At 39.3% G+C, this 144,179-nt stretch overlaps 1 protein-coding gene across 3 annotated transcripts; it reads left to right on the top strand.

Annotated features, from left to right (window-relative positions):
- Positions 1-62,975: 62,975 nt before the first annotated feature.
- Positions 62,976-142,664, top strand: LOC136874208 (zinc finger protein 569). Of its 3 annotated transcripts, none has more exons than XM_067147842.2 (5): positions 62,976-63,101; positions 79,385-79,514; positions 83,953-84,048; positions 92,270-92,352; positions 141,091-142,664. In XM_067147842.2, exons 2-5 carry the CDS (start codon positions 79,449-79,451, stop codon positions 142,148-142,150), a joined length of 1,305 nt encoding a protein of 434 aa, XP_067003943.2. In that variant the 5' UTR covers positions 62,976-63,101; positions 79,385-79,448; the 3' UTR covers positions 142,151-142,664. The 3 variants fall into 3 exon arrangements, with proteins under 3 accessions (XP_067003943.2, XP_067003945.2, XP_067003944.2); XM_067147843.2 differs by lacking the exon at positions 62,976-63,101 and adding an exon at positions 67,941-68,053; XM_067147844.2 differs by lacking the exon at positions 83,953-84,048.
- The last annotated feature ends 1,515 nt before the right edge of the window (positions 142,665-144,179 follow it).

Raw genomic sequence — 144,179 nt, 5'->3', positions numbered from 1 at the left:
ACTTATTCTTACTGTACATTCACAACTAGTGGCAAGAAATATTCTCTTCAGTCCTCAGAACCGTGTAGTACCAGCTTATATTCTCTCATTAGTCATAGAAGCCGTGCACACAATGGGAGAATGCTGCAATATATCAAGTCTTCGAGGTTCAAATTCTCCTGTTTCTTTGTAATTGTTATGTAAGGGGATGCAATAGGCTAATTTAGAAAACAATCTTGTAATACGACCACCAGTAAAAATTATGCTTGTGCACATTATTATTCCACGTTGCATACTTTTTTTTGGACGGGGTTTAATTTTGCTTTCTTTTCTCTAACCGGAAATGCAACAAGACACTTTTGCATATGATCATTTTTCGTGGTAATGAAGGCGGAGGACAGTCCGTTGTCTAAGTAGCCTAGTCCGTTGAATATCATAGGACTTAGATGCGTCTGAAGGATCCAGTCGAGAGGCTCTTACAGTATCTAGAGTTTCCCACATTTTTTTACATCTCACCTCTGGCGCTGTATTGTCCTGACTCTCATTTTAGCAGTCTACAAATTTGCACGTTATAAATTTCATATTAGAGCCCGTATTGTCAAAGTATCAACTTGTGAAAGTTAAGATTTTATAATTCCACCTTTACAATACTGTAATTGTCTTTATTACAAAGACTACATTAAATTACACTCGTGAAACATGTTCCGTCCTCTTATAGGACATATTCAGTCACAAATACAAATACATAACATTAAAAATAAGGCGAGGACACATTAAAATAAGTAAATGCAAAGTCTTTGTATACTGTGATGTGGCGTGATAGCATCTTGTCAATCTTCAATGTTCAAATGGTGCAGCGTGAACATGATATGAAACATGAAGTCCAATTAAAATCATATGTTAAAACTGTTGTTCAAAATAACGAATTGTCAATTATAAAACTCCGTAAGTGGCTATACAAATTAAATTATGTGCATATTGTACATAAAACAGTGTTCTGGTGATGCCACATTGTAATAGATTTATTGATTAGGAGGTGGAGTTATACTGATGCAAGTTGAACCTGATTGTGTGTTGACAATAGGGGCCTAAAAAGAAAAAGAAAATATGAATGAACTGAAGAATAAAATGCCGTTAAAATGTGATCTAAGTGCCCATCCCATCACTCACCTACTTGCCCGTCCTACATCGACCACTCCACCTCAAGTGCTAAGGCTAACTGAGTGACGTCCTCGAAGGTAGTTGATGACTGACTGTGAGGGGAGGTTGAGAGGAGTTTGACGTAAGGGGAGAGGCGTGAGGTGACGTATTACTCACGCGCCTTCATGAAAAGAATTTATTGATTAACTCCTCGAAAAGTATATTGATATCCTCCGATATCTCGTTAAGATTATAAATCGGGTTGCATTTTTTATCAATATTTATAAAGATGTTTTTCCAAAATATTCAATAGATTTCCTTTCTTAGATAAATGGAGAATTTGAAGGTCTTGTTGTATGCCCGTGAATGTATGATTAGTATCATCCATATGAGAACTGAATGCTGAGAATCTGCCGTACTTTGATGCATTGACATTTTCATTATATCTTATGTTAAAATTGCGTCCTGTCTGTCCAATATAACTGGCGGGACACTGCTGGCACTTTAATTTGTAAACACCTGATTTCTGAAATTCGCTATTGGCGTTATTGATAGTGTTGCTGATTGAAGAAAAGATGAGTGTTGTTATTGGTTGTTTTAAAAGAAACTTTCATGTTAAGTTTCTTGAAAACATTCGTTATTTCGTATATTTTACTGTGACTATAAGTAAAAAGGGCATAACTATCTTCTTTCTTTTTGGTATCCTTGGTTAATGTGGAAAATTATTTTTTCTCAATTTTGCTAATAATTTTATCTACAAATTGCCTGTTGAACCCGTTTCTTTTTGCTATAAAATAAATAGTATCCGATTCATTTTTACGATCTGCTTCTGACATGGGTATATTATAAGCTCTATAAATAATACTATAAAAGGAGGCCCTCAAATCTATAATGTTTTTTTAGAAATTGTGTATAAATCTAGATGTCTTATATATAGGGCTATTTTTGAAATTAATGATGGGTCTTGTAGGTATATTCTCTTTATGCACCTTCGGTAGTGCCTTAGCCATCGGAATACCCGGATTTAAGTTTCTTAAGCAATCTTCTTTCATCCTTAATGAGAGGTAGTCTCAAAAACTTATTAATATGAACCCGGGTATTCCGACGGCTAAGGCACTACCGAAGGTGCATAAAGACAATATACCTATAAAACCCATCATTAATTTCAGAAATAGCCCTATATATAAGACGTCTAGATTTATACACAATTTCTTAAAAAAACATAATTTGAACATACAATCGAACCATAAGATGTATTCATTCGACGTCAAAAATATGTTCTCGAATACTCCAGTATCAAAAATGATAAATCTTGCAAAGAATAATCTACTTAAATACAGTAATTTGTGTAGGCAAGAGATAGCCGATTTTATAAATATTTTGGAGTTCGTCATCGCTAATAATTACTTTTACTTTCAACGGTCAAATATATGAACAGGAAGGTCTTCCTATGCTACATTAACAATGTTACCATTCCACTAACATACCTGCCAAGTATTCTGGAATATCCGTAAAATGAACGGATTATGAGTGCCTTTTATGGTTGTACAGATGAACAACATTATTGTATGGGTTTTGAATATCCGTGCTTATTTTCACTTTCTGCGGTCAAATCAGTTTATTTGACTTTTGATAGTAGCTGGTAATATGAGTTGCAGTGTTCCAAATTTGACCAGTAAATGTATTGATAATCGCATTATTGATTATCACCGTACTTTTGATCTTTCGATGAAAAGAAATCAGTGAAAGCTAGCAGGCAATATATAAGAACCTAAGTAACATGATCCATCTTCTTTAGCTTAAGATGGGAACAATAATAGTAATGCTATATTTACTTTATTGTCAGCACCTATTTTGAGGCAAAGCAGGAAAAGATAGCTCAGTGTTGTCTTTCTCAGCCTTTGGTGGCTGATTGTACGGGATGTAATACTTGTAATTTGGTAATTTCATAGCTAGAGTGTTACAAAACAGCAATTCAAAATTGTGTAGTTTTAAGGGAAGCACAGTCATCTGTCTTCGTACTGGTTTGCTCATGCCATTTGATTAACTTGGCTGTTGAGAAAGGTGCGAGCAGTTTGCCTGTTAAAGTTGATGAACTATTAGTCTACATCTAATATTACAGTATTTAGAAAAGTGTTGTAAGGGAAGGAACACCTTAAGAAATCCCAAGAGCTTCACAGCAAGGAAAAGATACTGAAACATGTTTGCACAAGATGGATATCATTAGAAAGGTGTCTGCAAAGGCTGTTACAGCAATGGGATCCACTACTTGGTTTCTTTAAATATGAGGTGCTTGTTAATGCTCAGTGTGCATGAGTTACTAGCTTAATATCCTTTATGATCCCAAAAGCCGAGCCTCGTAGTTCCAAACACCATGTAAAGAAGAAAACAATTGAGTCGTCAGAATTGGTAGCTCCCAAACATTTGTGTGTGTCTCAAAATCTGACACTCCTTCCTAAAGCATAAGAACGTTATTGAAAATCATGAAGAATTTTTTTATGGTTCTGTCATCAAACCTAAATAAGGCATACTATGCCTTCCATTATGCTTTCATGCCTTTATTTGAGAATCTCAATTCTACACTTCAGGGTGCTTCCCCTTGCAATCATAAACTAGTAGAACTAATGATGAACCTGTTAAAGCAGCTGCTTTCCAGATTTGTTAAACCAGGAGTGATCAAAAATTCCCTTTTATTAAAAGTTCCGTACCATTCTATAGAAAATCAGGGAGACAGTGATGAACTAGTCATTGGCGTTGAGAGAATCGACTTGGTGGAGGAACTTAATGATAGAGATAAATCAGCATTCTTTTCATCTGCCAGGGGTCATTTCTGCACAGCAAGTGAGTACATTATCAACAAGTTCCCTCTCAATGATGAAGTACTGAAACATGCAACGTTTGAGATATTTAAAAAATTGGAGATGCCCAGTTTTTATCTGTACAATTCTTTTTCGGAAGATTTCCATCATTGCTGCCAAGGAAGGACAGTGATTCTGTTGAGGATGCAATGAATGTGCTTCAAAACCAACTTGTAGCTCTTCAGATAGATGACTGTTCTACGGTTGAGAGTGAGAATCTGATAGAAGACACCAAATTGGCTTGCTTGATGGACATTTGTGGAACTGATGGTGTTCCTAAGTATGGTAGGATATCCAGGCTAATGCATTCTGTTCTAACTACTGCACAGCAATGCTGAGTGTGAACGTGTGTTCAGCTTCTTGAAAAAGAACCAATTTCAGTTTAGGTACTCAATGTCATTTGAAATTGTGGATTTTATTTCTGTTTTGAAAACTAGAAATACTGGTCCATGTTACTCAAGTAGTTTTCCTGCAGAATTTCTGAAGAAAGCAAAGAAAGCCACTCATCTCCATCTGTCCTCTCCAACTTGCAATGAATAATAGCCTGCATACTGTGAACTTGAGAGAATTTTGTAAATCATTATAGGGCATGATGCCTTTCGGCATTCAGTCTGCAGTCTGCAAGACTGACATTCACTTCTGTTGACTTTTTTACCTACTGACTTCAATTAAATCTTTGAAAGGCTAATGTTGAAACCTTACTCATTGCACATATTCTCAGGTCCAAAATATTAGACTGCAGGCTTTGGGCACAATCTGCCATAAAGGCCAAATTGTCAGCATAGGCCAGACTACTTATTACAGTTCTACCTAACTGAATCCCTCCCTGCTACTTTATACCTTTGAGCAGATGATTCGTGTAAACTAGTACCCGTTCTGGTTCCCTACTTGAAATTCCACTAAGTTGAACGCATTCCTACAATCATTCCTTTTTAGTTACTGTATCGAGACTCTGGAATACACGCCGAATGGACATCCGGCACCTTACTTCCTGTCATAAATTCAAATCTGCCTGCCGAAAGTTTTTCCTGGGAACATAAAACTGAGTTGTGTGAATCATTGTGTGTTTGTTGTGTGAATGGGTTTTCTTCATTTTTATTATTATTATTATTATTATTATTAGTATTAGTATTGTCACACTAATTGCCATACTGATATATAGGCCTAACTTAGTCTTTGAACTATCTGTCTGTAGTATTATGTCCTTTTAGAATTTCTATGTCTTACTTTTATGTTTACATTTTTGTTTATAGTGGTTAAGTGTAAGAGAGGGCCGTGAGCCCTAACTTCGCCACAAATGTAAGTCAGGAATAAATAAATAAATAAATAAATAAATAAATAAATAAATAAATAAACAACAAGGGTGAAATATTACGGCCTTGTCTAACCCTTGTAAGTGCCCTGAACCAAGAGCTAATTTTACCATAAATTCTCACTGCTGCCCAGTTGTCAACATAAAAGCCTTTGGTTAATTTTAATAATGTACTCTTAATTCCATAGACCCCCAGTATGGTCTTTTCCCTTGGTACCCTTTCATATGCTTTCTCTAGATATATGAAGCATAAACACAACTGTCTATTCCTCCTGTAGCATTTTTCAGTTACCTGGTGCATACTGAAAATATGATCCTGACAGCCCTTCTGTGGTCTGAAACCGCATTGGTTTTCATCCAACTTCCTCTCAACCTCTTATTGCACCCTCCCTTCCAGTATGCCAGTAAATACTGTCCCTGTTATATTAATCAGTGAGATACTGATCCCTTGAAGTTACCATTCCGTCGTTGGCCTGTCACTTAATGATGAGGAATAAAAATATGCTTATTAAAATAGTTATTCAATGTAAATCACGATAATTTATTTATAAGGCAAGAAATGTCACTTAAGATTTTCAAAATATGTTTTAACGTAGTCACAATGCATAACGTGAGTGGTAAAATTATATTGAAATTGTTTATTATTGTCTTTCAAGGAATGAAAACATAGTGTAAAATTCATAGGCAGCCAAAACCAGAAAGCGAGATTAAAACCTGAAAATCGGCACCATTGACCTAAATGATCCAAAAGATAATTGAGAGTTAATCCCCGTGATCCGTACAAAATCTGACCTTCAACAAGTAGAATTCCAGATTTACATTTAATTAAGGTTATCCACCAGTCGACTGTCCTATCGGATATTGGAACAGCCCCCGAGTGGGTCTGTAATCGAACCAAATCGACTATCAGTTGCTTTGGATAGGTTGCGAAATATTATTTGAAAGCATGTTGTTCGTTACGTGTTAACAGCAATTGTCACAATCGAAAATAAACTTCCACAGCCATCTCATGACACCCTTAAGTTACAGAGGAATCCCGATTCTGAATATGCATCACCCCAAACAGATGTTTAGAAGGAACAAACAACACTTGATCCGATGCGATTTTATGTTACATCGTTCTGAAGGAACAAAACAGTAAAATTCAGGATAACATTAATTCATTATGCATTTAGAAGAAATGTCAAACACTGAAGTTAAAGAAAAGTGATAAATCACTCGAAAATGTTTGTACTAAATCATGTTTCAGGTTATGAAACAGTTACGTCGTTAAGTTCGTGAAGTACAAGTCCACAATACAAAACAAACAAAGGGAAATATTTTCAATTTTCTAAAACTACGACTTCAATTACAAATCTGTCTACCTACACTTGTTCCATTAAACCAAACTACAAGTGATCAGTAGATCAACGTCTCACATACATAATGTGAATGACGAAAAATGAAAATAAAATATATTAACAGCTGACGAATCAAAACCGCATTTGTAGTGTAAATCCTACATAAATGAACTAAGTGTCAACACACAACACTATCATAACTTACTGGATGCCCGTACAATAAATATTGAGGTAAGGATCAGTCTACATTAGCCAGGTTTATCACGTACTAACAAGTGAGGTATTACATGACACTAGTTGCACGACCAGGGAAAGCACTTACCAAGATGTTCCCAGCAGAAGGTCGTAGCAAGGTGTGGAAACCACTAGGCTCACAGAGGTCGAGTAGACTGGACAAGAAATAATACTTACTGACTAAAACAATAATTCAAGTTTAACTTAAGCACGAACTTGAATTGACTGAAAATAAATTAATAGTGTTAAAAATCAAGTGAAAATTCTCAGTTAGACTAATACAAAAGGAATTGAGTTAATCGTAGAACTTTTAGGTTCCAGCAAAAGTTAAAATCAGGAAAAGAAGAGGGAAAAAGAAATGCAATCTGAGTTCACAAACCAGTCCCCAGGAAAAATCCTCAATCGGGATAAAATAGAAAAATATAATTTTAAAGACTTTGATTTCATACAATTCTGTTTTCGAGAGTGAAAAATGTTTCTTAAGGACCACTTCAACTGTGGGTCCGAATCAGTTGCATGGGAAATCCACAGAACGCAAGTTCAATATGAACAAACATTAGAAAATGGATAATTAAATCAAATATTGATGTGACCAACAGGTACAGTGGGTCACCAGGTCAAAATGTAATCCAGAATAAAATATTAATAGTTTTCAAACGCCAAGCAAATGGAAAATGGAGATGCCATTACTGAATCACATCTATCCCCAAGAACAAAATCCCAACAATCTCATGGCGCACGTCAGCTGTCACCACATAACAAAGACATCGAACGGCAAATGTCAAAACATAATAGTGCAACCATGGCGACCAGATCATGTGACGAAACAAAGCAAAATGGCTTCCCACCCAGAAAGGGTAAGTACACAGCAGAATTGGCCATAAGAAACAATTTTCGACTCATAAAATCACTTCCCTTACGGGTAATTTAGACAATAAATATTGAACACGTTCAATAACTCCAATATTTACATTAAAGCCCCAACAGATACAGTAGTTAATTCACAACTTAAAAACGACCAGTATTCATTCCCTTACGTAAACCGAATTCCTCGTGCACCTAAAACATTTGATAGTAGAAAATTATGGATTTAAGCAGTTCATTTAAGCCAGACGAATTTACGTACTCCACTCAGTCACCTTCAACTCTTCACATCTTTTATCTCCGGGGTCAATAAGAAACTGGATGCATGCTACCAGAATTTTTAAAAACAGGAGAATGATTGGAAGGCGATAAGGTCATCGCCACACGACGACGTGGTCAGCCTGGTTCAAATAAAATCATCTTTATTCTACTCTAAATATAATTTTAATCCACCAGCAATAGCAGAAGCAGCTCTCTGCTGTATCACACTCCAAACCAGCCCGAAAACAACAACTCATCCTCAGTAGTCGTTCATGCATGGAATTCAGTTCCGTGGTTGCTGCTAGATGGCAGTACAATCCCGACAGCATGCCTACTGGATGCTAGCGCCACCGTGGCAGATCCGTATATTTACGAGTATGCAGCATAATATAGTTCCAGTTAAATTCCGACGAGCTCAACAGAGCAAGATTATTCATGATGATCATTTTTGATCCAATATAGTAACTTGTTAATTGTCCAAGTACATTATAACACTACAAAATCCGTTACAGAATTTCCTCCCTTCAAAAGAGCAACACAGGGTCAGAGCAAACAAGAGACAAGTGAAGAGAAAAATTTCCTTCCAATTTAAATGTGAAAAATGTTCTTAGTTGACTTTTCCAGGAGAAGCAAGCTTACCGGTTAGAGCATGATCCTCGAGCTTTCGTGCTAAGCTGGTAACCCAACAGTCAGTTTGAGCAGATCAATGTGCATCAGAGTCCATGGTTAGATTTGTAGAACATGAACACATAACACCAAAAGAGAATGATCTGTTAACACAGAAACTGTCAATTTTCAACAAGTAGCACACAAATCGTTACTGTTTCTTCTCCTCATATTACACGAGGTTTCATATTAAATTCCTCGCACCAAGAAAAAAGGTCTCAACAATACTTTTGAACAATACTAATAAATAAAATTATGAATAAAAATTTGGTGCTTCTACTACAGAGAAACACATGATTCACTTGCAAAAACTGATTTGATAGAGAAAAATATTCACATACACGCGGGGAGAAACGGGAAACAACTTAAGGAATCAATACATCAACATTATTTAACTAGGAGAACACAGGAAACTTCAAACCCATTGCTACATCATCAGGCATCCAACGCAACTTGAGTTTCAAACAAAACAGTATAATGCCAGAAGTTAAAAAATAAACTAAAAGTAGGACCCCAAAAGAAAGAGTTACATAGGAAAACAAAGTTAACCAAAATACCCCTTGAGCGCAATATTTGCAGCACTACTAATCAGTGAGTTAAATAATTAACAACTAAAATCCTTAAATAGTATAACAAAACCATTTAGTATTTGAAAGTAGGTCTGGAACAACATCTCTCAAGTACAATGCATAACCAACAGAAGAAGAATGAGAATAGGAACATACTCTATCAAGAAATAGCAACATGGAATAAAGAATGATAAAAAATTTACACAAATCCATGGCATAATGGGTGAACATATTTTAAGCAAGGGAAGGATTGGAGACCTCTGAGATTTCAAGATGACAGGTTCCGGAATAATATGTCATCGACAACAGATCAGACAACTAACACCAAGCTATGAATAACTTACAGATCGTATACTAACACACCTCACGAGGCCATAGTAGGCACCATGCAACCAACAGGACAGAAAGAGGAAGGAAGAAACTCAGGAGGGAACACAATCTTGAATCACATAACCAACCTACTACATGGGATCACTAAAATTACACCTTCCACAATGGCACATCCAATCCAAATTAAAAAGGTAAGAAAACACCTCAGCCTAGATGGTCAAGAAGGAAAATAAAGAGCAATTACTTACACAACGTACACTACCAGCAGTTCCTTCACTGAACCTTGGCACGACCCGGTACTAACAAATAAATGAAATCCCCATCACACTGTAGCTTAACGACAAACAGGAACCTCCCCCTACCCCCCAGGAGAGCAGGCAAATAAAATATAAGTGGCAGAATATGAGGCACGTGCGTGGAAAAGCTCAAAGAAACATGAAGAAGGCAGTAGCGCTGCTCATAGCTCCCATAAACCATTAGCAGGAAGATTCCAGTACTGACTAGGGAAAACTAGTTAGTCCCATACCTAACTACCAAACTTATAGAACAGTAAGATAACTAACCAGCCACACCAAGGGACACTAACTGACCAACTGAGGGAAGGAAAATGCTATAGAGTTGCAAATAACATCAAATGAGCTTTATAGTAGAACAAATTAAACACAAGAGCACATCAGATCTTTAGGTCATGAAATAATACATGAGGTGAAGAAACCAGAACCCTCAAAATCAACAAGGAACTAATAACAAAGCAAGGTGATTAACTGAAAGTTGCAGACAGATGCAATAATTAGTTCCAAATCTACTGGGACACATAGGTAAACTAAGGGCAACACACCGCCCATACCGAAGTGCCATACCCACTTAACACCAGACACAATAACACAACAACAGTAATGACTGGCAAGATACATGAGCTAACCGATAAGGGAATAAAGGATAGTCATCCTCCACAACAGGACTCCCAGTCAACATACCATCACAAAATTGAAATCACTTCCCCGAAAAGAACCATAAATCCAGGACTCGAACCATTTCATCTAGGTTCAAAGTAGATACACCCCTTAGGATAAGATTTCCTTAACAGAACCAAAGAACACCAACATCAAACAGTAGATCAGGTAAATCACACTTCATCATCTGCAATCCACAAACCAAAAGTGAATCCCAAACACTAAAAGAATACCAAGATTCAAGTTCAAAATCCAAGTACCTAGCTCAGAGTAGAGCACTAACCAACCTCATCAAGATGTTTAAAGAGTAATAGAATTGAGGCAACTTCCAGTCAACTAGATTGTAATAATAAATTACATATGACTACACTCACACAATAAATGAGGTAAGATAGTTCATGCAAAGAATAAAGTACCAGAAAGAGTAGACACGGATAACTAAGAAGAGAGCACAGGATTATTTAGCAACAGTTAATTACAACATCAGAAGTCAGGAAATGAAACGCGCTTAATACACAGAGTCCATGCACTAGGCAAACGGTTACAATCTCCGAAACTGACTAATTATATAACACCTTAACCAATAATCGCTTGATAAATAACACAGAACGTAGCTCGGATCACTACCAAGCGCCACACACACACACACACTGTGAAAAGATGAAAAATGGAAAACTTTCATATAGCAAGCACACTCCATTTACCTTATCAAAACATACTACAGCCCAGCAAAGATCAAGTCGTGTCATCATAGGAGAGTTCAGTACTAAACATTCTACGCAGAAACAGCCAAGAAAAGATTCCGCTATGTTAAATGACAACCACTAGTAGGTAGAAAACCAACCCCAAAACATAATCTGCAAGTTTGACAAGGTTAAATACCGAAATGGTTAATCAATAGAACACCACACAAGCACAAGTTTCAGGAACACAAAGATAATAATTTAAGGAAATAGAGTAATAATACCAACGCAGATAAGGTCACAGCATGTTCATAGACGACAGGTTATTAATCAGACAATCATGTTAAAAGGTTCAGTAATGAGCCATCCACCAGTCTTAGCATAATAAAAACAAATTAATTCACTTATCGATCAGCAGCATGCATACAAAGACATGAGGAAGCAATTCGTGAAGCGCTTGTATGGAGCTGAGACATGGACATTGAGAAAAGAGGACGAAAGAAGACTGGAAACATTTGAGATGTGGATTTGGGGGAGAATGGAAAGTGTACAATGGATAAAAAGTAAAGAATAAAGAAGTCTTGAGAAGAGAGAAATATATTCAAATTAATCGAGAAGAGAAAGCACATTTGGATTGGTCATTGGATGAGGAGAGTTGGTTGCTACTAGATGCTATAGAAGGAAGGACAAGTTATCAGATGCTGGACAGTATCAGCATAGAATACGAATATGAGGAAACAAAGAGGGTGGCAAGAGACAGAATAGCGTGGCGAGCTATCATGTGAAGACCTGTGTTATGGCAGTACACTGATGATGAGTAGTTTCCATGTTGCATACGGCCTCTGTTAAAGAAAGCAGTTAACACATGGGTGACGGGCCCCGAGAAATCTCGTAGTACGCTCGCCAGCGGTAGGTGACGGGCCCCGAGAAATCTCGGTTTTATTCACGACATTGTTTTCGGTCTTCCTGTGACATCTCTTGACCATATCTTGAACTATTTCGGACGTGCACATTGAATAGAATAAATCGTAGATGTATATCTGCCACTTTTCTTTTATTCACGGCCTCTTTTATTCTTTGATTTAGTTTCGAAACGTCGACTTTCTTTCTGCCGGTTCAGTCAATGACAAGATGGAGCGCCCGCGGAATACTACGGTGTTAGCTGACGACGATATTTTAGAAGAATTATATGCCGATGATCGTTCAAATGGAAATAGTTTAATGAATTAGTGGAAACTGAATGTGAGAGGGATAGCGGAAGTGATATTCATGCCTCTACAAGCCGTAATTTACCTAGTGTACTTATTTATTCAAGTGATCCTGACGACGACAACGATGTAAACATTAATGATGTTTTAGGAATTAACGCTGAATATGGTTTTGTAAAGGCAGATCCACTATTACTAGGGGCATTGGAGAGTACCCATACCAACTTTAAAGATAAAATATTGACTGGTTTAATATTTATTAACGTCTTTATAATCAAGTGCACCCTAGTATGGTTAGTAGAAAAATGTCCGGTCCACAGGGTATGTGACAAGCTCAAGCATCCGATCAGCAATGTGTTAAGACATCGAGTGATGTAATACATGGAAGTGAGTGTGAACTTCTTTGTATAATCCTAATGTCCTGTATTTAGGGCGGCTTTGTTTGATTGCATTTGTAAGCTATGCAGTTATATATGGCCAAATTGTGACGTAATAGAATGCTACACTGGTATGATAATGTACAGTACAATACGTATTGTTACATTCATGGAAACCGGTAACGTTTTTTTTTTTGCTACGGGCTTTACGTCGCACCGACACAGATAGGTCTTATGGCGACGATTTAACCGGTAACGAACGTCAATTTCATTTCCGTGGAAATTTCTATGTCACCATATCTTGTAAATTTCATTACCAAATTACAAAGTGAACTGTACACACTCATTCACGCTAATCCTAATAATTTTATTGAAAATAACATAGAACATTTTCCAAATCTTCTTTCATTCACGAGTGCATTAATGTCCTTGCCCTGGCATACAGCATGGCATTCAACAACAAGATTATTCTCACTTCCACCGCACATTCTGTCTGTTATTACTTTTTCGGTTAGCGTTCACCACTTGTCTCCTAGTCAAGCTGAGGGTGTTTTACTACCCCCTTGACGCGTAATACTGCCCCTGCTTCAGACTGTTCCGTCCCTGGTCAGTTCGCAACCATTCTTCCATTATCCGTTAGTCAAGGAATTTGCTCCGCCGATTGAAATTCACCACCTTTGACATTCCTCGGGGTAGTATATGAATACGATATATAAAGTCTTTAACACCTCGTACGGTCCATCCCATGAACGCTGGAATTTATTTGGCAGACCTCGCCTGACCACGTCTGATTCCTTCCCACTACTAGGCCTTTCTTATCACATTTTTGCCATAAGGCCTATCTGTGTTTGTGCAATATAAAACTTCACACACACACACATTCATGCTAATACTAATAATTTTAATCAAAATAAGGTACAATTCCCACAACTTCATTTATTCACATGTACATAAATTTGCTTGCCCTGGCATACAGCATTAGATTCAAATGGACAGAAAAATGATTATTCTCACTTCCGCCGCGCAATCTGACTCTTCGTACTTTATTGCGTAGTGATCGTCACTTGTCTCCCGCTCCAGCGGAGACTCGTAATGGTATAGTATGTTTGTGTCAAACTTAATAGTATTTATAAACTATTTGCCATGGCTGATTATCGGCGAACTACTTTTTTCAACTTTATTAATACCTACAACACTGGGATTCTCTCAAACGACAACAAGGGCTTTTACAAAAATTAATTACATACCTGCCATAAACTACAGTGTGCTTGGACAAGATCAAAGCACGGAAACGTATACCGTCCTTTATGTAGGAGTGTAGTCCTCTACGGATTTCAACAGATAGATGAATATTTGCCTGGGATAAGAGCGTGTACTTCTCCTTTCGGCTAGCCACTTCTCGTTCATTCTTTAAATGAATTAGTCCATGAGCTCGTACATTACTAAATTATCTGAAGATTATTCGCGTTATATCGTTACGTTAGCCATTCGAGAGAAAAGATACAACACTTCCTCGTAACAAGCAAGAGGTTTTGATATTCACGACTACACTCTGAATTTGACTTGAGTTGATGTCATCCCTGAGGAATGTGACGGTCATTAGTAACGATCTCTCTTCTTGGTATATCAGTGAGTGAACTGTACAGTATCAGTTCCTCTGCGTGAGACTTGGAGTAGAGTTGATGGTTGATTTATTGATCACATGGTTTCTATTTGTCAATGTAGATCGAGCCCAGAGGTAAGCGACGCAGATCGTCCACATCGGGATGGGAGACGCCCTCTCAAGAGACACAAGGATGATCGACCCTTCAACTGCGTACACTGTGGAAAGCTGTTCAGTAGCGGAAACAGCCTGTCTGAGCACGTCAAAATCCACACGGTCCAAGCGCTCCACGAATGCGGAATTTGCCAGAAATGCTTTATAAAAAAGAGCACGCTGAGAGAGCACATCCGGTTGCACACGGACATCAAGTGCTTTGTTTGCCAAAAAGTGTTCAGGAGTTCTTTGCTTTTGACCATACACATGCGGACGCATACAGGTGAGAAGCCGTACTGTTGCAATATCTGTAGCAAGTCCTTTAGCAAGAAAGAAAATTTAAGCAGACACTTCCGATTACATACAGGAGAAAAGTCACACAGGTGCAATATTTGCGGCAAGTCCTTCACCAAGAAAGAAAATCTAACCAGGCACTTGCGTTTGTATAAAGGCGAGGAGCAGTACGGGTGCAATATCTGTCAGAAAACTTGTAACGTCACGGAATATCTAAGAAAACACCTGCGGGCGCATACATCGAAAACGCCGTACTGCTGCAATGTGTGTGGCAATTGCTTTAACGAGAACACCAATCTTACCAAACACTTACGTTTGCATACAGGTAACAGGCCAATCTGGTGCAATTTCTGTGGCAAGACCTTCAGCCAGAAAGCCGACCTAACCAAGCACTTGCGGACACATACAAACGAGAAGCCCTACAGGTGCAATATCTGTGGTAAGGCCTTTAGGCGTAAAGATCATTTAACCATTCACTCGCGGACGCATACAGGGGAGAAGCCGTACTCCTGCAATATTTGTGGCAAGGCCATAGGTCATCAAGGCGACGTAACCAAACACATGCGGAGGCATACAGGCGAGAGGCCATACTGTTGCAATATCTGTGGCAAGGCCTTAAGCCGGAAGGCCTATCTGACCAAACACTTGCGGCTGCACACAGGGTAAAAGCCATACTGCTGGGCATAACGTTCACGCTGTTGATACATATTCCGACACGTGCTGGCTAGAAGGCAAACGAATGCTGAGTAATGTTATGAGATTTCCAGTCGTGAAAGTTAGAAGTGCGCATTTAGACTCAACCTAAGGAGAGGCCCCAATGCTGTATATTTTTTAGCAAAACGTCCGAACGCAGCACCATGCTGTCGAAAATAATAATAATTAACCAAACGGCGGGCGGCGGAATTGATGAAATTAAAGGAATGTGTAAGTTTGTTAATCGCAAACATTTGAAACATTCGCAAATCATAATTTTAAATATGATGATGAATACTCTACACAAATGCGCAATAAGTTAGAAAATAAGATACATAAAAACAGTGATCTTTTCTGTGAAGACTCAGGAACTTAGCCACATATATGACTTTGCAAATGTTACTTGAATACAAGCCGAAGGTGACGCTTTTCATGTGCTTTAAGTGGGTTGTGTCAAAATTGGAACGAGCAAATTATAGTATTTTGAAATATGTAAGTATTTACCATTTAAAGTTGTTTCAGGTGAATATGTGTTGCATTCCAACTTGCTAAGAGGTGGAAATTTTATCTTCGACCCCAATTTAACCCTGCGGAATTCGCTCTCATGTTTATGTTAATAAAGTTCATATTTATATCATCTGTGCGTTTGTTAGAAAATATGAAAATTAAATAAGTTGTATGCTCTTTATCTCGTGTAATGAGAATTATTAACATATTTAAACAGTTGCATATTTTGCATGATTATATCCATGTCCTTATTGTTTGCTTTGCTTTGCAGTGCACTACAACAGCCTTTTTCATGTTTACTCTTTTAAATCGGTGGTGTAAGTCTGTTCAAACTAGTTTCAGTGCGGAGAATTCTCTCTCTACATCTACGGATGTGACAGCAGTGTACTTGAATTTGGAAGCGAGTGTAGGTGTTAAATATTCAGGTAGATCCTCATTATCCGAGGTTTCCTGGAAAACATTTCCGTTCATACTTTACGTCCTCTAAGATGCAGTCCATGTGTTTGTAGCTTCTTGACTGATCCTGGTATGATTTCTAAGTGTGTCTTGATAGATGGCTTTGCCCTTTCAACTGATTCATTGCCCAAATTGCACACCTCTAATTACTTAACTTTTTTTGAGGATTGCCTGTAGAACAGGTTAAAATATGCATAATAAAAGTCGAAAACATGCACAATATGTACGAAATTTGAAATGTACGCACTAACCTCAAACGTATACATGCATTATTACACTCAATAATTAGTCGAATTTTTCCTTCAAACGGACTTCCTTGTCGATATTGGATCTGTACATACCGGCATTCGCATACAAATGCGATATCTACTCATCGTAAACTGTAACCGTGTAAAATAACGATTTTAGTGAGTCCTTGATGTGAGGCTAGTAATATGGAAATGCGATTATGTTAGTGAGTCCTTGATGTGAGGTTAATAATATGAATCTGCGCTGATGTTAGTGTGTCCTTGGTGTGAGGCTAGTAATACGATTCTGTAATGATGTTAATGAGTCCTTGATGTGAGGCTAGTAATACGAATCTGCGATGATGTTAGTTGGTTCTTGATGTGAGGCTATTAATACGAATCTGATATGATGTTAGTGAGTCCTGGATGTGAGTCTAGTAATGATGTTTATAATTTGTTTTACGTCGCAAAGACACAGGTAGGTTTTATGGCGACAGTGGGATAGGAAAGGCAAAGAAGTGAGCGGCCTTTATTAAGGTACAGCCCCAGTATTTGTATGGTGTAAAAACGGGTAACCTCGAAAACTACCTCCAAGGCTACCGACAGTGAGGTTCGAATCCACTATTTCTCGAATGCATGCTCACAGCTGCGTGCCCCAACCGCACGGGCAAATCTCGCGGTAATAATGGTATTTGTGAGTACTTTATGTGAAGCTACTAATATGAATCTGCGCTGATATTAGTGAGTACTTGATGTGAGGCTAGTAATACGAATCTGCTGTGATGTTAGTGAGTAATTGATGTGAGGCTAGTGATATGTATCTGCGATGATGTTAGTGAGTCCTTGATGTGAGGTTAGTTATATGAATCTGCGGTGATACTAGGCGGATCCTTGATATGAGGCTTGTGATACGAATCTGTCATGATGTTAGTGAGTCCCTGATGAGAGGCTAGTAATAATGTTGGTGAGTCCTTGATGTGAGGCTCTTAATGTGAATCTGCGATGATGTTAGTGAGTCCTTGATTTGAGGCTAGTAATGTGAATCTGCGATTATGTTAGTGAGTCATTGGTGTGAGGCTAGTAATGTGAATCTACGATGATGTTGCGAACCCAGTTGAGATTAGTGATGATTATTAACGAATAATGGAACGTGTGAGGGCAAGCAATGCAGGCACTCTAATGAGGTTTATAATATTATTCATAGGCATCAGTGACGATGACCAGTATGTCCTTGTAGGATATAAGTCCCAGCACATCGTCCAGGTGTTCCTTGTTTTTACCTCAGGTCAGGTTTTATGTGTTCTTTAATAACTATTACCCCAAGTACATCAGCTGACATTAATGAGAGGTTCTTTAAATTAGGCTGTGGCTAGGATGGAAATCTTGTTGGCATGTCTCCAGACCCCGATTAGTTCAGTGTCAAACATACTACATTCTTCTGAAGAAGAATTTTGGCAATCAACTTTCCCATATGTAGTTTGTAATATTTCTATGAAAATCTTGTTATGCTGTGGTTAGAGTTCTTGGATATGCTTAAGTCTTTTCAGTGAGATGTACAGTTTCCAAACCATCTATTATTTCTATTCTGTTGAAAGTTTTTGTGAATGTTACGCCAGACCACTCGCCAGGGTATTGTGATTTATTTTCGTTTAAAAGAAGTGTTAGTGATCTTTTCTTGTAGTGTTCTCTCTAGTCCGTGGAATGTCAGTTCAGACCTCCACAATTCCGTAGTTGAGTTATGCTGAGGTACCATGTTCACAAGTAGGTCAGCTGATCGCAAGATCGTAATGTACCAATGCTATTAATAAGCCATAATTATTCTGATTATTCACCATCATGTTAACAATAATAATTATATTGAATCATTATGCCTAAATTTAATAAATAAGTTATAATTAGCCGCAAGTAACTTATGATGATAAACTTTCTGATCACTAACAGCATAATCACATTAATGAATCATTAATTTGACAGTGAATGGCTAATTATTTAGAGTAATAATAATAATATGGAAGATACTGATATTTGTGATATTCTTGTGAATCGTTGATGCATTAGTATGGGATTTGGTGCAGACATGCGTCTGTGTTCTTACCATTGTCGTTTGCTGTAGAAGTTGTTAATTAATGCCTTTAGTATTAGAGTATTTCATTAGATAGCTTGTGTTTTAGTGGAAGCAGGACTTTGGCATCTGCATCCATGTTCCTTTTAGTTGGTAAGTAAACATGTGTAATCCTAATTTCTACTAGAATTCAGTCTGGCTTGGATATTCAACAACTTTCTTGCCATGTTTTTTCTGCAATTAAATGTAATATGTTATTAAGTCGTACCATTTTGTGGTGATATTTCATGGTGTTCATTAGGCCATCAGCCTGTTTTAAATAAGTTATAATTATTGCAATAATGGAATAAACTGATTGAATATAATTCATTATTTTTGTATATCCAGTCGGTTTGACAAAGCAGTCAGAGCCAGAAGTATGAAACACTGAGATGTGTTCAATGATTAAAATAATTTTAAACTTATATTACGTGATCAGAACAGCGATAACAATAACAATTTTTACTATGATTAACTTGGTGCCTTTATAACAATTTTAACTAATATTCTCTTTTATATTCGAACTTGAATTTATTTTTTACCCATTCCTTCCCCTTATTAAATGTCATCACTTCGACATGGAAGTATGTCGTGCTACCCGGTAAGTATAGTCACAAGTGCGACCATTTTGAATTTGAGTAGTCGGCAATAATCCAGCATCATATTTACTATGTTATACGGTAATTTTTTACATTCATTTCTACCGACACTTCATATTATTTTAAGGTATTTCGGTTTTCTGCACTCGACTCCTCAAAAACTGAAGTGTGAATGCAGAAATATTCAGATGCGCTACTGCTCTAAAGGCAGTTTCCTTCTAAAATGTTGAGAGAATCTTGACATTGTGTTCTTTATTTCAGTGAAAATAGCGTCAGAATCTTCGTGACTGTTTTTGTAAGAATATATATTTCCTTTTATTCCTTTGCCATTATTACAATATCAATCAATCAAAAAATCACCACTGATCTACAATTAGGGCAGTCGCCCAGGTGGCAGGTACCCTATCTTTTGTTTACCTAGGCTCTCCTTTACATCCTAACTACAGCCCGTAATTACCCTCATAACCATGTGCAGAGATCTGTACCCTTTATTTAAAATCTCTACACATATCATTCTATTTTACACTAGAATGTGTATGACTGTGAATTATGCTTGACGACATGTTATCTTTAGCTGACTTCTGCGCTAGATGCAATTTCTTAATAAATTACTTCAATTTCCCTATACTCCACAACCATGTCTAACTACCTTTCTTTCTAACCTGCACCTTCTTAGTCTTTTTACTTCTCTCATATAGTGGATCTTTACAATTCCTTGCCACATTTAAAGGTATATAGCTGTTTTCTTATTCCTCAACAATTGATTTAAACCCATCCCACAGACTGTTAACATTTCTTTTTAGCTTTTTCGGCTGATCATACCTACTTTTCTAAAACTCCCTCATGCTTGCTTTATCAGCCATATCGTATTGCCTAATAGTCTTTTCTATAGCTATTCGTTTTAACAACGGGAAAAACTGTTTCGTGATCACTAGAGACGGGAATTTTCCTGTTTTATTCCTGTGTTCCGATACGTATGCTTTTGAGATATTAATACGTTTTAGCGTCTTTTAAGCTAGATTTCGTTGGTTTTTCATTGTGCCTATAAATGCCTATATCAGGGGTTTTTGCCTGTTTCGAATATAATTGCCTATTTGATGCATTTGAACCTGTTTTAAAGAAACCGAATTTCTTCCACTGCATTATATTGTGACAGATGTGCTCGACAGTATTATATTCTAATTCCTCAAGACCTGTTTACCCCACGAACAAAGAACGGGAAATCTCGGAAGTCACCGAAAAGAGTCCTTGGGTTATTTCCTTCAGGAGAAACAAAGAACAATTCGACCTCGCAGACTTCAACCCCTCCAACCTTCTAAGACATGCGAGAATCAATCCACGTCGAACTACCACAACACATATCCCTTATACCTCCTTCTTGATGTGAACTGTTGTACGCGTAGGCTCTGTCTTCAGAACGTGTTGCGATTTATTGTGAAGAAGTGTGTCTGTGGCAACGACCAAAGAAAAATCACTGGGCGAGTTGGCTGTTTGCTTAGGGGCGCGCAGCTCTGAGCTTTCATTCGGGAGATAGCGGGTTCGAGCCCTACCGCCGGCAGCCCTGAAGATGGTTTTCCGTGGTTTCCCACTGTCACACCAGGTAAAAACTGGGACTGCATCTTAATTAAGGCCGCAGTCATTTCCTTCCCACTCCTAGGCCTTTCCCATCCCATCGTCACCATAAAATATACCTGTCGGCGTGACGTAAAGAATTGTAATTGCAAAGAAAAGTCATCGTCCTTAGTGGCTGAAGCGGGAGACCACAGGGGATCCCAATTTTACTACGGATAGAAGGGCAGTCTTCTGCCAAGCTTGCTGTAAGGAGGTAAGTTCGTTTGTTTCTTTTACCTATTTTTGTGAATGAACTAAGGTCGTATTTCATTGTGGCATTTATAGAACTATTAATTTACGTATTGTGGAAAGTTGTTATCATGCAATGGTGAATTTGTCGTGAACGTCCTATAATGTATATTGCTAAAATGTAAATAGTCATTTAATTATTGAACGAGGAGTTAGACCGCCGGTGGTCTCTTGTCACAGAGTGGATGAAAATTAAAAATTGCTATTTTGAACTCTGATTAATTTCCTGTGAAAATAGAGATTTACAACCGAATTTTTTTCTTTCTTTCTTAATATGTTTACCCTCCATGGTAGGTTTTCCCTCGGACTCAACGAAGGATCCCACCTGTACCGCCTCAAGGACAGTGTCCTGGAGCGTGAGTCTTTGGGTCGGGGATCCAACTGGAGAGTAGGACTAGTACCTCGACCAGGCAGCCTCACCTTCTATGCTGAACAGGGGCCTTGGGAATGCATGGGAAAATCGGGACAGGCAAAGAAGAGGGAAGAAAGTGGCCGCGTCCTTAAGTTAAGTACCATACCGGCATTTTCCTGGAGGAAAAGTGGGAAACCACAGAAAACCACTTCGAGTTTGCTGAGGTGGGAATCGAACCCATCTCTACCCAGTTGACCTCCCAAGGCCAAGTGGACACCGTTCCAGCCCTCGTGCCACTTTTAAAATTTCGTCGCAGAGCCGGGAATCGAACCCGGGCCTTCGTGGGTGGCGGCTAATCACGCTAACTACTACACCACAGAAGCGGAATACAACTGAAATGTGATTTAAAAATTCGTGAGTAACATTCATCAGCGCTATATGTAGGCTCTAGTGAACTCCATTACGCTTCCACAAAGCCTTCGCGAAACATATGTTGAAGATCGAATATGGTGCAGCTAGGACGATGTCACAGAGGCTAGACATACACGATGGCACGGCTTTGACGATGTCACAGCGTGTTTTACAAGGCCGCAAAGCTATCTTTACAAGAGCAGGCGAGTGAAAAGACCGATGGTCTGGATTGGTGGGGTCCGGTTAGTAACCGTTGCGCTGCAGGGCAAGCAAAGAGGGTATGGGGTGCGTAAGCTCTAGTGTTGCATCTAGAGTCTTGCTAAATTGTGACAAAAAGTAAGGTTATGGGCGCATGCCACGATAACTTCAAATCACGCGTTTTTTTAATTTTCAACGTTGGTGGCAGCCTTATGGGCACACATGAAGCAGGATCTATTGCAGGCAACAGAAAATAATCTTCATGACAACTGACCCGGTTGACCAAATCTGGCGAATAGCAACATATAAAATGTTAAAAATCTGAGATTTATAGTGCTTCCGTTTTAATTCTTCTATATAAGTAAGAATACTGCTAGGGGAAGCCTGGTGAGTCCCTGACAATCACATAGGAAGGATCTCTACGCTACTCAGGTATCGTTTCACTTCATTGTTATTATTTTCTCACCACCGAGCTCGATAGCTGTAGTCGCTTAAGTGCGGCCAGTATCCAGTATTCGGGAGACAGTAGGTTCGAACCCCACTGTCGGCAGCCCTGAAGATGGTTTTCCGTGGTTTCCCATTTTTCACACCAGGCAAATGCTGGGACTGTACCTTAATTAAGGCCAGCCGGGCTGAGTGGCTCAGACGGTTAAGGCGCTGGCCTTCTGACCCCAACGTGGCAGGTTCGATCCTGGCTCAGTCCGGTGGTATTTGAAGGTGCTCAAATACGTCAGTCTCGTGTCGGTAGATTTACTGGCACGTAAAAGAACTCCCCCGGGACTAAATTCCGGCACCTCGGCGTCTCCGAAGACCAAAAAGTAATTAGTGGGGTGTAAAACAAATAACATTATTATTATTATTATTATTATTATTATTATTATTATTATTATTATTATTATTATTATTAATTAAGGCCACAGCCGCTTCCTTCCCACTCCTAGCCCTTTCCTGTCCCATCGTCGCCATAAGACCTATCTGTGCCAGTGCGACGTAAAGCAACTAGCAAGTAAGAAATTATTTTCTCACCCGGAAAACTCGACAGGAAACTGCCAGATTATAATCGAACATTTCTGAGGACGTATTTCCGTGTAAATAACGAATTCGGGGAAGGTACCCGCCGTCAGCAAGAAGTTCTATAAGAGTTCTGCATCATAATCCATGGTGGAAAGCGACGGTAAAAGTAGCCAGGGTGCTACGAGCTGAGATATATGAAGCAGTTGAACTAAAACCAGATGAAGTGGCTTCATTGAAGTTTTGTCCTATCACTTCCTGTGATGTTGACAGATCTTTCTCTCAGTACAAAACATTATGCCCGACAGGAGAACAAGATTGTTACCGGAAAACATTGAAAAGTTGTTTGTTGTAATTTTATCTTATAGTAATTGATTGAGTAATTAAATTATAAGTGGTTTTCATGCTTATTTTTGCCTATTTTACAAGTCAGTGCCTATTTAACTTAGATGCCTATTTTTGCTCATTTAAGAGCCTAAATGCCTGCCAATTTTATCTGTTTTAATGCCTATAATTATCATCTCTAGTGATCACTAATACCACCGTCCAGCTCCATGGTTAAATGGTTATTGTGCTGGACTTCGGTCACAGGGGCCCCGATTTCGATTCCCGGCACGGTTGGGAATTTTAACCATAATTAGTTAATTCCCCTGGCACGGGGCCTGGGTTCATCACCACTTCACACTCATCACGACGCGCAGGTCGCCTGCGGGAGTCACATCAAAAGACCTGCACCCAGCCTCTCCGGAGGCCACACGGCTTTTCATACTGTTACCATCCATTACTTCAGTTTCGTTATAGACCTCTTCAGGTTTTTCAGCACCACATCTAGGATATTCTTCCCTCTAGTTGGCTCCATTACGTTCTGAATCTGCTGCCCTTTCCATATTCACCTATTTTCCACTTGTTTGTCATGCTTCCTGTAGTTTGCCTCACCATCCCAATTGACATTTGGTAAATTGAGATTATCTGCTACAATCACGTTCCTTTCATATCGTTTCCCACTTAGCTGATTACCTTATCATTACTTCCGGATCAGCGTCTACGTCACCCTTTCTAGGTCTTCACACACCAAAAATATCAAATTGTCTATTACATTTAGATACGAGTCTTACACTTAGAATTTCATGTTTGTCATCTTGGTCATCTCACAAATTCCTCTTTCACCAGAATTAATACTCCCCCTCCTACAATATCTATCCTATCTACGATAAGAATCTCAGTAATATGAGACAATTTATGCATCCATAACATAAATTCTCAGCCGTGATTCAACTCCTATTACAATATACGGTAAGTATATTTTATTAAATTGTTTAAACCTATTCTTTTCCTTACAATACTTCTTCAATTCAATACTTCATCGCTTCTGAGGCCCAGCTCCCTTGTACACCATGTTTCCATGAATGAAGCTGCCTTCAGTACTTTTAAACAACCTTTCTAATTTATAAGGTAAATTGCGGTTCAAGTTAAGGCCATCTGAGCGTAGATCTTTATCCCCTATCCTGCCATTCGGATCCACAAGTATCGCTCGGAATTTCACACATACCCATTCCGTAGTCTCATTTAAATCCCAAATTACCCTCCAGTCAGTATCCCTCCCTCACAGTATCCCACTGATGACAACTTTTGCTTCCTTAAACCTCTTCCGTGCTGCAATAAATAGATCCCACACATCCCCAACTACGTTAGTACCCATTCCTGCTTGCCTTACATTATTGGTACCAACGTGGAAGGTTAGCACCTTCTCCTTACCCTCGTCCCTACCTTATATTTTTCTCAACCTCTGCCTTAACCCGATTCCTGGATAACGCTCTACTCTGGCTCCCTATCTTTCTGGAACTTTCCCCACATGCCTGACAATTGAGTCACCCATGACCAGTTCATCAACCCCACCCTCCTCATCTGAATCCCAATTGTCCTCGCCTCCGTTATCTCCTCTGATGCCTGTAGAACACAAATCCTCCTCCATTTTCTTCCTCGCCCTACCCTGTTCCACCTCTCTCTTCTTATCTCATACTCTACGTTTCCATTTCCCAACGGTCCCTTTCTTCTTTCCCCATCCCACCTTGTTAACACCTCCCTTATGTCCATCTTCCATTTGCTGATACACCTTCAGTGACTCATGCTGATTCCTGTCTGATACCTCTCCTGCGCGCACTGCCTGAGGAAAACCCTTAGTACTCGCTCTCCTTGAATATAAAACATGAACCCACGTGCCTTTCGCAACTTCTCCCCTGCCCACCTACCGAATTCTGTACGTGATTGAGAGAGACTTTTCTTCATTCCTGTCCTCAGTTACAAGTCTAATTTTCTCCCTCACATTCCTTAACTCTTCCTCAGTTCCCATTGCAACTGTGAAATAGTTTTATTTCGCGTGTTTCATTCATCACACGAAACATAAAACTTGGCTATATTGGCGTGTCGCCAAGTTCAATGCGAAAATCTTCATCTGATAGTGGTCATAATTATTTCAAACATTGCGAATTCTCAGTTTACTCTGTACGGAAGCATGAATCTTTGCAAATTGAAGATACATTTTTTTGTTGCAACCGTACGCTTTTAGCTGTGAGCCGGGCTGCGTGGCTCATACGGTTGAGGTGCTGGCCTTCTGACCCCAACTTGGAAGTTTCGATCCTGGCTCAGTCCGGTGGTATTTGAAGGTGCTCAAATACGTCAGCCTGGTGCCGGTAGATTTACTGGCACCTAAAAGAACACCTGCGGGGCTAAATTCCGGCACCGCGGCGTCTCCGAAAACCGTTAAAGTAGTTAGTGGGACGTAAAGCAAGGATCATTATTATTATTATTATTAATAATAATAATACTCTTGGCTGTGGTGGACAATCATTCTCTCACATATGGTATCATTTTCTTCTACGGACATTTCCTTATTCCTACTTTCATCCAGTTTTGGTGTTGCTTAATTTAAATAATTGGGACCCAGATTCGGATAATATCAAAGAAGAATTAATGTTTAAATCACAGTCTTAAAGAGTTGTGACATATGACATGGCTGCACATAAATGTAACATAACAGCTTTCCAGTCTTCTCCAATACAAAAGTTAAATATAAACCTTACACTATAATATACCTGTTAAACACAAGCAAAAAGTACACAGTATTAAACAAAAAATGACATGTTTAGTTCTTGAAATATCATCAGAAGGTGAATATATAAAATACCCTGCAGTATCCTTTATTCTTCGATCATCCTTAAAATGGGTATCACATAGTGGAGGACAGAGAAGGACCTCCTTCGTGCTAGGGATTGGGGCTTGCAATTGGTCCCCGTGAAAGAGGAAGCGCGGGTCATAAGCTCGCGTTGATTACATCTCTGCCCTTTGTGCACCCCTTCCGTCGCTATTACCTATTGAAAGATGCATTGAGGAATTTGGACAGCTGTCCGGGATCTATTTGGCGCAGCTTCCAATGTGTCTGGAAAGATAGAAAATCTTAACCGTTTAGAAGAAATAAAAGTCGTTCAAATGTTTCCGTAGGTAAACCTGCGGAAGGATCATAAGCAAAATTGATTTGTCGGAAACATTTAGAGAAAGAGGAGCAAGATCCCAGAGGGTTTTCTCCTTCTGCGAGGCTCCCTGGAGTAGCGAGACTCCTTTCGACCCTGCTGTTGCGAGCTCCGGCGGGTGTCGGACTCTGTAAGAGTGGCTGCGGCTCTTTCGATAACGTTTCGAACGCACATTCCGTCCGCTGTATTTCAGCACTGGACTACGTCTGTCTGAGTTACTCTAACTAAAACAGAAGGTGACATTGCGCTGCCGCGTCTCCTGAGAAGAGCTGGACCTATGAACAACACAACAGAGAGTGTGACGGGAGGTTTGTGTGTCTGCAGGCGCCGGTATACTGCCCTTGCCTCGGAAGCTCGAATGTGTGTGGCGAAGGATTATTGAAATAAATCACACCCTGTGGGACTACTCGATAGATACAAGCGTTCTATTAAGTGGAGAGGCACTGGATACTTAACTCCATCGCTCAGTGAAGCGGGGAATATATGAGAGGAGAGGTCGCAGCTTTTACGTAAATGAACATAACGCCAATGCTCTAAACAATTCTTAGGTGACGAGAAAAGCGTAAAATGATTGTTTTTCTCCACTCACCGGAGAGAGAATAACAGAAAACAAGCCTGAACGGTGGATCACTCGGCTCGTGGGTCGATGAAGAACGCCGACATATTGAAACCGTACAGTGTCCTGTACAGCTCATTGAAATCATAAGTGCCTTTCTACCGTATTAAAATCACTTATAAAGGTCGCGTCATTGGTAGGAGTATAGGCGATGGGGATCGAGCAGCGTCCGGCCAGAACGGAGCCCGCGAAAGAGCGCCTGGACAACAAAGGGAAGGCTGAACAGGAGACACGCCCCCGCGAAAAGGCCCTCTCAACTCGCAGACAGAGTTGGAGATATGACGCGACGCGACCGTAGTCAAACACGCCTCAAAGTATGGCTTAGTTTCCCAGGGATCCAAACTAACAGAACTTCCTGTTTTTATGCACGTTTCACGGGTACCAACGTCGAATTTTGGCGCGTAAAAATTATAAGATATTTTGATCCAGACATGGGAAAATTATGGGAGTCACACCAATGAATAGAGCTGAATTTTCTGCGTATCCCAGACTAAAATATGGAATACTTTATTCAGGGGAAGGAATGAGGTCACCAGATGTCCAGATTTAACAGATTGCAAACACGTGTGGATGTGAAGCGTCCCCCAAGCTAAGAATCACGCTCAAAGATGGCTCCACCCCCCAGATGACGCAAGTGGGATAATTGAAAGCGGGAAGCAAATTACGTGAAAACTGCCGATCATCGGTAGAGCACGCCTGGTTCAAATAAGAGAGGAGAGAGAGAGAGAGAGGGTTACAATATGCACCACTTAAATGTTTTGAAATCGTGGGATGAAAGGAGCTGCTGTCCTTAATGAACCGTGAATCGTTTACGCCCATTGTCTTGCGGTGCGAAGACCATAAAAGCTGAGCTGGCCCTCGCTGGACACAGTTCTTAGCGGGTCGTTGAAAGGGGACAGTGTGTCCCGTGGTGCTCCAGTTTTATAGTCCGAAACCTAGTGACCGCATACTAAGACAGTGTTATTGTGTCCGTCGCGGCCGAGAAGTAGAAGGCCTTTGTGAAGTGTAGACGGGAAGCCAAGCGAGCCCAGGCGAATGTCTCTGTGCCGCATGTCGAACTAATTAAGCTGCGAGCATAATTTATAGACGAGTAGCGGAAGTCGGATATGGACAATGGCGACCTAAATGAGTCCGTGATATTAATAAATTGGTATCAACGGAATTGATACTCTAAGTCAGGGTTCTCAAGTGTCGTGAGCCACCCGATTCATGCTGTGAACGCGCCCGCTGTGATTAGAATGACCTGCTTGTTCGTGGTGTAAACTCTGTTTGTGTGTCGCGGTAAACAGAGGGCCGTGTGAAGAGTGGTGGAGTGTTACCCATTTGGATTACTCTAAGATTTCATCTGTGGACGAGCTATCCAGGATGCCGGCCTTGTGTGGCCCAGGGTTGAAGGACAGCACGCCCGTTTCCAGCGCCGAGCCCATGCAGCAGTAAGCACCGCCATGGGTCTCCCGTGGAAGGAAAAACCACGGCCACCAAACAGATGAGCGATGTCAATATAATCTCTTAGCACGTTAATGTAGAACCGGTAGTAGGATGAGCTTTCCTCTGTAATACCTAAATGTTGTAAAATAATGCATGTCCTAATATGGAAATTTTATTGTTCTTGATCATGTTAACATAAAATTCAAGGGAAGCTAACTCCCCGGACGACCCTTTTGCTTTTTCCTTAATTATTAGTTTATCATGAGGGGTTATTCTTAGTAACATATAGAATATCCTAGCAAGTAAGGGAGACAAGGATAGGAGAATATTTGAGTTCCCCTAGGGGTGGCTGGAACAATAGTGGACGAGCAGGGAAAACCATGTCCAAAGGTTGTTAGAGAATGTCCAAGGTGGCTAGCGTATATGCTGGGGAAACTCATGGGTCAATCAGACGATGCATGCGTAACTTACACATATAATAATTGCATGCAGCAAGAGAGAGGAGATCCTGTGCGAGAGAGGTACATAAATATGTTCTTTAGGTATAATAGTGAGGGACAGTTTGCGAGTAACCCGTGATTCTTGATTATTTAACCAGAAATGTATGGAGATTTTTGTCTGCAACCGGCTGAGATCCAGGGAAGCCAGAGTCGTATGTATGGTAGAAATATAAATATATGCATAACTTTTGGCGGTGAGTAAAGAAGATGAGGAGCGTGGAATTGAGGAATCATGAGAGTCCTATGCCAAAGGAAAGAAGATACGCGATATGAGACGTAATGTGAGGGCCGAATGCCCACACAGTTTTATGATGAGATGATTCGGAAGTGATTGTACCCATAGTTGGCGCTCTACGAGGGAAATGATAATGTATGGAATAAATGAGTATTTCTTGGGAATTTTGCGGTAAGATGAATAAACAAATAAGGTGGGCCATAGATATATGTCTTCGAGAAAGGAGCGCTGGACGTTGTGAATGAAAGAAGAATACGGCGTGGCCAATGAATGAGGAATGGTAGTACGAAGCGAATGACCGTCCCCTGTTTTTTGTGTGTTCGCTTCTCGCCGTTCGCGACAGAGCAGTCCTGCTGGGCTATTATATTTAAGGCTTGAGGCTAGATCTCCCCCGTAACTGCTTGTTGTTTTAAATGGTTCAGTTAAGACACTTCTGTCAATGATAATATCACGGTGATTTAGAAGGTAATTAATAAATGATTACGGATTTCCCCCCAATATCCGGTAATGTGAGACCGTAGCTAGTGTAGGGATTTTTCAGGAATGTGCCTTTCAGTCGGAGTCATCCAGTTCGAGCCCAGGTCAGATGGGCTGGGGCAGAAGTTACTGATAACCATGTTTTTCTTAGAGGAATAACCTCATTTATGCATGGTGTGGATTTATCTGTGTGTGTTTAGTATTTAATGTGCATTTATTTTGAGTTCAAACAGAACCGATGTTCAGCGTTGTTTTGTCTTGGTGACAGAGAAGGGACGTCCAGGGGTTTTAGCTGATGCTATGTGTGTTTTGTCTGTGAATTATGAAAATATATCTTTTAATATGGTAATCATGTAGTGCAGGAACCGGTTAATTACGTGCTAACAACAGGAAGTAATATGTAAAGGGACATCAGCTCATCTCACGGTGTGATCGACAGAATATTAAAATTCCACAGAAAGGTACGAACTAATGGGGGAAAGATAGACGGTAGTGGTCGCAAAACCTCGGTCATACCTTTGTGCAGACGACGCCCTTAGGCGAGTCATATTTTGAGTGTTAATTACTTTCTCTTCCTCCCGTATAAGGATAATTCATTGTATAGGGTTATATATTTTTTATTATGTCATTTTGAATAAATTAGTCTTCGTCACCCCCATTGTATGATTGTCATTTGTAGAAGTGCTAAGCAGTATCCAGTAGACAGATGAACCCAGAACATCCTACTTTCAAATTACATAAGGCTCCATCTTAAGTATTAGTGTTTTTTTCTTTCGAAGTACCACCTCCAAGTGCTCGAGCTGCCGAGGCCAGCACAGGAAGTGGGAGGGAAGCGGTTCGAAGCTCGTTAGGCAAGTCGAGCCGCTCCTCACTCTAGTCTCATCCGTGGGTGTTTACCTTGTTATGTGGAGGTATCCTTATGCGCGGGTCATCCATTCGAGGCCCGGAAGGGCGTAATATGACCTGCAGGTTACATAAACATTGACATTTCGGACGCACATTCCGTCCCTGGACCACGCCTTTCTGAGGGTCCGTTACTAAAACTGAGGACGGTATTGCGTTCGAACGATTGGAGCTCTGCGTCCCCTAAAAAGAGCTATACTTCGGTGGATCTGGACGAGTCGACACCCCCACTGCAGCGCCTGTGTGCGTGCAGACGCCAGTTCACCGTCCTTTTCCTACGATAAGCCCGAACGTATGTGTATGAGGCGACCGAACATTCAAAACATGAACAACCTCGTAGCAGGCGGGACTACTCGCGAAGTTAAGCATATTATTAAGTAGAGGAAAAACCGAACAAGTATTCCTGAACAGGAAAGAGGCCAGCACTGAATCTCGCAGGTTCACCCTGCCGAAATGTGTGATGTTTGGGAAGTCCATTATCTCGTGATCCCTCTTGAATGGGGCCACGCTCCACAGATGGTACCGTGCAGGTGGAGACCGCTGCGGCTTCCGAAGGATTCTTCCTTAGTGTAGGGTTGCTTGAGAGTGCAGCCATAAGTGGGTGGTAAATTCCGTCTAAGGCTAAAGATGGCTAAGAGATCGTTAGCGAAATGATGGGAGAAGCATGGAGAGTACATCGGTACATCCTTCCAGGATGAGAGATAAGTCAGAATCGAAGCTTCACGTTATGCCGTCAGAGAGTGCAAGAACAATTAAATTTGGCAGCGCTTAATGGCAGTCCTGCTGACACTGGCTGATGTCAACTGTTCCAAGCGAGCTTGAAACTCATCCATCCGTTTAACAAACTTTGTTTTAAAGTCCGACACACTCTTATTTACATTTTTACGGACGTGTTTTTGCTAGAGCTAGAGGTCAATTACCTGGTTTAATTAGTGACACACACTCACCAGTCCTGTCTGCTAATTATCTTGCCAGTTTGGGCTGGTAACACGCAGCTCTCCTACACAACACACACAGAACGCGCAATCGTAGACTTTCTTATAGTACTCATTTTAGCAGATATTGAGAGACATTTCCTGTCGCTGAAGTCGAGACACAGTACAGGCGAGAATATTACCAGTGCAGTGTAAAACGCCGACTAAGATGTTATGGGATTATTGTGTGTAGTATTTTACTGATTCAAAAATGTATTCAAGAGGCAAATTGATGGTTGATTTAGTGAGGAACATGGCTGCTTGTTCAACCAAGAAGGTAAGTGTATATTCATTTGTCCAGCAGAACCAGTCATGATCATGTGTCAGATATCTAGTTTTCACCAGCTACAGCTAAAGCCTCCGATTAGAGAAGAAATGTCGAAGTTTAACCAGAAACGACAAAGGAAACGGGAATCAATTCGCACGTTGGAATTTGGTAATGCTTATAAGGGACTGTAGCCAGTTGTTCCGGAAATGTAGAAATGCCTGCTGTCTTTAAGTGTCCATAATCTCATTCCCGATATGTAGGAACCTGTCTACAAACATCTGAAACTGCTGCAGCCAAACCAACTGAATCAGGCACAATTAGTGACTAACAAAGACTTATGAAAGTAAGGGGCCTCACAGTTCATGTAGTTACGTTTGTATATTTATAACCTGAAGTTCACAGTCAGTACTAAATTAAAATGTCCATAAATTAACATAGTAAGCTTGTTGTTCGCACATCTCCAAAGTACAGTAACTTCATCACATACGCTGTTCTCCATTGCATAATTCCAGTTCAATAATATCGTAACTACATGAAAGTAGACTATTTAATAAGGTAAAACACCTTTCTTGGGACAAATAAACTAGGCAGTAAATGCATTCCATAGAGCCCACAATCGTTAATAGGGTACTGAGTAACTATCCGATTTGTTGGAAATACTCAAATCTTTAAACTGCCCTCCTCGACAGTTTATGTTTTACAGATACGACGATTTTGGTTGGGGGGTTGGATTGACTTTGTTTCGAATTTCGTTTATTTGTTAGCCTGATGTTTACTCATTAAAATGTGTTGTTGCACCAGGAACAACGGAATAGATGTCGCTGTACACTGACACAAATTGCCTAATAATATGTTACTGTCATCTTTAAATTCTGATACATATCATTTCAAATTTCAAACTGGTCGACTGAGCTACTTAAGTCTTATGTACTGACCGGCTGACGTCACGTCCAATACACCACTTATCAACTCAGATGGAGACAGGCGCGATTGTCATGTCCGTACCGGGCCCTATCCGTAATCTCGGCACTTTGTGGCACAGAGTGTTTAGCTCTACGCCCGGCCGCCTTTGTCCCCAGCAATTAACCGGGAACTGATGTTGGTGCAGACTGAGTGAACCTCAGAGCAATGTGAACCTCCGGAAATGGAAATCGCATTTCTTACATATTTCGATTTCCTGACAAGGAATCTAACCGGCGTCCTTCCGGGTTATTCTACCACACCTTGGACTAGGCCGACCCTATGGTTGAGCTGTTCACTATTGACAAATTAAAGGTTCATTTTGTATCTCGATTATTGAGAGGACTGTTAATGTAATATAAATTAATACTTTTTAGCTGAAATAAACCTGATGTCGGACAGCAGCGCCATTAGTATCGACTTGATACACAGAGCAATTCATGATCGAGATGGGTCAAGAGCAGGGAGCCTCAAGCGTCACCAGAATGACTGGTTTTTCGGTTGTGGTACCGGGGTGTGGAAGATAGAGGGACCCCACTACAATATTATACCAGCTTTAATGGATCTAATTCGTCATGTGACCCGGCTGACAACCGGCGCTTATGCATGAAAGCAACCAGGTTGCCTATGCGAAATTTGCAACTTGAGGAACAAAGCAGAGTGTGGCTACTTGGAATGTGAGAGGACTTCTAGCTTCAGTAAAACTTTCCCTGATAATACAAGAGCTGGAAAGGTACAATATAGGAGTGGCTGGGCTATGTGAAATTCACTGGGAAAACAACGGCCAATTTAGAAGTGGTAATAATTGGGCCTACTTTTCTGCAAACGATGAAAAATGCAGTAACGCGGTTGCAATTGTGATCAGTGACAAACTGAATGGCCTAGTGAAAGGATATAAACCTGTGAATGATCGCATTATGACACTATGTCTCAACTGCAAGCCCCTTTCAATCAACATCATACAAGTTTATGCCCCAACAGCGGATGCGTCTGATGAAATAATCGACCGCTTCAATCAAGATCTTGATGCTACTGTTTCAGCTTTCCCAAGCAGAGAACTAACTATTGTTATGCGAGTCTTCAATACTAAAGTCGATTCAACACAACAAGATGAGCATGTCAGAACATCGGTAGGAAGATATGGAAATTGGAGAAAGAAATGAACGGGGAAACAGACTTCTTGGGTTTGTCAGACTCCTGACTTGGCATAGCCTCCTCAACTGTTCTAGGTTCCACTACACTCACATGTCTAACTTCCAACACTGCCTTACAATCTGCACAAGTCTTACCTTTCCCCTGTCTTAATGATCTTCTCAGATTTTTCCCTGGCTCTTGTATTGCTATAGACTCACCCTCTAGTTGCTCCTCTCCGGTCGTTGACTCAACAGCCAATGTTTCCTCTGCGTCCTCCCCTTTGTCTGACTGAGTCCCTAATATTATCTCTGGATCTTCAGTGCACAGTATGCCAAAGTATGTTTCACTAACCTCTGCCTTTGGTAAATTTATATTTTCTATGATATCAATTCCAGAACTTTTCACCTTGAAGGGAAATATCTGCTCCTCAAATACCAAACTTCTGCTCAATATTATTTTTTTCCTTTCAAGACTCCATAATCTATATCCATCTTTAGTACCTGCCTCGTACCCTATCATAACGCACGACTCTGCTCTGGGATCTACCTCCTTGATGTCTGCTGTCACAGCCCACGCCTGACATCCAAATACTTTCAATCTACCCATTTCTTCCTCATCCAACTTCCTATTGAACCACAGTTCATACGGTATTTGACAATTTATTGCTGGCGATGGGTATCTAATTCTTAAATACACTGCACTCATTACGGCTTCTCCTCCAGATTCTTTTGGTAACCCTGACTGGATCAATAGACATCTAACAGTATCAAACATCGTTCTATTCTGCCTCTCTGCTAATCCATTTTGTTGTGGAGTGTACGGTACACACCTCCTACGAGTAAAACCACATTCTTGTAATTGTGTCCGGCTCCATAGCTAAATAGTTAGCGTGCTGGCCTTTGGACACAGGGGCCCCGGGTTCGATACCCGGCAGGGTCGGGAATTTTAACCTGCATTGGTTAATTTCACTGGCACTGGGGCTAGGTGTATGCGTCGTCTTCATCATCATTTAATCCTCATCACGACGCGCAGGTCACCTACTGGTGTCAAATCGAAAGACCTGCACCTGGCGAGCCGAACATGTCCTCGGACACTCCCGGCACTAAAAGCCATACGCCATTTCATTTCTTGTAATTGTGCTTGAAACCCGCTCCATGTATACTTTGTATCATTGTCAGATTGTGCTACCTTAATTCATACACCATATAACTTGTCTGCATTTGCCCGATACCTACAAAACACCTCCAACACTTACTCCTTATTTTCATACACACACAGCCACATCATATCTGGAGTATTCACCAATCATTGTTACAACATACTGATCTTTCCCGAGCGATGGTGGACTAATTTTATCAATTACATCAGTGTGCACAACATCAAGTGGTTTTTCTCCCGTACGCTCACAAGACCTAGGTACTCCCTTGTTACTTAGCTTCCCCTAAATGCGTACAGAACAAGTATTAATATCATTACTCCTTTTCAATTCTAACATAGGCAATTTAAACAAAGCTTCAGAATGTTCATGTTCACATCCCTCACGCCACAACCCACCTTAAAATGCTACATTGTTATAACACTCTTGATCTATTATTTGGTCGCAATCACTCTCAGCTACAATATCATTTCTTCCCTCTATCTCTACTACATATACATCGTTCCTCCTGTTTGCAATAAACAATGTTTCATCTCCATTCTTATCTACACCCGCTGCTTTCTCACCGGCAAATCCTACTTTGAAACGTTTCCTGGTTAGCTGATCAACTAATATTAAATTTGAACCTAAGTTTGGTTCATACAACACATCTATAAGTGTAACTGTCCATCCTGTTGACATTTTTTTCACCTTACCTACACCTCTAATATCCAGCCTACTGTTAACTTCTATATCTACCTTCCCAGTTACATTTGTCGACTGTCTATAAACATCTCCTCTGTTGGACACATATGATGGGACGCACCTGAATCGAACAGCCAATCTCTAATTTTCTCAGTTCCCACTCCTCCCAACACTGCCTTACAATCTGCACAAGTCTTACCTTTCCCCTGTCTTAATGATCTTCTCAGATTTTTCCCTGCATCCGGGAGATAGTAGGTTCGAATCCCACTATCGGCAGCCCTGAAGATGGTTTTCCGTGGTTTCCCATCTTCACACCAGGCAAATGCTGGGGCTGTACCTTAATTAAGGCCACGGCCGCTTCCTTCCAACTCCTAGACCTTTCCTATCCCATCGTCGCCATAAGACCTATCTGTGTCGGTGCGACGTAAAGCCCCTAGCAAAAAAAAAAAAAGATTTCTCCCTGGCTCTGGCATGTATAATTTCCGAGCTACAACTTTTCAACTCGCATTCACTGATTTACTCTCCTGTGATGATTCGTTACTCTTTATTTTTTAACATACTTTAGTATAATGTCCTGGCTTACCACAATTGAAGCACTGTTGGGTACTGCGACAATATTTAGATAGGTAGGTAGGTAAGGGTTATTCTGCCCGAAGGCAGGTCCAAACCTCCGCAGAGGTGTTCCTGAGCCGGAGTTTGCGTGCGGTAGGGTGGCCAGTTCCTTTCCGCTCCTCCATTCCCTTACCCCCCACCTAGAGCGCGTGGCAACCCATCCAACTCCTGACCACGCCCAATGTTGCTTAACTTCTGTGATCTCACGGGATCCGATGTTTCAACACGGCTACGGCCGTTGGCATATTTAGATACATGTCCCTGTTTACAGCAATTTTAGCAACTATGCTGTTTTCCTCGTCCCACGTCTTATTTCTTGATATATCGCTTCTGTTGAACAACCATGCCTTTAGCTTCATCGTCCTCACGTTTTCCAGTGTCGTGAGCCTTTCCCCCATTTTTTCTGAAGTTTCCTTCTGCTTTCCTCAGTGAGTAACTCGCCTTCACCTTCGAGATTGTCAGTTTCGCCAAATCAGCTTCCAAGCAAACTGCATATTCCTCTGTAAGATTTGCGATGATCATTCCTGCAACTTGTTGATCTGTGAACTCGTATGCGGCTTTAATCGATCTCCTTCACAGTTGGTTTATTCTTGCGAAGTATTCTTGAACACTAATGTCCTTGGGCTTCACAAAATGAGTTAACTGTTTCAGGGTCATAGCACCATTCACTAGCCCTCCGTCATTGCACAACACGTCCAGTTTTTCCATGTCTTTTTCGCTGATTCAATATCTGCGATGTCACTTTAAAAATTTTCTCCCACATATTTGAAAATAACCGGCAACGCGATCACATTGTTTCGCGCTCGTCGTCTTGTTTCTGTCTGAGGCAATTGACAACCTGGCGTATCCTCATACCCTATTACTGATTCCCACACATCTTTCAACAACAGCTCTTGTTTCACCTTCAATGCCCACGAAAAATGATCTCCACTGCAAGCTTAGCCACATTGCTATACAGTGTTCTTTCACCGGTCCACGAGGTCGCCATTTTTCCGTCAATAATGTCAGAACTTGCTTCGTCCGTTAATTCTCGCTATTCCATTTCAACTCATATTGTCCGGAATGTGTTGTATTTTATTTCGTCCAACTGATCATACAACGATATGGGACACGTCAATAATCATATTTACAGTAACAAAGGATAAAACAGTAATATACATGCCATAAGAAATAAAGAGAAATGTACAATGAGGTAAAGAAGCACAGATAAAATAAATTACAACTTTAAAAAAAGGCGTTATGAATCTCTGGCGCACTGAAGCTCTGGGCCCGTAACCTGTAGATATATCTTCATTTCTACTCATTGTACCGGTTTAGTTAGGCAAATTATACTACAGAAACATCAGCTTCATCCCTCACATCCTTTTATTACCATCTGTTGACCACAACTGGCCATCACACACCAAGCAGTTCAAAGAATAATGCAAAGCCAAGATGAACCACTGGATTGAAATTATTGGTGTTACCAATTTAGGGGTTTTACCTCTAAACTTAGGGGAATTTAATTGTCCCAGAGGGAAATCTGGGGGGGGGGGGGAGGTAGAAGAATCAGGGGGAATGTTTGGGGGAAAGTTGTTTTCTGATTTTTAGTTGTCAACGTCATGTAGGAGGTAAATCCCCGCAGCACGTGAACGTAGCAGTCTGATAGCATAACTCGAGGCAGTTTTCGCTGTGACTGTGCAGTTCATGCAGTTGTAAGGCTATTTGCGTGGTGTATTAACAAAGGCGATATCTGCAATGTGTGAATAATTCTGAGGAGTGATGTATTCTTATTGTGAATAATAGCAGTGCTATTATTATTATTATTATTATTATTATTATCATTATTATTATTATTATTATTATTATTATTATTATTATTATTATTATTATTATTATTATTATTTGGGGGTTATTGTCTCATCTAGGGGGAGTTTAGAAGTTATCTGGAAGGAGTTGGCAACACGGTCAGTAAATGCTCTGTGAGCCACACTGCATTTCGTGCTGGTTACCGGTGGTGAGTGGACGTGTGATCCGAGGCGCTAGCGGTTTACTGTGCGTGTTGTGCAAGTCGTTTTCGGATATGGTGTTGTGTTTAATTCCTTCTCTCTATTAATTGGGAGTGGTGAAAGAGAGTCGTAATTGTTATATGTGTTGATTTTCTACCTCACTCTTGGCCTCATGGCGAGTAGAGTGGGGGAAATGGTATGGAGGAGGAGTCTGTTGTAGTTGACAGTCGAGAAATACCTATGGACGAAACTATTGTGCTTAGTGATAAAATCCTACCTGAACGTAATTCTGCTTTACCTACGAATATCGCTCCTTCTGTTCGAAAACCTGACGCTCCGCCATACGATGCCCGTCATACTGGCCCATATATAGTCTTTGTAGAAGCCTTTGACAAAAGTACAAAAATGGGTAGTATACGTCCAACGGCCCTTGGAAAAAAAATTATGACCGGAAATTTGAGGGTGTTACCCAAATCACTCGCAGAGGTAGAAATCGGACACAAATTGAATTTCAGACCCGAACCAAGGCCAATTTTTTCATGTCAAATCCTATTTTAAGGGAAAAGAATCTTAAAGCTTTTATTCATTCAGCTTCTCTCTATAAGGTTGGAGTGATACGAGGGGTCGATAGGGATTTGACCGAAGAGAAAATTTGCAAATACGCTGAAACTTCCGTACCAATCGTCGGATTCAGCGGATGAACAGACGTCCCGTGCAGGACGGCAAGGTCACATATATTCCCACAGGAACCATTAAGATAACTTTTCGTAGCCAGACGCTACCTTCTTCAATTTCTATTTATAGGGTTCGAACCCCGGTTGAATCTTTTGTTTTTCAACCTACTATTTGCCATAAGTGTAAACGTTAGGGACATACTAGAAAAAATTAGAGCCCAAAGCCCTAGATGTGCGAATTGCGCCCAAAATCACGAGACCCAAGAGTATACGGATTCTGGTAGACAATGTATCAACAGTTCTGGGGAACATTCAGTGGGATTAATTCACTGCCCCGAGCATAAACGCCAACAGGAATTGAAGAAAAAGCAGGCTATGGAAGTTACTACTTTAAATCCTGAGTCTTTTTTCACTCCTGTAGAAATTCGATTCGGCCCACGCATGTCCCTCCAGCAGTTTCCTCCTCTCCCGCGAACATCTCAAGTTCTTCAACCTCCGCCGTCCGGGAAAAGAAAATTCACAGCGGGTTTTTACATCGTCTCCGCCTAAACACGATCGTTCCCCAGGTTACGATGTACGGGTACATCGCGCAATTCTACAAATGCCTTCCTCCTCCCCGCGTGCACTCCCTCCCATGCCTTCTGTATCTGGGAAGAGCATACCGGTTCCTCCAAGGCAGGTTTATTCTAATGTTACCTCGTCTCAAGAACGATTCCGGGACTCGATCCCGGAAACTGCCACAATTGCAGCTATTTCAGATAAAATATCTGCTTATGCTCGGGCAGCGGAAGACGATTCAAATGGCCAATGATGCTCCTAACCATGCAGGAGGAAGTCCTGGCCCTTCTCAATTCTTTAGCACTATCTGTCTCCACTCATGATAATTCTACACTAGAATGCACGTAGTGTCGTACATTAGAGACTGATTGATTCATATCACCCTCATATAAATTTGATCCATGAAACTTGGCTGGCTCCAGCCAAACACTTTCACATACCAAACTATACCTGTATTCGCCATGACAACTATGGTTATGATGGGGCTTGTAGTTTGGTATCTAACAAACTACAATTCTCTTCGACACCTTTGCATTATAGAATACCTCGTTCACAGGTGGTCGTCATTGCGGTCGCAAACATATATTTTATTTCTCTATATTGTCCACCGAAAATCCAAGGCTCGTATTCTAATTTGACGAACTTTTTTTCGCAAATTCCGCACCCTTTTATCCTCAACGGGCATCATCAGAGCTGGGGATGCGATGTCTCTTGTCCTAAAGGGAATAAAATAGCTAAAATTGCGGACTTATATCATTTACGCATTTTGAATGACGGCTCACCTACTCGAGTGACGTCACTTCTTGAATAGAAGAGTGCTGTCGATTTAACCAAATGTACTAGCGATCTGGCTCACAGAGTCGAATGGGAGGTAGTCAAGGACACTCATTCGAGTGTTCATTTCTCCATCCTTATTGGGTTTGCTGATAGTCACCCTGCAGCTATGCCCCCGCTTAAAGTGAGTAGGCGTATTTTCCCCTTCAGTACACCCCAGTTTCAACAGTTTTTGGTTCAAAAGTTATCTAATTTTGTCGGTCAACAGATGTCCTATAATACCTTTACATCAATTCTCACTGAATATTTAGATCTATACCATCCGAAACAGCTATATTTCCGACCCAAAACTATTCATTATGCACGCTGGTGGGATGGTGAGTGTGCGGCTGTAATATCACAACGGAAGGCAGCACTTCGCTCCTTTCGACGGTTTGGAACGTTCCAAGCTTACTTACAATTTAAAGTACTGGTAGCCTAAACTAAAAATGTATTTAACGACAAACACCGCCTGGCTTGGAAAGCCTTCATTTCCTTTCTTAATAGACAGTCGTCGTCCAAATATGGCGAGCGATTGCCGGCCTGTCCAACCGTCTATATTCGTACTCCATCTACTGTACACTTCAATATGGAGGCTCTTTTACGCTTCATTCAGCAACTTACCCCGGGTTTTGTATCCCCACATTATAGTTTCCATATTCCTCCTAGCTCCAATAATTTTTTTCGCTCCTTAGTCCAGTAGATATCAACGAATTAAATCTGGCCATCAATACATCCCATACTTCGACCCCTGGACGGGATGAGATATCGTATTCAGTATTAAAGCAACTTCCCCCCTTGGCGCGCTAGAAATCACTGCAGATATTCAATCGTTGCCTCGAGTCTGCTCAGATTCCTTCCACCTGAAACGAATTTTATTTGGTCCCCTTTTGAAATCAGGGGAAAACCCTGTACTTCCCGACAGTTATAGGGGCATATATCTCGGACAATGCATTCGGAAAATTTTCCAAAACATTCCTCTTGAACGCCTAAAATGGTCTCTAGATTTTTACAATTTACTGCCCAAATATAAATTTGCCTTTCTACCGGGTCGTTCTGCCACTGATGTCATTAACCTTTTGATAACCGGTATCAATCTAGCACGCTGTCGGAAAGAACCCTTGCTGGCTATCTTTTTTGACTTATGTGGAGTTTATGATCATGTTGACCTCCAAGTTTTACTCTAAAAATTGTTCCATTATAACTTCCCGACCCTCTTTGTTAATCTTCTTTTGGACATGCTTTCGCACAGAACGTTTAATTAAAACATTTTCCTCATATCCAGGCACGTATGACGTCTACGGGGCTTCCTCAAGGGGACATTCTCAGTCCTATTTTATTTACACTATATTCGATGTCCCTAGAGAAAATTATAACACTCAGTGCTCGTATGATACAATTTGCCGATGATCTAGTGATTTATCTTAGTCTCCCGTCACTTGAAGCTATTTACAATTCCGTACATACGACTCTTCTGGATTTTGATACTTGGCTTAACGATCATCAATTAGAAGTTGCCTACGATAAATGTAGAGCTGTTATTTTCTATTGGTCCCAGCGTACTGATCACCCGCCTGTACTCTTTCAAGGGTTTTCGATCCCGGTTGTCCAGTCGACTGAATATCTAAGTATTTACCACGATAGGAAGTTATTATGGCACTCTCACGTTCAATACCTTGTGGGAAAGTCTCTTCGAAAAAAATTATTCCTTACGACAGAGATCTTGGGGATCAGATCCCAGTACTATGCTACTGTTATATCGAAACATCATTCGTTCGACCTTGGATTATTGTTCAGGTTTCATAGACACGGCCTGCTATGTCGGACTGGCTTCAGGTACAATTTGTACAATGTGTATTGGGGCTTTGCAATCTTCTCCCAATAATGCAACCTTGGTCGAGGCTGCGGAATTCATATTGAATCTGAGGAGAAAATTACTTGCCTCCAAGTTTAATCTCAGGACTCTCTCTCTTACCTCACACCCAATCCTCCCTAAATTATCGTTACTAGTACGTTACTATCAATAAAGTGGTACCCCTACGCCATTACCAGCACTTGCCTGGGCGTATAATTACTTTAGTTCCCTTCGCACTTATATTATTCGTACCCCGTCCACAGCTAATTACTGCCTTCCCTTTCAAGCAAAGTATTATGTCCCTTCTCAACCCATTGGCCCGGTCGGGACACACGGTGCTAGGAAGTACGTCCGTCTAGCCTTGTCCCAGGATATTCATTACCTTTCACCAATATTCTTTACTGGTGGGTCCAAAATTCACATTCCTCCAGGTGTAGGGGCTGCCTTCTTTCACCCGATTTACGCATTAAATAAAAACAATGTTCACTTCCATCGGAGACAGCTAATTTTACGGCGGAGGCTTTTGCAATCCGTCAAGCCTTATTATGCATCAAGTATTCGCCTCTAGATAGTGCCTACATTGCATCTGATTCCCTGAGTGTGCTCTAAGCCTTAAATAATCCCAGTTTCCGGTCAAATTGGTATATTCAATATCTTCGTAAAATCTGTTTTGATTTACACCATTTAGGTAAAAGGATTACCTTACTTTGGATTGCTGTCCATTCAAATATCACAGGTAATGAACAGGATCAGGCGGCAGCTCAAGGTCAGGGAGTTGCGGTCCATTTGGCGTTACCCTTCACTGATTATTGGAGCGGTTGTCGAGATAAGATAAGACAATTATGGCAGGATGAGTGGAGTCATCCCTCGTGTCGTACAGGACGGAGTTTGTTTACGATCCTTCCGAACATTCCGCGCTCTCCGTGGTTTACTAAACATTATTATACTAGACGTCACATTACTAATGTTATCGGTTTGCGGCTAAATCATATGTGCACGCCTGATCAGTTATTTCGTATGAAGTTGGTTGAGTCTAACCTCTGTAAAACTCGTACTTCAGTTGGTACAATTATTCATATCTCGTTTCAGTGTCCGTTGCTCGAAATTAGTAAAATAAAATGGTTACATTCTTTTTTCAGAAACAATTTGCGTTACCCACTCAATTGCCATGTTGGATACTCAATCCCACGTCCACTACGCTAGTAGCTTTGTCGAATTTCCTTTCTGACACCAACACTTTCCTTTAATCTCTGTCCCTTTGTCGCTTCTGTTTATGTTGACCCGGTCATGTTCGTGAGGTAGCAAGTCGCCGAGACCGCCTCCTCTTGGGCGTGAAGCTTTGTACCTTGTGTCCTTGTATTGCTCCTGTGTGTTGTAGATTAGTAGTTGAATTCATAACCTCCTTTTTAATTTTATCTCTTGCGTTTTAGCCTCCACCATACTTTGAGGTTTATTATAGCGTCTGTGGCCGGGTACACCGCTATCACGCGAAGCCCATCAAATTATGAAGACAAGACAAGATATTGGGACATTGTACCTACGCTCTTTTAATAAGTGTCCGTATTCGCTTAGTGCCCTTTCCTCTTTACTTCATGTTGAAAAGCCTACCAGTTGGTATATTCAAAACATTCGAAAAATAAGTTACGATTTAGAAATGAGTAATGTCAAAGTAGTAATATTTTTGTGGGTTCCAGGTCATATAGATAATACGGCAATGTGCAATCTGATAAACTTGTCAATGAAGCTGCTAATGGATTTGGCTTAGCGTATCATTTAGCAGTACTGGTGCCTCATTTAGATTTATGGAGAGAAGTAGTGGGACCAGGCGAGTTGGCCATGCGGTTAGAGTCGCGCGGCTGTGAGCTTGCATTCGGGAGATAGTGGGTTCGAATCCCACTGTCGGCAGCCCTGAAGATGGTTTTCCGTGGTTTCCCATTTTCACACCAGACAAATGCTGGGGCTGCACTTTAATTAAGGCCACGGCCGCTTCCTTCCAACTCCTAGGCCTTTCCTATCCTATCGTCGCCATAAAATATATATGTGTCGGTGCGACGTGAAACCACTAGCAAAAAGAAGAAGTAGTGGAACATTTATGGAAGCTCTAGATTGAAAGCTGGAAACTTGAGTCAAATACAGTAGAGACAATACGCGACAATTCCGGATTTAGCCTTGTTAAATGGGAGACAAGTCGCAAGTGGCGCTCCTAGTGGCTTGACCTGAAAATTCGCGCTAAATTCAAATATCAATGGAAATATACGAAAATGGATAAATAAATTACACCTAGAAAGAAAGTGTTACTAAGATATTAACTTCAAGTTGATAAAGCAATCGTGGGTAAATGAATGAAGAATTATTTTAAAGGTTATCATTTAAAGACCGAAATTAGACATATAATCAAGATGTGAAATGGACTAGTGTGAAAGGGCTTGATTTTTCATTTATGCATTCCTTTTTTAGCTTTAGAATTCCTGCCTGAACGTTCACGGCTAGATTTTTCCTTTTTCTCATCATATTAAAGCAATTGTCAACAAAAATTTCGGCACATGTCTTACACAGATGATTCAATGAATTTACATTTAAGAGCTGGACAATTTTCCTTTTAACTTGAAGCCTATTAACAGAAAGGAAATCTATATATAAATTTAGTCTCAAAAACATTCAAACTTTCCCTATAAGCAATACTTGCCATAATGCTATTACATTAGGGTAAAGCAAGTTTGCATCATCATATTGTTTCTAAAAAATATGTACATTTCTTAAAGCACCCATATTTTCTTCAGTGCTTGACAACGCATTACGGCATTCCAAATGGGGTAACTTGGAACACAACCAGCCACACTCATATGCATATATATTTTGCTGAATTAAATCAAACCCACAGATCACACTTACACATCGGTATTGAAGGTTAACAGCTGCACTATACAATAAAATAAGCTTATTACATTTTAAGCCAATTAAAATTTGGGTCGCGCAGGTCAGAAGTTTAGGATGTACCATAAAAATGTCTTTATAATTGGAAGAATATATATGCAAACACAATAATTACTTACATTTTCTTGTCACGAGGGAAACGGCAGAAAGATCGCGAATCCTCCTGCACTTCATAGTTATTGCAGCCAAACACAGCACATATCTTTCCACTCATATTGAGAGGAGATATAAAGGAATGACACTCGCTACTATTTACTTATGTCAGCTTAATGCAAACGCATATATAACGCCAAAACTTCACACACAAATACACTTGCTCTTATGACAGAATCAGTAGTTCTCAGGTCAATCCTCTAGAGAGAGCTCTAATAGCTGTCCCTATATATCTCGCAGAGTGTCGCGTATTGTCTCTACTGTATTTGCTTGAGTCTCAGTATAAAGGCAAACGTCTATTTGTTATTTTGCAGACTATCCATAAAAAGCCATTTTTTTCGGAGGTTCCTATACAAGACGATATATAACCACGATAGTAATATTAAGACCCAATAACGCCTGAACCCCTGAACATTTACAATAAAGGCGATCGATACGAATATCTGCGATTGTGGAAAAAAGTCGATACCGTACACCAATCATAATTTGTTTCAATGTGAGATATTCAAGCATCAACGAAACAATTTTCTCCAGAAAATTCCGAAATTGCCTTGTCAATTGCACTGGTGGTGTACTGTAGTATACGATTAATATCTATTAGAAATTAGCGTGCTAAATCCATTATTGTAAAATATTTGTGTTGCAGGCCTATAGTAGAGGTTATTCACAGAAACTCTCTTACTAGAATTCTGTTGTTGTAATTACTTACAGTTTATCGCAGTTGCTTGCTCGCCGTACGGCACGACGGTTGTGTAGTAGTGATATCGTGTGCGGCGTGTTGCTTGCTGGTGTTCTTTCGTGTATATAGTGAACCCTCACAGGCGATCAGTTAATTGTGGATAAAGAAATCGAAGTGCATATGGATGATGAGTCCATATACTGTATAATCATTCTTCAGAATCTTCTACTGTAAAGCAAACCAAATCATATACTTGAGTATTATAATAAGTTTCACTAAGGTCCTTACACAGTATTCGTGGAATAAATTGCTGATAAAAATATAGACCAATTACACCCTATGGCTATAGGACGAAGGTTCTATGAACAGGATTTAAATGTAAAATCACTCCAACGTAAAGACAGAAATCGTATTCAAGTAACCTTTCAGGCCCAGGCTAATGCCTTTTTACGCAACCCTATGCTAGAGACGCTAAAAGTCAAAGCATACATCCCCTCTTCTAATGTCCTCCGTGTAGGACTCATACGCGGTGTTGATAAAAACCTCTCAGATGATGTAATGCTCCAACAACTTGAAACGCCGGTGCCTATTAAAGCAACACAACGACTTAACCGAAAGGTCGTACAAAACGACACAACCGAGTATTTACCTACAGCATCAATCAAAGTCATACTTCATGCCAAACCTTACCACAACAAGTAGCGTTAGACAAAGTGTATTTGGACGTGGAGCCGTACACCTATTAGATGTCGGAAATGCCAAGGATACGGACATACATTGTAAGGCACAAACTCATAGATGTGGTAAATGCTCCCAACAGCATGCCACCAATCAACAGTTCATCAAGTGTGTATATTGCAAAAGGGAAAATTTGACAGGATCCTCAGAGTGTCCGGAACAAAAATATCAAGTACAGTTGAAAAAAAAATCATGAGTACAGAACATATTTCATTTGCAGAAGCGAAAGCCAAAGTTTCACTCCCTGTATATTACCCGGAACAAAACCCAACCCATTTTCCCCCATTATCTCATGAGCCTACCCCATCTCCTACTGAAAACCCTAGAAAAAGAAAATTTACACAGGTGGTAATGCATTCTCCGCCTCCTTCTCCTGCCCCAAGATATGATAAACGGGGTTAAATATCCATAATTCGTAACGAAAATACTTTTATAGAACGACTTCCTTCTCAACCTACTACGTCATCAGCAAACTTGACAGTGCAACCTTCCACATCCAACTTACAAAATCGGGTTAACAGAGATATGGCGACCTCACAGGCCCCACTGCTCCACAGTATGAAGGACCAACTTCAAAAAGAAATCCAACGGATAATTCTACTGTTAATACAGACTTTGGGAAATGAGCCCCAACGTACTCATGTAATTTATAAATTACGTGATCACATAGCTAATATTTTAAACGTGTATGATCAACATCCTTCAATGGAATGTTACCAGTGCAATTCCAGAAAAACATGAATTACAATTGCTTATTCAAGAATCCCAGGCTCATATTATTATGATCCAAGAAACTAGGTTTATACCCAACTCCCATTTTACTGTACCGGGGTATAATATTCTAAGATGATCACGGTTTCGCTGGAGTAGCTATATGTATCCACAATTCCTTTACCAATTCATAATCAGATTCCTCAAACTTATGTCGTAGGTTTCATTTATAACAATATTGATTTTGTTAATCTATACTGTCCTCCAGATGTTTATATTACCAAACGTCAATGGTCCCACTTTTTTTTTGCAATTTGATCCCTTTCCAAATGCCTTTGTATACGGCGACTTCATTTGTCACCACACAGAATTGGGAAGTATATCTAACACACCAAAGGGGTCAAATTTTCTATGTACATCTCACCAACATAACTTTACGATAATTAATGACGGTTCTCCCACACGTCTCTCTCCTCCCGGCTCCCCTCCTAGTGCCGTGGACTTAACATTATGTCGTACAGCTATGGTTCCATGTACTACGTGGCACACGTTAGCTGACACTCATACGAACGACCATTTTCCAATAATTATAAATTATGGTCTTGGTAAACCCCAAACCACGAAACAAACAACAGATCAAGTTAGTAATATACGCTCCTTCAAAAATTTTCATAGTAATACCTATAGTGAATACCTCAACCATGCACTAACACGTGTACACGGTTGTAATATTACATTTTCAACTCTTCTTACAATTCTGAATCAATATTTTAATACGTATCACCAATTCAAACCAATAATCTCATTTTCACCCCTACCATCTCAAACAATTAAATGGTGGGATAAGGAATGCTACGAACTCATTCACTGCCGCAAGATTTTGTTTCAAACTTATCGTCAATCAATGACTCCAGCCAATTATTTACAACTAAAGCGACATATTGCCAAAACCAAACTTATTTTCAATACTAAAAAGCGAAATGCCCGGAAAACATTTACTTCTCATATCCCTGTAACCCATTTATGGAACGGTATACGAATGATCAGAAGAACCTTTCAACACCAATCACAGTGTTCCTTTCCACGAGACGTGCTCTATTCCTTTCTTAACTCGCTCACCCCTGATTATACGATACCTTCATCTATTTCACCAGTAAATACTACTCCTTATTTCTCCACCTTAACACAATCAATAACATTAAATGAACTACAAACTGTTATATCAACTGCAAATAGCTCATCCCCTGGCCCGGACTCTATAACATACACTATGCTCAAATTACACCCTTCTCAGGCACAACAACTTATACTCAATTATTATAATGATATCTTACACACCGTGCATACCCCTACTCATTGGAACGATTTTTATTTAAAACCTATATGAAAACCGCATAAACTTTCCAATATTCCAGACCATTTTCGCGGAATAGCACTGAGTTCGTGCATACGCAAAACTTTCTGTAAAATTTTACTTCGGCGATTAATTTGGGTGCTAGATTAATATAACCTGTTGCCCCAAGTACCAATTCGCCTTTATAAAAGGACGTAATATCCAAGATCCAATTAATATACTAATTCTTGATATTCTATTAGCCCGGTGGAGAAAACAGAGTACCATAGTCATATTTCAGACATAAAAGGTGCTTATGATTCCGTATTGTTACACCTATTATGGGAAAAAATATCCATAAAAGGTTTTCCTTTTAACTTTATTTCCATTCTATATCAATTATTCTCTAATCACACATTAACAATTAAATCTGCCCACTACCACATCCCGAGTTGACAGACTTCTCATGGCTTGCCTCATGGAGCAATATTAATTGGCATATTATTCGCCGTATACATGAGTGATTTAGAAATAATAATAACACCATTTGCTAGAGTGTTAGCCTTCGCAGACGATTTTGTGATTTATGTCAGAAACACACAAACATTGAAGACTGCCCACAAACGATTTCCACTGTTATGAGCAAAGTATTACATTGGTTCAATAATCACGCCCTACAACTTTCTATTTCAAAGTGCGCAGCAATTATATTCACACATAAACGTGCATTTGATAATAGCCCCATTTGCTTTGACGGATTTAGCATTCCCTTCACTAACCAACATACATATTTAGGTATACGACTCGATCGCAATCTCACTTGCAAATTTCATATTCAGATCTTACGCAGAAAAGCCGATGCTTACCTCAACATTCTAAAAACAGTTATCAGGCGTAAATGGGGAGCAGAACCCTCGACCGCATTAATGCTCTATTGGGCTACTATACGCTCAATTATGGATTGTAGTGCTCACATAATAGATACAGCGTCCGAAACTACTTTATCACAACTCAACACAAAGCATTAAGACTTTGTATTGGTGCTCTTAAAACTACCCCCACAAATGCACTTCTGGTTGAAACAAGTGAATGCCCTCTCTTCATTAGACGATTAATGCTTGCAAAAAATATATCTTGAAACACCGTACTCGATCGAGTTCCATTCTTATACACGAACTACAACTTATTTATGAATATTATCACCAACGCCCTCACAAAAACGGCAGATATCAGGCTTACGCCGAGATGCACGTTCTTCGCTCCTCTTTAGTAAGAAATCCCAATTACTCGTGCATACTTTTCCATACGAAACCCTGAACTTTATACTTCATATTATTATTCAATCCGCATCCATAACATCTCAATAAGCACAAAGTATCGCATCAATTACGCCAAAAGCAAAAAAACATAAAATCTCATCAATGGAAAATGACGTAAATATATACACAGATGGATCGAAGTCTCGACACGGCGGCGTAGGAGCGGCCTTTTTTGATTCCAATACACTTACAAGCTTCCATTATCATTTACCGAATCATATAACTATCTTTACGGCGGAACTCTTTGCAATTAGACAAGCATTATTCTATATTCAACAACATGCTTTCGCTAAAGTAAACATGTTTACAGATTCCCATAGTGTTCTTCACGCTCTTAGTACCTCTACACAGTCCTATAATGGATATTTATATGAGGTTAAATGCATACTATTTCAACTCGAATATTCCGGAGTCTACATTAATTTAATATGAATAAAAGACATTCAGCACACCCAGGAAATGGTCAAGCTGCTCTAGCCGCGAAAGCAGCGAGTAATTCCTTATCTGATCCTCTTCACATAAAAATACCCCTTACAAATTATTTTCCAATTATCAAATAAGATACTCGGCAATCTTGGCAGAATTTATGCCAACAAACTGCAAGTACCGAAGGGAAATTCTATTATCAGTTGCAATACTATATTCCAACGAAACCGTGATATCTAAACGGCTCTTATACCCGATGACACATCATTAACATTATACGATTGCGTTTTAAGCACGCAATAACGCCTGCATGCAAATACCGATTTAACATTTCTAACCTCCCATACTGTATTTCTGGACATCCAAACGGCGATAGTAACCATCTGCTCTTCCAATGCCCTCAGTATTCATCTTATAAACGTTTTTTATTTCAATTTAAGCAATTATTTAAAATTGAACATACCTTTACCAACAAGTGTTCATTGTTTATTATTTGAACCATCACCCAATATAATTTCACTCTTAAACCAGTTTCTTGATCATACTAAATTAACGTTGTAAACAATTGACTTTCTTTTGTTTATTATCTATCACAGGTCTTACACTCCTACATTCTTTGAACCCCCATTCTCCAACCACTGTGCCTTGACTTTGAATATACCGCTAGAAAAGTTTTGTACCGACGTTAACATTACAAGTACACGAGTGAATAAAATTCTATATACGTGTGGACTATCAGTTTTTATCAATAAAAAACGGGACGATAATCCCTAAATACAGTGACTGGGTAATAGTCCAAAAAAAAAACCCCCATCAGCAAGAAGAAAAAGAACTGCAGTTTATAATTGTGTAATTCTTGTGTATTCATTTCGGTATTCAGTGGCGCTGTTAACGGAACGGTTGTTTACGGAGCGGAGGCTCCGGGCGCTTTCAATCGGTGCCTCCGGAGAACCTCCGATTGAATTACAAGCGCGTAGTTTAAACTTGATACGGGAGAACCCCCCCCCCCGGTTAATACTTTAACTATTTGGAGATATTACAGATAGCATTCTTACGTACCAACATAATAATTATGTAACATAACCTCCGATTGAATTACAAGCGCGTAGTTTAAACTTGGTACGGGAAAAATTAACGAGCATTTTCTCAGGAATTTATAACTTGTCGCTACTATTGCACGAAGCTAGGCCCCTCAGTCAATACCTTAATTATTTGGCGATGTTACAGATTGCATTCTTACGTACAAACGTATTTACGTATCAGAACCTCCGACTGAATGTCAAGCGCATAGTGTGAACTAGGTATGCGACTACTGAATGAGCATTTTCACAGGAATTTATAACTTGTCACTATTATTGCGCGAAATTACGCTCCTCGTTAACTTAAAAAAAAATGCTATTTGTTCGGGGCGTCGACCTTTTACCCCTGCTTGCACCATATGTGAGGAAACCTGCGTGTATTATGTAAATGGCGGAAGCTTGAAGTGTTGAATGTGAGGAAAGGAACATTAAGGACAACACAAACACCCAGTCCCCAGGCGAGGGATATTAATAATTTACAATAAAAACCCTGACCCGGCCGGGAATCGAACCCGGGACCGCCGGGTGACAGGCGGACGCATTGCCACCTATACCGCGTGGCCGGAGCTTACCATTCATTTGTACCATGTTTTACAGCGCAGCATTTACAGATTTGAACTCCTCCGCCAGCTCGTAAATAATCATCCCATACTTCTGGTCACGTCTTTCGCGTTTTTTACGTATGTCCAGAAATTAAAAGCGAATTCAAATTTAACTTGAAACTACAGTATTCTGGCGCCAATATAATGGAAATATTTCCGTAATCATAATAATAATAATAATAATAATAATAATAATAATAATAATAATAATAATAATAATAATAATAATAATAATAATAATAATAATAATAATAATAATAATAATAATGCACGAAGTATACTGTGTAAGTTCTGCGCAAGTAGAAACAACTGAACCTGTTTAGATATATTGTGTGTTGTATCTACAGGGTTTATACCTACAGGTATATGAGATATAAATTACCGATATATATCGACATAATTACATTTTCTTGATAACAAATGAGAGGGTGCATTAATTATTGTGAATGACTGAACGTTCTTTGTTAAGGGGTATTGTATGGAATATCGGTGATAGAATCAGTTTTTGTGTATGTAGGCAACGAGGCGCCTACATTCACGGACGTAAGTTTGAAATTACAGCCCACTACGTTCTTGCACTTGGAGCTACCGCTGCGAATAGGAGGCGGCCCTCCGGTTAACCTTCAGAGCTCCGTTCCTGCTTTGCCTCCGTTGGTAGTACCGGAGATCACCGGAGGAGCGCTGTAATCGTATTATCCGATTCAATCAACAGGAGGACCGCCTCCTCTCACAGCACTAGTATTCAGTAATTAACGTCAATTTTTATCCTGTTTTGGTGTTGTAGGATAAAAATAGAATACGACTAAGTAATATTGTAGTGTAGTAAGGTATACTAATTACCTTATTGTCATGTGACGTTTGTGTACTATCCTAGACGATATTTCTTTTCCTTCATTTTGATGCACATAATAATTACTTTATTTTTTATTTTCAGTTCATTTTCCCGTAAAGAATGGTTAAGGAGTGCAAGTGTAGGAACTGAGGCCGTGGCCAGGCATTAAGGAGTATGAGGGAGGAGGTGGAGAGTTTGAGGGAGATAATTAGGATTCTCTCAGAAGACAGGAAGGAAGGTAGGCCTCCCTCAAACAATGTACAGGATGCAATAGATGTAAAAGGTGGATGGGAAGCAAAGGGGGGAAATGCAAAAGACAGGTGGTCTAATATTCTAACGGCAAAGAGATTGCAGGCTAAGGGCTATATTCAGGATCAGAATTCAGGACAGGTGTCTGTGAGAAATCGGTACGAGTCACTGCAGGTAGAACAACAGAGGGAAGATGAGAAGCAGGGAACCGGCACTTGTCAGAAGTGTGGAAGTAGGAGGAAGGGAAAAGGTAGGAAAGAGAAATATAGAGTAGAGGATAGAAAAAGTCAGGTGGAACAGGTCACAGGAGGGAGAAAAGGGAGGAGGAAGTAGCTTCTGCAGCTGTCAGTAATGATAGGGTTGACCAAAAGGGGAGGGGTCAAATGAGGTGGGTATGTTTGTGGCTCTGGTCATAGGAGATTCCATTGTTAGACATGTGGGGAAAGTGTGTGGAGGAAAGGGAACCAGGGTAGAGTGTTATTCAGGAATTAGGTTGAGGCCGATGTTAAAGAAAGAAGAGAAGAAGGAGGGGAAGGAGAAGATTGTAGTGTTTCACATTGGTACTAACAACGTAAGGCAAGCTGGTATAAGTACCAACATAGTTGCGGATTTGTGGGATCTGGTAAGGAAGCGGAGATTGTTATCAGTGGAATACAGTGTTGTAGGGATACTTACTGCAGGGTGATTTGGGATTTAAATGAGTCTATACAGTTGGTATGTGGGAAACTGGGAGTGAGATTTATAGATCCTAATGGGTGTGTAGGAGATAGGGATCTGCACTCAGATGGTCCTCATTTATATTGCAGTGGTATGTATAAGTTAGGAAATATGTTTGGAAGGGTTATAGGCAGATACATTTAGGGAAATGGCGTGGCCTAGGGAGCGGTTGTAAGGGTAGCGTACAGTGATCTGGAAGTCAAGTAGGAATGACGTGAAAATGTTAGTGTTGAACTGTAGAAGTATTGTAAAGAAAGGAATAGAATTAATTTAATAGATATATACTTACCAGATATTGCAATAGGAGTCGAATCATGGCTGAGAGATGATATAATGGATGCAGAAATTTTCTCACAGAACTGGAGTGTGTATCATAGAGATAGGATAACTGCAGTCGCTTAAGTGCGGCCGGTATCCAGTATTCGGGAGATAGTAGTTTCGAACCCCACTCTCGGCAACCCTGAAGATGGTTTTCCGTGGTTTCCCATTTTCACACCAGGCAAATGCTGCGGCTGTACCTTAATTAAGGCCACAGCCGCTTCCCTCCCACTCCTAGCCCTTCCCTGTCCCATCGTCGTCATAAGACCTATCTGTGTTGGTGCGACGTAAAGCAACTAGCATAGACGTAGGAGAGAAATGGTAGAAGAATTTGTAAGCTACAAAGAAGTTAAATATGAGAAACATGAAATTCTAGGTGTAAGTCTCATTTCTAAAGATGGTAAGCAACTTGATATCTTTGGAGTGTACAGACAGGGAAAGGGTAGCACAGATGCTGATTCAGAATTATTTGATAAGATAATCAGCTATATTGGAAATGACGTAGAAAGGAATGTGATTGTAGCGGGAGATCTGAATTTACCAAATTTCAACTGGGAAGGCAATGAGAAAGACAGGAAGCATGACCAACAAATGGCAAATAAGTTATTATGGGAAGGACAGCAGATTCAGTAAGTGATGGAACCAACTAGAGGGAAGAATATCCTGGACCTGGTGCTGGTAAAACCAGATGAGCTCTAAAGGGAAACCGAAGTAAGATATGGTATAAGTGATCATGAAACTGTTTTTGTCGTAGTTAAAAAATTAATGTGTTAGAATTGAAGGTTTTTAAAAGTAAGAAAATTAGGCAGTACCATATGGCTGATATAGCAGGCATGAGTTTAAAAAAGTAACAAGGATTGGAGGAAAACGGTAAATAAAAATGTAAACAGACCCTGGGTTGGGTTTGAAGCAATTGTTGAGGAATGTGAAAATAGGTTTGTACCTTTAAAAGTACCTAGTAAAGAATGGTAAAGACCCACTTTATTATAATAGAGAAATAAAGACACTAAAGCAGACCGTACACGGTCAGTAATACTGATCAGTAATACTGAGTCAATAATACTGACAGTACGCATCAATACTGTAGCGACCTTACACGATCATTATTACTGTCAATATTTCGGTCAGTACCAGTGCACTAGCTTACCATTGCGGCATTCTCACTTTACAAATAAAGTCAATAACCGTCACTACGGAATGCGATTTATAACATGCAATTGCGGTATTCTATCAAAATGGATCGTAAAAGACGGGCATTTTGTAGCTATCATATTCGTACTGCACGAAACGCAGTTTTAAACGTAAACGATGGGTTAAAGATTGGCTTAGGAAAATAGAAGAGTATTCTCATATGAAGTGTTGAGGGAAACAATGTACCGAAGCAGAAGATTATCAGAACTATCTCCGAATGCGTGAGGGTACTTTTGCGAAATTACTACGAATGGTAGAGCCTTTTGTAGTAAGGCAAAATACAAACATGCGGTGCTGTTTATCGGTGGCAGAGAGATTAGCGGTGACAGTGAGGTATCTTACAACTGGTATAAATTTTGAAGATTTAAAGTTTTCCGCTATAATGTCACCAGTTTCCATCAGTACGGCAGTTGTGGAAACATGTAAAGTAGTGTGTTAAGTACGTTTATTCTGGCAGCGTTTCATATAGCTCGATAAACTTTGACAATAGGCCTATTTGACGGTTCCACAAACACCTCTACTTGGCCTTGGTGAGAAACGCATTTGTCGTCCACCGCTGCTCCGTTGATACTGACAGAAATAATGACAAGCGCACTCACACGGTCAGTATAACTGTCAATATCCCCACCACTCTACAGTACTGACGCTCGCAGATCAGGAAATCCGGATCTGCTTCAGTACTGGCCTTCATTCCATTATTCCAGTCCACACGCGATCAGTATTACTGTCAATATTTTTCGGTACTGACAGTTTTATTGATCGTGTAGGGTCTGCTTAAGAAGGAGGTGCAGATTGGAAAGAATTATAGTTAAAAATGGTTGTGGAAGTAAGGAGAATTTGAAGGAACTTTAGGAAACTGAATCTAGGAAGGAAGTAGCTAAGGATAACATGATGGCAAGCATAATTGGCAGTCACACAAATTATAGTGAAAAATGGAAGAGTATGTATAGGTACTGGTACTCTAATTGTCCAAAAGTTACAATTAAATGGCGGCTATTTAACGTAGAACTGCGCGGAAAACAGCATATTCTCTATGCAGGATGCCTCTATATACATATGACGATGTCGTGAACGGTTACAGTACTTCAAGGCAGAAACAGGTTCCAAGAAGGACATTCCAGAAATTATTAGTGATGTGAGGATCTTCAAAAGGCAGGAGTATTCAGTCAGCAGTATGTAAAGATGGTTAGTTACAGGGATAATGTCCAGATAGAAGAGGCGACTGATGCCAATGAAGTACTAAAATTTACATATGATAACAATGAAATTTACAGTAAGATACAAAAGTTGAAAACTAGAAAAGCAGCTGGATTTATTAAGGTTTCGGGGGATATACGGAAGCTAGTGAGTACTTGTTTGATTATTGTTTGCATGTAGGTTCTATTCCAAATGAATGGAGAGTTGCTATAGTATCCCCTGTGTATAAAGGAAGGGGAGAAGACATAAACCTGAAAATTACAGGCCAGTAAGTTTGACATGCGTTGCATGTAAGCTTTGGGAACACATTTTTTCTGTTTATATTAGACATGTTTGCAAAATTAATGACTTGTTCGATAGAAGGCAGTTTGGGTTTAGGAAAAAGAGGACAAACTGGGGCAAATATTCATTTATAGGAAGGGGAGTTAGGGATTGGAATAATTTACCAAGGGAGATGTTCAATAAATTTCCAATTTCTTTGAAATCATTTCGGAAAAGGCTAGGAAAGCAACAGATAGGGAATCTGCCACCTGGGCGACTGCCCTAAATGCAGATCAGTATTGATTGATTGATTGGGTACTCCACTGAAGCTCAACTTGTAGTATTCCAGCAAGATACAGCAGATATCTCGGATTCAGGAGGTCAAATGGACTGTTTCGCGATTGACCTGTCTTAAAGCATTTGATAGGGTGGATCATGGAAAACTACTGACAAAAATAAGTGCAATTGGACTAGACAAAATGACTGAATGTGTTGCTATATTTCAAGATAATAGATCTCAGAGAATTAGAGTAGGGGAAGCTTTATCTGACCCTGCAATAACTAAGACTAGAATTCCTCAAGGCATGGGCGCTCATATGACAGTTTGTAAGGAGGGGCCTAGACCTGGGGGTGTGTCGTATTTTTACTATTTTGGAAGATGAATGGTGACTTGTATTCCGCAGTAGAATAACACCCACGTTATCCCCTATCATTTCTACGTAATACCGACTTTTAAATCATTTTCTTTAAAGAAAAACACCTGACTAAATTAGATTTTTGCCTTTCGCTGAGAGCTAGAGGGAGTTTGCGCCCCCCCCCCTTCCCCCCAGGTATGGGCGCCTTTGCCTCAAGGCAGTATTATTGGACCTTTATGTTTTCTTATACAATCAATGATAGGTGTAAAGAAGTGGAATCAGAGATCAGGCTTTTTGCAGATGATGTTATTCTGTACAGAGTAATAAATAAGTTACAAGTTTGTGAGAAACTGCAAAATGACATCGATAATGTCGTCAGATGGTCAGCAGGCAATGGTATGATGATAAACGGGGTTAAAAGTCACGTTGTAAATTTCACAAATAGGAAAAGTCCTCTCAGTTTATATTACTGTGTTGATGTGGTGAAAGTTCCTTATGGGGATCACTGTAAGTGGCTTGGTGTTAACATAAGGAAAGATCTTCATTGGGGTAATCACATAAATGAGATTGCAGATTACAGATGAGGTTACAGATCTGTGCACATGGTTATGAGGGTGTTTAGGGGTTGTAGTAAGGATGTAAAGGAGAGGACATAAAAATCTCTGGTAAGATCCCAATTAGAGTATTTTCCCTCACCAGGATTACTTGATTCTAGAACTGGAAAAAATCCAAAGAAAAGCAGCTCGATTTGTTCTGGGTGATTCCGACAAAAGAGCAGCATTACAAACATGTTGCAAAGTTTGGGCTGTGAAGACTTGGGAGAAAGAAGACGAGCTGATTGTTAAGTGGTATGTTACATGTGATAATTATTACATGTGATATGTGGTATGTTCCGAGCTGTCAATGGAGAGATAGCTTGGAATGACATTAGTAGACGAATAAGTTTGGGTTGTGTCTTTAAATGTAGGATAGATCACAATACGAAGATAAAGATGGAATTCAAGGGGACCAATTGGGGCAAACATTCGTTTATAGGAAGTGAAGTTAGGGATTGGAATAATTTACCAAGGGAGATGTTCAATAAATATCCAATATATTTGAAATAATTTAAGAACAACTAGGAAAACAACAGATAGGGAATCTGCCACCTGGGCGACTGTCTTAAATGCAGATCATTATTTTAATGATGAATTAAACACACTGTGTACTTTTAACAAATAGTGGTTATAAGGTCCCTTGGAAGTTATCATCGTTTGCATAGAAGTTCAGGGAATTTATCCTCTCTTTACAATCGATCAAGTGGTACTGAGGGCAATACAAGCCGCAGAGCGTACAGGAACACTGGGTTGAAGCATGATGGTAACCTCGTTGGTGAGAAATTCTGTGATGAAAGCCATGCGCTGCAGTCCGCGTGAAGACATGTCGGAGTTCAAAGTTGGACTCTTTCCATACATCTGTGTTCATTGCTGGAGTTTCATAGAAGTCTGGATCTATTGCTGCAAGCTTTTGCTGTCTTTGCTCGATGTGGGCTTCATATGCTGGGGTGGATTCTAGATTATTGCTTATCATTATCTCCCTTATGAAAAAGTCCGTGTCTACCAGTTTGTACACTAACCGTGTAGTCGTAGTGCTCTTTTCAAGTAGGTGGCTTTCACAGCTTCCAGTCTCCCCAGGTTGGCCATAGTGAGGTGCTTCCATATTTTGCTGATGGCATAGCAGGCTATTGGAGCTATCTTAATGTTAAAGAGAATGAGGGCGGATCTTACTGATAGTATCTCAATGCTCTTTATTTCAAATATGGATTTGATCGCTGCGGTGCAACGTTCCTCTATGTGTTTAGTAAACGTCTTCCCAGTTACTTGCAAAGTTAAGCCTAGATAACGGTACGAGTTTACCAGCTCTATTTTGTTATTGCCGCACTCAAGGACATCTTCTGTGGAGATATTTCCTCCTCGCCTAAATTTCATAACTTTTGTTTTGCTGGTATTTATCTCTAGATCATTTCTCAGTGACCATTCGTTTAGCTTATTGAGTCCTTGCTGCAGGGATTTTCTGTTTTTTGATAGCAATATCATGTCATCAGCGTACATGACCATTGCAATATCTTCCGAGGCCACCTCACTGATGACATCGTGAGTCAACAGATTAAAAAGCATTGGGCTGAGAGGGTCCCCATGGAGTACGCCATTAGTCTGGGCTATAAGTCCAGACCGGCCTACTTTATCACTAACCGTAAGCCAGTTAGAACTTAGTATATCTTCCAATAAGTGCAATAGTGGATTCCCTGGTCCTAAGATAAAAGATAGTTTCCTAAGTAGAATGGTTCTGTTAACTCCATCGAACACTTTAGTGTAGTCCACAACGATAGCGTACCGAGCTCGATAGCAGCAGTCGCTTAAGTGCGGCCAGTATTCAGTATTCGGGAGATAGTAGGTTCGAATCCCACTCTCGGCAGCCCTGAAAATGGTTTTCCGTGGTTTCCCATTTTCACACCAGGCAAATGCTGGGGCTGTACCTTAATGAAGGCCACGGCCGTTTCCTTCCCACTCCTAGCCCTTCCCTGTCCCATCGTCGCCACAAGACCTATCTGTGTCGGTGCGACGTAAAGCAACTAGCAAAAAAAAAAAAAGATAGCGTAGACGAAGCCTCCAGTTATGCTTGTAGCATCCCATATAATGCTAAGTACCCTCTCAATTGCTTGGATTGTTGATCTACCGGCAGTAAATCCATACTGTTCTTCTGGTATGTACATCATGGCTTGTGGTAGGATGCGGTCTAATATTAACTTGGTAAATACTTTAAAAGGAGCACATTCGAGGGCTATCCCACGATAGGAATCTGGAGAGTCCTTTGGCCCTTTTCCTGTATATAGCACCTGGATAGTAGATTCCCTCCACCTCCTAGGGATTTTCCTCTGTACGATGCATTCATTGAATATTGCTGTCCATATAACTACAGTTAGAGGAACTGATTCTTTTAGAAGCTCGTTTGTGAGGTTGTCCGGACCTGGCGCTTTTCCTTGTTTACATCTTTGAAATGCATTCCATACTTCTTCCACTGTGATTCGCACGATTGGATCCTGCTGCGTGGTTCGAGTCTGTGTGACAGCCATTTGGGTCCTTTGATATATACTTGAAAAATGGTCCTCCCATATTTTCATCGGTATAGTGGGATTCACTTTCGTTCTGTGGGGTTCTAGTATTCTATACGGTTTTGATTCTGCTACTGCTATTGTCTCCAGCTCTTGCTTTAAAATGAAGTCTTGTCGTTTCTTTCTGATTAATTCCTTGTGTTTGCTCCTTTCTTCTGAATATTCTTTCAGCGTTATTTCTGTTTTGTGTTATCTCCATCTGTGGAGTTTCTCCAAGGTTACTTTCCTTTGGGTGTAACAATCCTCGTCAAACCAGGGCTTGCTTATTCTTTTCCGGGGCATCTTTCCCGCTGAGTTAAGTAAGGTATTTTCTAGTATGTCTAAGGCCGTATCGATATTCCCTCTAGATAGACATGAGGTTATTGCGTTTTTATCTAGTGACTGTTCCAGTAATGCTATGTTGATGTGCCGTGGGGCCCATTGTTGCTTAATGTTAATGATTTCCAGGTCATCTATTTTGAAACTAGTATGTATTGGAATGTGCTTTCTGATCAGTAACCAAAAGTGTTTCTGTTGTAGTATGTGAAATTCGTTACCTCTGAAGAATATTGAGTCTATGACACTCGAGCCATTGTGACCTATGTACGTTGGGAGTTGTTCTTGGTTGACCAGAGAAAATCCTTCTTCTTCAAGGGTTTCGAAAACAGTTAGAGCCTTACGGTCGGGTTTGTCCAGACGGCAGTTAAAGTCCCCTGTTAGTAGTATTGGTAAGTTATTACTCACTTTTTCTAAAGCATGTAAAATGGTTTCTATCACAACTTCTGCAGAAACGTTGGGTCTTATGTACATTCCGATTACAGCAAAGTGTCTAAAAGTGACGATCACGGTGTCTAATTCTGTGTATTCACTAACTATTTGACCCATAGACGGCTTGTAGAAACAGGATACTCCTCCTGACGGTCTGCCTTGATGTCCTATCGTTGCCAGTGAATGAACCGAGTAGTAGCCCTTGATGCTGATTGGTTCCATGAGGAAAGTTTCAGTTAGGATTATTAAATCTTGAACTAATGTGGATATCTCAGGAGTGCGCGTAAGTGACTTGAGGCCTTCGACGTTCCATAGGAGGCATGTAAGTTCACTGCTGTCGGATACGAAAGGAGCGAAAAGTCGCATCTTCTGGCCAAAAATCAGGGCTGAATATTCTCATTATTGATTGACTGATTAATTATCATTTGCCTATTATATTGCCCTACAGTTCAACGTGCAGAGTGACCAGCCCATTTCCTTCAGGAAAGTAATCTCACAGTATAATTTAATTAATATGACTGACACCCTCCTTTGTATGTGTTTCGGTCTTGTCTGTTTGGTAGTTAAATGCAGTGATGTATCATATTTAGACAGTCATCTAGACCCTACTTTAATCGTTATGTCCTTTCCCTAGTTGAATAGTTTATTCCGTAAGGCCTTTAATTTAAACAGATGCTATAAGGTAGTCATGATGCCATAATCTAACTATTGTATTATACTTTTGAAGCCCACACACACAAGTTTACCTTATGTGGGATTCACACTGTATCTTTTACTACCTCTGTATGGATATGTAAGGTATTGATCGTGAATAAAAATTAAGAAAATAAATAAATAAAAGAGGTTCTGTGGCTGGACGGAGTTTATTTATGCGGAGTCCAATAACGATCAAGAAGAAGAAGTCCCCGTATACTCTGGAGTTGTCAGTTTCTAGACCCAGCCTGTTCTACTGGCTGACAGAAATTAAATTTCTTCTTCAAACGTTTGTTTTAAGTGATATGAGGGTATAACTTACTACTGTTAAACTACATCGCAATATCTGGTTTGGTTTCGAAGTGACAGGTATGTTGTTTTATAAGGTGCGTATTAGCGTTGCCTACAACGGTATTAGCAAGTAGTACCGTAGAGCTTATTCCGTTATTTGTGTTACTCCTCTAATATATTCTTGATTGAAGAATTGTGATTTCTATCATATTACGCTGTCTCCACAAGCTCTAACCTATTGTCGGTAATGTTGAAATCTCAATCATTTACTTTTGCCGAACTTATAGATCTCAATTGAGAAATGTAAGAAGTAATATACGGTACTAATATTTTTCAGTTTCAGATTTCCACATGTTTCGAGCTAGCTCAATTTTAACTTTTTTAAAATGCAATTTTTCTTAAGCATTAATAATAATAATAATAATAATAATAATAATAATAATAATAATAATAATAATAATAATAATAATAATAATTTTTAATAATATTATTTATAATAATAATAATAATAATAATAATAATAATAATTTATAGGCTACGTATACTTGTTTATGGACAGGAAAAAGTGGATGAGGCTCATTAATTGTATCCGAGAAACTGGAACTTTACAATGATGATGATAATGATCTACTTTCTTATTGAAAAATCCTAGTTTATGCATTAGGCCTACAATTGTGGTAAGTCTTTCCCTCTTGTGTTGTAACAGTGTATGTATTTCAGTTTCACTGAATCGGATATCTGAATTTAATGGTATGGATAATTTTCCTGAAGTGCTACGCACCTGAAGAATTAAGGATATTATAAGATTTAGTGTGTAATTGTAATTATTGTGTTGATGTGTTATTTACCCCTGTGTGCGATCTACAAGTGACTGTGTGAATGGTGATTTTTTAAAATTATAGACTGCAGAACGTGGTAGTAGGGCTTGGAATCTTGCGAGTTGTTCCGTTTAGGATATCTGTAAGATTATCTCAATGTGTTGAATTCTTGGCATATCAGTGTTGTTATGGAGATTCTTCTGTATCATATTATTACCCCACAACAGCTATAGCCAGTATTTATCCCTCATGTTTTATCTTAACAGTAGCCTGCCTCTCTTTCGTAAGATATTTCCTGATATTTATCAGGGTATAAATATAGAAAGGGGTACGCAAGGATTATTACATAAAATGTTACTTTAAATGTTTCTATTCTCACCTGGAAGAGAGATGTGTTCAATATGCTTGCCAACCCACCCGCCCCTAAAAGTACATTTACATTTATAACCAAAAATACTGCTTTAGACGCCATACTCCCTTGCTTATGATGGTGATTGGTTCACGAATGGAAGAGGATGACGTCATGGACACCTAGGATGAGGCCGAGATATGTCACCAACTTTTGCAGAAGAAAAATATTATGAAGTGTACACTTTGTCAATTTCTCCTTTAATTTTAAGTCTTACGGCGATAAATAAAGTCATTTATTACCTTTAACATATTTTTGCACATCCAGGCCAATCCCCGAAGGGGCCACACTCCCGTCGACAGGTTCTTTTCTATCGCCGCAGCGCATACTGTCTGCACGGCAAGAAAAAACATGTATAGCCATATGAAACCAACAGTTGGCAGCATTGTCATTCCTCTCGGCGCTCCCTCTCAGCGCTACTAGTGCGACAGTCAACTCGCGTGTGCCACATAATGGTGGCTCATGTTAATAATCCATGCGTGTGTTTTTTTTCTTTTTTGCTAGGGGCTTTACGTCGCACCGACACAGATAGGTCTTATGGCGACGATGGGATAGGAAAGGCCTAGGAGTTGGAAGGAAGTGGCCGTGTCCTTAATTAAGGTACAGCCCCAGCATTTGCCTGGTGTGAAAATGGGAAACCACAGAAAACCATCTTCAGGGCTGCCAATAGTGGGATTCGAACCTACTATCTCCCGGATGCAAGCTCACAGCCGCGCGCCTCTACGTGCACGGCCAGCTCGCCCGGTATCCTTGCGTGTGTTAAAGAACTTCGTGAGGTCCGAGTGAGTTGGCTGCGTGGTTGGGGCGAGTTGCTGAGAGTTTATATGATTCGAATGCCTCACACTCAGCCGTGAGGATCGTTCTTGGGGTTTTCCCATTTTCTCATTAAACAAATGCTGGGGCATAACCATTGATGTCCAGAACAAGTAAACTTAGCACTCTTAGGAAGTGTCCCTGACGTTGAAATATACAAAATACATTTGGTCATAGTTTCCTGAGTAGATATATATGTTAACACGAAATTATATTCCCTGGTAATAAGTAAGATTCAACACAATTGGCCACAGGAACGAAGCCCATATTACATGAGTGAGAAATTGTAGTTTGTATACTTTTACAGTAAAATATCATTGACCTAACAAACACTGCTATTGAAGAAAATGGATTAGGTGTGGCACCACTCCAGGTATTCAACACAGACAAGTTTTGTACCACCAGGGGAACAATGAAACCTGCTAAACATTTAAAGCAGTTGTCTGACACGGAACTCCCTTCAAGGGGCGCTGTGGTAAGCACCCCTCGGTTCTGTCACTAGACATGATATGCACAGACAAATAAAGAAAGGTTGGTAGCATTATTCAATGAAATAAGCTGATAGCAGTGTTCTATTAATTTTTGTCTTACATTGAACAGATTCTTCTTGTTCATTTTCTCTTTCCAGTCTTGTGGGTTGAGTTGTGAATCAAGGACCTTCTCAGTTTTTTCTCTCTCCATCACCCCCTTCCTTCCTCCAATATTTCTTCTACTTTTACTCCTCTCTTCTCTGTACTCTCCTTCACAGTATCCATCCACCTCTTTCTGGGCATTCCCTGTTGACTTTCTCCTATTATTTTCTCTCTAAATACTTTCTTTGGAACTCTGTCCTCTTCCATTCTCATCATGTGTTAATATCGTTTCAGGTTACTTGTCTCTACCTTGTCATGCAGTTCAGGAATTCCAGTTCCTTCCCTATTTCTATGTTTCTGCTTTTATCCCTTCATGTTTTCTCAATTATTCCTCTAAGGAATTTCACCTTGGCTGCTTGGAATCTGCTTTCATCATGTTTCGTTGCTGTCCATGTGCTGTTGCATATATCAAAATAGGAGTGTAACACATTGGGTACAGAATTCTCTTGCATTTCTTTAGGATGTTCCAGTTCCACACTATAAATCTCACACATTGGTAAAACTTGTTCAGTTCTATTTCCAATTTCTCTGTTTATTTTCCCATCATCACCGGGCTGAGTGGATCAGATGGCTGAGGCGCTCGCCTTCTGACCCCAACTTGGTAAGTTTGAACGTGGCTCAGTCTGTAGGTATTTGAAGGTGCAAATATACATCAACTCATGTAGGTAGATTTACTGGCACATAAGAAATCCTGCAGGACTAAATTCTGGCACCTTTGTGTCTCCAAAATCCATGAAAAGGAGTAGTTCGTGGGCTGTAAAGCAAGTATCTATTATTGTATATTATTTTCTCACCTTCTGCAAGTATACTCCACAAATATTTGAACCGTTCTACAACTTCTAATGGTTGTCCATTTACTTCAATATTCTCTCTTCCTTCTCTATTACCTCTCATCACGACTACTATCATACACTTCTACACACTGATTTTATTCCATATTCTTCTATCTCCTCATTCAATACAGTAACTTGTTCTTGAACTTCATTTCATCTTCTCCCCATATTACAATGTTATCTGCAAAGACTAAGGCCTTTGCCTCTTTTGCTTCCCATTTTTTGTCGTATACTCTTGTGGATTTCACCCATGACTCTAATGAAGAGTAGTGGGGATGATACAGATCCGTGTTGAAGTTCTGTTCGTACATTGAACCAGTTTGTTTATCCTCTTATAGTTTTCATACTACTTGCTCAGTTCTTATATATGGCTTTGATAATTTGTTCTGCTCTGCCTACCTTCATTTTTTATTAATGCATCGAAGACTAGTTGCCGTGGTACACTGTCATCTGTCAATGTCTATAAATATCATCACTAAATCCTGCCTGAACTCCAATCTTTTCTCTATTGTATTCCTTATACTCAAGAGAGTGAAAATATTTAGTGTAGACTATGGCACTGATTCTTAGTGAAACATGGATGATAACTGGTGCTGAGAAAAAAGCCTTTGAAATGTGCTATTATTGAGAGTTGTTGAAGATCAGGTGGATAGAACTTGTCTCAGATATAGAGATAGGGCTGATTGCAGAAACAGTGACTAATTTTAAGCCTTAGAAAATGTCTAACTAAACTATGTCTAAGTCATGTTTGATGTTCCATTGCTTAAACGGTGTTCAGTCGGTGTTTAGCAAGACATTAACAAGACATCGTTTATGTTTCCATATCAGCTCCAAAACGGAAATAGGAGTGTCTTTGAAGCTACTCTTTGCCAAGTGGGAGCAGTGAAAACTCACCAATGCAGGCGCCATCTGTAATCAGCTGTTGTATGTTGTGAAAATGGCAAGACATTCAGAAGACTTTGCAAGCAAAGAAAAAATAGTATTATCTGAAATATTTGAGTTGTATGATGTTGTGGAATGTAAGGCATACAACATCGATACAATACAGAAGAAAAAGGTAGCCTGGCAGAAGATTACAGAGGCTTTCAACAGCAGTCTTCCTCAGAACCCCCCATGGGACAGCAAGACTCTATTGGGCAAGTTCCAAGTTAATTTTGCGGGTTTTATTTATTCCAGTGGGAATTAATCTGTTCTATATTGGAAAACTAATCATGTTGAATCAAAATGAAGGCTATGACTGACTCAATAGGCATGCACTAAAGTGTATGGGGTATTTTTAGGGGACTGTGGTGGAGGCTGAAGCTCCAGGCTAAAGACAGCTTGGATGATAAAAGAAAGAAATCCGAAACAGCAGGAGGTGGGCCTCCACCAAGCCTGTTAGGTCCTGGTGGTGTTAGGTGATTTGGGTAAACCTCTCAAAAACCCATATGATGATGAGTGAGAGCTCTCTTACGTATGTATAATGGATACTATTTAATAAGCATTACTCTTGATGCAGGAAATGCATTGTAAATAAATTGGTTGACAAAAGCTTTATTTGCTCTGTATGAAAACGGATCCCTGCGGAAAGTGTTAATGCTCAGCGAGTGGGAGGTGGAGAGAGGTTACCGTCCTGACGCTGAAGTTAACGAGGTGGAACAGGAGGACTTGATCGAATTCCCAGGGGAGAGATCTCCACCTCAGACTCCAAGGTAAGTTATGGTCAGAAATTTGAATTATTTTCTGTTCTCTACTGCATGTAACAGCGAGGTTATGTAACACAGCAGTCACCATGATGATTTTCAGGGATTTTCGAACTTTTGTTCGCAGATCCTGTGCAAGACAGGGAAATCTTCTTTTCCACAAACCCAAAAGTTTTTTCCACTACATTTCTGCCCAAGACATAAGCTCAATTATAACAAGTATCAGCTGCATTCCTTGGGTTCAGAATCGGATTAAGCATTTCTTACAAGCGTAGCCAGAATCTCCGACAAGGTGTCCCCTAACATCTCCTCTTTCCAGGTGGTCATGGATGGTAGAATTTCAAAATATTCTGCTATCATGATTTGAGCCAGGCCTACGAGCAACAATACACCTTATTCTGATCGTAGTGTCACATATGACCTGCAGTGAAATAAAAACCACTCAAAGTAGGTTTCAAGTGTAGTAGTAGTAGTAGTAGTAGTAGTAGTAGTAGTAGTTTTAGTGGTGGTTGTTGTTGTTGCTACATGTTGTAAAGGAGCGTTAATATGAACTCGTTAGACCTTATTTATGTCCAGTAATTTCCATGCCATATAATGAAGTGTAGCTTTAGTAGGAGTATTGTCATTAGGATGAGTACTAATAACAACCATTACAGAAAAATAAGTGCTGTTTTGCTTCAGTGTTATGTGCACTTACTTGGCAGTTAATAGAATGGAATCCCTTCCTTTGATGTATGTGACAGCTCTCTCACGATTGGAACAAGTTATTTTGACATGAGTACAGTCAATGGCACCTATTATTTTGGAAAGTTTATCCCTAGATGTAATAACAATTATTTTCCACAGTGTAAGTGGATAACACATTTATGAGCTCACATATTGCAGAGGTTATGATTACATTCAATCCACAGAAAGAAGATTAGACCTATTTACCTGGAAAGGACAGCGAAATCATTCCTGATAGCAGGTACTTCATCCTCGCTAGGGAAGTTAATAAATCTTCTCCTAAAACGATTGATGGGAGTTACAACACAATCCACTGTCCAACACACAGTCGCTGTGTTGACATTTACCTATCACTGTTCATAGCATAAAAGTCATTGTTTGCCAAGAATCATAAAGTCAGAAGGAACTGCAGGGTGACAGGTAATTGGCTACCTCTTGTGTCGTGCTTGATTAATTCTGTAATGGATTTAGAATTATTCCTCGCTATGTACGATCAGTTCAGCATTTTATTCATGCGTCTCTTACTGTCTGCGTCACGGTGAATTCAAATCTCAAGATTCCTTGAACTTTCTCTGATTTGGTAATGGTGAGCCATCTGGCGTTCGAGTTTGAACCAGTCGTAGGAGGTGACCAAGCGGTGCTGCTATCTAGCCGGGAAGTTGTTAACCCTGCTAGGCCGGTGAGTGTGGCTTGTCAATAATGAAATCGATTGCAGTTTTTTTTAATTCTTGTTGGTGAATTGGAAGAAGACGCCTTGAAAAGCTACGCTTCTGGTTCTGGTTTGAGGATAAATTATCTGTGAAGAGAAGGAAAATGATTGTGGGATTTGATCCTGGATAAACATTTCTCCATCAGGGCGTTAGGGCCTGAAGAACTGGTTTGTTATTTTAAAGAGATTTCATTTCTTCTTGCGTCTGACCTTGTAAGTAGCTTCAAGCATATCTATTATGGTTAACCTACCCCATCGAAGGCTGCTAATTATTGTGTTAAGAGACATGGACACTACTAAACACTACGATATGTGAGATTTTCTACAGCTGATCTTTCGGACTTTCGAGCTTAAAATTTTTAAGAGTTAAAAAAAAGCCAACTGGACTTCATCATATCTATGTAATACCTAATGTAATACTCATACCTTTCGTATTTGAATTCGAGTGTATGAAAGATATTAATGTTTGCTTTAATGCTGTTTTTTGAAGTTTCCATGTTAGTAAAAGTATATTTACGTTGCGGAGCTCCCAACTAACTACTATATACGAAGTGTTCGGTTAAGCTTATGGTGGTTAACTTCATTTCCTCCTTTAAATCGTAATAATTATGTTATTATTTAAATATATATTTAAGCTCTTCGGAGCAAGTAAGAGGAAAAGTATAAGTTTTAGGATGAAAGCTTTTCTGATGAATTACTCAGTACTTGAGTTGGGATTTGATCGTGGTGGTTGTCACTCTGTTACACCAACCGTGTAACAGAATGCAAACGAAAGGGGGCGTTGCTCCTTTGTGTCTGACACATGAGTGTCGGGTAATTATTATGTCTTGACTGTCATTTGATTTTGGGAAGGATTGTTTGCCGGTGTTGCTTACCTTTCTTCAGTCTTGTGTGACTGATTTTATTGAAGTTACTGTTCCTTGTGGGGTATCTAATTATTGTGCTACTTGTGGATTTATTGCATGTCATTGCATTATATCTGACTCATTTCTGAAGTAATGTGTGTTGTGGATTATGACCGTTTCTCATACCGTTTGTGGTAACCGAGATAATCGATTGGAGAAGTTTTCAGCCTGCATATTGAAATATTTGATTCAAGTTTTCTTATTTTGAGTTGACCTCCCATTACTTAAGGGATCTGAATTTTAATTACAGATTGGAAGGTGGTACTTACCTTAAATGATTTGGGTTGACTTAGCATTTTAAGTTGAACTGAACTACATTGATTTATTGTTCTGGAAGATTTTCAGCCCTCATTCTTAAAACTTGATTTTAAATATTATAATTCTGAATTGAGTTCCTTTCATTAATTGCTGTAAAATTAAATTATTTTAAGGAGGTCAGATGTTTTTTTACGATTTTGGCTTATTAAAGTTTTTCTTTAAATTGATCAAGGAATTATTATTTCAGCCAATTAGTTAAGCTTATTTTAAGTTGATTCGCTTGGCCTCTTGTGTCCAGTGCTTCCTCAATCAGCGACGGCCTTTGTTGGGATAATTTGTAAGTATTTCCTTTAATTTTGCTTATTTATCCCTGGTCGTGCTAACACTCTTGACTTTAACCTTATGTTGTGAGAGTGTGTTTGGTAGCAGATAGCATGGTTGCCATAGCAGCTACGTTCTGTTATTCTCATTATTTGTGTTTGGTATCAGATTGCGTGGTTTTCTGTACAGCTACGTTCTGATATCTTGTGAAAGCATATTTTTTTCTTGTTTCTTGTGACTGTTGGCTATTTCGTTAGACCATCGATATCACCTTGGCTGAAATAATAAGTCAATTAAGACTAGGAAATTAAACTTGTGAATTGAAAGACAGGCTTGTGTCGAGTGCTAACCTTGGCGTTTTCTGTTTCATATCAATATGAGTGCGCGTGCCGTGTTGTTGCCGAGAATGCTGAGGAAGGCTGAGCTGTTATACGAGCTCGATATTCGGGGTTTGGTGTCCACTGGTTCTATGGAAGGCGATGTTACCTTGCTTCTGGCCTCCCTTGATTCCCCTTTAAATCCAGGTAACATGAGCATCGACGTGGGTAAGTCAGTGCAAGCAATGTCCAGTTCTATTAACGAATTATTAGTGTTTATAAAACAGTTAAAAGAGTGTAGTCCATCAGATTATCAATTGAGAAGATTAAAAGCCCGTACCAATCACTTTATTAACAGGGTGCAAGATTTGATTTCTCTTGGACCTGAAGGTGAATTGATGTCTCAATGCACTTCGTTGTTAACTTCAGTAATTAATGTTTCGGTTGAACTCGATTTTATGATTAATATGAAGAAGGTTGGTCAGTTGTCATTAAATGATGAGATTGAAACTAATGATGAAGGTAATAACCTTGGTGCCACTAATGAGTTAATTACTCCTCAGACCGTCAATAATCCATCCTCATCTCATTGCTGCGGACTTAGTCCTGCGGTTGAGAATTTGTTGATTAGGTCATGTTCGGTTCCCAATTCTATTAAGGATCTTTTCAAAAATGTAATGACCTTTTCTGTAGATTCCATTGACGAAACCATCAGATTCCTGCGGTTTCTAGTAGAATTATCTGAGTCGGCTAATGTGTATTGCATGGATGCTCTGGGAATTTTTAGAGTGTTATTTCCCAACTGTCAAGGTGTACTTAAAAGAGAAATTTCTAAGGCTATTAGCAGTAATTTAAGTGTAAATGAATTTCACGAGTTAATCTTGGCAAGGTTTATTCCGTCCCTTGCGTTACAAAGTCTGGTTCCAAAACATTGTTATAGAACGCAGTTCTTGCATGAAAATCTATTGGCCTATGTCTTGGATTTGAAATTTTATTGCGAGGTTTTTAAAATCATGGTACCGGAAGAAGAGATGGTAGCTCGTATAATCAAAGGCATTACTCCTCAATATCGGTCCTTTTTATCCTTGACTAAGTGCCCGAGTAGTTTTGCAGAACTCGAGGAAGCTTGTACATTTGCCGAGGATGTAAAACATGGAGATGAGTCCCGGCACACTAGGTATCCCCCTCCCTGTGTTTCATTTCACTCTAACAATGTCTCCGCTCATCCTGTGCCTTCTTCTTCCTTCAAAAAAAGTTACGCTTATGGATCTAAGGAGCACCTGAGAAAAAATTCAACCTAACCTCTGAGAATGGCCTCCTATATCTATTTTCTTGTGTAAAAGGTTAGGTGTGGTATGGTGTGCTGTGATATGTGGTGCTCTTTCATTATTATTTGCTGAGGTCTGTTGCCTTGACATTGATGATGGTATATATTTATTTGGCCTTATTACCTTTTACTAACCACTGTTATTTTCATGTCGGTAACTGTACCTTGATTGTTGATATTTGATGATCGGGTGTGCACATCATGATTTCTTGAAAATTTATTTAATCTGTGATGTGGCTGTGCGCTTTGGTGTGCCCTTATTTTGAAATTAATTAATTTTATCTGACTTATTATTGTTATTTCTTAAATTTCGTTTAATATACCCACTTCTAATGTGTAGTGAGCTTGATGTGTGCCGTTATATGCATCCACTCTTGGGTGATTAGGTCTGGGTTATGTCACAATGAATTAGTGATATGTTTTCGCCCTTGTGTGGAATTCGATATGAATACCATCTACCTTGGATGACTATCGTTACTGACCTGGTTAACGTTTTGGTTTTCTCTATATGTCAACTGTTTATTGGGCAGTTACCATTATGGTTGAGCCATGTGGATCAGTATCTGATTGGGATGACTTGTTGGTCTTGTACCTAAACCTTAGTGTTTTTACTGGTTTTCCCTGTCTTAATTATTGCTTGCATGTGTTCTGCTATTCTGATGTGTCGAAGCCCTCTTACTTTGGTTGTGAGGTATTCATCAGGTGTCTGGGCCACTTCAAGTTTCTCTAATCGTGATCTCCTTGGTTGAGTATTGATTAATCTACCTGGCCTTTCTTAATTTCTGTTTGTTTTCATCCTGGGGTAAACCTTATTTGGTGTTTGATGTTTCTCATGCCTGACTGTCCCTTGCATTGTTGTTATTGTGCATCCTCGTGGTAATTATGTATCTGATTCATGTGATCTGGTTCCTTCCTTCCTCTCTTCATGCATTGCCTGTTGATCCGATGTCCTCTTGTGTAAAGTCCATTTAATGTTTACATGACACTCTATGGCATTTTCTCTCAGTGGTTCTTATAATGTCTCTTGACATGGTTGTTGTCATCTTGCCGTGTTATTGGATTTGATACTTAGGTATGGGACTAAATAGCAAATCCTCTAGCCGGTACTGGAATCCTACTAATGATGGTTTATGGGGGCCATTTGCGGTGTAACTGTCTTTTTCAAGGATTCTTGAGCATTTCCATCGACTCGACTTCTATTCCGCTACTTATATTTTATTTACCTCGTCCCCTGGGGAATATTGGGGGAGGTACCTGTTTTGCTGGGGAGCGACAGTGTGATCTTGACATCACCTATTTATAGACCGGGTAATGCCGAGGTTCTGCAAAGGACAACTGTGGTATATGTAGTTTGGGTTCTTGCTCGTTATTTCCCTGTTGGTTCTTCTAATCGAAGGATTTAATTTGCCTTTTTTTAAATTGGTTGGATGTTCCATGGTGGGATGAATTGTATCTGTGATTCTGTGAAGTAGGCTAGTTACCTGATTCCAGATTGTGTTCCTTCCTGAGTTTCTGCTATCCCTATTTCTATCCTGTTTGATCTGATGTTTGATAGCTTGGCATTAATTGTTGATCTGTTGTGATGACAAACTTATTGAGCTCTCTTCATCTATTAGTACTAGTGGTCTCCAACTGATCGTGCCTATTTTGCCTCGCTATGAATTGTTTACCATTTCTGTCTTGGATTTTTCTTGTTTGATATCCTGTTCTAGGTTACTTGAAACATAATTATTAATTGTGGATTGATTGCTTGTCCTTCTTCTTATTCAACTAGGTGATGTAGTTGTGGAGGAAAGTTGAACCTGTGTTAAAAAAAATTATTTTACGTTCTGGTCTGTCAATTATGTTCTAGTGTTTTGAAGTTGTGGTATAGTCTACTGATAAGGTGTTTATGCCATCTTGAAAAGGGGAAGTAGCCTATAAGGAAAGTTGTGTTAAGTGATTTCATCCTGTGGAAGTATTGAATATTCGTGTGGACTTCACGTTGTAAGGTGATCTGGTACCCTGCCTATTCATCGCTGTTATCATCATTTTCTAAGGTGTTTTGGGGGAAATTGCGACTTGTTTTATTGAAAATGTTGTTTAATTTGAGTTGTGGGTTCATGTAATGTACTTAGAGTTTTACTTCTTCCGTCCGTTATTGTGAAGTGATGTTGAGATAGTTATAGGATTCATGACCTAAGGAGTGTACCTCCTTTTGACCTGTATGGTATGGTTTCTGATCCTTGTGTATCGGTGAAGTTTGGAATTATGGGTTTGATTTTGGGAATTATGTTGGGGTGGCATTATGGTTTCGTTGAGAGGTAACTGTGTTCCTCTGAAGTCATAATGGTGGTTATTGCCATTGTTGTAATGGTATAGGGTGGGCACTCTGTGATTTGTGAGATGCTGTCGAGGATTTGTATGTCCTTTACCTTCGTGGCTGACACATCGGCACTGGTGGTCATTTGAGTGGTGATGTATTGTTGTTATTGGAGTAACTTATTATGTGGGTTGTTGTAGTATGGACACCTTGAGGAGGTTGTACATTGCCTTTTTATTTTTCTCTTGGTGTCAAAGGTGGATTTGGTGAAAACTCATTTTATGTATCTACAACTCATTTTGGGAAAAATTCTTAACTATGTGTTTATTTTCGGGTCTGTCGCCTGACTTGTGGTTCAACTTCTTATATTCCCTGCCATAACTTGTTCATCTGTGGTCATCTTACTTAAGCTTGTGGATTTAAACTTTCATTTTAATTAACCTGCCTGGCTAAGGCATTTTATAATGGGAGTTACATCTGAATGATGTCGTTGGTATAGTAAGTTATCGTTCTGTCATGAAAAAGAATAAGTATGGGATTATTCTCCTTGTACAGTCGGTACTGCAGTCATCGATCCTCTACCTGCATATGGGAGCTTGTAGTAGGACTATGTGATTTCAGGCTAGTTTGTCTCCGGTGTTTCTCCTGGTCATTTCCTATCCCAGTGTAAGTGTTGATATTATGTGTTGATTGCCTGGTAATTGCTGATAGTTCGGTTGTTGATGACCCACCTTACGCGTACCCTACATCTGAATTGTACATATGTCTCCAACTGTAATTAACCTTTTACCATTGCTCTAAACATTCATATCTTCTACTCTTGCTTAGCTGCCTGTTCTAAACGTGTTATTCAGTATCCTTCTATTTATTATTGTTTCTTGTTTTCACCTTCTGCTTGGAATGAGTATATGTGTAGTAGGCCTATGGAAGTTGAAGCTGTGTGAATGGAATATTAATTTAAGCCAAGAAATGATTTGAAAATTAAAAAAAAAGATTTATCATCTATTGATTGGGGAGTTTTGATTTCACAGATATGTCTGTTAAAATTTTAACTTAATTGATATATTGATTTTTTTCGCTACACTTAAACTTGATGTGATAATTATCGTGAATGATCTGATATTCAGGTTTCGGCTCTTGCTGTGGTATTCTGATCGGATTGGAGGAAACTGATGATAAAGTGATTAGTGTGATAAGTTACTTAAAGAATTATCTAATGTTTGTTGCACTGACTTACATCTTGTGGAGGCTTATGTTTTCCTATTTATTTTGGTCCTTTTCTTCTTCTTCTTCTTGTGTTTTCCTTTTGGGGTATTTATGTGGTAATATGGTTATCACTCATGAAGTCTTGTCATTCCCTATAATTGAAGCCCTGAATTATGTTCGAATGAGAATTATGCTATGTTTTAAACATTGTAAGACCTGTTTTCTTGTGTAGGTTATGTGTCTGAAAATTTATTGTGATTAAGCAAACTCCGATTACCTTAGTTACCTTAGTATTATCTGAACATTTCAAGGAAAATAGGCGTGCTAATGATATTGCGTGTGAAAACATGGACTTAATTGAACACTAAACAACTGCGAGTGGTCTGTATCACTGTTATATATCACCCAAGTATACCTCTGTTCACATTGAGACGTGTTTATGTTAAATTATTGAAGATGGAACCTTTCTTACACATATTCTTGAGACAACAGATGGTTTTCAACTATGCCTGCTTGATATACGCCACCCCATGTTGATGCTTTCGGGGGGGGGGCTGTAATGGATTTAGAATTATTCCTCGCTATGTACGATCAGTTCAGCATTTTATTCATGCGTCTCTTACTGTCTGCGTCACGGTGAATTCAAATCTCAAGATTCCTTGAACTTTCTCTGATTTGGTAATGGTGAGCCATCTGGCGTTCGAGTTTGAACCAGTCGTAGGAGGTGACCAAGCGGTGCTGCTATCTAGCCGGGAAGTTGTTAACCCTGCTAGGCCGGTGAGTGTGGCTTGTCAATAATGAAATCGATTGCAGTTTTTTTTAATTCTTGTTGGTGAATTGGAAGAAGACGCCTTGAAAAGCTACGCTTCTGGTTCTGGTTTGAGGATAAATTATCTGTGAAGAGAAGGAAAATGATTATGGGATTTGATCCTGGATAAACATTTCTCCATCAGGGCGTTAGGGCCTGAAGAACTGGTTTGTTATTTTAAAGAGATTTCATTTCTTCTTGCGTCTGACCTTGTAAGTAGCTTCAAGCATATCTATTATGGTTAACCTACCCCATCGAAGGCTGCTAATTATTGTGTTAAGAGACATGGACACTACTAAACACTACGATATGTGAGATTTTCTACAGCTGATCTTTCGGACTTTCGAGCTTAAAATTTTTAAGAGTTAAAAAAAAGCCAACTGGACTTCATCATATCTATGTAATACCTAATGTAATACTCATACCTTTCGTATTTGAATTCGAGTGTATGAAAGATATTAATGTTTGCTTTAATGCTGTTTTTTGAAGTTTCCATGTTAGTAAAAGTATATTTACGTTGCGGAGCACCCAACTAACTACTATATACGAAGTGTTCGGTTAAGCTTATGGTGGTTAACTTCATTTCCTCCTTTAAATCGTAATAATTATGTTATTATTTAAATATATATTTAAGCTCTTCGGAGCAAGTAAGAGGAAAAGTATAAGTTTTAGGATGAAAGCTTTTCTGATGAATTACTCGGTACTTGAGTTGGGATTTGATCGTGGTGGTTGTCACTCTGTTACACCAACCGTGTAACAGAATGCAAACGAAAGGGGGCGTTGCTCCTTTGTGTCTGACACATGAGTGTCGGGTAATTATTATGTCTTGACTGTCATCTGATTTTGGGTAGGATTGTTTGCCGGTGTTGCTTACCTTTCTTCAGTCTTGTGTGACTGATTTTATTGAAGTTACTGTTCCTTGTGGGGTATCTAATTATTGTGCTACTTGTGGATTTATTGCATGTCATTGCATTATATCTGACTCATTTCTGAAGTAATGTGTGTTGTGGATTATGACTGTTTCTCATACCGTTTGTGGTAACCGAGATAATCGATTGGAGAAGTTTTCAGCCTGCATATTGAAATATTTGATTCAAGTTTTCTTATTTTGAGTTGACCTCCCATTACTTAAGGGATCTGAATTTTAATTACAGATTGGCAGGTGGTACTTACCTTAAATGATTTGGGTTGACTTAGCATTTTAAGTTGAACTGAACTACATTGATTTATTGTTCTGGAAGATTTTCAGCCCTCATTCTTAAAACTTGATTTTAAATATTATAATTCTGAATTGAGTTCCTTTCATTAATTGCTGTAAAATTAAATTATTTTAAGGAGGTCAGATGTTTTTTTACGATTTTGGCTTATTAAAGTTTTTCTTTAAATTGATCAAGGAATTATTATTTCAGCCAATTAGTGAAGCTTATTTTAAGTTGATTCGCTTGGCCTCTTGTGTCCAGTGCTTCCTCAATCAGCAACGGCCTTTGTTGGGATAATTTGTAAGTATTTCCTTTAATTTTGCTTATTTATCCCTGGTCGTGCTAACACTCTTGACTTTAACCTTATGTTGTGAGAAATTCTCCCACGTTGCGCAACAATTCCCTTACTGTTTCCTTTGAAAAGCGAAATCATGTTTTAAATTGTGCCTCCACGTACATTTCAAAAGGATTGCTCTGATCTTGTAGGCGACGTACAGGAGGCGTCTAACATTTCTCTCCTGAACCGTCTCAACATTGCGATATAACTTACATGCTCCATAATAAACAACCCACGACTGCGATTCTCTCCTATTTTGAGGTTAAACATTGCTCTCAGCCGTGCTTAATCATGGTGTCTTGAACATCGACTTTGGCCAGTGTCTAAGTGATAAATAATGTCTGTGCAATGCGGCAGCAATACTTAGACACTGTTTAACCGTAGACATCGTCTAAACACCATTTCTGCAATCAGCCCATAGTAAATCAGCTTATGAGAGAAGAGTTTGTGAGAATTTGATCCTATGAAGGAAAAGTTTGATAGAACAAATCTCAAGACACTGGGAATTGTTCATTAAATTTCAGTTAGTTACCTTTAATTTTTAAATTCGAAACTCATCTTGCTGTGGTTTCATTTCTATGTAAAACTGTATGATTGCATTATTAGCTGTCATGTAAAACTGGGGTTTGGTGGCTAGAATCGCTATATCATCAGTCATGTTAGATATCCTATGAAAGTGACCACTGTATTAACAGTCATTTAAAACTGGAGGTCCTTGGCTATGATCGTAGTATCGGTCATAGAGAACTTGTGACTCTATAGGTATGATCACAATATCAACATTCATGTTAAATTTGAGGTTTCTTGCTATCATCATGATATTGAAAATCATGTAATATTAAAGGCTTGTTGCTTAGTCTGTTGACAGAAACCTAGATCATAAGTACAGCAAAACAATAATATATTGTCTTGGCCTGTTTTTCAGTGTAAGGTCATTGGAAGTAATCAACAATCCCAGTACCTTTTAACTACTTCACTTGCAGTGTGAAATGGACCTGGAAACAAAGATCAAAGAGGAACCAGCCCGGCTTGAAGGAACAGGACATGCTTCACTTGTAAGTCTCATTCCAGATAACTTTACAGGGATCATCATTTAACCCTTAGTAGCTGAATAAATTTGGCAGGGGCCAAATTTACTATGTGCTTACCCAATATTAACACCAGCAGTCACCACTTGCACCATGAGTGTTTAGGAGTGGTATGTTTCTGTATCTGGAAATACATGACAGCACACTACACAAGGCTGCCAACACTTAGAACTACAAACAGCATTATTGATGTACATATTTGGGTCTAGCTAGTGACATAATCATTGTTCGTGGGTAAGCAAAAGGGTTCTGGTGGCATGAGCCCCCAAATTAGGGCCACAAAGTGGCCAATTGGCCTCTAGCATTTACAGTAGAACCTCGATAATTCAAAATTGGTTAATTCAGAATCCCGCCTAATTCGAAGATGCTCTCTTTCCCGGAAACATGAGATACGGTTTAGCATGTTATTTAAATTGTTTAATACAAAATATGGATAATTCGTAATTCGAAGTACAATGTCGGCCCCATTACTGAAATTCAGACTTTTAATTCGAAACTGCCTTTACATTTTAAAACAATAGTATGTACAGAGTAATTTAAATTCAAAATTCATCGGCATCATGATAAAGCGTGTGTCCCGTACGTGGAGAGGTAGCTTTCCGCACTTACACTCACTTTAGTGGGTCTACAGTGTGCTTCATAATTGCTAAGTTGAATGAAATTGGAATTCTTTTGTATTCAACCTTTTAAGGAACACCGTAATATGATGCAGCAGGCAGTGTGTGAAAAGACAGAATCCGCGAACACTGGCAATGCCGACAGTTGACGAAAAAGCTTGGATCATATAATCAATTCATAGGCACTGAACAATATTGTCATTGCTGATGAAACTGCATTGTTTTCTTTTAACGACGAGCCCAAATGGTCTTATGGATTTAAAGGAGGAAGTGCCAGCCGGGGAATCGTACAAGGGCGGGGGTCATTGTAATGTGTTGCAAAGTTCAATGCACACGGAAGCGAGAAACTTTATACCCTCATCATAGGAAAGTTTGATAAGCCACAATGTTTTTAGGGCGTTGGGCATTTTCCTTGGAAGTACAATGCATCTAAATATGCAAACGGAATTTTTTTTTTTGCAAGTTGCTTTACGTCGCACCGACACAGTTAGGTCTTATGGTGACGATGGGACAGGAAAGGGCTAGAAGTGGAAAGGAAGCGGCCATGGCTTTATTTAAGGTACAGACCCAGCATTTGCCTGGTGTGAAAATGGGAAACCACCTAAAACCATCTTCAGGGCTGCCGACAGTGGGGCTCGAACCCACTATCTCCCGAATACTGGATACTGGCCGCACTTAAGCGACTGCAGCTATCAAGCTCACTACACAAACTGTACTGTAATCCAAAAAATAATGAATTTGCACAGGCGAAACAGCATAATATATCCTCGTCTTTGAATTGTGTGATTTCTTTTTCTTTTGTTGCGTGAGGTTTTTTGTCAGTGATTTATCCAAGTGTATTATTTGAACATTGTAAATGCACCTTGTTGTATACATTTCAGAAATAGTTTTTTTCCATGGCATTTGAAAGATTTAAACTGTGAATCGAGGTGATTGCATGTATTAATGTGCCTTAGAATACTTTGTGATGCGGGAAGTGTTTACATATCTGAAGTACAAGTGCCATGGCGGGAAATCATACAAGGATAGAGTCATAGGTAAGTTCGATTAACCATGATGTTTTAAGGGCATCGGATACTTTCTGTGTAAGTACAAGGTATCTAAAATGCATACAGTACAGTAATCCAATGAATAAAGTACTTGCACATGGGAGCTAGCATAGATTTCTCCTCGTCTTTGAATTGTGCTTTTTTTTTTTTTTTTTTTTTTTTTTTTGCCTTTCCTTCATTGCATGAGGCTATGTTTGTCAGTGAGTTATCCAAGTGCATTATTTGAATACTTTAAATGCACCTTCTAGGATACATTTTGGAAATAGTTCTTTTTAGAGTCATTTGAAAGGTTTAAACTGTGAATCAAGGTTAACTGCATGCAGTAACGGGACTTGTAGAATATTTTGTAACACGGCAAGGGTTGGCACTTCTGAATTGCGAATTGACGGTTCATTTGAAATCACGTAATTCGAAGTCCGATTTTTTAGTCCCAACGACTTCAAATTAACAAGGTCTTACTGTACTAGCGAAACAGCAGTGCATTCTGTGCCTCCGTGGCTCAGATGGCAGTGCATCGGCCCCTCACTGCTGAGTTCTGTGGTTCAAATACGGGTCACTCCATGTGAGATTTGTGCTGGACAAAGCAGAGGTGGGACAGGTTTATGTCCGTGTACTCCGGTTTTTTCTATCATCTTTCATTTCAGCAACACTCTCCAGTGTCATTTCATCTGTCGGTCATTAACTATTGCCCCAGAGGAGTGCGACAAGCTTCTGCAGTGGGCACAATTCCTGTTCTCGCCACAAGATGGGGGCTTCATTCATTCCATCCCTTAGGGGCCGATGACCTTCGATATTAGGCCCCTTAAAACAACAAGCATCATCATCATCATCATCATTCCATCCCTGAGCTGGTTACTGACTGTAAAACAGGTTGTAGGTTTTCATTTTCACAGCAGTGCATATTACGTTTGATAGTGGTAAAAAGCTGAATGAATATTTTGTGTTTGATTGTGAAGGAGCCTTTGTCAGGTCTAGCTAGTGACAAAGTCATGGTAGGTAGTGTCTCAAGATCGAGGCTTCAGTGCCTTTCATGTGCTAAGTGTGTATTGATTGACTGTCATTGTTTTTTCGTTACTGTTGTCGGTTATTTATATGGCTTTTAAAAGGTCGTGTGGTTATCGTTATTCTGCAATGGTTTGCTAAAGGTATCTTTGTGGGATTGACATCATTTCCTTTCATGTCAGCCAATTGCAATGCTACTAGCTGCTGAATTGATGGACAATGGTGGGTACTAGATTTAATTAGGTTATGGCCGTTAGGTCCCTGGCTATCCTAGTGAACATATTGTTCCTCCGAAAGACATTTCACTAAGATTTTCATCATTTAAACTTCTATACAATGTTACTAATGTTGGGTGAGCACAAAGTAAAATACCGTCACAGTATAGCATGTCTAAAGTAAACATTATGTTGAAGGCGGAGATGCAGTCAAAGATTATGGAGAAGTGATATATTTTCATCATCTTTCCTTTCTCTGTCTGTTGCTACTCTAAACTCAGTGCATTGCGATCTTCTGAGTGTGTGGCTATCAGTTCAATGCCCCTTCATCGTATAGCTCAGAGGGTAAAGTGATGACATGCTAATTTCATGTTGGCAAGTATGACTTGTGTTCAGTCTAGAGGTATTTGAAGAAGCTGAATTATCCCAGCACATGTCTGTAGTTATACTGAATTCCTGCACATCATTCTGCCACCTCTTGTAAAAATATCAAAATTATGTTAGAGAAATGTGTGCCAATATCGGAAGCAACTATTTTGTTCATAAATGTGCAGAGTTATTCTAAATGATACATTGAATATCAAAAGACCTGTACCTTTTAAAGACTTTCATACAATAAGAAATGAAAGCTCTCCAAATTTTCATTGGGTCTTCCTTTCATCACATACTAGTATCATGAAAGAGGCTCTGAAACAGCAGATGTACTTGCCAACATTGCTGGCTCAGCACTGATGGTGTTTTCATCCCGACAGTTCTTCATAGAACACTCCGTAACATCCTTGTAGTTGTAAAACATTTCATTTGTAGTTTCTTTGAGTGTGGCCCATATCACACCCTTCCCTGGAACGTGACTGATCAGCCTGCTTCTTTCATGTTTTGTTTTCATTTTTATACTTGGAAGCATTGAATTGCAGTATGTTGATTGAAATGGAACTGTCTCTAGGCAGTATATAGCACTTTTGAGCTTGGCAAAACCAGAGCAGAGAATGTGCTTCAGATATTTTAAGGTATTATAATCTGCTTGTAAACAAACTATCCTGAGTATGTAGGATTTTCTCCCATTATATGTCAACAGATTTAGAACAGCTCTAACACATTTACATGGTTCATACAACCTCTAAAATTTTTAAAATATGATTTGACATATGAAAACAGTTCATATGATTTATTGTTTATGTCTGTGACTGCTTACTTGCAAAATTCTGTGCAAGATGGCTCTAATTCCATCTCTGGTAGGCTGCAATAAATCTTCTGGTTTGCCTAGAAAATTTTTCTCAGTTTATATTTGGATAGCATTCTTGTCCTTTCCATGACATTAGGTTTGAGCAAGGATAGTAACACCAATCTCAATACAGCCTTTGGTTTTAAGAATTGTTTCCTGGTAGAAACCTTCCATAAACATTAGCAAAATTTTAAAATCAACTGTAAAACTGGCAGGTAATGAATTACCATGCTCTTTTGTTGGTGACTGTATTTGTAGAAGTGTGTTACTTGCTTACCTAATATGTCTTCTTTTCCATAGGAAATTATTGAACATGTAACAGAAATTATAACTCTGAAGAAAGAAACCAAATCAGAGTTAACAGAGCCAGAGCCAACAGAGGATTGTTCATTTGAGGTAATGTCCATAATTTGATAAGCCATTGTCATGTAATGAAAATGATTAGAATGTGGCTTATCAGATATCAATGTTTAACCATTCATTTTGATGTGTATGATTGGTAGTACTATGGAAAATAAACTTTATTATGAGGTTGACTGTTTTCTCACCTAATTTTCATATTTTGTTCAAGATGTTCCAAGATCTTGCGTTAGGTATGACTTGGCAGATGGGATGTTTCCATAGACCTCTAATGCATATCATTTGGGAACTGGCATTATTGCAACTAATACTTTTGACTGCATAAATATCTTCAAACACAAATATGCAATAGGATACATTCTTTTGTTTCTGTTGAGCAAAAGTATTGGCAACTATCAGTGACCATTCTGAAATAGTTTTTTCAATTTTTTCTTCAGTAATTTGTTATAGTTATTGAGTGTAAATAATTTGTGTAAATAGTGTTGAACAGTGTAGTATAATTTTGTGTAATGTGGTGACGAATGAACTCATGGATTACTTGCTGCCCTCTACAACGGCAAGTTATAGGCCTACATGGTGAGTAGAGTTTTCTATTTTATTTCTGGAAAATATGATATTTGAGTGAATGTGTCTTTATTATTTGGAGTATTTGATAACTTTTCATTTGTGTGTTATGCATTTCAAAGATGAATTAATATAAGGAACACAAATAATACTCTGAATCGGAGTAAGTATGAAATGGCACATACAGAATTTTTGCACTGACACTGGATGAATTGAAATATCATTTTAATTGTAAATGATAACGAAATTTACACTGCTACATCTAATTTTATGCTAAATTTAACATAATATAATATTTAATTGGGTGTAGGTTGGCAGAAACTATTTTCTTTTCAAATAAAATCTTTACTGAAAATGATTCCCCACTATGCAGGAATTTCTCCTATATGACCTCCCCACGTAACGGGTTAAGAATTCCAATAATGTCTTGGCAACTGGCTTGCACGGAAGAAGAACGTAATGGTCACATTAGAGGATTAAATTAACAATTTTTTCAAATTGCCAAAACTACCACCCACCACTATGTTTTAAGTTAAAAAAGCCAGTCACGAAGCGCTGGTTAATCATACTAGGGTGGTTCAAACATACACTCCGTTCCAATGTAGGTGTTCTTAGATGGAGCTAAATCAACAGGCATCTTGTTGGTGAGAGATTCACAGCTTGACTCCCAGGGTAAAAAACGGTGGCGATAGAGAGCAGTACACAAACAGTTGATGAATCACGCAGACTCAAGCAGTTGCAATGTTTATATCCTGTGATGTGCCATAAAATATCCAATGAGAAAATGACTGGCTACAGTTGTATTAAATTAAATCCAGTCACTAATTCAGGGTTTCAGTTAGCAATAATGTGGCAAATTTAAACAAAATAAAAAGAAAGTTTAAGGAATATAACAATGTCCTTTAATTATAATGCCACAGGTTCATACTCGGAAACTTTAATGTCTTCTTGAATAGGGCTCCTCAAAACTGTTAAATTGAAGGAAGAGCTTTCAACCACTACTACCTTGCATTTTACACACTGCAGCATTGTCATCACTCGAGCTTCATTGCTAAATGATCTGGCATACACTTTTACCACAGGCTTCCATAGTGTGTCAGTTGGACCTACAAGTCCTAATGAATTGAAGATAGATACATTTCTTGATTCAACAGTGTTTTAGACAAAGCGGTTGTGTAATATTCGTGTTCTTTTCTCACGTTACATATGACATTAAGTTAATTGTGAAATGGTGCCCAGATTATTCATAAGGTTTTTAATACATCATTGTCATCTTTGAGCTAATTTGGTTGAATCTATCTGTGATGAGCTGGAATTGAATTCAGTTAGACTGGGCCAGTAGAGTTCCACTTTCATAAGTTGCAACCTCTACGATTGAGTAGGTTTTGTAGTTCTTCCCAAATTTTGATTGCTTCCTGTAATTCACCCTTGTAGGATATACAGTTGTCTACATAGAAGTCTTGAATTAAGATGTTTGCTGCAGAAGGGAAGCCCATGCCTTCTTCTTTGTTGAATTTCTTTGTGCATCTTATGGCGAGAAATGCTATTCTGTAGGTTACAGTTGGGAGACCATATGTTTTGATTGGCTATTTTGACCTATCATGCCAGAGTAAACATTGTAAGTTGTAAATGTTATGGTTGAATTTCATATGATTGTACATTTTCCTATTTCTGCTGTTAATGCAATGTACTGGGCCCAGAAGCAGATGATTATAGAGAAGAGTTGTTCTTGAATAGATGGCTCTGAAGGCAGGATGTCGTTGACACTTATGCCATTGTCAGTCTTGACTGAAGTGTTGAAAACTACAAGTGTTTTTTGTTGTTGAACTTCACTGCTTTAGGATGATGTGAATTTAATAATGGCTTTCTTCCTATAAGGGTTTCACATTTATTTATTTCACATGGCCAAGTGACTCAAATTCTTACATGGATTTAACATATTTCTGACAAAACTTCTCATTGTTTTCAGTCTTTTTTTTCCAAGAGGAGGACATGCTGAACTGCCATGTGTTTTGATCTACCAAGGTTTAAAGGGTCTTCCTTAATATGGAGTTCTACAGTGTATCTGCCTGATGTGTCTGTCGTCATGTGTTGCTGGAAGACTGGTTCACACACCATTTCCTGTAGTGTCCTCCTCTTGTATATTCCAAAATAGTTGAATTTTGTTTTATAGGTTGTGTAGGAATATTGATGAGGTGTAGTATTGTCATCTTCCTTTCTTGTTTGAAGATAACTATGAGTTCATCCTAATTTTGTGTTCTGGAGAACTTGTTAGTTTTCATGATTTTCTGCTCCATCATTAAATGGTGCACGAAAACTTGAGTTCACGGGGATAGGTGAGTTTAAAGAGTGTGCAAATGGGATCAGTTAGTATTTAGTCTCCAGGAATGTTCCTGTAGGACAGGTGATTATGAGTTATGTTAGAAAGGACAATGCAGTCGATGTTGAAATTGCTGTTGCTCTAATCGGAATAAACTTCTGCTTTGATGATTGTGTTCGCTTGTGAAGCGAGATATCTGAATGCCTGTAGTTTTAAGATGTTTCTTGTCTTCTTCATTTGCAGCCTTGGAACAACACTTTGTGAAATGCAGTTGCTCTGTGAGCCATTGTCAAGAATTGTTGAAGCGTTCTGGAATTCACCATACCTGCTTTTTATTTTCCCGAGAGCAGTGCTAATTAGGTCTCGATTCCCTTTTACAGCATATACCATACAATTTACTAGTGTTTTGTTACAATTTTCTGAGTATTGGGCTCAAAATATTCAATGGGATTAATCTGGAGGAGAGTTTAACTTCGAGCAAATGTATGCTTCATTTTCTTAAAATGGATAGACACTCAAAGTTCATATCACTATTTCAATAAACATATTTCTGTTTTTCTCTGTCCCTCATTGGGAGAATTTGATTGTTGTGTGATGTGGTGCTGAACGTTCACTTTGTCAGCAAATGTTAGTTGAAGTGAATTGTTTTTAAGTGTTTTACAATAACTGAATATCTTTTAAGTTCAACTTGCATTAGGATCATAAGCTATGAAATCATGTCTTTGGCAGTTTTTCTAAGTATGGTGCGTGTGTGGACAGTGCTACAAGAATATGAGCATAAACTTGGAAGCATGATCTAACATGATTACAATGCCAATATGCTTGGTAAAGTTCTTAGAGATATTGGATGAACGACATACGGAGAAGCCTAGATCCTAGAACAGAAGAGTGTAGGTATGCAGCCCATGTTTTCTTCAAGGGTGGAAAGCATACTGTGATTTGGGGTTCTATTTTTTGTTTATTTTTCTGAAGTAACACAATCTATCATAAAATTTTGGACATGTGTATGAAAACTTATGTCCAAAGTTACATGTAAATCTGGGTAACAGTAAACACTCAATTTTTAAAATAAAAATAAAATTTTTAACGAACTGCTGAAATTACTTTTTAAGATGTTCGTTAATAATAATAAGGTTATTGGCTTTTCATCCCACTAACCACATTTTCAGTTTGCAGAGGTTCCAAGGTGCTGGAATTTCGTCCCAACATAGTTCTTTTACGTGCCAACATATCTACCGACATGAGGCTTACATATTTGAGCACCTTCAAATACCACCGTACTGAACCAGGATCGAACCTGCCTGGTTGTGTCCAGAAGGCCAGCGCCTCAACCGTCTGACACTCAGCCCAGTGAAGATATTCCTTATACTTACTCCCAACAATAGGGTTATTAATAGGAGGAATTCAGGCAATTCTTTTTTTGTGTTAATGAACAACTGACCATGTAGGTATCGGTGTACATTTGGGAGATGGTGGGTTTGAACCCACTGTAACAGCCCTGATGTGCAGGATTTTGATGGTTTCAAATTTTGTATGTCATCGTCGCCATAAGACCTGTGTGTGACGGCGTGATGTAAAGCAGATTGTTAAAAAGCAATTATTTGGTGAATGAGAAACTGCAGAAATCATCATAAATGACCCTAATTTGCCATAGGTTATGTTTAATAATAATAATAATAATGTTATTTGCTTTACGTCCCACTAACTACTTTTACGGTCTTCGGAGATGCCAGGTTATGTTCCATTGTTTTTTGAATATTAATTACATTCAAAGTTTTCACCTTTTTGTCTTTACCATAAACAGAGGAAATATCATCAAACTAAATTTTGTGTACGTAGTCAATGAAAATTTATACTCTATAGGCTTTTGGGCTTATGCCTTGTCAAGAAAAGAAGGTTAAATTTTTACTGTTTCGTAGAGAACTGTGCTCTGCATCCTCAGAAGAAATCTCGACAGTCCATGAGAAAGGCTTCTTAAACAATTACATTTTAATTTGGAACATTAAATAGAGGTGGGAATGGTACGTTCATTCGCTACGAGATGGCCCCCAGGACATGGCACAACGCTAGCATTCGAAGCAGAAGCTGTCCCAACTATCACAATCAGTCTAATCGATTCACATAACGTGTTTGCGTAACATATGACATTGACTAGTGTAGGACATAGACACAAGCCTGGAATGAAACATCTGGCGACGAGGAACGTACGAATTTGGAAAACACTGAGATAAAATAAAAATAGTGAAGGGATAGGGAAGGGAACTACCTACATAAATCCTTAATGGCTGACAACCAGGTATTACTTAATTGATAGCTGGTGTCCCTGTTGAAATTGTTAGGATTTCTATGTATTTCCACTGCTTCCCTTATAATCCTGGACCTGTAGTCTGTAGTGTGAGTAAGAGCTCGAGCGTCTTGGAACTTGACATCGTGACCTGGCGATAGAGCGGGCTCAGCTATTGCCAATTTGTATGGTTGGTTTAGACCAATATTACGTTCATGTTCTTTGATACGGGTACCAATGGTCCGGCATGTTTGGCCAATGTATAACTTACCGCAAGTACAGGGAATTTCGTATACCCCACAATGTAAAAGTGGGCACAATTTGTCCTTGATTTTACTCAGACTGTGAGAAATTTTAGTTGTGGTGCCAAGCAGGGTTTTTATATTGTGTTCACCGAGGACCTTGGCAATTCGATCTGTGATGTTGTGAATGTATGGCGAGTAGGCAGTTCCCTTCACTTCTTCCTTCTGTCACCTTGGCTTGGTCGCTTCTCTGGGATGTGGGGCTCTATGAATCTGCAAATCACTGTAACAATTACCCTCGAACACGACTTTGAGCGTGTCCATCTCGACCTGGATATGTGGTGGCTCACAAATTCCTCTCGCCCTCTTGGCGAGAGTTGTGAGAATGCGTTGTTTTTGTGCTGGCAGGCGGTGAGAATCTGCAAGAAATAGCGATTTGTTGGTTAGGCTTACGATAGACAGTATGTCTTAAGGAGCCGTCTGGTTTCTTTCTTACTAGAAGATCCAAGAAAGGAAGGCATCCATCTGACTCCATCTAAATAGTGAATTTTTTTGGCAGATGTTGCTGATTTAGGTGGTTTAGAAATAGATGAAGTTTTTCAGGACCTTCTGTCCAGACCACAAGTTCATCATCAACATACCTCCATCATATCACAGGCTTGACGGGTGCCGAAGCAATAGCCTCCTCCTCAAAATGCTCCATAAAGAAGATGAGTGTTTCCACATGGGAATATGATTAAAAAGACATCGACAATATGATGTATGTATGTTTTCCTCAGTCTGAAGGCTTGTTGGATCATCAGCAGCACCACCATTAGTTGTCATAGATGGCCTAGGCATCACTGAAGAGGAATACTGAGGAAATGAAGAGTTAACTAATTTCCCATTGCTTTCCTTACTTAGCCAGAAATTCCCATTGCATATCATTCTGCCAACCCACTGAAATGCATGGAACAACCAACCCTATGAGCAACATTTACACACCATTTATAGCAGGGATTGGCTGCATAAGAAATGGCCCTTCTAGCATCACTCATACCTCGGTCACTTTCCTGTTGTCAAAGCGAAGGATAAGATTGTGACAGATCAGTGAAAGTAACAAGAATTTTCTAGCACATACCAGAAGACAAAATGTATTGTAAACACTAGGTCTCGCCAGCAAAGCCATGGCAATAAGATACAAAACTTTAAAATTAGAAATGCTGCTGTGTTTGATAAGATTTCTGGGGAAATACTGAAGTCAGAGTACATATCTATAATGCTTAATTGATTACTGTTTGTATGAAGCAAGTATACTGAACACATCAAGAGTAAAGGGTGATAAACATAATGCCAATAAGTACATTCTAGTCATCATGACTGTTATTGCATGCAAGCTCTTGGAAAGCATTCTTTATGATTATATTATACACGTTAACAAAATTACTAACTGGTCCGAAAGAAGGTTGTTCAGGTTTAGGAGATGTTATTCTACTGTACTTCAACGTGTAGGATTCAAGCATAATATAGTAGATATTTTAGATTCAGGAGGTTAACTGGACTCTATCACGATTGACCTACCTACGGCTTTTGATGGGGCTAATCATTGGTGAATACTGACAAAAAGGAGTGAAATTTAGTTGCATAAAATAATGACTAAAGGGATGGTTATTTTTCTAGAAAATAGAATTAAAAGCATTAGAGTAGGTGAAGCTTTATTTAATCCTGTAATGATTATGTGGGGTTATTTGGGGGTTGTAAAGGAGAGGGCATTTATATCTCCAGCAAGGCCACAATTAGAGTAGGATTACTTGATTAGAGAACAGGAAACAATGCACAGAGAGCAGCTCCATTTATTGTGGGTGATTTCTGACAAAAAAAAGTTGTGTTACAGAGATTTTGCAGAGTTTGGGCTGGGAAGATTTGGGGAAGGGAAACAAGCTGTACGACTAAGTGATATATTGTGAGTTGTCGTTAGGGATATCGCTTGGAATGATATTAGTAGATGAATAAATTTAAGTCAGTGTTCTTTAAAAGTAGGAAAGATCACAACATGAAAATAATTTGAAATTCAGGGGGACAAATATTGGCAAATGTTCATTTATAGGAAGGGGAGTTAACAACAGAAATGATTTACCAAAGGAGTAGTTTCATAAATTTCCAAATTTGTTTTTTACTTAAACAATTGATATACATTCTGCCACCTGTGTGACAGCTGTAAATGCCGATCAGTGTTGATTGATGGATTTATTTTTTTATTTATTTATTTATTTATTTATTTATTTATTTATTTATTTATTTATTCTTGTTCATCCTAATGTGATGTACAGGGACAGATAATGGCTATTTCTCTGGTTATGATTTAAGCATTGTCCACTTGTTGGGAAATTGGTAAGAATAATGTGGGATTATTTGATATTACAGTGAGGTGTTTTGGGAATGAACTTATATAGGAACATGGAAAGGAACGAAGAAGCGACATGTCAGGTCAAAGGTAGAAAGATGGGAACAAGGGAATGTGAATATAAGGTGATATTGAAAATAGCTAGTCAGTGTGGAAATAGGAATCAAAAGAAATAGAAAAGGGAGCAAGAAATGGTATTTGGTAAGGATTTGAAGACAGTCTTTGTCCTTCATGTTTCTCCTATTCCATTGCTACCTTGTCTAGTGCTATCCTATCATGTGTTTCTTTTCATGTCGTTATCTCTCTTATCACTTGTCTGTTCCTTTCCATTCTTATATTTTTACATTGGGAGATAAATTATTTATACTTTATTGTGCCAATATGAAAATTATGTTCTCAGCTGTTCCTTGTTTATATTTATTTCCTTACTTCTTTATTTAACTTTTCTTATTTCTTACTTATAGCCTCCTGAAAACACAAAGGAGGAAATATTCATAGAACAACACAGTGTTGATCCGCTCGGTCTGTACATCAAGGAAGAAACAAGGTATGTACACTATTAATCCTATACAAAAATGTATAAGGTTGTACCCATTCACTGTGTTCAGTTGTGGATAATTTATCTCCAAAAATTGGTCATTTTCATCAGATTTATCCTTTCTTTACAAGGTTACATTTATACTCTAATATATTAACAATAGATTTGTTAAAATTATCTAAAATGTTCAGGAACTTATGATCATATTAGTGTGCCTCAGTGTAGTTTTATTGAATATATATGCAAATATAATATCTGGTAGATTAGATATTTCTGCAGTGTATTTGCTTATAATACATTTAAGCAATGGTAAAAAATGTATTCTTCTTTCACTGTCACTGCATCATTTGTTCATCATATTTTTGTTATCTGAAATGTCATCTGCAAGTATTACCTCCAGATATTCTGAAAATCTATGAATTCAAAATTGTTAAATTTTTATGGACATTGAAAACAATATAATTATTTCAAGTTACTTCATTTATTTCCATTGATCAGGATATTGATGGCTCCATTCAGTAGTACAATAACACAAAGAATATTGTCTTTTTTTAAAATTATTTATGAGGTTAGCTTTTAATTTCTTATGATCTGTCCATTTCAACTGTGTGTTAAGTCAAATTCCTCTATTTGTGGATGCCAAAGCAGAAGGGTTATAGAAATGAAACATTCAGTTTAGTAGATCTATATATTAGATACCATAGTTTTGAACTAAAATTTCCATTTTGTTGTAAGCATGACAAGATATCGTGGTGTTGATTTGAAGTTTGTTCAAGTGTTATGGTCGTACTGGTTGATTGTTGCCATTTCCTACTTTTCATTTTAGTGCTCATCATCAGTCAAGTGCTTTTACTGTGTAGATTGGAAACACATTTACAAATTTACGAGGGCCATCCGGAAAGTAGTACCTGTTAGCGCTGCATTAAGCGCTGACGACTTGGGTAGCCGCTGGGCAAGGTCAGACCATGTCAGTGGCTTGTCTGCCTGCTCTGTGCGAGGTTGCGTGACGCTAGCATTGCCTGTGTTGTGCCTGTGATCATTTCAAATGTTTAAACAAATTGAGAACCCTGCCAGTTGTGAAGTGAGGGCCGTGATTAAATTTCTTAATGCACGAAACGTTCGACCTTGTGATATTCATCACCAATTAACGGAGGTGTACGGAGACAATGCGATGGACGAGTTGTCTGTTCGGCACTGGTGTTGCACCTTCAACCTGGGGAGGGGGAATACACATGACGAGGAGCGTCCAGGGAGAACATCTGTCACTACAGACCAACTGCTGAGCGCAGTAGACGAATGCGTGCTGAATGATCTGCGCGTCACAATCGATGAACTCTTTGAACATTTACCTAATGTGTCTTGAACAGTTGTTCATGAAATTGTCAAAGACCATCTGCATTATTCAAAAATCTGTCCAAGGTGCATCCCTCGCATGCTTACAGAGGAGCACAAAACCAAGCGTATGGCTGCAGCGCTGACATTTCTGGGACGTTATTCCGATGAAGGAGACTCTTTCCTGACTCGCATCATTACTGGGGACGAAACATGGGTTTGTTATGCATCACCTGAAAGTAAACAACAGTCAATGGAGTGGCATCATGCTCATTCACCAACCAAACCAAAAAAATTCAAGACAGTTCTGTCCACGAGGAAACTCATGGCAAACGTTTTCTTGGATCTCCAAGGTGGTCTGCTCATTGATTTTATGGCCCGTGGAGACACAATTAATGCTAATGTGCATTATGAAACATTAAAGAAATTATGGCAGGCAATACAAAATCGACGGCAAGGTCTATTGTCTACAGGCGTCATTCTCCTTCATGACAATGCCAGGCCTCGTGCAGCTGCAATAACACAACTTTTGCAGCAATTCAAGTAGGAAACCTTCGACCATCCCCATATAGCCCGGACTTGGCCCTTTCGGATTTTCATCTCTTTACGAAGCTTAAAGACTTTCTGGCGGGAAAAAGATTTAACTGCGATGAAGTGCTTAAATGAGCCGTGACTACGTATTTCAATACGCTGGCGGCAGAGGACTATGATGCTGGAATACAATAACTCGTCACATGTTATGTCTAATGCCTTAATTTGCCTGGAGATTATGTGGAGAAGTAGTGTAAAATATGCTCTTTCCAATGAAAATGTGTATATTTGTTAATATTTGCTCCTCTGTCTTTATTGCACAAACGGGTACCACTTTCCGGATGACCTTTGTAGTAAAAGTAGTATATAATTAGTATAAAGCAATCAAATGGGCAGCTACAAGAGAAGTTTTAAAATTTCTAAGGTGGCCTAAAAATTTGCCAGAATTCTTCACATAAGTAAATTTACTATCTCATGAATGTAGGTAAATAATAATGTAATGATATAAGATTATTTCTGAATTCTTATTATAACAGTGATATAACAGAGTAGTGCAACTATATATCCCGTTATCAAACTTTTAACTCTGTAGTGTCCTCTTAACTGTGGGTGTGCCATTGGGCTATTTGGTGGTTACGTTTTTGCTGTTGCACCTTTGCTGTTTACTGCATAAAATGATCTTTGATTGCCACTCCGTCATTCCCTAGGATGTGATTGTATAAGCTAAGACTTGTACTCTCAGCCACGGTCTTGTATCAGCAGGTTCTGATATTGCTAGTCATGGCCTAATATTTGACTTCAGTCCACATTCGTGATGGAAATTATGAATTTTGAAAGGTTTATTTCTTTCTTGCATCTTCTCGTCTGTTGTGTGATGCATTGACTTGTTTCAAATGTACATTCACAACTAGTGGTAAGAAATATTCTCTTAAGTCCTCAATGCTGTCCAGTACCAGCTTATATTCTCTCATTATTCATAGAAGAGCCATGCATACAGCTGGAGAACGCTGTAATGTATCAACTCTTCGAGGTTAAAATTCTTCTGTTTCTTTATAATTCTTGTGTAGGCTAATTTAGAAAACAATCTTGTAATATGACCTCTAATAAAAATGTTGCTTATGAAAATCATTATTCCACGTTGCATATTTCTATTTTGGATGGGGTTTAGTTTTGCTTTCTTCACTCTAACCAGGAGAGCAACAAGAATTTAGCATATAATCATTTTTTCTTGGTAAAGAAGGCAGAGGACAGTCGATTGTTAAAGTAGCTTAGTCTGTTGAATATCTTATGACTTAGATTCTTCTGAAGGATTCAGTCGACAGGCTCTTACAGTATCTACAGCTTCTCACATTTTTTTTTACATCTCATCTCTGACTCTCATTTTTGCTGTCTAAAAATATCATGGAGCAACTTACGTGACTTCTTTCAAAATGTCTAAAAAAATTCCATTTCAATTTGGCACCAAATTACATAAGAGCATGCTACGAAGATTAATAAATTTCTTAATTGCTGACTTATGGAAAGACACAAGGCCCTGAGCTAACAACTTAGTACTCCGATTACCTTCCATTTCTGGAGAGAGACATGACGCTCATCTAACCACATAGTAGGCTGAGGTTACCTTCTACTTGTGCAGACACACATGGTTCTGATCTAATATTGAGTACTGAGGTTACCTTCCGCTTGTTGGAGACATATGGCCCTGAGCTATCTACTTAGTGCTGCAGTTACCTTCCACTTGTAGTGTGTCACATGCCCCTGAGCTGACCACTTTTTTCCGCTCCTCCAAGGTCTTCATATTGATAGACCTGATCGGGGTGAAAATAACACACTAATGAATGTGATCGTCTGCTGTCTACGATGGTATAGGCAGAAATATGAATTGCAAAATTCCATTCAGCCTACAACACACTGAGAGACTATGCTCTTGTTGCTACTCATAGAATTTCACCCGATATTCAAACTGTCACTGCTAATTAAGCTAGATAATCCTGAATTATTTCTTTTGGTGAGTTATGTATATTCTCAATAATGCATATAATGGAGTGAATGAAACACAAATTGAACAAGCATTCTGTCTCTGAAAATCCATTTTGTGAAAATAAGCCATTTATATTTATTGGACACAGGCTTTAAGTGAGAGAATTTGAACATAATAATTTTGAGCCCTTCCTGCATCGAGGTACGACACAGCCATAAAATCCCGACAGTTAGATATAATCTCAGGGTATCTCTTCACTTAAGAAAAATATATATATTTTTTTTGCAGGTTAGTCTTTACGTGAATTCAGAGAAAAACGTAGGGACCGTACGCGTTAATCACCGATTAACATCTCAATCCTATCGCATAGAAGTGTAAATTCATCACCGACCACATAATTCTAACCCAAATCGCATGATAAACACCTTACAAACTAATTAAATCTACTCAAAACTACTACAAATTATCACTCACTGTATTATAAAATCCTGAGAAAACATATTTATTAAACTAAGGAAAATAAGAAAGAATTGAGAACTCGTGTCATTATGAACTTCCACAATTGTAAATCAAATCAATAATAATTTGTTAAATTCAACATTAAAGTCAGCGCTGGCTTACTAACAAAATAATATGATATAATGAATTCTCTATTTCTGAAATGAACTCAAGTTTTCATATCTATATCCATCTTTGAAAAATAAAACCAGTTATTAACATGCATCACTGTATGACAGTTACATCGTAATAAAAAAAACATTTGGAATTCCTTGTTATAATTTATAAAGACTGAAATCACGAAATCTGAATTTGTTAATGTATCACATCATTGGCGAAGAACTGTACTATGACGACCGACGTGCTAAGGTTTCCATCCCTATTGCCTAAAAATCACGGCTCGTAATTTACCCTCTTCTCAATTAAAATTATAACATGAATTATAAAACGACACTCAAAATATAAAATAATCTATCTCATTATTCTATATAAATTATTCTTAATTTACTGCTATACGGCTCAATATGCATTCATTCGTTAAATTTATCTCTAATGTATATCATATGTGCAATAATTCAATAAGTATCTTCGTTATGATATCTTGGTACATTCTATTCATATTCGTTTAACGTAACTTACACTTCACATATATTATGAGAATACGTCACAAGATTCGTATATTTTATATTAACAGCTGTACTTAACACTACATAACCTCTCAAATTTCAACTATATATGACTATTCACCATTCATACCTTATTTCATGTCACTGCCACGGTGTATTTCTTTCCTTGTGTTTGCATCGTCTAACTGATCAAATATTATTCATATTTAGCATCTATCCTCCATGTATACGTCTCATAATTACCATAACGCACATTATGATACTCAAATAAATTCATATATCTTCTTACTACCTTATAAAACCTTCAATTAATTCCATTTCACATTTCTCAATACCATTTCTCATCATTCATAACGTCCTTTATAATAATTACAATTACTGAGACAGAACATTCTTCTGTACGTAAATACTCCTTTGCATTGATCAATTCTCTTCCAAAATTATGATGCCTAACCTTAAATATTGCATTTGTACATTTAACAACATTAATTTACAAGGAATAACTTGACTATATCTTTCATTTCTCACATGCAATCCACCTGTGACATAATCATTGACTGAATGGTTTCGCGAGATTCGTAGATGTTATTCACCATATGACAATCTTTGCACTCAGCTGTTGGATAACTTTTCTACCCACTCATATTCTCAACTACCTCGGTGATCCACTTATTTCATACATAATCATATTCCATGAGATATCCATCTAATTATCCACTAACTTAATATAGTATTAGCAGCTTAAATGTAACACACTTCACTTCTCTGTTTCACTTGCACTCTTAAATATTTCACACTTAGAACACTCTATTCCAGTGCATATGCGTTGCTAAATTAAGAATTATATTACTTATGGTAAACACTTAGCTCGTCTTGCATCATATCAGCCGTCAGTTGCTCTCCTCCTGCTCGTTACATCGCTAGTTCATTGGCCATGGTTCGAGGTTCGGCTGGATTCCTCATCTCATCTTAGGTAGGTTCAGCTGGGCGAATTCCTCCTCTCATCTTAGGTAGGTTCAGCTGTTCGGATGATATCTCCCTCCAGGTTGGTTCATGTGGATGCTTAGCAAGTCATCTTCTTCTCGGAATAACTGCCGATAAAATCAAATAATATTGAGAAGTAAATGTTCATTTTAAATTCTTTAAACTATTCTCTTAGTCTTGTCTTTTGTTCTAATTAAGCAATTTTCTAAGACTGCGTAAGATTTTTCGTCTTGTCTTACGAAAATCTTCAATTTTAAATTATTTATTTTCTTAAATATTATTCCTTCATCGACTTTCCTTCTGATGGAGTAATTCTCTCCTATCCTTTTCCTTTCTTATGACTTCCACTTTGTGATTTCCAAAGTATCGCTGATCTTGCACCTCGGGTCTATCAGTGTACGTATTTAAATAAATTCTCATATATCTTGCTGAATTTATATCCTCCACAGTGTTTCTGCAGGTTGTTTTGCCACCTTCTTTTAAATTATAATAGCTTTTCTTCAAAATTTCTCATGTAATTTGTACGATTTCCTTTCTTCTATGCAGCAACAGCAATTTCCTTCTTGTCTTCTCAAGTTCAGTTTTTCATGTAAGTTTTTCAATAATCTCTCCTATATTACTTGTTTTTTTTAAAACAAGTCCCCTGACATTGCTCTGTTCTGCACCGCCTTTGAAATGTATTCGTTCCATGTTAATTATGGCCTCCTATTATATCCAAATGTTAAGACTTTCTTGTATACTCTCTTGGGCCTGAGTGGTGTATACCTTTTCTAGGCGCCATTTTTGAACACATCCGAAAATGCAACGGGCAATTTTATTCCCTGCCACGGATTAAATACGTTGGGTTACTGTAGTCAGGTCCTAGTTCGTGAACCATGGGCAACGGCTGAGTGGCCTAGTAAGTGGTCCTGAGAGTCGGGATACCAGTTGCTATGGAATGGGAGTGGGCATCTTGGTCATATTCTGAGTCGTGGCCCTCCTTGTGCTCAGGCGGCTAGGACTATACAATTCACCGGTGGTCCGTAACCCGTTAGAGGAGAGATCCTCACTTGGACTATGTGCAAGTAGGGCAGCATTCTGCTTCATGAATTTACCGAGCTCAGAACACTTTAAGCAAGCCTCAGACCTATGGGAGTAATGGAGTTCCACTCCCATTTGACAGGCGAGGGACTCCTTGGAAACAACTTGGCGAACGAAATGGAATTCGATGGGGAGCTATCAATATTAATGGGGCTTATGGAAGAAAGAAGGTAGAACTGGCTGAGTCAGCAAAGAGGATGCATCTGGATGTGCTATTAGTAAGTGATATTCGGGTAAGGGGAGATAACGAGGAAGAGATAGGAGATTAAAAGTGTACTTGACGGGTGTTAGAAAGGGAAGGGCAGAGTCTGGGGTAGGCCTCTTTATCAGGAATACCATTGCACGCAACATAGTTTCGGTTAGGCATGTAAATGGGCGAATGATGTGGGTAGATTTGTCAGTGGGAGGAATTAGGACAAGTGTCCGTGTATTCACCATGTGAGAGTGCAGATGAGGATGAAATTGACAAGTTTTATGAAGCATTGAGTGACATCGTGGTGAGAGTCAACAGCAAGGATAGAATAGTGCTAATGGGCAATTTCATGCAAGAGTTGGGAATAAAACCGAAGGATATGAAAGGGTGATTGGTAAATGTGGGGAAGATATGGAAGCTAATGGGAATGGGAAGCGTTTGCTGGACTTCTGTGCTAGTATGGGTTTAGCTGTTACGAATACATTCTTCAAGCATAATGCTATTCACCGCTACACATGGGAGGCTAGGGGTACCAGATCCATAATAGGCTACATCTTAACAGACCTTGAATTCAGGAAATCTTTTAGGAATGTACGAGTTTTTCGGGGATTTTTCGATGATACAGACCACTATCTGATCTGTAGTGAACTAAGTATCTCTAGGCCTAGGGTAGAGAAAGTGAAATCTGTCAGCAAACGAATAAGGGTAGAAAATCTCCAGGACGAGGAAATTAGACAGAAGTACATGGATATGATTAGTGAGAAGTTTCGAGCAGTAGACAGTAAACAGGTTCAGGATATAGAAAGTGAATGGGTGGCATACAGGGATGCTGTAGTAGAAACAGCAAGAGATTGCCTAGGAACAACTGTGTGTACAGATGGGTAAAGGCGAACATCTTGGTGGAATGATGAAGTGGGAGCAGCCTGTAAACGTAAAAAGAAGGCTTATTAGAAATGGCTCCAAACAAGGGCTGAGGAAGAGAGGGATTGGTACGTAGATGAAAGAAACAGAGCGAAACAAATAGTTGTTGAATCCAAAAAGAAGTCGTGGGAAGATTTTGGTAATAACCTGGAAAGGCTACGTCAAGCAGCAGGGAAACCTTTCTGGACAGTAATAAAGAATGTTAGGAAGGGAGGGAAAAAAGGAAATGAACAGTGTTTTGAGTAATTCAGGTGAACTCATAATAGATCCCAGGGAATCACTGGAGAGGTGGAGGGCATATTTTGAACATCTTCTCAATGTAAAAGGAAATCATCATGGTGGTGTTGCAAACAGCCAAGCTCATGGGGAGGAGGAAAATGATGTTGATGAAATTATGCTTGAATAAGTGGAAAGGATAGTAAATAAACTCCATTGTCATAAGGCAGCAGGAATAGATGAAATTAGACCTGAAATGGTGAAGTATAGTGGGAAGGCAGGGATGAAATGGCTTCATAGAGTGGTAAAATTAGCGTGGAGTGCTGGTAAGGTACCTTCAGATTGGACAAAAGCAGTAATTGCACCTATCTATAAGTAAGGGAACAGGAAGGAATGCAACAACTATCGAGGTATCCCATTGATTAGTATACCAGGCAAAGTATTCACTGGCATCTTGGAAGGGAGGGTGCGATCAGTCGTTGAGAGGAAGTTGGATGAAAACCAGTGTGGTTTGAGACCACAGAGAGGTTGTCAGGATCAGATTTTCAGTATGCGCCAGGTAATTGAAAAATGCTATGAGAGGAATAGGCAGTTGTGTTTATGTTTCGTAGATCTAGAGAAAGCATATGACAGGGTACCGAGGGAAAAGATGTTCACTATACTGGGGGACTATGGAATTAAAAGTAGAAGATTAAAATCAATCAAAGGCATTGGGCTTCAGTGAGAATTGATGGTACAATGAGTTCTTGGTTCAGGGTACTTACAGGGGTTAGACAAGGCTGTAATCTTTCACCTTTGCTGTTCGTAGTTTACATGGATCATCTGCTGAAAGGTATAAAATGGCAGGGAGGGATTCAGTTAGGTGGAAATGTAGTAAGCAGTTTGGCCTATGCTGACGACTTGGTCTTAATGGCAGACTGTGCCGAAAGCCTGCAGTGTAATATCTTGGAACTTGAATATAGGTGTTCCCCGAAGACCTTAAAAAGTAGTTAGTGGGACGTAAAGCAAATAACATTATTTGAAAATAGGTGCAATGAGTATGGTATGAAAATTAACCTCTCGAAGACTAAATTGATGTCAGTAGGTAAGAAATTCAACAGAATTGAATGTCAGATTGGTGATACAAAGCTAGAACAGGTCGTTAATTTCAAGTATTTAGGTTGTTTGTTCTCCCAGGATGGTAATATAGTAAGTGAGATTGAATCAAGGTGTAGTAATGCTAATGCAGTGAGCTCGCAGTTGGGATCAGCAGTATTCTGTAAGAAGGAAGTCAGCTCCCAGACGAAACTATCTTTACATCGGTCTGTTTTCAGACCAACTATGCTTTACGGGAGCGAAAGCTGGGTGGACTCAGAATATCTTATTCATAAGTTAGAAGTAACAGGCATGAAAGTAGCAAGAATGATTGCTGGTATAAACGGGTGGGAACAATGGCAGGAGGGAACCCGGAATGAGGAAATAAAGGCCCATTTAGGAATGAACTCGATGGATGAAGCTGTACGCATAAACCGGCTTCGGTGGTGGGGTCATGTGAGGTGAATAGAGGAGGATAGGTTACCTAGGAGAATAATGGTCTCTGTTATGGAGGGTAAGAGAAGTAGAGGGAGACCAAGATGATGATGGTTAGACTCGGTTTCTAACGATTTAAAGATAAGAGGTGTAGAACTAAATGAGGCCACAACACTAGTTGCAAATCGAGGATTGTGGCGATGTTTAGTAAATTCTCAGAGGCTTGCAGACTGAATGCTGAAATGCATAACAGTCTATAATGATAATGTATGTATGTATGTATGTATTTACTCTTTCAAAACTTGATTAACAAATGTGACTTTGCATTTTCTGTAAATTCTCTGCCTATCTTTCATTGAATGTTGGATCTTTATTCCTCTATGGAATAATATCGATTATTATTATATTATTTTATTATAACTGATGTTATTTGGTTTATTTGAGGATATCTCTATACATATCAGCTGATTTAATATTATATTTGCTCCGTACTTAATCTTTGGTTATTTCCAACTTATTTTCCGTCTCATCGGTCTTGCTTTCTTGGAAATATGGCTTCATATTTCTTGCATTATGAATATTTCTCTATCTCCCGTTCATACTCACTACCTGATATGCATTATTTCCAAAGGTTTGTTCAATTCTGTATTGTCCATCGTATAAATGAATGAATTTTGTCCATATCTTTGCTGGTGTGTTTGATATTGGTGCCTTCCTAATCAATACCAGGTCGTTCTTCTTAAATGGTGCACGGAATCTTTTATTTTGTACCCTTTTAAGTCTCTTCTCTGATTGATATTTTAACCTCTCCTGGACCATTCTGGTGATTTCCTGAACATTTGGCTTCTTTTCCAGTGGTATACTGAGTATGTTATCCCATGTTCTGTGTGGATATTTATTATTGTGTACCTTGTGTACCACATTTGGAATCTGGGCGATTGATTCATTAACTGTGTTATTTAAGCTCTCCTCTATGGTTTATAGTATGTTAATCCATCTCCAGTGACATTGACCACAATAAATTCTACAGAATTTTGCGATGTCTTTCATATATCTCTCCACTGGATTAGCTGAGTGATGTCGTACTGAACATAGTAATGCTTTATGTCCATACTTCTCATCTGCTCGCGGAACATTACAGATGTAAATTGCGTTCCCCTGTCTGTTAATATTTTATCGGGCTTTCCTATTTCAGGTATAATTTTATTTATTAAGCATCGTAGTACCTGCTTTGTATTGGCCCGTTGTATAGGCTGCAGAGAGATGTATTTTGGGAAGACATCGATTACTACCGTTGTGTTTTCAATGTACATATGCTATGGTAAGAAAAGTGTGGATGCACAGGGTGACAGAGGGGTTGCGACAGTGTAAAAAATGACTTCCTATGTTTATGTTGTTATGGTAATGTATTGTTCACATAGTATGAATAAAATATCGGTAGTAAGTGAAGTGCGACTTTTTTTTATGAACCTTCATTTACTGATACGTGGTTAACGTAAAATTAACATTGTGGCAACCGTGACAGGACTTACTGGTCCTGATATTTAAATATTGCGTTCGGAACGGAAGGAAGACATTGTAAAATATGGATCCTGAATCCTCTATTACAATGAGGAAGGTGAAACGTTCAGGGTTTACACGGCAATTGAACATTTTGAAAGACGAACTGAATGACGAAGAATTAAATCACGAAGAAAGAAGGAGGAAAGTCAGAATCTCCTTTTCCTTGCTTCAAAAGAAGAATGAAAATCTTCTGACGCTGGATGGTAAGATGTTAAGTTTGAAAATAGAGGCGGGTCACGAAGGCTTGGAAGATGAATGCCGTGTGGCCGACGACTACCAGCGACTATTTCTTGATGCCGAGGTAAGTGTGAATGAAATATTAACTCACCTGCGAATGCACTTGATTATTTGAGTATCAACAATGGTGCTGATATCGCAAGTAGGCGGAAAGATGATTCGAGCATCAACTGTGGTGCTGATATCGCAAGTAGGAGGAAATTCAAGCTCCCGAATCTGGAGTTATGGAAATTTGATGGTGATGTGAAACAATGGTTACAATTCTGGGGACAATTTGAAAAGATAGATAAGGACTCAGATATTGTACCAGAGGATAAATTTCAATATCTAGTGCAAGCTACTGTTGAAGGTTCTCGGGCTAGAGAAATGGTAGAGTTTTCCACCTACTGGTGAAAATTATATTAAAGCTGTTGAAAGCCTGTAAAATAGTTTGGTAGATATGATCTACTTGTAGAAGTGTATGTCAGAGAATTGTTGACTTTAGTTTGAAGAATGCTTCCTCTGTAAATGATTCCAGTTCATTGTGCAGTCTCTATGACAGTCTAGAATCACAAATTAAGTCACTTGAAACTTTGGGTGTCACTTCAGATAAGTGTGCTGCTATGCTATATCTTCTGGTTGAATCATGCTTACCTGAAGAACTGCTGAGGGTATGGCAAAGGAGCAGTATTTTTGTAACCACTGGTGATGGTAAAGATAGGTTAGAAAACATTATGAAATTTCTGAAACTCGAAGTTGAATCTGAAGAAAGAGTCAGGTTAGCAGTAGCAGGGTTTGGTATTCACGATAATGGTTACAATAACGCTCAGACAGCCACTGCTACTGAGTTGCTAATAAACAGCAGCGTAGAAGATAAAAGACAGGGTTGCATTTTTTGTGATGGCCGACATGGGGCTTCAAGTTATTTTAAGGCCCAGAAGATCAGCCTACCAGATAAACAAAGGTTACTGAAAGATAAGGGTGGTTGTTTTCATTGTTTTAAGAAGGGTCATTGCATAAAGAGATATAAAATTGCTGTGAGATGTTTGGTTTATAGCAAGAATCACAATGTTTTAATGTGTCCTGATGTACCTAGTAACGGAAAGAAAAATTCTAAAAATAGTTCTGACTCACATATTTCAGATCACAAACATAAAGATCAATCGAAAACAACCTCCCTAAGCAGTACCACTAACCGCCAAGTTCTTTTGCAGACCTTAGTTGCAATTATTAAGGGTCCTAAATTTTCTGTCTCAGCACGAGCTCTGATTGATTCAGGATCACAGAGATCCTATGTCAGGAAAGAGATTATGGAAAAATTGGGTTACACACCACTGAGGAATGAAACTATTAAACACAGCCTCTTTGGGGGTGTAAAAAGTAACGTGAAAGAACATTTATGTTATAAAGTAGAATTACGAGGTTTACAGGGTGAATTTCAATGTAATTTTGAAGCTCTGGATCAGTCTGTCATATGTGATGGTATTCCTTCAGTCGAAGAAGGGCCGTGGTTGACAGATTTTACAAGCTAATATTTCTTTAACTGATGTAGAAGGTAGGGATAGACCTGTCGACTTACTGATCGGAGCAGATGTAGCAGGTAAATTAATGACAGGGAGGCTCAAAATGTTAGACTCGGGACTAGTGGCTATAGAAACCAAATTAGGATGGACGGTGATGGGTAAACTACCGTGCCATTCGGCGAACAACTTAGCAGTAGAGGTTACCTCGCTGTTCATCAATGACGTCAGTGACCTCTGGAAGTTGGATACATTCGGTATCTCAGATTCGGCCATTCAGAAGTCCAAAGAAGAGAGAGAATTTGAGATCCAAACAAGTTTTCAAACGTGCATTGAAAAAACTGGCGATGGACGCTATGAGGTACCTTTGCTTTCAAGAGAGGAGCATTTACCTCTTCCAAATAACCGAGACTTGGCATTGAAGAGACGTGAGTCCACGACTCGAAAACTGCATGACCAGGATTTATTTAATCTCTACGATGATGTCCTGAGTGAGTGGGAACAGCTTGGAATAATTGAAGAAGTTCCTCCTCAGGTATCTATGATTTATGGGCACTACTTACCACACCGGGCTGTAGTGAAGGAAAATAGCACCACTAGGGTACGTCCTGTATTTGATGCCTCTGCTAGGAAGGGAACCTCGCCCTCCCTCAGTCAGTGTTTAGAATGTGGACCTAATCTCATTGAACTCATTCCCTCTGTCTTGCTCAAATTTCGAGAAAGAAAGTTTGGTGTAACAGCAGATATAGAAAAAGCTTTCCTGCAAATTAGTATTAGAAAAGAAGACAGAGATAATGTCCGCTTCTTCTGGTGGGATAAAGAAGACTGAGAAAGGGTTAGAGTTTTTCGACACAAACGTGTTTGGATTGAGATGTAGTCCATTCATCCTGGGAGCGGTTCTCAATTATTTCTCAATTATCACATTAACGAAACAATGCAAAGCCCTCACTACAACGATGGAATCATGTTGAAACTGAAACAAAGCTTGTATGTTGACACTGTGGTCACTAGTGTTGAATGTGAGTCTGAATTAAAGCAGTTCATCAGTGAAGCCCGTGATACTATGGAACTTGGGAAATTTAATTTAAGGGGATGGCAGTCTAATCACTACAGTTTTGATTCCACTGCAAAAGTTGGGGTGTTAGGAATGTTTTGGGACACTGGTTCGGATACTGTGACTTTAAATTTAGAATGGATGGTGAGGTGACAAAACATACTATCCTTTCTGTTCCTCAAAAGATCTTCGACCGAATTGGTATAGCCAGTCCTGTATTACTAATTCCTAGGCTATGGTTGCAGAAACTTTGGAAGAATGGGGTGTCGTGGGACGAGGAGACTGATGCTGGTACTCGCACTGAATTTTTGACGTGGTATCAACATCTTTCACTTCTCAGGAACTTAAAGATACCACGTTGGTTCTTTTATGTAAGAAGGGACAATAAAGTAAGTATCCATACCTTCTGTGATGCCAGTGGCTAGCCTATGGAGCGGTTGTATTTATAAGAATACAGAATAATGATGAAGTGAAGGTATGTCTTCTAGCTGCCAAAGCATTAGTAGCTCCTATTAAAGCTGTCTCCATTCCTCGATAGGAGTTGATTGCTGCAGTGGTAGGAGCCAGATTATGTAAATCTGTGCGAGATGGGCTTACATTGAAGGATATTGACTTTTATTTCTGGACAGTTATTTCCACAGTTTTGACCTGGATCCAAAAACAAGACAATTGGACAGTGTTTGTAAACAACCGAGTTCGGGAAATACGAAGGCTGACTCTTCCCGAATTCTGGAAACACGTGCCTGGTCAACAGAATCCCGCAGATCTTGTCTCGAGAGGGTGCCAACATATATATTTCTGAGAATGATGGTGAACTTCTTCCCTTGTCACCCTCACTGTTTTCGCAGGATGTTAAAGAAACTCAAATGCCGGATTGTGATTTTATTGAAGAAACGTCTCTCAACAGAAGGTTGAAGTATCACCAGAAAGTACAGGCAGATCTACGTAAAAGGTTTAGATCAGAGTATTTAGGGCTGTTAATCCTGAGGCCAGGAGTAAAGAAAGAAGAGAGCAAAATCAAACTAGGAGACATAGTCCTTGTAGGGAGCAATAATGTCAAACGTATAGATTGGCCCTTGGGACGAGTTATTGAAATTTTGCCGGGTAAAGACAATGTCACTCGTTTAGTACGGTTGCAGACTGCAACATCTGTCTTACTTAGGCCCATTCAAAGGAAGTTAGGTCATCAGATAAAACTGAGGAATCCCAGGATCCTTCTGAGAGTGAAGGAATGCCAAGGACTAGCAGGAGTGGCAGGCAGATAAAGGTGCCTGAAAGATTAGATTTGTAATGGTTGAGCTTTTTGTTCAGTAGGTTTTCATTGTATTGTATATATCCCTTATTTTTGTATGTATTCCAGCTTGTATGTATATACATTTTTACATGCGTTTTTGTGATTTGTTAACCACCAAATCAAGGTGGGAGGATGTTGTGTTTTCAATGTACATATGTTATGGTGAGAGAAGTGTGGATGCACAGGGTTAGCAGAGGGGTTGTGACAGGGTAAAAATGGCTTCCTTTGTTTATGTTGTTATGGTAATGTGTTGTTCACATAGTTTGAATAAAATATAGATAGTAAGCGAAATGCAACTTATTTTTTTAAGAACCTTTGTATACTGATATGTGGTTAACGTAAAAATAACAACTACCAATATATATCTTCTACCATTCTTGGCTGTTGGTAACTTTCCAAAAATATCAGTTGCATAGATTTCTCTGACCTTTGATGGTAAAATGGCAATAGGCTGGTGCCTACTAATGAAATTGTTATGTTTAACACGCTGGCATGTCACACATTTTTACTGTGTCCTGACCAATTTTCTCAATCCTGTCCAGGTGAATTTTTCTGTTAAAATACCTATTACCTTATCAATACCCACATGACCTGTTATTTTATGTGCATGCCATATCAATTCTCATTGCAGCTCTTGTGGTACAACTATCCTTTTCTTATCCTTGGTGTTATCCATTTATCTTGTCAGTATGCCACCCACCATTTCGTTCCTCCTTTTCAGTGACGATTCCACTTCATCATCCGTTAATTTATTAATGATGGGCTTTAATTTTTTATCCGACTTTTGATATTCTTCCAGATTTTCTAACTTCTTTATCAATTCCTCATCTTGATTATCTAACACAATTGGTGAAATAGTCTCTTCTTGGTCTGCCGGATTTCGACTTAATGCATCTGCCAAGATATTCTTTTTACCATTGCAATGCTCAATTTTGATGTTGAATTGCTGCGTGAACAACATCCATCAGGTTACCCTTTTGCTTACCATTACTGCTTTCAATCCGAAAGTAAGTGCCTTATGATCTGTTCTGATGATCACAGGATATCCGTAAATGATTCGTCTCCATTGCTGCAGCGCATGTACGATAGCAAGAAGTTCTAGCTCTGTTTTTGTATAATGCTGCTCATGTTCCGGTAACTTTGTACTATTAAATGCTAGATACGTCCGCTTCTGATCGTCCTTTACTTCCTGATATAAACATGCTCCAACACCAACGTTTGATGCGTCTGCCTGGATAACAAATTCTTTCTCATAGTCTGGGTACCCTAGTTTGATGCTTGATTAGCTCTTTCATGTTGATAAAGGCTTGTTCAGTCCCTTTGTTCCATTTCCACCTGTTGTTTACCTTTAACAGATTCTGCAGTTCGGTATAACCTTCACAATGGTCAGAAAAGAATCCGGTCATTCCCAGAAATTGCCTAACATGTTTTACCTTTGAAGGATGTGGGAATTCACAAATGGCCTTTATCTTTACAGGGTTAGGCTTTATTCCCTTGCCATCTATCACATGTCCAACGAAAAGTACTTGATTTTGGCAGAATTTAGACTTTGCCAAATTAATCTTAAATCCTGTTCTCTGTATGTTACTTAATAGTTTTTCCAATTTCTCACAGTGTTCTTCGAATGTTGTACTACCAAATACCAAGTCATCGACATAACAGTTCACGAATTCCTTCACTTCAGTCGTTAAATTTCTGTCTAAGGCTCTTACTAACACAGCACAACTATTCTTTAAACCGAATGGTAATCTACAGTTTGCATATGTCTGATTATTAAACATAAATCCTGTTATCAACCTTGACTTTTCCTCCAATACGATGTGGTGAAATGATGAGGTACAATCCATGCTTGAGAAGTATCGCATGCCTCTAAATCTCTTTATCTTTAATTCTTGGTACCTGGTTGTATTCTGGAATAAGCTTCTCGTTGAGTCTTCTTGCATCATGGCACAGCCTCAGGCTCCCATTACTTTTCTGTACTATGGCGAGTGGGTTTAAATATGGAGTGGTTGTCTTTGTAATTATCCCATCGGCTAACATTTCATCGATAATTTTCTTTACTTCCGAAGAATATTATTCTGAGACATCATATATCTTCCCTTTATAAAGTGTCCAATCGTTGACTAACAGTTTATACTTAAAATTGGGTATTTGTCCTAGTTTATTCTTAAATTCCTCCATATATTTCTCTAAAATCCCATATAATGTTCGTTTTTCCACAGATGATACTTCTGCCTCAGCAATACTCTTCCAAATTTCAGAATTGTCTTCTTCCTTCTCTTCGATATTAATTATTTTCTCAATCTTTTCAATTAATTCTACATCCATCTCTTGACTATAATCAACTCTATCCGGCTCCTGACTTCCTTTGGTCATATCAACTTCCTTTCCCTCTACCTTTAGGTGTTCATTCTCATCAATTGTGTTATTGAGTCGGATTGTTTCTATTGATTGTATTCCATTACTCTCTATCACTGGAAACCAAACTTCTCGTTTCTCCATGTCTATAGTCATCCGTGTTGCCAGCATGAAATATATTCCAAAGATGATATTGTATTTTATTTTTTTCATAATCGTGAAAGGAAGCTCAAATTTATGCTTTCTGATCATGATAGTCAGATATGCTTGCATTTTACATTCTACCGATTTATCTGGGGCTATTCCCCTAATTTTCACTCCAGATACGGGTATTGTCGGTACATAAATTTTCTTACTCAGCTCTTGAAAAAGTACATACGCCATTACACTGATGCTAGCTCCAGAATCTACCAAGCAATGTAACTTAACATCGGCCACTGTTACTATTATCACTGGTACCAGAATTTTGACCTTCCTTCGTCATGAATGTTATCTTAGATAGATCATCCGGTTGAATATCCCAATGACCTACCTGTGCGATAATCCAATTGTAAATTTTGTTTGAGTTCTCATTTCTTTCGTTATCAACAATTTCGCAATTCCTCAATTTGAAATATGAGTTTTTTTCTCTCAGAAAACTCTGAACTGTTTGTAAATTCTTGTGTATCTGAGTTTAACCTTCCCTCTTGTGCCTTTATTTGTTTGTAAGTCTGCAGATCCAGGCTTTCCGCTCTCTCGGTATCTCCATTTATATCTGTCTCTGATAGCTTCTTCCCAACGATTTTTATTTCGTCTCTCTTCTCGTAATCTTGGATATACCTTCGGTTCTCTTCATTTCTCGTATAATTATTTTGTCCTCGTCTGTCGCTGAACCGTGTCTTATTTCTGTAGTATCGTTGGTTTCTATTTCCTCTGTACCATGGATTAATTCTATAATGTGGATTATATCTATTAACATTCTGCCCATATCCTCCACTTGGGTTTCCACTACATTGACAACTGCACGTCTTCTGCCCTCTTTCTCTTTCTCTGTTGTAATTTTCTGATCTATTTTCCAACTTCTCATTTTCTCTGTGATTCATGTCCTCGGGAATAATAGCGTTTATTGTCTCCTCTTGGCTAGTATTCCGTGGATTCCTATTTATCGAATATGTTGATGTCATGTCAATCTGCCTTAACGTGTTTTCCATGCCGACTGCAGTTTCTACATTTGAGGTCGCCAACAGTCTTTGCACCTCAGGTGGAAACTATCTCTGGATAATCTTTATGGCCTCTAATTCGCTTGGTGCTGAGTCTAAGTCTTGAAATCGGTGGAATTGGTAGGAGAAATAATAATCTGGCCTGTTGATGCAGATTTTCTCGCATATAATTCAAGCCTTAGTTGTTGTATTTCTGGATTCCAAAACTTTCTTAAAAATGCTGCCTTAAGTTCCTCATAGCTGTGGAAACTGTATTTAAAGGCTTGGAACCATATAGTTGGGTTTCCGTCCAGATGCTTCTCTATTATTCCCAGCTTTTTATCTTCTTGCACCCTACTCTCTCGGAAATGTTCCTCCATTTCTCTTAGAAATTGCTTTGGCGATATTTTCGCTGTATTATCAAAGTGTTTAGGACGATCATCATAAGTTTTTATAATATTTATTTTCGGTGGTCTATCGCTATGTTAATTCCGTTTATTAACCCGTCAATGCTCAAACACAATGTACCAAATAATTCTATGTATTTCCTTTCAGCTTATGTTAGGTATATTACGAAAATCAATACAAAACTAAAAGTCTACAGGAAAAGTGTTCCATAAACAAAATACAGGGGTGTCACCTGTAGGTGACATTGGTCAGTATAGTTACAGTTTGCAGCTTGCTGGTAGTTTACTCCAAAGTGCGAGGACAACTGCTGCCTCTAACGCGTATTCGGACTTTCCAGGATACTGAGCCCATTTAGGACCTTGATGAAACTTGAAGGCTATGAGGTAATGAAATCTCGTAGTAATTGTACATTAGTTTGTGGCCGAACCGCAGAGGTTTTCTGTCGATTTGTACTTGGTACTGAACGACTGTAATAGGGAACCAGATCTTCATCCACTGCAAGATCAATTGAAGAGATTTCTTCAAATTACTGACCAAAGTTTGATTTAGAAATTTTAACTGTTCTCATACCTTGTAAAGTTTGTCATTGAGGGGTGGGGATGGGTTGGAGGTGATATTCATGTTATATGAAGGATGCAAATACTGATGAATTTCTGGAAATATATTTTGTCTGATGCTGTTGGAAACTAAGTTATTGAAGACATCTGATTTTAATTCTCAAAGCATTCCTATAGTTTTGCAAATTCATTTAGCTGGTCAACAGTAGTACAACGATATAAACACTTATATCATCTGAATTTATGTTTAACACATTCTTCCTGAGCGGAGCATATAGCTTGGACATTTTCACAATGAACTTCTTCTTTTTCTTCTGCTTCAACAAACAGTAACTCAAAACACTGAACTGGAGACAGTTGCGGTGTGTCATATTTAGAAGGTTCCTCATGAATGTCACCTCACACAATTGGAAAAAAATCCCCTCTGTAGCTGCCCGCAACGAACTGTATTCTTTCTTAGAAGATCCTGGTTTATTTGGCCTAGAAGGACCAGCTGCCTGCTGCATTTCATTATAAGGTATCGACGTACCATCATTTGCTGATAACACATTTATTTCCACTGTCAACCTCAATATTCTAGCAGGAAGGGGATTGACATCGACAAAAATAGTTGCTTCATCACCACTTTCGTCATCTGTAAAATGTCCTTCATTTGGGGGAAACATAATGTCGTCTATAGATGGTGCATTATTACTGTCTTTTACCAACATTTCTAGTACCACATCCAGTGTAAGACTGAAAAGAGAAAACACGAAGTGAATATTGGATACTATTCAAAACTGAAACTGGACAAAAAGGCCTACTTCATGTGACATGTGTCACTTTCATTAGCGAACATTTTAGCAATTTACATGCATAAAATTCAAAATAAAATGACCTTTTATCACACAATTTCCACACCATAATAACTTGCAGTTGCTTCTCCATTCCATCCAGTCTGTTTCCTCTTTGATCTGAGGGAGAACTGACTGACCAGGACGGGCTGTGAGTTCAAAATTGGTCCATTTCAAATTATAAGACCTTTCTTTAAATACTTCCAGCAGGCAGAGAAGTTCAAGCAGCCTGATGAGCAGGAAATGTTATTAAGTATCACCTGTAAGTGACATTGGGCTTTGACGGGTTAAATCAACATTCTGCCTATTCGGATCAACTGTCCCTGATGATGTGGTTTCCCTCTCGTTGATTTGAATTTCAATTACTTTCTGTCTTTCGCTCCAATTCGAAGTAACAGATTTCGTTGTCTGATTCTCCATTTTTATTTCCCGCATTTCCTTTCTAATTTGCTTCTATTCCTCTTCTGTTTTCTCCATTTTCTGGTTTGCTTCATTTTTATCGCTTCCCATCTTTTCTCTTAATTCATTAATTTTACCGGTTACTTGGCCTGTAGCTTGATTGAATTTTTCCTCTAACTCTTGGTGCCTAACAGTCAATCCTTCCATGCCGCTTGTAAAATCATAAATTTCTTCATCCTATAAATTCTTTATAATTTCTTGACTCTCTGTTACTTTTTCATTATTTTATTTATTTCCTCCCAATTCTTTTCATTACTAACTTTTAATTCTTCCAGGTTACTGGTTAATTTATTAATTTCTTCATCCATTTGCTTTTGGATGATGCTTCGGCTATCCGCTACGTCTTCTTTTAATTTATTTATTCGTGCATCTCCTTGTTTTTACTTTCCATGCTCTCGGTCATTGCGGCCCGCATATTTTGTATATCGTTCTTAATCCCCGATATCTCTGACCAAATTTCCGTGCCTTCTTCATTCATCTCTTCCTGTTTCTTTTTTAGCTCTTCGTTCATCTCTTTTTGTTGATCTACTTGTTTCCTAATGATTTCCTCCAATGATTCCTGCTGTTTCTGTTGATCTTCTCTTCTTTCTTTTCTCATTTCTTCCATGAGTCTTTGATATTTTTCTTCCCGTTCTTGCTCTTTATCATCCTGTTTTCTATTGAATTCTTGTAACAACTCTTCTTTTTTCTTTGTTATTTCCTCGAGTTGCTTTTGTTCTTTTTCTGCCCGTCTTCTATCTTTCACTTGTTTCTCTTTGTTTCTCTCTTCTTCCTGCCCCTTTTCCTTCTCTTCTTGTTCTTCCTTCTGTTTTCTGTCCTTTTCCTCTCGTTCTTGTCTCTCTCTCTTTTTATCTTCTTCTCGTTCTTGTCTCTTTTTATTCTTCCTGCTTCTCTTTTTCTTGTTCTTGCTTCTCTTTCTTTCTCTCTTCTCCTCAATCTTCTCTCTCATTCTTTTTCTCTTCCTCTTCCTTTTTCTTCTCTTCTTTGTGTTTTATTTCCTTTTCTTGTTGTTTTTTCATAAATTCTTGGAACCACACTGGAATTACTTCCTGTTTTTCCTTTATTCTCTTCATCTCTTCCTCATTTTTCCTAACTCTCTGATCTATTCTTTTCAACTCCTCTTGCTCCCTCTTAGTTTGTGCTCTTCCTTGAGTTGCCATGATTTCGTTAATATCAATTATATTCAGTATGGTTTCTCTAATTTCCTAACAAATTCTCTAATGCTTTTAAAAGTTCTGTAATATCACTCAATAGCAACAAAATATATTAAAGTTCTTCAATTTCTTACCCTAATAAATTAAAAAATTCAGTATTTAAATCTTACATATGAGTTATTAGCTTTGCTTCTCAAATAAATTAATATATGGACCTTCCTGAAGATTGATATCACCCTAACAGCTTGACCATTAGCAACTTAACAAGGAATTCAGATTACATTTCTATGAGTTCATTTCACAGTGAATTCCCAAAAAGAAATAATTATTCACTATATAGTATTCATGATGCACTTACATACTAATCATTCAGCATAGTATGAAGAATCATTTCAATAATATTATAAAATAAAGAATGAAAAGAAAATTTTAAATTATTCTGAGAAAAAGAATAAAATATCATTCTACTCCTAATTATTTCTTAATCAACTTTTGAACAACAATCATTCTCAAATATCCTCTATTTTTCCATTTCCCATACTAAATTATTAAACTTTCCTCCAAACTCTGTCTCTCTTCTTCATGTAAGGTCCTGCCATACTTTCCTCTTCTGGCTCAGATCATATTGCGAATTAATTTCAATTGCTTGGTAATCTTTTTCCATATCTCTCTCTCTTGATAAAACTGTCGGTATCTTTCTTTTCAATTCAGGTCCCACAGTTAGAATATCAATCAAGGTTTAACTTGTGACGACTTTCTTTCCAAGTCCCGCTGTGTTTTTCTCTTCTGGCTTCATGCTGGATTGCCAGTTTTTTATACTTATTGTGAATGGTTTCGTCTCTTTTTCTTCTCTTAAGGTCCCGCGATGTATTTCTCTTTAAGCCCCACATTTGGGCAACCAAAAATTTTATAACTGAGCCCTTCCCGTGTCCAGGTATGACACAGCCATAAAATCCCGACAGTCAGATGTAATTTCAGGGTATCTCTTCACTTAAGAAAAGTATTTAATTTTTCTTGTAGGTTAGGCTTTATGTGAATTCAGAGAAAAACGTAGCGACCGTACGCGATAATCACCGATGAACGTCTCTATCCTATCGCATAGAAGTGTAAATTCATCACCGACCGCATAATTCTAACGCAAATCACATGATAATCATTTTACAAACTAAGTCAATCTACTACAAATTATCACTCACTGTATTATTAAATCATGAGAAAACATATTTATTGAACTCAAGAAAATAAGAAGGAATTGACAACTCTTGTCATTATGAACTTCCACAATCGTAAATCACATCAATAATAATTTGTAAAATTCAACATTTAAGTCACCGCTGTGCAACACCCCCTAACAATGGTAATTAATGACGTGCATCACAGGGACGTGCGCACACAAGATACATTTTAAAGAAGGAGCAAATGAAATCAAAACAGAAAGTAACACACCAAAATAAAATGTAGCCAGGGAGAGTGCTGGAACCAACCCATAATGGAAGGAGAGAGGAGAGGATCGAGGAACTACGAGGCAATACAACATCAAAATGACACCAATATTTTCAAAAAGTAAAATAAAACTATAATTAATAAATGATGGTTACAACTATACACCAAATTTGAAAACATTAAATAATTCTGAGAAATAATGAAAGTTGCCAAAAAAACACACATTAAGGAGTAATTTGAATATTCATTAAATCAATGACTTGGATGTAAATAAAATAATATCCCTAATAAATAGTACCTTTCTATCCCCCAAAAATATACTGATGTATCAGTTTAGTTTAACAATTACCCATGATAAATACATGTTTGAAGTACATTAATATTAAATGAATTTAAAATTTAACACAGAGAAGGAAGTGTATGGATTGAAAATCGAGGGCTTTTGACAGCACCCCAGTGAAAGCTAAAATCCCACCAAACCATATATTAATGAAGAAACCCAACATATCACCATTAACACAAACCACAGCAAATACCGACCACAATGTCCCCACAGCAGACACACCCAGAAAATAAAAATACAACCCGGATAAAACCAAATTTTAAGACCACAAGGTCATGTTATGAACAGACAATAAATAAAACACCTAAGCATAATTTACGGGATAGATCCAGTTCACATAACGTCACCGAGACCACAAAACAAACACACAAATTCAGAAGGAAACAAGTCTTAATAGCATTCACGGAGCAATCCACAAGATGCTCTTATCGCGCCTGCGACAATTCACAATATCCCCAATAATAAAGTTACGTAACCGTCAGGCACGAAGAGATAAAACAATAATCAGGATCGATAAGATAAGGACAGGCTCATATCTTTCGCACTAGGGATGTCCAAGCCCTTGATTAAATGAACACGTTACAATGGCAATGTTGACAAACGTTATCATAAATGTGGGTTTACAAATATTTGAACAAGGCTCTCATTAAAAGCCCGCAATAGGGATGAAAATAAACTAAATCTAAATAAATATTCCCAGAGAGAGAGATTTTTTAAATTAACGAAAATAATAATGTAAATTTTTAAAAAATCGAGACAAGCGTAAGTGTAGTGTCAGGTCAATTACTGGCACACGAAAGCCAAAACACCCAACAAGGAGCAAGAATCACCCCCAAGAGTGTAGCCACAAAAATGAATATGAAACCACAATACATCAACGATAGAAGAGACAAATAATTTACTAAATTTCAAGGGATAACGGCACACGCATAAAGACATAGCATAGAAAATCACCCGCAAATACACCGAAAAATAAGGCCAGACGAAGAGAACGACAAATTTTGAAAACAAGGCAACGGAGATTTCAAAAGGATTATCTAAGCGCAATAATGGCCATCCGTTACATACGACACACCCACTCGAAGCCTGAACACTCCATATCACCATACTGAAATAACCACCACGTCCATGTACAAACACCAAATAGAATATAAATCCAACACCAGAAAATAATTTTAACAGAAATAATTCATTAAACGTATTTTCAGGAAGCCATATGCCTAGGTAACTCGTCTCGTATTTGACCCAACACTATCAATTCACAAGTACCAAAATAAAACCAAACTACATATCTACATATATATACTAAAAGAACTATAGTACAAACTACACGTTTAAAACATAATTCCCTAGGTGGGAAGGTTTTAAGGGCATCACCCTATACCAGTCTGCGAACGCATTGTATTTGCAGCGGTAACGTAAGCCATGTTCGAGACAGCACCTGCTTTCCAAACCTTCAAGCGCAGACTGATTCACTTCCAAGTTCCCCGCTAGGAACAATACGGGATAGACCTGATACTCGCCCTGGTGGGCAGTGTAGTTTCATAGATGGCGTAGAAGTTCGTGTAGCCTAGCAGGGATAGAGGTGATACTCCCACGCGTCCCAGGTGGCGGATAGGGGGGTCTTCACCGGCTTGCCGGCGGATTTGAGGGAAATAATATACCTCTCGCAGACCAAACACACTACCCCATGCGGGTGGGGGACGCACATGTAGAATACACCCGCGTTATCCCCTGCCTGTCGTAAGAGGCGACTACAAGGGGCGACCAAGGGATGATTGAATTAGAACCATGAAACTACTCTTGATTCGTACCATCATGCTGGGAACACAATGGATTGCCAGTACTTGCGAGTAGTACCACTAAATTGGTACGAAATAGGAGTGTGATTAGTTGCAGTAAAGAGGCTGGCCTGGGGGTTTCCAGTACCCGTGCGTCGTACCCATGTGAGCAACACCGCAGGTCTGGGCGTAGCCTGTGAGTTGTACCGCTATTTGAGCGGCACCGTGGGTCTGCGTTGCCTGTGATTAGTACCTACTATGTGAGGAACACCACGAGAATACCGGCACCCGTGATTAGTACACCTAGGTGGGGAACCTTATCGGTTTGCGTTGGCTCTGAGTGGCGCCATTGTGTGAGAAACACCATAGGTCTGCGTTCCCTGTACGAAGTGCACTCCTTGTGAGTAGTGCCATCTTGTATGGAACACCGTGAGTCTTCGCTACTTTTGATTAGTACCCCAACATGACAAATGCCATGGTTCTACTTTACTCGCGACATGTACCATTATGTGGGGCGTGGATTTTGCACACCTTTAGACATCAATCATCACTGTGCTTTATAAGTGGACCATTTGGTCCGTAATAATATTATTTACGATATTTTTTGTCTGATGCACTGGTTTTTGTTTCTTTGTTTTTGTTTTTTGTTGAGTACATGTCCAACCATTCATTCTGCATGATATTTTTTTTATTTTGGTCAGTGGATGAATTTGAAATTTTTGTTATTTCATTTCGTACCATTAGGGGCCGATGACCTCGCTGTTAGGCCCCTTTAAACAAGCATCATCATCATCATCATCATCATCGAGCTTGCAATAAAATATATGGGTGCACTTCATCTTGTAGTCGAAATTTCAGCAAGGTAGAATTATGCGCTCATAATCCACCTATAACAACGAAATGTTCTGTATAAAGTGAGGACATGTAAATATTTCTTCAAAATCTGGAAGTTATGGAAGAAATTTGACCTAAAAATTAACCACAATTCTACAGCGGATTCTCTTGTCAATCTTGTTTCTGACGTAGGATTTCAATCCTCTCGCACATCTTCAAGTTTTCCTCTGCAACCAATAAAATTTCGTTGCATATGTCATCGACAAAATCTCATATTAAGGACCTCCTCTCTGGACATTTCTGGATTTTCTCCGAACTTCTGTTGATATTGATAGTTCCTTGGTTTGGCCCTTCAGCCGGTTTTTCTCCTGTTAATTTAGCAATATTGAGAGGCCGTAGGACCTCTTCTTCTCCGGCGGTCATTTCCGCTGCTGGTATGGCGACGTAATCGAGTTGTGGAATTTTTTCTTCTTGGGCATGGCACACCTTCAGGTTCGCTGCATTAAATATGGCCTCCCTGCTGCCGTCCATACTTTAAATTTTATAGGAGCTGTTCCTGAAACTCTTAATAATTTTTAACTTTTAACTTTTAAGCGAGCAAATTTTGCGAAGATATTTTCCCATAGTTTAGACATCATGGGTCTCCTTACTGGCACAAATTAATTTTCCTCTAATGGACGATGGAATATTCGGTTCCTCACTCTATACAAGCGGCGATTTGCCTGCCGACGTAGGTATTCAGCCGTATTTTGTGTACATAATTCCTGTGATGGTCGAGGATCACTGGGACACTGAACCACATCATGCCAGAGTCTCACGGGGTATTGGTTAAGTTGAACGACGGATGCAGTTCTCTCTATAGATTTGTGTAGTGTTATTGACACAATTGACTATCAGGTTTAACACCTCAACCCACTTAAAGTGCTTATGGATGAAGTAAATCCTGCAGAATTTTGCAATTACCCGCATTACCCTCTCTCTAGGATTCCCCTCAGGATGTCTAACACTACTGAGAATATGATGAATTTCGAAGTTCTTAAACTGTGCGAAAGTAAACTGGGGTCCATGATCTGCAAGAAGGAATTTCAGCTTGACCATATCTGGAAAATAATTACAGGAAATACATCTCAAAACAAGCTTGGAATTCGCTTGCTGCGTAGGAAACAGTGTCGTAAGTTTGGAGAAGAAGTCAATGGTTATTAAGACAAACTTGCTGCCACGATCTCCTCTCAGGAGTGGCCCATAAAATTCCATAGCTAATAGCTCCATTGGTTGTGAAGGCAAGAGAGTGATTGGTGCCTGTCGGATGAAGTAAGGGTTTGCCTTAACCCGCTGGCATGTGCCGCATGTAATGATGATTTCACTTACGTTCTCCTGCAAATTCACCAAAGTAGAGGTCTCTTGAATGGTTGAAACAACCTTATCGATCCCTCCATGATCGATAACTCAGTGCACGTGCCAAATGAATCCCTTTCGTAGCTGCGTTGTTATCGAAGTCCAGGAATTTACATGATTACTATCTACAAATTTCACGAGTGTATTATCCAAAAAAGTAGTTATCAGCGATCTTTCGGATGGCAAAGTATCGTGGATCCTCAGCTGGTAGTGTCCCTCTTAGGTACGAGATCATTTTGCCGCAAAAAGTGTCTCTCGATTATAGGTCTCCTAGTTGTCCCAAATCTATCAGAAAAGGTCGTTCTTCCTGGACTAAATCTAAATGGTTTACCACATTTTCTTCCTCGTTAGGGTTTCTGCTTAATAAGGCCGCCAGGACATTTGACATCCCTGAACAATGTTCAATCTGAAAGTCAAATGATTGGATAATTAGAGCCCACCTGGCCACTCTTTCACTTGCAACATCGGTCTTCATTATAAAAGTAAGTGCCTTGTGATCTGTCTTAATGATGATATGAAGTCAATAAATCACCTTTTTCCAGTGCTGCAATGCCTGAACAATAACCATCATTTCCAGTTCCGTCACGCTGTACCTGATCTCATGCGATCTTACTTTCCCACTATAGAAGGACAAATAATTCCTATCGGTGGGCTGGTTTGTACTTTCCTGATATGAAAGTGCCGCGATTCCCACGGTGGAAGCATCCGTTTGTAAAATGAGGGATTTCTGAAAATCGGGAAACCCTAGCTTGACGCTGTTTAGCAGTAGCTCTTTGGTCTTCCTGAATGCTTCCTTACATTCTGGACTCCACTTCCAGTTATTGTTTTATGAAACAAGCTCTAAAGTGGGCCACAACTTCAGTATAATTTGAGCAGTGGTCTGCAAAAAATAGCACATTCCAAGGAATTGACTGATATTTTTAATTTTGAAGGGCCTCGGAAAATTGTCCTTAGCCTGGAAATTCACCGGATTCGGGCGAACCCCTCGCCATCAATAACATGACCAAGAAACAGAACTTCCATCTGACAAAAGTAGGACTTCTTTAAATTTAGTGAAGCCTGATGCCCTTATATTTTCCAATAGCTTCCTAAAATCTTGAATGTTCTCATCGAAACGTCCTGGAGCTAACAAAATATCGTCCACATAACGCGTTGTTACAGCCTTAACTTCTTCAGTGACACATCGATCTAGGTCGCATATGAGAGCTGCATCGGCGTTTCTAAGTCCGAAGGGCAAGCGCCTGAAAGCATACGTTTTCAGATCAAAAATTAAGAAAGTAAACAGTTTTTACTTATGGTCCAACCCGATGTGGTGGTATGAGGATGTGAGATCTACGCTAATGAAACGTGATTTTCCTCTGAAATGTCTAATAACATCTATAATGGGCGGAGCTTGATCGTGCTCGGGATCAACCTTTCATTGAGGGCACGAACGTCCAGTCACACTCGCAGTGATCCATAAGGTTTCTGAACTCTCACTAACGGATTTAAATATGGTCTGTGGTGCTTGGATATTAACCCATTCTCCTCCATTTCCTTTATAATTTTTGTAGCTTGTGTGTAGTATTTATCTGGAATAGGATACAGTTTCCCCTTGAAAGGCGTCCTATCTGTGACAGCTAAAGCATAAGTGAAGTTAGGGTTTAGACCTGGTGTGCAATCGAAAACTAATATATGTACTCCATCAGAAGTTTTTCTATGTTGCTCCTTTTCCACCACGGTCCCTAGACATTCAGCTACCTTTAATCTTATCACGGCTTCATAATCAGTGTAAACATCAACTTCCAAAACGTCATGTAGCTCCTCACGATGAATTCCTTCATCCTCTATAACCTCACTTTCACTAGAATTTTCCTCTACTGAATTTAGAGAATTTGAACCTTAGACATCCTTTTCACCATATTCAAACGTTCTGTCTCTTCTAACGATTCTTCATTTATTTGAACAAATTCATATCCCTCATCTTTCCTAAATCTAATATGATTGGTGCTTATGTCCATCATAGCATTAGTTTCTCGAATGAAATCGGCTCCTAAAATCACATTGTAGTGCATCTTGGACATGATCACAAATAAATGATCAAACGTGAAATTCCCAATCTGGAATTCTAAAACCGTTTGTACCTTACAAGCAGAATTTTTTGATGCATGACCCGTCGTATTTTTGCATTGACACTGGAATTATTGGCAACTTATTTTGATGTCTGAACTCGTCAAAACTAGCTTGAGAGATGATTCTGATGCTGGCACCAGTATCCACGAAAGATTTGACCTGAAAGTTACAAATGCGCACATTGATTGGGGGTACTTTCCTTACTTTGGTAATTTGCTGTTGGAAGAGGTCTTCAACTAGGTCATGTGATGTAATGGTTCAAGTGTCAATTAGCTCAACCACCCAGTCATCTGTTGCTTCGCATTTAAAACTGGGGTTGATGACTAAAATGTGATGTAGTGGGATTTTAAAGTTTTTCTATCAGGTGACGATTGTGAATCAGGTTAGATACTCGGCGCAAAAGGACTTAAGTTGGAATCCTGGTGATTGCCTCCTTGGTACTCTAACACTTCAGCCCCAAAACAGTCCGTGTTTACTTCTTGGTGTTGAATGGAACGCTTCCACTTTCTTTCTCCTGAGCTCTTCTCAACCCATCAGTATATAGAACCCGCTCTCGATACCTCTCATCGTCGTTATGTCGAGAATTCTGGCCTCTGTTATTTCCCAGTCCCTTCGGTTATTTTAGTCATTCCTAAAATGTCTGCGGTTATCTCTGTTTCCACAATACCGTCTCCAGTTAGGGTTCCTCATCTGGTGATAATTCCAGTTCTCCCTGCACCTATTCCAGTTCTGATTTCTAGGATGTGAGTTTTTCCTGTTGTTTCCAAACTCTCCTCTTATTTGGTCGATTGTGCATTTCCTGGTCTGATATTTCCTGACCTCCTTCGGGAACCTGGTTGATAGTATTCACGTGGTATGTTTGGGAACGTCCTCCTCTTGGCGGCGTTTGGTTATGCGTGTGGTCTAAATGCCGGAGGATTTTCTCCGCTTGTATGGGCGACTCTACCTTTGGTGCATCGAGCATCCTTTGAACCTTCGGAGGCAACTGCTTTTGGTTAACTTGAACTAAGTCTGGCTCCGACGGTGGTTCTTCAAGTTCGTAAAATTTAGCAAGCTGAGCTCTAAAATGTTTGGAGTACTTGGTAGGGCGTATAGCTTCGTACCTACGTGAGTACAGTTAAAGTCTCAGGCTCTGCTGGACCTCTGTGCTCCAAAACTTGCTTAAGAATGCCCGTTGGGACCCATCAAAATGGTCGAAATGTTAATGAAATTCTTTGAACCATAATAACGGCGCTCTTTCTATGCATCTTTTCGCCACCCTTAACTACCAGAGTCAGGAATCTTAGCATCACGTATATATTCCTTAAGATCCTTACGGAATCCTTTCGGAGTTAGAAGTGGGCCTCCATTAAACGTCTTAGCCTGATCCTCGTGTTGCCTCATCATGTTTATGACATTCGTGATCTCTGAGCCTTGAGATCGACTGGTCTGAACATTTTGACTCTGACCAATACCGTTGGCATGACTACCATTTGGCAATTGAGAACCAAAATCTGGATTAGGACTTGCCGTGGGCTGATTTAAAACTTTATCTCCCTTGTATTGCAAGCGAACCACACTACTGATCCAACTATTGACTTCATTCTTAATGAATCCGACCTTCTTATCCATTTCCCTAAAATCCCTTTCAATACTACTGTTCCTATCATCGGACACACTGGTGGGCACGGTCATGTTCTGCATAGTGTCACGCAAATCATTTCTCATTTCCACTATTTTCTCCTGAATTTCTTTAATCGTGGTTTCGGAATCCCCACTAGACACTTGGAGCTTACCAGTTGCTTCCTCATGAAGTTACATTACTCTTTTCTCCCCTGTTTCGGTTTTCAGCGTTAACGTACTGTCCAATTCTCCAGTAATTCGCTCTATCTTACAATCTAATAACTTAATATCAGCTGATAAAACTTCACCCTTCTCCACGATCGTTAAAGTTTTCTCCTTCTCATGATCTATGGACTTCCGCATCTCTATAATCTGTTGATTAATGTCGGCTTTAAGTTCCACGTGGGTATCGGTCGGCTGCTTATGTGCTACTTTGCTATCAAGTAAATGTCTGTCAATTTTCTTCTTTATCTCGTCCTGGCTATCACGTAAAATACCATACATGTGTAGTTTTCATCAAAACTGTATCAATGTCTGTTTTTAAACTATCATGAATTTTTGGCAAACAGTTTGGGATTGACCTGAACTTACGCAAACTTTTTGTACATTTCTTTCTTAATTTCAGCCTGGCTATCATCGAAACGCTTATCTAGTTTTCCTACCTCACCTTAATCTTCCTCTGAGTTCTAGGCAACTAGCCTGTGTTTCTTGAATCTTAATCTCAACCTTCACTATTTGATTTATCCTGTCCTTTAATCCAACCTTTAAATGATCACTGTATCTTGAATCCTAGACTTTAAATCATCCCTGGACTCTTTACAACTAGTTTTTGTATCAATAATCCTACTCTTAGATCATCACTGTGAACTTTCATATCCTCCATCTGAATTTTCATGTCCTTCCTCACACTCTTTATCTTCTGAACTTTCATTTCTGCCAACTGCTTCAGCAGATCCATCGCCACCTGATCTTCCATCACAACAACAACAACAACAACAAATACAGAAATGAGTATACTGGCTGTTCATTGTAGCCAAGATAACCCACACCACTATGGAAATAATTGACTACTGCGGTTTTACGTACAAACGCTATTATGTTTTAATAAAATGAACTCGAAACTTTGAAACAGTTGCCTTACTTAATTTAATGACTGTGGCGCATATCACAGAGTATTTAATAGAAAAAATTCTGACGTTATAGTAAGGTAATATGGATAAATATCCAAAAATTGTCCTTCCATCCATGTAATTAATTAATTATGCAACATGCTAAAGCATAAATCCTGAATGTAATTCAACAGTATCACTTCCAAAATGTATACCTGTGACATGGTTGAAAATTTGTAAAGCCTTAAGTATCGGCTTCCTTAAATGCACTGTGACTGTTATTAATTTTGTAGTTATGCTCTTCATTAAACGTAATACATTTTAGCACTCTCATTGGGCATATTTTGTTTAACTGTGGCTCAGCGCTGGTGTTCATCTGGCTTGTATTATTTAAATGAGCCTTAGGCCTCTACATTGTTTTTACTATCGTTATTTTTTTCGTGACATACACTTCCTCATCGTTATCGTGACATAGGTTCCCTCATCGATATCGTGGCGTAGGCCTCAAAGTTAGCGCGCCATTTTACTGGCGAACAACTAGTCAAAATCTCTTCGTCGAGTGACTTAAGCCCCTCGTTTATGTGGCATTTTACTGAACTTACTGAACTTACCGTTCCATCGTTGGTCGTTAGCCTCGGCTGCTTCAGTGGAGCAATATCGTACTCTTAGATCTTGGGGTCATAGCGAGTTTTTTCCATCACTTCATTGACCAAACGATAGTGCTCAGAGGAGAGCATAACTACTTCATATGAGGAGCAAAATATGCTTACTAAAATATTTATTTACTGTAAATCACGGTAATTTATTTATTGAAAAGGCAAAAAAAAGTCACTTAAATTTTCACAACATATTTTAACGCAGTCACAATGCATAACGTGAGTGGTAAAGTTTTTTGAAATTGTTTATGATTGTCTTTGAAAGAATGAAAACGTAGTTTAAAATTCGTGGACAGCAAAAACCAGAAAACGAGAATAAAACCTGAAAGTCGGGCACCATTGATCCAAACGATAACTGAGAGTTAATCCAAGCGATCCGTGGAAAATCTGAGCTTCAACACGTAGAATTCCACATTTACATTTAATTAAGGATATCCACTGGTCGGATATTGGATATTGGAACACCCCCGAAATGGATCCTTAATCGATCCAAATCGACTATTAATTGCTTTGGATAGGTTGCGAAATACTACTTGAAAACATGTTGTTCATTACAAGTTGACAGCAATTGTCACAATCAAAAATAAAACTCCACCATGTATTGTCATCTTGTGACACCCTTAAGTTACAGAGGCATCCAATCGATATACGCAAGCTAAACTCTCAATCTAATAAAATTTATTTTTCACACCCGCATTGTTTCCAGTCAGCGATATTTTCGTCTTGTAAAGATACAGAATAGAATTCAATTTACAGTAATCGAGTATTATCTTGACCGTGTGCCAGAATGTATTTTGTTCGTGAGGTCGGATATCACAAAATTTACTTCTTTGGTATAAAATGGAACCGTCACTTAGACTTAATTGTCGTTACGTACTGTCTTATATCAAATAGTAATCATGGGAGAACATAAACTTCTACTTAAAATAGGCGTTACAACGTGCTCACTTGGATTTGACAACCTTTATATTCATCAATCGTTCTGGATTGCTACAGGACATCGTTCCTCTTTTACAGCTTGTCTCAGAAATATTACATCTCTACCTATAAACCATGCCACAAAAATTTCTCTCCGTCGAAATACACTGCCTCTTATCCTCGGCATCCTGCTTATTGTGAATCACTCATAAAATACAGGCTTACTCTGCCTTTAACATCTTCCTAACTAACCCCATAATATTTCATTTCCATTACAATCCATTTCCTTCTTGCTTGAAACTTTTTAGATACAAGCGATCCCATGATCAGACAACTTTATATTGATCTCACAATTAACTTCTGGAAATTTTCCCTGACCTCGCGAGGAAAAGAGCATACCGTGATGTTCTGTATCACAAATACACGGTGTCACAAAATTTAAGTTCCCAAAAGTGCCGACTTATGATTTTCTTCACTAAATTTCGATAAAAACCGCAAATATCGCTTGACATTTCTGTTGAACACAAAAATTTATCCTGTCGTGAATATTATTATTGCACAATTTGATATTTGAATTTTTCACACTCAAACGGTTATTTTGTCGTTATCATTATTGTAACTTTTACCGCCTCGAACATTATTTCATTAATTTCATTAATTTTCATTGGAATATTTAACTTCACTTTTACACGTTTTAAAGAAATTTGGACACATTTCAAAGGCTCGCGCGCTGACATTACTAATAGACTATTGGCCTCCTCACTAGAAAAATGAAGAGACACATCATCGTCGTCGGGTCCGGCTCCATGGCTAAATGGTTAGCGTGCTGGAGTTTGGTCACAGGGGTCCCGGATTCGATTCCCGGCAGGGTCGGGAATTGTAATCATAATTGGTTAATTTCGCTTGCACGGGGACTGGGTGTATGTGTCGACTTCATCATCATTTCATCCTCATCACGACATGCAGGTCGCCTACGGGAGTCAAATCAAAAGACCTGCATCTGGCAAGCCGATCTTGTCCTTGGACACTCCCGGAACTAAAAGCCATACGCCATTTCATTTCTTATCGTCGTCGCAACACTTAAATTTACACACGTCACATATGCAACGCGATGTTATGGTTTATTTAATAACATTAAAGGGACAAGCATTTGCATTTCTAACTACAAAACAGGGTACTTAAATTAGACAGACCTCTAATTTCGTCGTTGGCATGGCGTTGTGTTGGCTTAATTTTATGCCAGCTACCTCGGACTTAGCCTCTCATAATTGCAGGACACATTCTTCGCTTAGACTTTACCTTATAAATACGCAGATTCTGCACTTGGCTTGATGCAAGACACATTAAATTTAGTTTATGTCTAACACTTGATAGTAAGCTTGATTATGTACACTTATACAATTAAACCGCCCCGCTTCGTGTCGAGAAATCAAGTAATACAGCTTGCGGAGACCTCCCAACTGATTCCTATCCAGATGTTTCACAGGTGTGACTGACCGTGAGACACAAGCTTATCTCCGTCAGACTACAGTCCTCCCTTACCGAATACCAAAAATAACATCGTGCATAGTAATTCACAAGAGCTATCTATGAATCTGCTGTCTCCCTATGAGAAGTTCAGGAATCCTACAATTATTTAACTTATGATTTTCTTCCCCGACCGAGATGGATATCGTGGATGCTATGTTATCAATATCTAATTAGTCTCTGTTCATCATTTACCACTTAGTAGTATATTCCTCCCTCAAGCTAACTGGCTTTAGAAACTCTGCAAGTCTATTTCGCCTACTTGAAACCAATGATGACTGATGCTCTTGGTTGAGGAGGGAGTATTTATGCATGTAGAAGGGATGCTCTGCTTGGCGTTATCTACTGTTGTGCAATCATTCCATTTGATGAGCACTGAGCCGATTTCTTCGAATCTCACCCCCGAGATTCCATCTATTCTTCTAGTAATGATGGTGTTGTTTACTAATCTTTTCCAGTTTCTTTAATGGCTGCAATTCATAAATTCCATGCACGAAAATTCCCGCGCATTTTGACGGCGTGTCCTTGAGACGTGTACACTACTCTGCCAGTATAGATGCCAACTTCTCTTCAGGCCTAATATTAAATACTGTACATTTCCACCCTGTGGACTTTAGCTTCATGAGATATTTCCCAAAATTCTTAATTACTTATTTCTTTGTTATTGACAATGCTGAAGTCCAGAATTTCATTATTAATTATCCGAGGTCTTCCTAAATGTACCGACCTCGTTCGATATTTGGTAGGCCGCTAACTGCTGTAGGTTTTCACGACACAGAACGGAAGATGACCTTGCAATAAAAGTATTTATGCACTTCATCTTGTAGTTGAAATTTCAATCAAGTAGAATACCTCGATAGTTGTTACAGTCCTTCCTGCTCCCTGAATCTGCTTTTATCCAATCTGAAGATACTTTAATAACACTCCGTGGTTATCTTACTATTTTGTGAAGCCATTTCGTCAATTCCTTGCCACTAATTCATCGCCAATTCAGGTCTTATTTAATCTATTCCTGCTACTTTATGACACGATTTACCATCGTCTCCACTTCCTCAAGCGTAGTTCTACCGGCATCATTTGCCTCCTCCCCATGAGCTCCATAGTTCCCGACACCACCATGAAGATTTCCTATTATGTTGAGAAGATTTTCAAAATATTCCATCCACCTGTCCCGTGATTTCCTCGGATCTATTTTCAGTTCACCTGAATTATCCAAAACAGTTTATTTCCTTTTTCCCTCCCTTCCTAAGATTCTTTATTACTGTCCTAAATGGGTTTCTCTGCTGCTTGACCTAGCCTTTTCAGGTTTATTACCAAAATCCTCCCACAGATTCTTTTTAGATTCAGCAATTATTTCTTTCGCTCTGTTTCCATCATCTATGTACAAATCCCTGTCTGCATCGGCACTTGTTTGGAGCCATTTCTGATAAGTCTTCTTTTTACGTTTAAAAGCTATTCTCACTTCATCATTCCAGCAAGATGTTAGCTTTTCCCCATCTTTACACAAAGTTTTTCCTAGGCATTCCCATGCTGTTGCTACTACAGCATCCCCGTATGCCACTCATTCTCTTTCCATATCCTGAACCTGCTTACCGTCCACTGTTCGAAACTTGCTACTAATTATATCCATGTACTTCTGTATAATTTCCTCGTCCTGGAGATTTTCTACCCTTATTTGTTTGCAGACAAGTTTCCCTTTCTATATTCTAGGCCAGGAGATACTTGCAGTAATTCCCCACAATTCAGATATTGGTCTGTTTCATCGAAAAATCACCGAAAAACCCATATATTCCTATCAGGCTTCCTCAATTCGAAATCAGTTGAGATATGGTCTATTATGGACATGGTACACGTAGCTTCCCATGTGTAACGGTGAATAGCCTCATGCTTGAAGAACGTATTCGTAACTTCTAAACCCATACTAGCACACAAGTCCAGCAAACGCTTTCCATTCCTATTAGCTTCCATATTTAGCAATTACCCCTTCGTATCCTTCAGTTCTATTTCCAATTGAAATCGCCCATTAGCACTATCCTGTCCTTGCTGTTGACCCTGACTACGATGTCACTCAATGCTTCATAAAACTTGTCAAATTCATCTTCAACTACACCCTCACTTGGTGAGTACACTGAGACAATTCTCGTCCTAATTCCCCCATCTGCCAAATCTACCCACATCACTCGCTCGTTTACGTTCCTAACAGAAACTATGTTGTGTGAAATAGTATTCCTGATAAACAGTCGTATCCCATACTCTGCCCTTCCCTCTTTAACACCCGTCATGTACTCTTTATAATCTCTTATCTCTTCCTCGTTAACTCCCTTTACCCGAATATTACTTACTCCTAGCACATCCAGATGCATCCTCTTTGCTGACTCAGCCAGTTCTACTTTCTTTCTTCCATAAACCCCATTAATATCGATAGCTCCCATCGAATTCCATTTCTTTCGCCAAGTTGTTTCAAAGGAGGCCCCCGCCTGTGAAATGGGAGTGTGATTTCGTTACTCCCATAGGTCCGAGGCTTGCTTAAAATGTCCTGAGCTCGGTAAATTAATTAAGAAGAATGCTACCCTACTTACACATAGTCTAAGTGAGGATCTATCCTCTAATGCGTTAGGTACAACCGGTGATTGTCTAGGCCTAGCGGGCTGGGCACAAGGAAGGCCATGGCTCAGAAAATGTCCGAGAATCCCATTCCCATTCCGTAGCAACTGGTATCCCGACTCTCAGGATCACTTACTAGGCCACTGAGCCGTTGCCCATGGTTCACGAACTAGGACGTGACTACAGTAACCCACACCACGAACCATATAAGTACATGTTTAATTTAATTTTGACGGTTATATTCGTATTGTGACCCGCAAGTTTAAAGTGCAGAAAACACTGCTTGTGTACTGGGTTCTGTTCCTAGTGTTAAGTGAAAGCAGATAAGCAAACAGCAAGATGTAACTTTGTGCAAGTGTTTAATTTCAGGGTTGATCATAACTTGTATTTGAATTGTATTAGTATTATTTGTGATCTCCCCCTTGCCGTCCTTTTTCACTATGTCTCACTACTTTGCGAGGCTTGCGCGTGTTGTTAAACATTTTCCACTTTAGGATATTCCCGATTTCTCTTTTTGAAAGCTGGAAGATATGCACTAAAACGTAATCACTTGGTCATGGAGTTCATGAAATAAAAGAACTTCTTTCCTTTCTTTACATTGCAGGAGTATCCACTACGGTACATTTCAACGTCCTGTTGTCTCGAATTGTGGTTTAAGCTTTCATTTTCATGCCCCTTTTAGCTCTAGTGTCAAAGGGACACTTGTAAGAATATTCAAGGAAAGGATATCTTGCATTTGGGTTTAAATATTTCAGGATATCAGAACATATTAATAAATCACTACAACCTGAGCCATTTTCTTTGTCGCCATCATAACGTTTTGGGCAGCATTATCTGGAGGTGAATTGAAAGCGTCATGATTAGGGAAAGCTGGCATCTGCTTGTTATCTTACATCTTATCCAAGATTTCATCAGGGAGGGAAAGCTGGACCTGTATGGAAATAGAAAGAAAAGATGTCACATTGGTGTATAAACCTGAAGAAGTAAGGGAAAGGTGGAAAGAGTATGTAGAGTGCGTATATGAGTATGATAAAAAAAAGATATAGAAGTAGAAGTTGAGACAAGAGTAATAGAAGATGAAAAACGATTCAGCATTTTGGAAGGGGAGGTGGAAATAGCTCTGAGAGAAATGAAGAATCGCAAAGCAAGAGCGATTGATGGATTACCGGTAGAGCTTTTATAGAGTCTTGGAAATAAAGGAGTGAAAGAGCTAACATATCTCTGTAATAAGATATATCAAAGCGGCGAATGGCCAGATGATTTTCTTTCCGTAGTAATGGTACTGATTGAAAAGAAAAAGAGCTCAAAATAATTTGAAAATTTTAGAACCATCAGTCTGATCACACATGCAGCCAAAGTATTACTGAGAGTACTGAACGGAAGAGTTCATGGAAGGCTAGACAACTGTATCTCTGAGGAACAGTATGGCTTCATGGGAGGTAAGGGAACAATAGTTGCAATTGGACTATTAAGAACATTAGGTGAGAGATACATTGAAAGAGGAAGGGAAATATATGCTGTGTTCATTGACCCAGGAAAAGCTTTTAATAGAGTACAGTGGAAAATTTTTATGGACATTCTAAGCAGGAACTGAGTTCGACTGGAAGGAGAGAAGGCTGATTAAGAATCTGTATCTACAGCAGAAGATAAGAGTGCAGATAGAGAATGCGATGACAGAGGAATCCATAGTTGGAAGAGGAGTAAGACAAGGCTGCTGTCTCCTCCCCCCCGCCCCCTACTTTTTAACATATATTTGGTAGATATTATCTTGAAATTCATGAATGGAGAAAGAGGAGTGAACGTTGGTTGTAGGAGAATGGAATGTATTCAAATTGCTGATGACATGGTCCAACTGGCAGAGAGTGAACAAGATACTGTATGTTGGAGGTCCTAACAGATCTAAATGCTGTCTGTGAAGAATTTGGAATGAGAATTAAGAAGAAAATGGCAAAATGTATGATAAGCAAAGAAAAGTGAAGACAATCTTTAAGTTAGGCAGGAAATAATAGACCATATGGATGCTTTCAAATACTTGGGAAGTGTAATAACAGAGGACATGAGGTGCAGTCGAGAGGTGAAAACTCGTATTGCGATTGCAAAGGAAGCATTTAATAAGAAGAGTAGATTTTTTGTGGCAGCATGGATAGAGACTTGAGGAAGCTTGGCACTATATGGAGCCGAGATGTGGTCATTGAGAAAAAAGGACGAAGGAAGACTGGAAGCATTTGAGATGTGGATTTGGAGGAGAATAGAAAGTATACAATGGATAGAAAACGTATGGAATAAAGAAGTCTTGAGAAGAGTTGGGGAAGAGAAATATGTTAAAAGTAATCAAGAAGAGAAAGCATAGTTGAATTGGCCATTGGATGAGTAGAGTTGCTTGCTACTAAATGCTATAGAAGGAAGAGTAATTGGTAAAAGACAAAGAAGACGGAGAAGATATCAGATGCTGAACAGTATCAGGATAGAAAACAAATATGAGGAAACAAAGAGGGTGGCACGGGACAGGATCGCATGGAGAGCTGCCATGTGAAGACCTGCCTTATGGCAGTACATTGATGATGATGCGTGGTTTCCATGTTGCATACGGCCTCTGTTAAAGAAAGCAGTTAGACATAGAGTGATGTAATACATGGTAGTGAGTATGAACTTCTATTTATAATCCTAATGTCCTATATTTAGGGTGGCATTTCTTTTATTGCATATGTAAGCTATGTAATTAGATATGACCAGATTTTGACATAATAGAATGCTACACTGGTATGGTAACAATGTACAAGTACAGTACGTTTGTTACATTCATGGAAACCGGTAACGTACGTCAATTTCCTTTCTGAAGGAATATCTATAGCACGATATATTGTAAATCTCATTACCAGTTTACAAAATGAACTGTACACACACATTCACGCCAATCCTAATAATTTGAATCAAAATAACATAGAACACTTTCCAAATCTACTTTCATTTACGAGTACATGCATTTCCTTGCCCTGGCATATAGCATGGCATTCAACAAGAACAGACAAAAGATAATTCTCACTTCCGCTTCTCATTCTGTCTCTTCTTGCTTTTTCGCTTAGCGTTCGTCACTTGCCTCCTAGTCAAGCTGAGTGTGTTATTAGTACTCCTTGATGCGTAATACTGTCCCCTGCTTAGGACTGTTCCGTCCCTGATCAGTTCGCAACCATTCTTCGATTACCCGATAGTCAAGGAATTTGCTCCACCGATTGAAATGCACCACCTTTAGCATTCCTGGGGGTAGTCTAAGAATACGATATAATAAGCCTTTAACACCTCGTACGGTCCATCCCATGAACGCTGGAATTTAGGTGGCAGACCTCCTTGGCTTTGAATCAGCATTCTTCAGCCCGCGCGTCGCAAGCGTGTTTCATTTGGCCACTGGCAGCTGCTGTGTTTCTTCGATCGAGGGCGTGAATCTCGCCCATTCTTTCATTCCAACCCCTCACGTAGTTATCCCGAGCCATGTGGTGTTCGCCGGGTCTACTGCCGAACTTCAGATCACAGGGAAACGCAGCTCCTCACCGAAAAGAACACGCCGGTGACTGTCCTGGTGCTTCATGGACAGAAGACCGATATGCCATTAAAAATAAAGACAAGTGTTCATCCCAGTCACGTTGGTTGTCGGCTACAACTTTGGAAAGTTGTGTTCCAATCGTACTGTTCATACGTTTAGCTTTGTTCGCAAGTTCGGGCACGCAACATCGGTAGTAGGAGCATAGTCCTGAGTAACTCCGGATTTCATGTACATATCTGCGGACAGGCCATTCTTTTACTGCACGTATCTTCTCTGGATCTACGGCTACACCATCTTTGGAAACTGCATATCCCAAATAATAGACCTTTTTCCGAAAGAGCTGGCATTTCTTTGGATTCAGCTTCTGGCTGTCTCCCTGCAGTCGCTTAAGGACTTCCTCCTGGTTCGGTAGGTTTTCATCGAAAGTCGTACCTATTACTAGGACGTCATGAAAGTTAATGCGGCAGGTTTCCCACGGCAGACCTCGGAGTACTGTTTCCATCAGTCTTTCAAACGTAGCTGGTGATTTGTACACTCCAAAGTTAATAATCGTGAAGTGCGAAAATCCCGTACAAATTGAGAACGCTGTCTTGTGTCTATTTTCGGCCTCCATTTCTACTTGCCAATATCCACTTTTCAAATCCAGAGTAGAGAACACCTGAGATCATAAAATGTGTGTAGAAACTAGTCTCTCCTGGATAATTGGTATATTTCACTGTCTTCGTGTTCAGCTGTTGCTAGTCCGCACAAAAATCTAGTCGGCCCGTCCTTTTTCTTCACTAAAACCACCGGTGACGTTCAGGGACTACTAGACGGTTCAGTGACACCCTGCTTGTATATGTCACAAACAATTCTCTCAGCCTCCTCTGTTCTTGACAGTGGTGAGCGTCTATTAGGTTGTATATTTGTGGTGTTTATTTTTTATCTCACGACAGTCATCCTTCTGTACGGACAGTTCTCGATGCGATTACATCTTAATATTTGAACATTTCTTCGACATTGGCCTTTTGATCTTGCGTCACCGGGCGAGTTGGTCGTGCGGTTAGGAGCGGACAGCTGTGAACTCGCATCCGGGAGATAGTGGGTTCGAACCCCACTGTCGGCTGCCCTGAGTATGATTTTCCGTGGTGTCCCATTTTCACACCCGGCAAATGCTGGGGCTGTACCTCAAGTCCATGGCCGCTTCCTTCCCATTCCTAGGCATTTCCTGTCCCATCGTCACCATAAGACATATCTGTGTCGGTGCGACGTTAAGCAACTAGCAAAAGAAGATCCTGCGTCAGCTTAGTATGTCCGAGGTGTCAGTTCATTTTGAAAGGTGATGGACATCCGGGGTGTCCTTCGTGCTGTCCCCGCGAACAATGGATTATACCAAGGTAACTAGAATATAAGGTAGGCTACTCCGGCGGTTGAAGCTTCCATTGGCTGGAGCGCTCTGACGTCACGCGGTATGAACGATAGCGAGTAAGGTACACAGTCGCAGTACAGCAAGTCTGTGAGTTCTCGTGCCTGTGAAACATCTTCTGAATCTTTCATCAAATAATAGTCTGGTTTAGTCCGATTCGATAAGTAACGGCATTTCCAATAGATTTAAAAACGTGAAAATGCGTTAAATTTCGTCACATGCTGAGCAGGTAGAACATCAACTATCAACTACATGACATATATTACGATAAGAAATAAAATATTGCCATGCAACTCAAAATAATTAATTTATTTCCTGATGAAGTAAATATTTAGATCAAATGGCATAGCAAAATATGCATCATATCGACATCTTTATGGAATTATATTAAATTATTAAAACGTACGTGGCAAGAGACTTAATTATGTGATGAACCAGCCCAAAGCTTAGCCTTCTTATTGGCATATTTTCCCAGTGCTAGCTCCTTACTCTTTGCATTAAATGCCATATCCTAATAAATGTCCTGGTCCTTACGTAGAGACAAATTATTTTGTCATGGAATACTGGAAATTTTGACTTATTAATAGAAATAAGAGTTTTCACGTTTTTGCATCTGGATACAGTCTTACCGTGAAACACACCAAATGAAATTTCGAACTGGGCTATATTTTTAACCACTCATGACTGGGATTTGTGAGGCCCCCTTTTGAAATAACCGAGATCCAGTAACAGGTCTCTTCTCGCACGACATTTTTGTCTCTTTCTTCGTATTTACTGTATATCGGATCACGGATACTGTATTATTTCACGAGCTTCGAAATATATTCAGAAATATAAGTTATTAGCACATAATAATGTTAATGTTATTGGATTTTACGTCCCACTAACTATGCTTTTGAGCACCTTCACCACCGGACTGAGACAGGATCGAACCTGCCAAGTTGGACTAAGAAGGCCAGCGATCTACCATTTGAGTTGCTACTCAGCCCGGCTATTAGCACATAACAATAATTATAGAAAATATGATTTTCATTCAGTCATTTATATCTGACACCTTTTTACCGTACGAGCTGTAATAATGGAGATATTAAAGAGTTTATTACAAAGTGTTTCAATAACCAAGCATTGCTGACGAGGAAGTATTGTTATGCTATCACAGTAGCAAACTAACTGGCTATGATGGTGGTTGTTATTGTCTTTATAATAAGCGAAATGATAATAATGTTATTTGTGTTACGTCTCACTAACAACATTTACAGTTTTCTGAGACTCGAGGTGCTGTAATTTTGTCCCACGGGAGTTCTTTTACGTGCCGACAATTTATAGCACCACACACGTTTCCATAATATGTTGACTGCATTTTAATCAGTACAGTGGTTCTACTTTTCAGATACTGACAACACAAACACTGCTCACATAGTGAACCACTATAAAATTATTATGTATCCGTGATCCGATATACAGTAAATACGTAGAAGGAGACAAAAATGTCGGTCGGTCGGTCGGTGACTTGCTTTCTTGGCTTACGCTGCATGAACCATCAACGATAGACCCCAAGTGTAAGCGTACGAAATGTAGAGCATAGAATCCTCTACAAAAAAGTCCGGGATGGCACATACCTATTTCCAACCGACTGCCCTCTAGAAGCCATTTTATGCTAAAGTCCACGGTAAAAAATATAACTCCTTAAAATTAAATAAATATTTCGATATTATCCTCGAGTTCCTCATCAAAATAAATTGTTTGACCTCCTCCAGTATTTTATAAGGATTACAATAACCTTGTCAGGACATTATTTGCATGAATGGTTCAGAAGTTATGACCATTTTAGACTGTAGTGGTAATACGTGTCAGCAAGACGGGCGACCGCTGTCTCATATCACATGACGTCACGCAGAAGGCGGACAGGGAGAGAAACAAGTGAGCGCGAAGCGGGAAGAGACCCCTCTGGGATTATACCGGATTACAGTGATACTGGAAAATCATTTAAGTTCAACATTCTGATTGAAGTAGGCCCCTTAACATTTACAAAACCTCTTCCCTCCAATACTCCTGGGCAGACTACCTAACGGGCTCGACAATTCCCAGCACTTATCGGTCTATGTTATCCATTTGAACCACGATCACATTATCGCTTCTGGGATGAAGTACCTCGTCTGTACTTAAAAATAATTTGAATATTTGAACTGCTTCATCCGTGATGAATGACTTCTTTGTTTGCGAGTTTCAAGCGTCCTGGTTTCAAATCCAATGTGAGCTCATATTTAGTCATTACATCCATCCCAAGAATAACATTTTCTTTGATATCGTCCACTACTGCTCGATGTTCTGTCAACTTGCTCCTCAGGCCGATGTTGAATTATTTCTCGCCGTACGTTTCCACTGGGTCTTCGGTTGCGGTTTTCAGTAAATTTGTTGGATGTTTCAGGTGTCCTTGACCACGTTGGTTTGGTGCTGGTGTCCAGAAGCGAAGTACGAGCCAAACCATTCACTTATCCGTCAACAAAAATGCTGTCTTACTGACGCACGAGCGAAATGACATGTACCACATTTCTTGGAGCAGCAGGGCCGACACGCCATGCTCGCCCATTAGCACCGGCCCTTCTTAGTTTTACTGAAACGTTGAGTCTTTATTGCAGCGGTTACTGACCTGTCCAGGCTCACCACAAGCCCAACAGCGATTCTCCCGTCTTCGAGTTTGTCACCACTCATTGGACTGGCTTATTAAATCTATACCTTTTACCCTTCCGTCTAGAGTCTCCTTTTCATCCAGCTGTCGAAGCCGCGCCTGTAGATTCGACGCCTGTATACCAGACTCGAATTAAAATACACGAGCCAGCGCATCACTTAACCTATATGGTTCCGTCAGACAAAGGGTTGGTTGGAATTCTGGGTCAGATATGACCATCACGAGGGACCTTACATATAGCTGTTCTATGTAATCGTTTGTTGCTGAAGGATAAGCCATGCAAGCAAGACGCGCGATGTCTGCCTCAAATCCTGGTAGTGTCTCGCCACGTTTTTGGTGCCTGCTACGAAGTTGACTATGGTAAATTTGTTGAAGGTCTTTATCATCACACCTCGTCCCTAATTGGGCCACCAGAGAATTAAAATTAAATTGCTCACTGTTTGCAATCGCTTGGAATATATTTAACGTATCACCTCGCTCCGAATGACCGATGCAGTGCATTTTTCTTCTGTAGTCTACCCATTGGCGGCAGCTGCGGCCTCAAATTGCCTTCGATACGTAGACCACGGAGTATTGCAAACGTAAGGTACTGGTTTCACACACACCGTCCATGCAACGTTCTCGAATTTTGTTCTGAATTCAGCGGTAGGCCGGTTCATTCCTATGAACTTCGTTTTTCAGTAATGCAAATCGGTCCTCAATAGCAGTTGTACGCTCTACATCAGTTTCTATTTGTTCTAGTACTTGATCAATTTCAGTTATGTTGGATTCTACGAATCTATAAATTTGAACTTGTTTATGAGAATATTTCGTTAGCATTTTCTCCAATAAACTAAAATTTTTGGCTTGTCTTTTTAGAACTTTCTACGAACTTCCAAATTTTGCGCAAATATGTTAGCAACACCCGCTAATTAGGAAATGTCTCTATCTATATCATTACCTTCTGCTTCTAACGGTAACACGACCTTGGTTCCGGAAATATCCTCATCACGTTCTCCCAGCTCGAACTTCAGATCGGTAACTTTTAAATCGTTCAAACTCACTTTCATCAAAGCCACCATTCCTTGTATTTTCTTACTTATATCGTACCATCTTTAACAGTCACGAATCGTCCAAAGACTACCTAACCTCTGACGTCAGTTATTAGATACCGGCTACCGGTAACGTACGTCATTTACCTTTCCGTAGGAATGTCTTTTACAGAAAATCTCATTACAACTTACCAAAAAACTGTACACCGGGCGAGTTGGCCGTGCGATTACGGGGCGCGTGTCTGTGAGCTTGCATTCGGTAATTAGTGGGTTCGAGCCCCACTGGCGGCAGCCCTGAAGATGTTTTACTTGTTTTCGCATTTTCACACCGAGGCTAATGCTAGGGCTGTGCATTATTTAAGGTCACGGCTGATTCCATCGCACGCCTAGGCCTTTCCTCTCGCATTTTCGCCGTAAGACATGTGTGTGTTGGTGCGACGTAGAGAAAACTACACACACACATATGCATGCTAATACTTACAATTTTAATCAAAATAACGTAGAACAGTTCCCAAATATTCGTTCATTCACATGTACATAAATTTACTTGCCCTGGCATACAGAGTTAGGTTCAAGACAAAGGAAAAATTATTATTCTCACTTCCGCCGCACATTTTGATTCTTCGTACCTTTTTTGCGTAGGGTTTGTCACTTGTCTCCCGGTCCACCTGAGACTCGTAATAGTATAGTACGTTTGCGTCACACTAAATGATATTTATAAACTATTTGCTATGGCTGACAGTCGGGGAAAGATGTTCTCAACTTTATTAGTACCTACAACTCAGAGGGTCTCTCAAACTACAACAAGGGCTTTTACAAAAATTAATTACACACATGCCAAAAACTACAGTGTGGTTGAACAAGATCAAAATTCTGGAACATATTCCGTCCCCTATGTAGGAGAGTAGTCGTTTCTTATGGGTTTCAATAGAAAAATTTTGCTGGTGATAATATCTTGTACTTCTCCTTTCGGTTGGACGACTTCTAGGTCATTCTTTAACTGACGTAGTCCATGAGCTCGTACATTACTAATTTGTCTGAAGATTATTGTGCATTATATTGTTACGTTACACATTCGAGAGAAAAGACACAACACTTCCCCGTAACAAGCAAGAGCTTTTGATATTCACGACTAAACTCTGAATTTGACTTGAGATGATGTTCACCCTGAGGACTGTGACGGTCATGAGTAACGAGCTCTCTGCATGGCATATCAGTGATATCAGTTCAGTGGGAGCTGCTCTGTGTGAGACTTGTTGAACTGTTGCTCACTTAGTTTCTATTTGTCAATGTAGATCGAGCCCAGAGGTGAGCTACGATCATCCACCTCCGTATGGCAGACATCTCATGAGACACAACGAGGATCGTCCCTTCGCATGCGATCACTGCGGAAAGCTGTTCAGTAGCGGTAGAAGCCTGTCTGAGCACGTCAAGATCCACATGGCCCAGGCACTACACGCGTGCGAAATTTGCCAGAAATGCTTTGTAAGGAAGAGCGCCCTGAGATGGCACATGCGGTTGCATACAGGTTTCAAGTGCTCAATTTGCCAGAAAATGTTCAGAACTCGTTTTGATTTTACAATTCACACGCGGTCACATACGGGTGAGAAGCAATATTCGTGCAATATCTGCAGAAAGTCCTTTAGCCAAAAGGGCAATCTAAAGACACACCTGCATGCGCATACAGGCGTTAAGCCATTCAAATGCTATATCTGTGGCAAATCTTATAAAACGAAAGAAAATCTAACAAGACATGTGAAGGTGCATCCAGGCGATGTCCTATATTGGTGCGGTATCTGCTCTAAAGCGTGTAGCATTAATGAATATCTCACAAAACATCTGCGGACACACACACCGTGCTGCTGCACACTCTGTGGCAAGGCCTTTAGTGAGAAGGACGACCTAACCAGACATATTAGCACTCACACAGGTACAAAGCCGTTCTCTTGCAATATGTGTGAAAAGGCCTTTAGTGACATCAGCGGCCTAAAGAGACACATTTTCACACATACTGGTAAAAAGCCATACTCCTGCAATGTGTGTGGCAGGGCGTTTGGCCGGAAAGGCGACCTCAACAAACACAAGAGCACACACTCAGATGATAGGCCGTATTGTTGCACTATCTGCGGCAGGGCTTTTAGCCGTAAATATTATTTAGGCAAACACTCACGGACGCATACAGGAGAAAAGGCCTACTCCTGCAGTATTTGTGGCTTCGCCGTTGACAGTAAAAGCGATCTAACCCAACATATGCGGAAGCATACAGGCGAGAAGCCGTTCAACTGCAATTTCTGTGGCAAGGCCTTCAAGCGCAAAAAATATTTAACCAAACATTTCCAGTTACATGCAGCGTAGAAGCCATACTCGAGGCATGTCGATCCAGAAGCGCACGCCTTTGAAACATATTCGGACATTTACGGGGTGGAAGGCAAACGAGCTGTGAGTAATGCTATAAGATATCCAGAAGTGGTGGTTAAAAGTGCCCATGTTGATTCAAACAGGCGAGAGGCCTCACTGCCGTATGTTTTGTGGCAAATCATGCTAACGCAGCACTGTACTGTCATTAATAATAATCTAGCCATACGTCTGGTCGCGTAACTGATGAAATAAACAACTGTGGAAGTTCCTAGGACTCAAACATTTGAATAATTCCCAAATAATAATAATAAACTTAAATATCCAACCTACCTTCTTGATGAATGCTTTACACACGTACACAGTAAGATAGATAATAAGATACATCGAAATAGCCATCATTCCAGTGAAGCCTCAAGAACGTTTTCATAGATGTGACTTTGATAATGTTCCTTCTCTACGAGCTCAAGAAGGCGCTTTCTGTGTGCTTTAAGTGGCTTGTATCAAAATTGTACCAAACAAATATATTGTATTTTAAAATATGTGACCATTTACCATTTAAAATTGTTTTAGGTGAATATAAGTAGCAGCCCATTCCAATTCACGTAATAGCAATAACATATATGAAGTACTGTGTATAATCCTTCGCTTGAAATATTATGCCACAGTATGGACATCAGAGAGTCAACTTGCTATGGGGTGAAATTTTATCTTTGACCCCAATTTAACCCTGCGGAATTCGCTCTCTTGTTTATGTTAAGGAAGTTAACAGTAGGAGAGCAAATCCGGTTGTGGACCATAGCGTCAGCATTCTTCCTGCTGTGACAGCACCCGAGCGCAATGACCGCGGCCATTTACCCCACTATATCCTGAATGCATACTGATAGCAACGTTACCCAAACCGCGCAGCCAGCGACCGTGATCTTTCAAAGTATTCAGCCAGTAGCACAAGAAGATGGATATATCTGCCATCTTGCGCAATCTTGCTCCTATGCCGTCAACGTGGTGGGATAACACCACTCTTATCATAGGGCCCGGTAGCACAAGGAAGGTGGATATATCCGCTATCTTGCGCAGTCGCCCCTAGGCCGTCAAGGTGATGGGCTAGCCTACACTCGTCAGAGGGCCCGGTAGCACAAGGAAGATGGATATATCTGCCACCTTGTGCAATCTTGCACCTATGCCGTCAAGGTGGTGGGATAACACCACTCTTATCATAGGGCCTGGTAGCACAAGGAAGGTGGATATATCCGCTATCTTGCGCAGTCGCCCCTAAGCTGTCAAGGTGATGGGCTAGCCTACTCTCAACGGTCTTAGCACGGTAGCAAAAGGAAGATGGATCTAGCTACTATTTTGCACAATCTCCTTTTGGCCATAAAAATACGATTATGAATATGTTACGATCACGTTGTAGTCAGATATTTTTACAATATTCTTCTGTGTTAGAGAAAGGCATGACAAAGAGACACACATGTACCGAGCAATGTTGCTTCTGCAGTAATTTAAAACCCGTTTTCCTGTTGCGAGGCGTACGGCCAGCTACAGCTCGGCATAAGCAAATAATCACTTTGAATGTACACAGTGTTAAATGATGATCCCTTTCTCTTCTTATTTGCAAAATTTCCCTTCCGTATTCTTCATTCCCAGGTAAGCGTACGTGTGCTTGTAATTTAAGTTTTGTGCTGTGCAGTGTGATGGTAGTGGTGATTGATTTTATCGCCACACGTTGAGAGCACTTCCTGCCTGTGCTACAGTATTCTCTGCCTGCTGTAAAAGGGATTCTCAGCATGGATATCCCTGCCTGCTCTAAAAGACGCCTAAAGAGGGCGCTCTGTATATATTGTTCATCCCCAGGTAAACGTATGCGTGCGTGTAATTTAAGTGTGTACAGTGAAGTGTGATGGTGGTGGTGATTATTTATTTTGCCGAACACCGCAACGCGTTCGAGCGCATCTATGTGCGTGTATCCATTGCCTGTTAATGGAAATACTTCCTGCTTATCGTAAGCTACCTATTGGAGGACATTGAC

This window comes from Anabrus simplex, chromosome 5, assembly GCF_040414725.1.
Source record: "Anabrus simplex isolate iqAnaSimp1 chromosome 5, ASM4041472v1, whole genome shotgun sequence".
In the NCBI taxonomy this organism is placed as follows: Eukaryota; Metazoa; Arthropoda; class Insecta; order Orthoptera; family Tettigoniidae; genus Anabrus; species Anabrus simplex.
This window is presented reverse-complemented; position numbering and strand designations above follow the sequence as displayed.

Coding starts and splice junctions, on each gene's coding strand:
- LOC136874208 (XM_067147842.2), top strand. CDS start 79,449: ATGGACCTGGAAACAAAGATCAAAGAGGAACCAGCCCGGCTTGAAGGA. Junction 79,515..83,952: donor GAACAGGACATGCTTCACTT/GTAAGTCTCATT, acceptor TCTTTTCCATAG/GAAATTATTGAACATGTAAC. Junction 92,353..141,090: donor TACATCAAGGAAGAAACAAG/GTATGTACACTA, acceptor TTGTCAATGTAG/ATCGAGCCCAGAGGTGAGCT.